Source organism: Jaculus jaculus, chromosome 8, assembly GCF_020740685.1.
Source record: "Jaculus jaculus isolate mJacJac1 chromosome 8, mJacJac1.mat.Y.cur, whole genome shotgun sequence".
In the NCBI taxonomy this organism is placed as follows: Eukaryota; Metazoa; Chordata; class Mammalia; order Rodentia; family Dipodidae; genus Jaculus; species Jaculus jaculus.
In genome coordinates this window covers 39,802,564-39,946,742 of record NC_059109.1, presented here as the reverse complement: position 1 = coordinate 39,946,742, position 144,179 = coordinate 39,802,564, and the positions used below count along the sequence as shown (strand labels likewise).

The window sequence follows — 144,179 nt, the reverse complement described above, 5'->3', positions numbered from 1 at the left end:
TATATATATATATATATATATGGATTCAAATATTACCTCTCTGCTACATTTTACTGTAAGATGGGGAATTTCTTGTTAAAGTAAGAACTGCTACTTCCTTTTCCCTAAATTCTTACGATATTTGTTTCCTGGAATCCAAACAAAGCTCTCTAGAAAATGAAGGAAGGTATAGGCAAATGAAATGTGGGGCTGTTCCACGCATGTGCCCTAGGATCTTTGTCCTCTCAGAGAAGTTTTTAGGTGAGAAATGGCTTGCAGAGAGCTGGGAAATCTATAAGCACTTTATATGGGAGACTTACTAAGATGGGTGATCAGAAAAAAACCATTCACAGCAATACAAAGAAAGATGTATCTACCTTGTTAGACAGCAGTGCTGCTTACTGGCTGCTGGAATACCAATTACAACTTCTTCCTTCAGAGATGAAGCCCAGAGCATTTCATTTTGTTTTATTTTTATTTGTTTATTTATTTTAGAAGCTATTGGTAACAAGGACAGACTCTTCTAAGTGACATGAGTCTTCTATTACAGTAGGCTATGTTGATCAAGCTTTCCCTCATCTAAGTGCTTAACAAATAGTCTTATACAAATAGACTTGTTATCTTCCTAATTACATGTTTATGATTAAGTTTTTATATAATTTCATTTTCACTGAAGAAAACATGCTTTGGGTTTCTTTTTGCATGTGTGGGACTAGGCAGCTTGAATAATGGCATATTCCAAGGTGATGACTATTAAATCTATGCATGCTTCAAGTATATTCCCTGTAAAAGGTTTGGTATAAATAAAATAACCCAGAATTTTAGTGTGTTGGCCCATCCTGGTGCCCCAAATAGTAAAGGGCTGAGAAAGAGAGCATTGCCCAGTCTAGCTCTAAGTGAACCACTAATCTTGCTGTGTTCCCTATTTCCAGTATCCATGACACGCTAGATAAAATGCTTTCTCCTATAATATTTCTGGAAGTTAGAAATAACAAGATAATTAACAGATAAAATGCTCATTTTAAATTGTATATCTTAATTTTGTAGGCATGGGGAAAAGAAAACTTTAATAATCTTTTCTAAAAATATTTATTTACTTATTTGAGAGAGAAAGAGGAGAAGGAAAGAGAGAGAGAGAGAGAGGGAGGGAGAGAAAGAGAGAGAGAGAGAGAGAGAGAGAGAGAGAGAGAGAGAGAGAGAGAGAATGGATGTGCCATGGTCTTCAGGCACTGCAAATGAACTCTAGATGCATGTGCCCCCTTGTGCATCTGGCTTATTTGGGTCCTGGGAAATCAAACCAAGTCTTTTGGCTTTGCAGGCAAATGCCTTAACCAGTAAGCAATCTCTCCAGCCCAACTTTAATAATCTTCCAAGATGATACTGAGCTATTAAAGTTACACATCGTTCCAGTTGATTCCTTATAGGAGGTTGGCCTTCTTTGTGTATATTTATTTTAACATATAAATTAGAACATCTACCTATAATATTTTAAGTTATCTGTATGGTGTGTGAGCAGAGACTTCTTTCACAGGTACCAAGTAAATTTTTTCAGTATGTTATTTATTTTTTTAAATGATAGAAGTTCTGTGAGAACTAATTCTTTTTTTTTTTTAATTTTTTATTTATTAATTTGAGAGCGATAGACACAGAGAGAAAGACAGGTAGAGGGAGAGAGAGAGAATGGGCACGCCAGGGCTTCCAGCCTCTGCAAACGAACTCCAGACGCGTGCGCCCCCTTGTGCATCTGGCTAACGTGGGACCTGGGGAACCGAGCCTCGAACCGGGGTCCTTAGGCTTCACAGGCAAGCGCTTAACCGCTAAGCCATCTCTCCAGCCCGAGAACTAATTCTTTAACTGATAACCTTATTGTATGAACATATTTTCTGTTGGTCACATTCCTATCAGATTATCCTCTTTTGTTCCCTCTCTGCCCCTATTCTACTGAGGACCCTCCTCAGTGGGGTTATTGGTATTCACTGTGAGGTCATGAATATACCTGTCAGTTTCTTGGGGGCAGGGGCAATGCCTCAGTGTACAACTTCCCACCCTGCATCTCTTGCATTTTTTCCATACCTTCTTCCTCAGTATTCCCTGAGCTTTTAGTAGCCTCTGATTTTATGCTTTAATGAGTTTTGAGTCTCTTCAGTGTCTACTACCTTTTCCCTGGAGGGGGTCCTCAGGCTAGCACTGAGAGCAGCACTCATATTTAATCCTCTCCTTCCTCTATAAAGTTGCCTGGACCGTGGCAGACGTGATAGAGATGACACATCCCATGCTAACCAGTGGGAGCCAAGTGAATTTTATGGAATTATGACAAAAGAAAGTATGTCATCTTGAAGCAACTGTAGATGATAATAAAGTATTATTTATTTAGTATATGCAAAGCGATTTCAGTTTTATAGTTCTTCTGTATTTTTGTGTGCATATAGCACTCATTTTGCTGCAGTATTCCAGGGAAAACTTGAGAAAAGGCTTATTGTCATTGATGGGAGCCAACGACCCTTCCATTCTCACTGCTCACGGCCAACCACAACTAAGCGTGGCCAAAAACAAGCTAGATGCTTTGCTGGCTAGTCATGAGAGTATGTTAGTTGCAAAATAGCTGCACGTAGTGGCTGAAAACAGCGAGGGCTTGTTTCTCAGTCATGCTTTATGGCTGTCAGGGCCACCTGAGGTCTCTTTTAAGTCTTTATACTCAGGGCCACAGGCTGGCAGAAACTATGATGTTAATGGTGGCAGTGGCTCAAGGAATCCACATGAATATGACATGGGTAACTTTCTCTCATCTTGTGTCTTTCCCTATTCTGATGCCAATAGGTGGTACTCACCAAATGCATCTTTTAGCCACCCCTAACTCCAAGGACCTAGAAATATTAATCCCACCACAAGTTAGAAAATAAAAGCAATTGGAAATCTCAATGAAAAATCCTGGTGTCTACCAAAATTTGATTGATAATAATCCTGGATGTTGGTAAAATTTCAAAGAAAGAAAATTACATTGGCTGTGTCCCTGTGTCCTGATGTCATTTGTCTTCCCTTTACCATTTCATTCACCTACAGCTCTTGTATTTCAACATCAGAACTAGTTACTTATTATCATTTTGGTAGCTTTTCTAAATATGATATCAATATTATAGCTTCTGGCATTATTTATATTTTTAGCTTTATCTCTGTGGTTGTATTAACAGTTTTCCCCTGGGATGGCTGGAAGATCATCTTTTCCTGTGGCATAGTTAGGGACTCAGGGACAGAGAAGAAGAACAGATCTGAAAATGGAAGCCAAAATACACAGGTGGCTCAGCTGCAGATGTCACACCAGCTATGACATGGCAGAAAGTTCAACTCACAGTTTGAAGGAAGCATAAAGAAACTCAAAACCAAAATGCCTCCTTCTCAAAAAATTATAAGCGCCTTTTTAGTGTTGTTACAGACAAAAATATATCCATAGGCTAGATCCGAGTTTCTGAATACGAAAGGACCTTAGCGGCTGAAATACATGAAATAGAAAAATAATTCTGGCTTATTCAAGTAGTCCAGGCAATGACAGGACATTAGTAAGAGGGAGGCCAGAGACATGGGACAATCAAAGCAGAAGTTAGGGTGATTGAGCCACAAGCCCAGTACTGCAAATGAACTCCAGACAATTAAATAAAAGTTACACCCTCCTGAACTTCCAGAAAGAACCCATTCTACCAACAACTTAATTCTAGTTCCCAAGACTCATTCTGAACTGCTGATTTCTAGAATTCTAAGATAAATGTGTTGTTTTATGGCACATTATTTTGATAATTTTTACAGCAGAAATAAGAAATTAATACATGAAGTTTTTTTTTTTTTTTTTTTTAAGTAGTTAAGATAGATTGAACTTGAATCTGGCAGAGCTGCTCCCTCACTCCTCCTCACATTCCTCACTGATAAAACAGGCCAGGCAAGCAGTTACCTATGGACTATGTTGTGAGTGTTGATCACATAGTATTTGTTTGACCTACCGTATGACCTCAGTGCCTATATGAAATACAAACAGATATATACATAGCAATGTCTATATTGAATTTAGAAATTTCAGAGCGTTTTTGCTGTGCAGGTCTTATGTAACCCCTCATTAAGTTGCATGAGATAAGCACTTGCAAAGGACTCTATGGAAAAGAGCTTAAGGTTGTTTCACACAAGCATGAAGGCATGACTAGTATGGAATGCTTCATGGAGGTCAAGAAACACCTGCACAGAGATCATCATTTCAGTCGAAATTTCCTACTGAGCACAAGACGTATCTTGTTTATTACCTCTCTCTGGACTGCAGGCTGTCTGGCTCTGGTATGAGGGGCAGGAGTGTCGGCGCGAGGCCAGGTGTAACGGGGAAGAAAGGGCATGTGTGCTTGCGTGACCTAGTGCCCCACTCATCCCTCATTAACAACTGTCACTCCAAGTAGCTGATGCCTTGCTGGTTTACCATGCTGTCTTCTGTGGGGGGTGGGGGGGTGGTTTGTGATTTCAGCCAAACTTTCTCATTTTCCTGAATTGACACATGTAACAGCTCTGGAAAGCGAGGGGTAGCTCACACGAACCTGAAAGGCACTGGCTTTGATGGAAAGTCTACTCACATTGGTTGAGTGAAGTTGAACATGACACAGGCCCGAGGATCTATCCCAGTGACACCATTACAACCCATGTGTTCTGTAGGAAGGTTGCTTGTGCTTGGATCTCTCTTTGGATCTCTCTTGGGGCCAGTGATAGTGCCCCTACGCACACTGTGATAGTGCCAGTAATCACTCTTGTTACCCAGGGAAATTTTGTTAAGCCAAAACTTGAAACAATCAATTTAATTTATTAAAATAACTGAAACAGCAAAATCAAGATGTCACCTTCTAAGTGTCACTTATTAGAAGAGACTTTTCTATTCCCTTGCTCTCTTCCTGAAAAATCTCAAGTCACATTTTGTCTCCCTTGATTCTCTAGTATTGGAATCGTTTTTATCTGACTTGGGTGGGTGGGTAGGGGGAAAATCAAGAAAGCAAAGGACTTTTTTTCCCCCTAACTCCTTTGATTTTGGAGAAAATAAAAGACAACAGCATCATACCGCATGGTCTGGAATCATGTGTTGTTACTTCTGTTTTGCCTTGCTTCTGTTAGAAATAGCTGTAAAGTTTCTTGATTAAAACAACTCCCACTTTAAGACAATTTTTTTGAGCTCCAGATTGGAAGTACTTTATATTTATTTTCTGGTTGAGACATTATTTTCCAAATGTTTGCCGGATTTTTAATGGCGGAAATTCCTCCTTATGTTGATGAGCGTTTGTGTGTGTGTGTGTGTGTGTGTGTGTGTGTGTGTGTGTTCTTCTCCACAGTTGCTGCATTTTAAGGAAGCATTTTCAGGATATTTCACAGAGATTCTTGTAGGATTCCCCTCAAAAACAAACAAACAACAACAACAAAAAAACTGTGTTGAATCTGAATACCTTCCATGCATTTCCATGTTTCCTAACTCCTGGCCAGTTTAGACCCTATACCTTGTCTTCTTTTCCAAGCCGGGGGACAGCTGACGGGAAGTGGGTAACAGATGTGCAATTCAGTACAGACCATCTTTCTTCTGATATTGCAATATCCAAAGCGATGCTTTTACAAAACAGTAAAAGTGGAGCATTCCAGCTTGCGGCCTCCCTCTCCTCTCCCCAGACCTCCAAGTAGGCAGTGGAAACACTCCTGGAGGCCAAGTTGGCTCACACAGTGACTTCTCTCTAAGCTGCTTCCTAAGATGACTTCCCACTGGCTGTTTCTGCTATTCTTTTTCTGTTCTTTCTTTCTTCATTTATTTTTACTACACATTTTTAAATTATATTTTTTCCTGGCTAAATTTCAAAATAAGTATCTGCTCCAGAAAAAAAATTCATCAGTTGTTTTGTTTAGTCCATAAAATTTTTTGGTTTAGAAAACTCTAAAGAGTTCTGCAGTTTCTCAAATAAAGTCATTAGGGCTGTGAATTCATTGCTATCTATTTAATCAGTTCTTGGAGAAATGTCAGGACTATAGACAAGACACGGATGGTGCATTCTGCAGCAAATGTATGTTCTGAAATTTACTTAGAACTTAGGCAGTTCTAGAAACCATGTGACATTACTGTTATCCCCCTGCCCTTGTTTTTCACCTGAGAGACCTTGTTCACTATGCCCCACATGTTTTGTGAGCTTCCTTCTCAAAACAACATTCCAGGGATTCAGGGAGATTCTCTGTACTTGAAGATAGTGATAGAGGAGTTTGGAATTCAGGGGCAGTCCCCCAGAATTTATGAACCCCAAGTTTTGGGTTATGTTCTACTTTTAACAAACAATAAACAAAGATGACATTATTTATTCTAAGAGGTATATTGGGAATCCCTAAATTTGGTAAAGTGCCTATTAAGATCTTCCTTCACTGTATCTCTTAGTATAGTATATTCAAGTGGTCTAGGTGTAATCACACCTAGACTGTGCTGTCTTCGAAGGCAGGTAGGTTGCATTATTAATGAGCTCCAAGCTTGAGCCTAACACAAAATTTTCTTAGAAAGAAGCCTGCTGAAAGAGCAATGGTATGAGCTATCTTCATTGTCTGATTATACACATGACCAGAATTCTCCTCATAAAGAACTTGTATGAGAAGAAGGAATTAAGAGAGTGGGTTCATGTCCAAGAACAATGGAAAACACTGAACACTGTAACTGGACCACAGATTCTCTACCTCTCTAGGCTTTTGAATGAGACTAAGGATAAATTTGATTTCAAAAACAAGAGTAAATTTGAAGAGTAGTGGTTTTGCTAATGTAGCTTAAGGATATGGAAAGGCTCAACTTACTGCGGCACAAGTGGAAGGATCTTGGGTACTTCTGCAAAGCTGGGCACTGGCAGCCTCTGTGGAAGCCTTGCATACAGATGGAGACTCAAGACCCCTACCCCTGTAGGTTGACACAGGAGATAAAGGGGATGGTAGTTACTTCAATATGGCCCAGTTATTCAATCTATCAAACACATGCTAGTCCTCTTTTACTAACTCCTTGGTATGGTCTGACAGAATCTGAATATGGTTTGAAATTCCTATGGAGCTATTTAGGGACCAGAACCAAAGAGATACTGTTTCATGATGTTGTTTATATTGACATAAGGTATAAAACAGATTAAAAACAGTTATATGTATGTGTATACATGTCTGATTCTATAAGATCATACAATATATATTTCATATATGTATATGTGGGGATTCTTAGATATCAAAAATGGCATCTTAAATAAGTTTATTGATAATTGATAACTTACTTACAATAAGCATTTTACAAAGCTTTGTTACTAATTTCCAATTTTAAATAAATTATTTTAGAGCCAGAGTAACTTTTCTCAGACTCTAGATAATTGGACCTGGAATTGATTTCCATAAGTAGGTATTATGCACATCATACATTGAGGAAAAGTCACAGGATTCAAGAAAGCATGATGTCTCCCCTATCAGAAAATATTTGAGGACATTTCTTAAAACTTTACTGGCACTAAAATGTCATGTAAAAAGTTGGCAAAGACAGTCATTCTTTATAAATAATCCCTTTTACCACATGAAAATTCATGTACTTTTAATACTCTCAAATTATTTTTCAAGATAAACTAACATTATGAATCATTTTAGATTCCTAAAACTATGGTTTTTTAGATTAAAATCTGAAAGTCAGATGTCTGATTGTATTTTAACATGACAGAGAAGATCTCTCTAAACTGTCATATTTTCCTAGAGTTTGCTATGCAAAACATATCAAATGTTATATTTTGTGTGCTTATGTTTACTATAATTCAGAGATACTTACCTATAACATGATGCTCTCAAGACATTTTCTCCAGTGAAGCTACAGTCAAATTGATTGACATTGTATCATTTTATCATCCCCTTGTATCTTCATGTGCCCCAATGAGGGTCCATAAATTAAGTAGGTTATTTAGGTTGTTGGCTTTAAGTATGATATAGCCCTTATTCATGCTGAGTCAGAGTCCCCCAGTGCTGATAAACTTCTCCAAGGTTGATCATAAGTCCATTAACAGTAGGCCAACTGGCTTGCAGTGTAACAGTGGAAAAGATGTGTGAGGGTGAAACCCACCTATGGGAAGCTCAAGTAAATAAGAATGCAAATTCTTTTGTAAGGAGGAGGCTTAAAGGGAGCTAAAGCAGTATCCTGAGATTACTAATAGAACTAATTTCATCTCTTTACCTTGTTATGTCATTGTTATAAATTTAATACTACACATGTTACATACTTTACATTTCTATTGATAAGTTCTACACTGGGAAGAAATATGTTCTTTTCAGAATTTCATCCCAAGAGGACTCAAGTTTAAGGATGCATTAGAAGAGAAAAGCATTGTACAAAAATACATAACAAATTTGCCCTTGGTTTTTAGTCTGTGGGTTGCTGGGACAGGATTTTTCCAACACATGTGGCCCCAAAACACAGTTGGACACAGCACTGCCAAGAAAACTGGCTATGGACTCTAAGAGCTATAACTTCACAGGGTTGAGTGTCCTAGAGAGGTTTTGAATACACTTTTCTGTTTGTGCAAATCAAGGCAATATCCAGATGGCACAAAAATTATAGAGTGGTAACAAATGCTCATTCTGAACATTAAAATTTCCTGTGACAGATCCTGGATAAAGCAGCTCCTTCAGAGGTTTTCTGCAACAAACAAAGGAGAAATATCTGAAAATGCAAAGGTCAGTGGGTAGTCAGTACACAGTCCTCATGATAGCTTCTTCCTCGCCACTCCATGCTAAGATGACAACATTCCAAAGCATTCCCTTCACATCCTCTAGTACTTATATTCAATCTTTCCTCTTATTTTTTTTTTCTTCTCAATTTTCTAAGACTTGGAGGATGCAAGATAGATGTTGCATTTAACACCAAGAATTGAACTGTCACTTATTACAAACATTTTGGTCAATTTTGGATTTTTCCAGTAGTCACCACCATCTCATGAAGAATCTCTTCTGAGCAAAGTTGAGAGCAGCACTAACCTATGCTTATAAGCATAAATATGCATATCAGTTGCTTGCTTATTGCTAGGACAAAATACCTGACCAGAAGCAGCTTAAGAAAGGAAAGGGTTTAATTTGGCTTATAGTTCAAGAGGATGGAGTCCACTATGGTGGAGAAAGCATAGTGGGAACAGGAAGCCAGCATCCCATCATCACATCAGCAGAAATCAAGTTCCTGGAGAGAGAGAGAGAGAGAAAGAAAGAGAGAGAGAGAGAGAGAGAGAGAGGGAGAGAGAGAGAAAGCACATGGGTGGGCCTGGCTCTAACACCCAAGGCCTGTTGCCAGTGACTGCTCACTGTGGTCATTGATGTGGGACACTGTTTTTCCTCCTCTCACTGCTTCAGCTCTTCTTCAGTTCCCTGCTGAATATACTTGGAGCCATCCCTCCTGTCAGCACTCTGTCAGGTCTCACAGATATTCTAGCTTCCTTTGCTTTGGCCCATTTTTGTCTTATGTATGTAGCTATTGGTACTAAGAAATCAGTGTTTACACTGACTGAAGGCTTTATACAGCAGCCCAAGGAACCAATAGTGAACTAGGATTTGGTATCTGTGTGTGTGTGTGTGTGTATGAAAGGGGGAGGCGAAATTAAATTAGAGGATATGTTCAGGTGTTCAGGGAAATATAACTGAGATATATTATTGAGAATATTTTTACTAAGAAGTTTAAGGGAAGAAAAACATAAGTCAAGAATACATGGGAACTGAAGATATGTGTGGGTGATGCAGAAGGGGAGAGACATAGAAAGAAGTGTGATGTGTCATTTAAACAATGTGAATGAAGAGGGGAAAATTAGGAATGAGGTAGGAAAGGGAAAGACAGAATTAAATATGTTCACATACAAATGAAATTGAATCATAAGCAACAAGTTTCTTGCTCAAAGCTTCATAAATTAAGGGTCATTTCAGGAGACCTCAGTGCTATACATGCAGCCTCCCTTCCCCAGGGGATAAATGTTGCCCAAGTTAAACAACCTATATATAGAAAAGGCCAGGGCCCTCAGGAGATGATGAAGGCTCCATTCATGAGTAAGAAGGGGCCACTGGCCATTCCAGGAGGCCCTGCGCCTGCCCTTAACCACAGTCCTTTAAGGCTTGTTACCATAGCCATATATGGGCCTCTATAGGACAAGAAAAGCAGTATCTCTCTGAGGTCCTAGAAAATGCTGTAAATGAGATGCTGCCCCCCTCCTTGTCCACTCAGGGTATTTTTTGTTGAGTGACTCAGTATATCAGGCAGAAGGAAACAGGCTGATATGTGTTGGGAAAGCCTTACTTTGTTTTTTTTTTTTTTTTTTTTCTGTAGAAAATGGCCAGTGTTCAGTGGTGTCTCCTTTCTGTGTTTCAGAAGGTACAATTATATTAACCCCAGTATAGGATTCTGTTTGTACATGATGACAGGAGATGACCTGGCATTCCCAGAGCTGTTTGCCACTACAGGGAGATCATAGAAGTGGTCAAGTTAGTTTGACTCTATCCTCTTGGGGCTCCCCTTCCCTGTCAGCAATTTCCAAGGTAGAGTGTCATCTGAGCATTTCAGTGTTAAGGGAATAACTGTGTCTGTCTCTCCATGATGTATCAGTTATTTATCTATCCATTAATCATATCTATGCATTCTAACACTTTTGGATGGTGCACGAATATATGCATGGGTTTATCTGAGAGTTGGCCATACAAGTCTAAATCTGCAAGCAGACAGCAAGAAGATCACATTGAGGTAGGAAGCTCAAGGGCTTCATCTGAAGTGTAAGACTCACGAAAAGCAGGGATGACTCAGGAATAAAAGAGAGTTTGCAGGTAGGACTGACATCTCTGGTTCTCCCTAAATGGCCTCCACTTGACTAAGTGAGGCATAACAGGGTAAATCTGTGGACAAACTCAAAGTCAACTGATTTAAAACTTCAGTTATAATAGCAAAATCCTTTTACTACAGCAGTTAGACTGTAGTTGAACTGGGAAGCTGAGAGAGGACATCTGTGCATGCTTCTTCCTCCATTTAACTCGCAAATTAGCCTATTCCTTGTAGGCTTCTCTAACCAGAAGAAGCAAAGTAGAAATGAAAGGCTGAGGGATGCTGCTCGGCATAGCCAAGTTGGCACATCACAAAGTCATCCCACATTCCAGGGGTGATGATCTATATGTTCCGAGGAAAATGGGACTGAAAATAAGTGAAAGATGAAGACAGGTGATAAAGATTGGAGTTATTTATAGGGATGTGAGAGTCAGATTATGAGTTACTCACAAAGAAAGGAGAGAGAAAGAAGTAAGATTCATCTGTGGGGAAGGCCACACTCAGGCTATCTGAGAAAGCGCCTGTGTAGTCACAGAGTAGTGGAGAGCAATGTAGCGAGCAAATATTAATGGTTAGGAGTGCAGGTGGCAGGAATGCATGCTGTGTCAGATTCTCCATCAATGCACAGTAGGAAGCCTACACTGAATCTATACTCAGGGATCTCTCCACAGACTTCTCTGTCTTCACATCCGGCCACTCTTCTGTACTGATGGACCCTCTACTCTAAGCTAATCATATTGCACTGTGAGCTTCTCCCCGTCACAGTCTTCATGCTTTGTATCTTCTCATTTTTGCCTATTAAACACCTCCTCCACTAGCTCTCTACATTCCAGTGCTAGCATCGTCTTCTCTGTTTATCTTTCCTAATTCTCATCCCTTAAACTATTCAGAGCTAAGGATTGTGTGAATTCTTTTTAAACTTGCTTTTTTTTTTCTTGTGACTAGTTTTTTTAAATTATTATTATTAGTTTTGTACTCACTCACTGAATGCAGCCATGTTGGTACCATTGTTAGCCTCCTCCCTGTCTTCCCCCCTCCGCAGGGTCCCTCATAGTTGGGGAATATGGGTTGTGCATTGTGGGGTGAGCCATCAGTTATGACTAAGAGGCAGTGTCTCTGTGTATCATGACCCGACCTGTGGCTCTGACATTCTTTCCACTCCCTCTTCCACAAATTTCCCTGGGCCATGTTGGGTTCATGTTAGGTCTACTTCAGTGATGAAGTCTTGGGAGCCTCCCTGTCTCTGGATATCTGGTTTGGTAGGAGTTGATTGTTATCTGTGTCTATCTCCTTCACCTTTGTGCTGGTACCAGGTTCTCCATGAAAACAGCACTCTTGCTTGTTTCCCCACTTATTCTTACTTTCAGCTGGGGTCCTTTTGAGGTATGACAGGGTGGTTCTCTCCTTACAATCTGTGTCTATCTGAAAAAGAGAAGCAAATTCTCCAACAGAGAGTAAAGTTAGCACCAGGTAAATGGGATAATCATTGTATTTTTTAAGAGAGAATTTAATAGTTATAGGCCCTCTTGTAGCCCATGATTAGTGGGAACTTGATAATAGAGAGTGGGGTTGTTTTTTGGATATGTTCCTGACTTGTTTCCCAGCTCCAGCTATGGGTTCCATCCCACTGAGCAGATCGGTTAGACAAATCAAGAGCAGTTAGTGTCCCACCATGGCTGTGCGCCACTATTGCACTGTGTGAGCATCACATCAGGTTGTTTGCTGCTGAGTAGATTTTGTTTTGTTTTTGTTTTTCAAGGTAGGGTTTCACTCTAGCTCAGGCTGTCATGAAATTCACTCCGTATTCTCAGGGTGGCCCCAAACTCACAGTGATCCTGCTACCTCTGCCTCCTGAGTGCTGGGATTAAAGACATGTGCCACCATGCCCAGCTTAAAAAAAAATTATTGATCATTGTTATACATACATATTATGAATTTTAATTATAAGCCTCTCTCATTACTTTCTTTTATCCCCTTTCTCCATCCACATTCCACTTAATCCTTTCTTTCCAATTAACCTCTTTTCTCTTGGATGCCTTGTTTTTGCCCTCTGCGATCATCAACACACTGCTTCATTCTCTGTCTCTTATACTCTTTTCAGCATTATGACAATTCATCAGCAGCGAGGAGGCTTCCAGTTCAGTTCCAGCTTGATATTACACTGTCCTACTGCAAAGCAAATGGTGTCTTCAGCAATAAGATCTTACCATCTAAGTGGTGGACAACCAAGAGAACTGGCCCTAGCCTGTATGGTGTCAGGGGCCTCATGGATATCCTCGGGAAGTATCACACTATGGCTTATGGGTATGGCATTATCAACTTTCACAGGGTACTTATTCCCAAACACTCTCTCACTTTTTAATTAACTAACAAAAAAGTGGTTTTTTCCTCTATGGCTTATGACATCTTTAGTTTTGACTTTTTATTGCTTTGTTCTTATTGTACAATCTAGATATTAACCGTCTTCCAGATATACAGCTGGCACAGAGTTTCTCCCCTTCTGTAGGTTGTCTTATGCCTTGGTCGATGGTTTCCTATGTGAATTCTTTCTTTATAGCATTTACAGTGTAAGTATTAGATTTCATGATGCCTTGTTTCTTTTAAATTTCACAAATGGAAAACCATTATGTTTATATTAATCATTAGCCAATAGCATAATGCTTGGCAAGTGGAAAAATTTATTTATGGTATATTAATGAAAGAATCAAAGATAGAAGGAGCCAGCCATTAAATTTTTGCTAATGGCTCTTGGGGAACAATTATTCCTCTCTCCATTGTTTTCTCACTGAGAGACTTGAGAAATAGAATTCTTGGCTAAGTAAGAGAAAAAGTCATCACTTATTCATCCATTTGTGTGTTTAAAAAATACAAGCTTATCTTACTGAGGAATGCATGGCAATGGTACATAGGTAAAGACTTGGCTTCACATGATCCCTTGGTTGTCCCCTTAGTAGTCAAGAATGACAGCTTGTTTGCATGTAAATAAAATGCTCGAGCTGCTCTTCAAGTTCTGCATATTTACCAAAATGTTTGCATTGTCTATTCACTGTGGAAGTGTTTCTCCTATAGTAAATAAGAGCTCTAATGTTGTTCCAACCTCAACACTGATATCCTTTCTATTCTCAGTTTTAAGCAGACTATAAAAGTATAAGAATAATTCATTCAAGGTTATTTTCACATTGATGGTTAATTAGAACAGGAAATGTCAGTTTTAACCATGGGAACTTAAGAATATTCATGATGGAGGGAACTAGATCATTTAGCAAGAACCCAGGTCTCAGAGTTCAAATTCTGATTTTATCACTACCAATGTAAGAGTGGACAAATTATTAAACCTAATCTTAGTCCACTCATTATTCAGAGTCAGTGCTATCTTCTTGGCAGGACTTTTGTAAGGCTTACACTCACATTGCACAAAAGAGCTTACACTAAGTAGACGTTCAGTAGAGGGATGCCACATCTCTCCATGTTGCTTTCTAACATGACCCAGGGTTTCTCAGCAGGAAGAGATTACCCTTGCTCTTCTGCTTCATCTCTGCTCCCCTCTTTTCATCTCTCAGTTATAATCCAAAGTGACCTCTGGAAAAGATAACCTAGGAAACCACACAACAAATATAGGAGTGTTTACATTTTCTCAGTAACAAAAATAGCCAGAGTGACTGGTCTTTCTCAAGACTCCTTGATGTATGACTCAGAGAATTTTGAAATGTCTTTTAAGTTTTCCTACTAGGGATGATACTGGTATTTCCCCACCACCCTACTTCCATCATCCAAAGAATTATGCCATATCTCAGAGAATTTTTCAGGCCTTCCTATGCAGTTATTTTTGGAACTGAACTAATCCTGTTGGAGCATTCAAGTGTGATATGCATAATTTTAATACTAGGCCACCCATAGATAGTGAACAAGTAGATGTATAGATATGTGAGTACACATGTTGAAAGTAAAATTGAGAGTGAGGGTAACCAAATGAAAGATCAAAGGAAAGGGACAAAGAAAAGGGAATATACAGATGGTGCAGTGTTTTCTGTGTTGATGGATGGAGTGGTGGGTGAATGGGATACTGTCTTGTGGCTAAGGACTTGGTCTTCAGTTTAGACAACAGCTTTCTTGTTCAGTATCTATGTGCCCTTGACACACATCTGAAACTTTCTAGGTTTTTGTTTTCTCATCCATAAGATGGGAATACCATTAATCCTGGCTTTATGGAGTTATTAACCTAAATAAATGAGATGATAAATGTTAACTGCTTTGTATAGTGCGAGCACAAAGGAAATCCTCATTATATCTAACTACTAAATTAGATCCTTATAGACAAAAAAGCAGCTCTATTTGAAGTTCCCCACTGTTGACACATTTTCTGGTAATGTTTTTATTTCATTCAACAAGTGTTTATATCTTCTCTTTTAATTACTATCTCTGAAAGTTTAAGAATGGTTCACAGACTAATGTGCAACTAGGTTCTGGATGTGATGTAGTTCTACCAGTGAAATGGATGCTGTACCAGTGGAATAAGTGCAGCCCAAGGGAGGTCAGTCTGCTGGACTATTGGAAAGTCAGTGGCCATATTTTCTAAACCAGCCTAAGCGAGTGAAATTCTATCCTGTTGGGCCCAGGAATAGCTTCCATAAACCACACATTGTTTTAGCTTGAGGGTGACCAGTGTGAGAGTGGCTGATGTCCTCTACCCAGAATTTCCCCTGAGGTGGTGTAGAGGAGGCACTTTGGTCCTAATGAAGCTATTGTGTTATACCTAACAGCGTCACCCATGCAGGTGGTTTGATGGATGGCATGCTGAGTGTGAGAGAGTAGAGAAGTCAAGGATGACACTGAGATTTTCTCCCTAAATATCACAGTGATTGTTGGGGTCACTTGTGGGATAGAAAGGTTGGGTAAGTGCAGCCTTAAAAGTTGGTTAAAAGGATCTCAAGACTGCAGTTTGGGGCATACGTTTGAGATATCTGTTAGGCAACAGGAGGAAGGTGTCGAACCTGTTGTTTGGCTTAGTTTGAATGTCATGGAGGAGGATGGGTTTGGACATACAGAACCTAAGTATAAAGTCCAAACTTTAAGTTAGGACTTTGGGCTGGAAAATCCCTTTCAACAAGCCCATAGTTTTATTCTCTTTTCTTTTTTAAAAATTTTCAATAATAAAATATTAAAGCCAATACTAATAAGAAAGGTAAGATAAAAATCTAACCTAATCTTACTGATCAGAGTTTCAGCATGAAAGCTAGATCAGATACCTGGAGAAAACCTTCACTAAGTCACTATGTGCCATTCTGAGTGAATTTTTTTTCCATCAATTTTAACATCAGAACAACTTTATTTCAACCTTGGGTTTAAGCAGTGTGTTCTTAGGCTTCTTTTACTTAAGGGAGAATTAAGACCTAGTAGGTCACAAGTCTGACAGCTAGCGGTGATGGGGGTTAATCCAATAAAGCCCAACACTAAAGCAGGTTTTATGACCACTTTTCATTTTGCCGTTTTTTCCTCAGAGAGACATTGGATTGACCACTGGTTTCGTACACATGTCTCCTCTCCTGGCACTGGGACTGTCAACTTAATTTTAAGCTTTCTCATGACTTTTGTTTTTTTAATAAAGATAGCATATGTCAGCAATGCTAAACAGAGAGCATCCCAAAGCTGTCTTACCTTTTCAAAAATCTGTGTCCATGAACTTGACCCAAACTAAGTGAGCTTTTTTACCCAAAACCTTTTACTTTGCTCATTTGGCATACAGTGACCTCCTAAAGCTAAGGACAAGGTTATCTTTATGACAGGAGAGTTTCCTTTTTTTTTCCATTTTTTTTCTTTATTTTATTTTCTCTACGTTTTTGTTGGTGTATAGTGACTGGACCTGCTGCATGACTCAGAGATGGGATTGAGCATACAACAGTGACCCACAATATTTACTGGGTGAGTCATTAGGATGAGAATGTGGGTGAAGGGCCTTTCAAGCAGTGACGCTCTGCAGCTGTGCGCTGCCTCACAGATGTGGCTCGAAGTGAGGGAGAGGAGGTGATTCTTAGTGGACTTGAAGTGGGGCCCGTAACATCTTTGCTTCTCAGCAGCCCAGAGCATATGTCTTCAAGTGACAGAAGGGTAGTAGTCTTTCTAGTCGGACTTTTTATGGAATCATTTTTTTTCCCACTTAACATGAACCTTTTGGCCTTATTTTATCTTAAATAATAGTTCCCAGAACTAATTGCTTATCTAAAGGATTAGGAATTATTTAAATAAGAAAATTCCCTGGCTATAATGAAGAAGCTGCTACCTAAGTAGGCTTGGGGAATAACCCTGGTAATGTATTGCATTTTTAAGACAAACTAAAAAATATAACATGTACAGAGAAAACTTTACAAAATGGCATGTTATAGTTCAAATAATGGTCACTAAGTAGACATATTCACTTAATACTTTGCTTTTAAAGGTTTGTCTGTCTCAGTGAATTCTATTTTTTAAAAATCTCTATGGTTTTGAGGCAATACCAGTTAAAAACGTTAACTCTGAGCTGGGCGTGGTGGCGCACGCCTTTAATCCCAGCACTCGGGAGGCAGAGGTAGGAGGATCACAGAGAGTTCGAGGCCACCCTGAGACTACATAGTGAATTCCAGGTCAGCCTGAGCCAGAGTGAGACCCTACCTTGAAAAACCAAAAAAAAAAAAAAAAAAAAAAAAAAAAAAAAAAAAAAAACACGTTAATTCTGAGTACCTGAATTCTGTCAAATAATGTACATAACAGAAGTATCTCAGGCCTGAGTTGATAACACCATAGCTTGGTCCAGCATCTGGAATTCTTCCATAAAGCACTAGGTTAAAAGGGAGGGGATGTAAGAATCAGGTCTGATATCAAGGTCTGTTAAGGATGCACTTAAGGATGGACAGGTAGTCTAGAGTCAGTGAAGAGCAGAGAAGGTCAAGCTGCCAGGTCAAGGTCAAAATCTAGGGAGGCAGAGCTGAGTCACTTGTAAATTTTAAATCCTCAGGTTGTAAGAGAGAGGGCTTGCAAAGTAGGATTCCCCAGATTAAAAGAACCTTGGGCCTTAAGCCTCAGCTATATGATGGGCCTGCTGGTTCCTCTTTACAGTGGCCCATTGTGATTAACCAACCCCTTTCTCATCCCTGCCTGCTTGATTAATTAAGACCTGCTGCTAATCTGCATTCTTGCCATATTTCATAAAATTCTACTTGGGGAAATCTTTCAGTAGTTTTAGTGACCAGGTTAGTAAAATGTTCTACTATAGAAGTGAAAATGAAACAAAGGAGAAAAACCTAATATTCTCTCCTAACTTGACCCAAACAAGTGAGCTTCTTCTTGTTCTAAGAATTCCTGTTTTGATCCTTTTAAAAACAAGTGGTTTTCCCTGTGGAGCTACTAAAGCCTCTGCTCTAGTGTCATGCTTGTGTGGGTCACATTCTCTCCTTGGATCCTACAGACATCACTAAGCTCTCTGCATTCAGCTCCTTCGTTTATAGATTAGAGGTAGAATTATTTATTCAAGTTGCTATGTAGATTAAATGAGTTCATACATATGAAGTTGCTTGTTGACTATGAAGCTGAACAGATTTAATAAAATATGCCATCTACTTTGGGTTCCTTTCAATTAAAATTTGTATAAATACATAATTAAAGGATTTCATATCAAGACAACCTAAATCAGAAGTTCACAGAATATCTTAAATATTACTCACATACATTTCTGGAATAATTTAACCTCCACCCTTTATTTACTTTTTGCCCAAGAGAACTATTATCCAGTGACTATTGCTTAACACTGGCTAGAAAGAATTTTCCAAGAGCCTAAAAAAAATATCACTTAAAGGGGAAGCATTCTTAACTAAACATGATAATGAGATGCTCCTTGTTGGAGTTAAAGAACAGCAGCCAGGGCTGGAGTAGCAGTTGAGTTCCAGAGCTTGGGTGTAACATGAATTAAATTGAACCAATACTCCATCTCCAGACCCAAATGGGGGTAAAACCAACCGACCAGCCAACCAACCAATAGCTGTGTCTTTGTTCCATCACAAGTAACTCTTGAGTCTGTTTCCTGCTTTGGAAAAACAGTACTGACTTTAATAGGGACCTCTGAGACTGATTTTAAGATACCAGGAAGGCCCATAACACGAAAACCACAATGGCCACCTGGTTGATAGATCTCTAGAATTCTGTTTTGTTTGGAAATCTTTTAAGTTAAGATTATTTTCCTAGTCACATTAATAGTATATCAAGCCTGGACACATTCCAGTATTTTCTGAAAGTATTCTTGCTGAGAGATATAGAAAACTCAAGCTATAATCTCAAGATAAGAGTCAAAGGGAAATTCAAAATCTAGGAGGGAGTCACACTGAAGGTTTGCTTTGCTTATGTTAGTTCTATGTGAATATAATAATAGTTACATGTTTGCACTGACAGTGATCATAGCCTTACCATAATGATGCAGGGCTTTGGAGTGTAGGAGGGGTTCCCCAATTCATGAACCCCATTTTTGGGTCCTATTTTTAACAAAGAATTGATAAAAACAGACTCAATAAGGATAAATTATGAATTATTGGTTAAATTTAGGGAGAAATCACAAATCAAATTGTGAAGTTCACTTAAGGGAAATTGAGATCTACGAAGAAGGCTAAAGCAGAGTCTTAGGCATATGGGAAGTAGAAAAAAGGCACTCATGTGGAAGGCATAGCATAGCTCATGGGGCTCATTTAAGAGAAATAGAGGGGCTGGAGAAGTGGTTTAGCTGTTAAGGTGCTTGCCTGCAAAGCCAAAGGACCATGTTTATATTCCCTAGGACCCACATAAGCCAGATGCACAAAGTGGCACATACATCTGGAGTTCGTTTGCAGCAGTTGGAGCTCTGGCATGCCCATTCTCTCTCTCTCTCTCTCTCTCTCTCTAATAAGTAAATATTTAAAAAAAAAAACAGACAAACCAAGAAATAGAGGTTTTTTATGGAAAGACTGGAGTGGATCCACAAGCACGTGGAAGATAGAGCCTAGGTGTTTGTGTAGGGAGGTCTAGAAGAAACACACACAGCGCCCACCCTGAGCCTTTCCAAGGAAGGAAGTTAAGAGGGCAAATGCTGGTGGTTTAAGAAAGAATAGCAGAGGGAAAATATCAAAGCAGAGAACAAGAAGCTGAGAGGAGAAATGAGTAGTAAAGAGAGTTCCGTGCATGATTACCCTAAGTTTAGAGAAAGTACACAGGTACCAGACCCAGAGTTTAGAGAAAACATCCACATGGTAGATCTAGAGCATAAGGGAAATAAGACATATGGTAGATTCAAAGACCAGAGAAAATAACACGTGTAATTAAAGTGAGAAGTTATCCCAATGTATAAAGAAGAGACAAGCAAAAAATTGCCCAGACCAAGAAACAGTGCTCCACTCTTCCCCTACCCAATCAGGCTGGGTTGTTGGTAGGGCAGGGTTGGAGGCCAGGGAGGAGGGGAGAGCTAGACTCACATGTATCCCTGTAGCCAGAATGAGTAAAGGCAGAGAGGGAGATGGAAACAGCACAGATGAGCCTTTGATAGTTGATTGAAAATTGATTTTTTTTTTAGTTCATTCAGGCATATATTAGGAATTCCGATTGATTTGTAGATTCAAAGAGTAGGCAATAGAGTCAGATTACCTGGGTAGTGAAGGCCACCCATCTAGGTAATGAGCTAGACTGTGGGCATCAGGAGGCACCATAGTGCTTGTAGACAAATCTAGATCAGTCATTCCTGCCTACAGTTCCATTCCTGCCAGGGTGGGGTGGCACCTTCTGGTTCTCTGTTTTGGACTTCTGTCCCTAATTGAAACTGTCTCCTACCTTAACACCTAGAACAGACAGAGGGTCACTTTCTGGGCTACAAGAGCCACTATTGGCCAAACTGAAGAATTGCTTTCATGACCTCTGATACCATCTGCTGTGTAGCAATGAACTCGTGCCTGACTGATTCTAACTTCGATAATGTTAAGAATGGACTTAAAAGCCTGAATGAAATCTGGTTAATTTTGAATTCAACTATAAACGTTATGAAAGTGTTCTGTTTTGTAAAGGGAAACTCTTTTAGGCCCAAGTTAAGAGAAGATGTAGTGTGTAAGTGGTGATATTTTTTACTTTTATTTTTATTTCCTTGCCATGGTGGCTCCAGTAGAACCATTCACAGCACTGAGAAGTCATCAACAGAGCTTACTTTTGGCAAGCCCAAAGCATTCTTTGCCCCAGAGAATCACTTTGTAATTATTAAAAACATGATATGGAGGGAACAAATGTTGTTGGCACCATGCAAGTGGGGAATTGATTGAAAAGTGCAGTCCCAGCGTAACTGTAAAGAAGTTATGTATGTGGGACATTTTCTGGGAATATATGAGTGGGTGGGTACTACATTTTCTCCCATTTTGTGGGATTTGAGAGCTAGATTACATGCCCTGTCTTTGGAATGAAGAACTGTTGATATACAAGGGTAATAAAAGAGAGACTTCCAGGAATGGAGGAATATGGAGCTTAATTATATCAATATGCCCTATTGCTCTGGGGATGTTGGCAGCCAAGGCCACATGACATGACTTTGTTAAAATAGAAGGTGCACATATTTTTGTAGATGGAAAAAGTTGATCCTGATGGCCAGTTCTACTATCCTGATTAGAAAAAAAAATATATGTTGGCTGTCTTTCATGCAGTGTTCACAAGACAGAAAATTAAACCACCTGTGTGAGGCAAGGTGGTGGGGGGAGGCAGAGAAGAAAAGACATTAAGTGGTGAAAACCAAGCAGCCAGAGTAGGAAACGGCCATGTGGGAAAGTGCAGGAATTGAAGGCCTAGAAAGAATGGGTGGAGGAACTCTTTGTAGCCTCAGCTATTCCATGGTTGAATTGGAGACAGGGGTTTGGAGAAGTTGTCTGCCAGACATGCCTGGGCTCACCCAGCTGTTGCTATACCACCTGGTTCCCATTCTCGAGTGTTGCCCAGTCATTTTTGTGGTTTGTCTCAGTATGACATGGTTCCTGGGAAACAGTCAAGGCCGTATTACTTAGCCACTTGTGCTGTGAGCCTCAAGTAACTCTTGCTCCACTATAGAAACATGCATTTATTTGAAAGACCCAAAATAAGTCACCAACCGGAGGATGCCTGGTGCCCACAGTCATGCAGCAAAGGTGAGCTCTCGTTTAGGAGAATGGGGAGCCCGGCCCTATTTTCCAGGTTTCAAGTGCTTGTCTGTCTCCTCAGTGGCACTACAAAGCTATGGAGTTCTTCATGGATTAGTCTGAGGCTTGTCCAGAGTAAACGGCAGAATTCTGCTCATTCTTCCTTCTTTTTCTGTTGTTCCACTTTCTGTGATGGCCTTGATGCTCCTCTCCCTACCTACTCACAGCTCATTCGGCCCAGCTCACTCCTTTTGGGAAAGACTCAATGTGTGACGAAGCAGAGTACCTGACCAGAGGAATGATGACCTCAGGTATGATAAATCCTGTCTTCCTTCTCCACTCACGTCACAGATGCCTTCTTCAGAATTCCTGGGGTCAGACCATAACTGCCCCTCTGTAGCTGTGTGATGCTGAGCAAGTTAGTTCATATTTCTGTGCCTCAAATTTTTTTCTTCTTGTTGTTATTATTTTCTTTAATTAGTTTTCTATTCTGCAAGTACAGGCAGTTTGGTACCATTATTAGGCTCATCTGTGACCTACCCCCTCCCCAATGGCCCCTCCTTGATGAGGTATATGGGTCGTGCATTGTGGAGTTAGCCCACAGTTATTGGTAAGATAAAGGTCTATGTATATCATGACCCAACATGTGGCTCTGACATTCTTTCCACCCCCTCTTCCACAAAATTTCCCAGAGCCATGTTGGGTTCATTTTTGGTCTGCTTCAGCGATGAGGTGTTGGGGGCCTCTGGGGCTTTGGCTCTCTGATTTGGTAGGAGTTTATTTTTCTCTGTGTTGAACTCCTTCCCCCTTATGCTGGTATCTGGTTCATTAGGGAAACAACACCCTTGCTTGTTTTGCCAATTATCCTTAGTTTCAGCCGGGGCCCTTTTGAGGTATGATGGGGTGGCTCTCTCCTTAGGATCTGCACCTTTCTAAAAAAGAGAAGCAGATTCTCCAATGGAGAGTAAGTTAGCACCAGGACAAATGAGATAGCCCTTACTTTTTTATAGAGAGTTTAATAGGTATAGGCCCTCTTGTAGCCCATGATTGATGGTAGCTTGATATTGGAGAGTGGTATCATGTTTGGATATGGTTCTGATTTGTTTCCCAGCTCCAGCTATGGGTCTCGTACCACTGAGGGGATCAGTTGGCCGAATCAAGAGCAGTTGGTTCCCCACCATGGCTGTGTGCCACTATCGCACTTGTGTGGGCAACACACCAGGCTTAATAATAATATCTACTGTATATGTGCAAAATTCTATAGCACTTACTTGGTATCATAAAAATGTTAGAGGCAGATGGAGAAGAGCCTGAGTATTTAAGAAATTTGTCTGGGACTCACACATGTCCTGGAATGACAAGTGAAGCTCACTTTCTTCCAGAGTGCGTTCTTATACAGTTGAAAACCCAAGACTGTGATGAATAAGAAGGTGGCACATATGTCTGAAAAATGGTGGTAAGCACCAGATACTCAGATTTTATAAGCAAGTGTCTAAAACCACTGAGCCATTGCCCCAGCACCAGATACTCAGCTTTCTTTGAAAAAAAAAATTATTTATTTATTTATTTGGCAAGGGGGAGGGAGAAGAGAGATAGACAGAGAGAATGGGCACACTAGGGCCTCCAGCCACTCTAAACAAACTCCAGATTCAGGCATCTGCCTTTATGCGGGAACAGGGTAATTGAGCTCAGGTGATTAGGCTTTGTAGGCAAGCACCTCACTTGCTGAGCCATCTCTTCAACATGATACTCAGTTTTTAATAGAATTCAATAGAATAAAGAACAGGTTCTCTACAAACTTGTCTGACACTTATGGTTTCCCTAGAGCTAAAAGGAAATCCTCATTTGATAGTGTTATGAACTACTTCCTCCAAGAGGATGCCTGCAAGCATAACCTTTGAGAAAAGGGATGAAAGGAAGAGTTGCCTTATGTCCTCTTGCATTCAGAGGCATGAGAATTATTCTTGAAAAGTGTACACATGGTGGGTATGGGTGAGTTGCTGTGCCTATCTTGTTAAGCATGTATAGACATCACTGTTTTAGAAAAAGAGCAGTTCCACTGCCTTGAATATCCTTAGCTGCTCGCAAGGTTGCCTGAAACTAAAAGAGCAATCCTTCTGCCATGAAGGTCCTTAGCTGTAGCACACAGAATGCAGAGTAGGCATGCCAAACACCATACTCACATCCTCAGATGGCACCAAGGAATCCAGAGCTTACTGGACCTAGCTTATGCACCCCCACCTTCTCTCCTGCTATCTATATAATCTCCTAGCCCAGGCCGTAGTGGCTTCATGCTCTTTCTAAAGCTGGGAACCAGGTCTTTATTGCCTCCCTCACTGGACTTGTTGAGATTCCCATATGTGACAGGTGCTGACATTGAGTCATTGCTGCTCCACAGTGAGAAAACCACCACTGAGTGGGGCTCAGGCTTCCCTGGTCATGTCCTTGGATGCCAACTGAAAAGTGTCCCCAGAACTCGAAGCAGACTTGACTCTCAAAGTCAGTTTTGACTTCCATGACATGGAAGGAAGCTGATTCTTTTTTTCTCTTCTGTTTCCTAGGCAGTCTGTTCCCACCTTCAGTTCTTCAAATCTGAACAGTCAGTACATTCTTACTGAGCCGTGGCCAGCCTGCTTATGCGCACTTTAGCTTTGCTTGTCTTTCTTGCATACTACACTTCCTCATTTCCTTCCCGCTCCTGTTTTTCCTTGTGCATCAGTGGATAACATCCAACTTTATTAAGCTTTAACTCACATTTTTCCTGTTTCTTTTTAAAATTTTTTTTGTTCATTTTTATTTATTTATTTGAGAGTGACAGGCAGAGAGAAAAAGAGGCAGAGAGAGAGAGAGAGAGAGAGAGAGAGGGAGAGAATGGGTGTGCCAGGGCCTCCAGCCACTGCAAATGAATTACAGGTGCATGCTCCCCCTTATGCATCTGGCTAACGTGGGTCCTGGGGAATTGAGCATTGACCTTGGGTCCTTAGGCTTCACAGGCAAGTGATTAACCACTAAGCCATCTCTCCAGTACCCCCCCCCCTTTTTTATTGAGACAGATTCTATAGCCCAGTTAGGTTTTGAACTCCTTATGTAGGTAGGGATGACCTTGAACTCATGATCGTTTGGCCTCCACCTTCCAAGTGTGAGGATCACAGGCATGTACCAGCATGTCTTGCATACGCACTGAGGCTTCATGCATGTTAGGCAAGCACTCTACCAACTTAGCCATATCTCCAACCCACGGCTGTATAATTCTTAATATATTCACAGAATTATGTAAGTAACCCTCACTATATCTAAGTTAGGACATTTTGTCAATCTCTCCTGCCCTGCCAAAGAAATAGAAGTCTTATTATTCATTAACCAGTCAGTTGCCATTTCCTCTCCCTGACCCCAGCTCATGGCAACTACTAAATCTACTTATTGTCATTACAGATTGCTTCATTGTAGACCTTTATACAAATAGAATAATACAATATTGGCTTTTTGTGCCAAGCTTATTTTATTTAGCAGCATTCTTAAGAAAGGAGAGAGATGAGCACCTTGGCTTTAGGCTCTTCTACTAGGAATCTATAGGCCCAGAGGCACAAGACAAGTTTAGGTGCTTAAATAAAATTGTTTAGTCCCATTCATTCCAACCCAGTCTGGCTTCTACCCCTATCACACCGCCACTGATCCTCATGTCACAAAATCTTCCTACTCTTTGCTTTGAGAGAGAGAGAGAGAGAGAGAGAGAGAGAGAGAGGGAGGGAGTGAGGAAGGGAGAGAGAGAGAGAGAGAGAGAGAGAGAGAATTGGCACATCAGGGTCTCAGCCGCTGCAATTGAATGACAGATGCTTGTGCCACCTAGTGGGCATAGGCAACCTTGCACTTGCCTCTCCTTTGTGCATCTGGCTTATGTGGGTTCTGGAGAGTCAAACATGGGTCCTTAGGCTTTGCAGGCAAGCACCTTAACCTCTAAGTCATCTCTCCAGCCCTCTTCTTTGCTTCTTAAAGACATAATGAATAGTGGGTTTCCAGAGCCTTTCTCAAGACATCCTACCTACTGAAGTGTACACACTTGACTGCTCCATTTCCTCTGCAGACACTTCCTCAGTGAGCTTCACTGCCTCTTCCCATTGTTTGGCACCAAGAGACAGCATGCACTAGGGCTCACTTCTTTTTATCTTCCACACTCAAGTTTGGTTTCAAATACTCTGTCCATGTTGATAACTCCTCAACCTTTTCTTCTGGTTTTTCTTTGAGATAAGCCAACTTGCCAATCCTCTTTATATATCTCTAAACTACTAAAATGTATTATTCCTCCCCAAACAGCTCACCTTCTAGTCTTATCCACTTCAGTAGGGACCTTTATTCACTGGTTGTCCTGAAGAAGCCTAGAGGTCATCACTTTCATCATCAAACAACTCACCAATAAATCTTATCATTTCTGTCCACTCTAGCCTGAGCTATTATTGCATTGCGTGTAGTTCCCTGCTATAGTCTAGGTGGACTTCCTTCATCTATTTGCTCTCCAGTACTGTCTTCATGAAACCATCAGAGGGATCTTTTACATGTATATAAACATAAGCCATATCTGTCTCCAATAACACCCTCCAGCAGCTGACCATTGTATTTATTTATTTTTAAATTTTTAAGTTGTATTTGAGAGACAGAGAGAGAGAAAAGCAGATATTAGACAGAATGGGTGTGCCAGGCCCATTGCTGCTGCAAATGAACTTCAGATGCATGCTCCACCTTGTACATCTGGCTTATGTGGATCCTGAAACCTGGGTCCTTTGACTTCACAGGCAAGCACCTTAACTTCTAAGCCATCTCTCCAGGCTTGACCATTGTATTTAGAAGAAAAACTCTAAAGCTATAATCTTGCCTGTGTGATCTGTATAATCTGGTCCCTCATATGTCTCCCTCTCTCCATGCTCTCCTGCCCCTTTCCCCCAGTGGTCTATCCACACACACTTCCTTGCTTGTGTCTCAAATACCTACACTATTCCTGATGCAAGACTTTTAGATAAATGTTCTCATCCCTAAAATAGCTTTCCAATAGACTTTGCTTGACAAATAATTAGCCTTTAAGGGCCCCATGAAATGTCATTTTCTCAAATATATTCCTTAACTCACCCCCAAGTAAATCAGAAGGATATTGTATTTATGCACATATTATGAAATACCTATTATATTACTTTTTTCCAATACAAATGATTAAAATTTCTTAAATTAACATCAATGTATATATTGTTCAGTCTTTTATTTCTTATCCCACACTGTTTTATAGTATGACTGTATTTATGCATGCATATAATGTATTTTGATTAAAATCCCCCCCCATGCTCCTTCCACATAACCCCTTCTTTTCAATCTAGTGCTGCTTCTTGTGACTGTAGCAAAATACCTGACAAATGAAACTTAAAGAGAAAGAGTTCATTTTGGCTCACAGTTTAAAAAAGGTGGCAGGGATTCATCTTTGGGGCTATGGCAGCAGAAGCAGGAGGCAGCTGAGCACATGGTGTTTCCCATTCAGGAATCAGAGAGGAAAGAATGCTCATTCTCAACTTTCTTGGTTCTTTGTTTTAAAATTCAATGTGGTTGGCTTTTCCCACCTCAGTTAAACCCTTCTGAAAATACCCTCATAGATGTATGCAAAGATCTGTTTCCATGGTGATTCTGTTTCCAGTCAAGTTGACAACCAAGTTGAATCATCACACCTACATAGTCAATTAACTAAAATTCCCTGAGAAAAGGTAGTAAAGAACCATGTAGGTCAAAGTCCATGCAGCGCATCCCACTGTTAACCCAGTGCTTTACTCTCTGTGCATCTCAATGTTTCACCGACTAGGATTTGGATTATGTAGGGTCTCTAATGAAAACTGTCCAGAGTTACAGCAAGCAGTTGTAGAGCCCTCATTCAATTTCACTCTCATACTCTTAGCTGCTAGGTATTCAGGAGTCATGACCTCTTTGGACTATAATATTAAATATTCCTTTTGACATTTTGGCAGATATAGAGTCATAGAATCACAGGGAAGATGAGACCTCATGAAAAAGTCAAATTTTCATATGGCATGTTCATTCTATCTTAAAAAACTCAATATGAGTTTTGTGCCTAAAGAGATATTAAGTGATCTATCTTTTTACCTAGTGTCTTTGAGTATTTTGATTGTTTTAAAATTTTTATATCTAGCCAAAATTTATCTTCAACTCACCTGAAAATTCTATTACTTTAACTATGCCCTCTAGAATCCTAGCAAATGACTTAAAAGTTTCTCTAACTGTTAGCCCATAAAACAATGGGTTTCACCATCATATTTTCATAATGGAAACATTGCTCATATTTGTCTCCCTCCTTTGCTCTCTTTCCTCCATCCTGATGGGCCCCCCTCCTCCTTCTAAATAGTCTCTTTTCTATTTTCATACCAATGTAGCTATGTTGAATCATTTAATTATGATGACCCCCATCCAAATTTCTAGTCTTAAAAAAAATCATAACCAGTTTTTTTTTTTTTCAATTACTTCTCAAATAGTTTTTGAACATCTTCAGAAGTGCATTCTTGGGTGTCTGCATCACTGAACAGTTTACCAAAGCATGAAAATTTGTACAACTTGAAGCTGACCAAAAGAATGGAGCCTGCTGTGAGAGATAGAATGAACCTTGTGCCAAGGCTTTCCTTGCTGTTTTGTAAGGTAAGTTTTCTTTAAGTGGTGACATATGTGACTGCACAAGATGGGTAAAGGAAGTCTGCTGGGAAATATTCTATTCTAGAGCTTAAGGTCTTGGGAATCAGAAAAGAAAGCTGATATGAAGTGAGAAGAAATTAGACCACATGCTATGTGTAAATAACCTACTATGGGTGCATTTTGGTGGTGGGAAAAATGTTCTTTTCTCAGTGGTAAGAGGATAAAAATAATGGGAGTTAAGTATTAAAAGAAAAGAATGAGTAATCCTTCCCTGTGCTTGGGGATGGTGGGAGACAGACACTGAGGACAGAAGATACAGAATGCCATGAAATTGAAATCACTGCTTCAAACTCACTGATTGGATACCCACCAGTCAAGAAAATCTTCCTCTATCTGTCACGTTTAGAAATCAACCTCTGAGCACTAAGTCCAGGAGAAGATGTGCCTAAACAAAGCACATGGAAAGAGCCCTTTGCTCCCAGCATGAGCTGCTGCCATGACAAGGAGTCAGTAGGTCTGTTTTTTATTTAACTGCCTTTTGCTTTTATACCTTATTAGAAACAAAATTACATCGACAACCAGCAGACCTCCTAATTGGTGATACCTATAAGTCTGTCATTTAGCATTTGATTGAAATCTTCACCAGTTCTATAACAGCTTACCACTGGCTTATAAAGAGATAGTGACCTTCTGACCACAAATATGCCAGAAAGAGAGAGAGAGAACACATTCAAGTCCCAATCCACAGTATATTTTCCAACTGTCTTATGAGAAATGCCTGTAAAATTTGCCAAAATAAGTGCTAGGTCCTTCTCCATAACCCCTGCTGATATTCCTTGATCATTGCCAATAGTGTAGAACTGTGGCTTGGTTTGAAAAATAATTGTCTCCCCTCCCAGCATTCCTTGCTTTGGGATGGAGATTTCCTTTGGCCCTCGGCCATCTATGCTATCTTCATATTGCTCCACTAGAAAACTCATCATCTGGAGACAAAAGTTATTTATGTGGAGCTCACAATATGTACTCAGAAAAATGTCACCAGCAATCAGACAAAGTCTGACTGTAATTTTGTAAGTCAACCTGTAACTACTTGAACTTATCCATCATGTTCCACAGGTCTTGTGATGTGTTTAGGTTTGGCATTGGAGCCAGATTACTTAGATTTGAATCCTAGTTCAGCTATTAAGTGCAAGAAAGACTATCATGCACTATTTGCATAGGGTCCTTAAATGCGGTGACTTAATGAAAGCAAATGAAATGCTGCCTGAGACATAGAACATTCTCAGTAAGAATTAATTGTTATTTTATGATAAATATTCCTTACTTCCTTAACTATTCTTCACAATATTTCACAGTTTTGGTCACATTGACTTAATATGTTCAATGTTCTTCATAGAGTGTTAACACTTTCTCTCATGGCCAAAGAGGGTTTTGAGAAAATGAAGTTTAATTATCCAGACACTCTAGATTGCCTATTATAATCATCTATTATTATCTCATTCCCATTGGCTGTCAGTCCCTGGTAAAATACTCAATAAGGTTATTGAACTCATAAAAGAGTATATGAGAGGGCTGGAGAGATTGCATAGTGGTTAAGCGCTTGCCTACAAAGCCTAAGGACTCTGGTTCAAAGCTCAATTCCCCAGGACCCACGTTATCCAGATGCACAAGGGGGTGCATGCATCTGGAGTTCATTTGCAGTGGCTGGAGGCCCTGGCATACCCATTCTCTCTCTCTCTGCCTCTTTCATTCTCTGTCTGTTGCTCCCAAATAAATAAATAAAATAAAAAATAAACCCAAAAATATTTTCAAAAGAGTATATGAGGTATATGAGGTGGGCTTGGGGTGGATCAGAAAAGTATTTAGTCTTCATGGAGTAATTCAGGGGTGAAACAAAATAGCATCTAGTACATGGAACAGAATGAAGAGTGAGGAATAAGCACAGAGCTGGGAAAGAGCTGTGGGCAGGCTTCTTCAAGTTAATAAGAGGCAACCAGGGTGGAAGGATACCTCCTCTGACATTTTCTACCTGCAGCATATGCCTTAAATCAATGAGGTTGGTCCTACATCATTTTTGTACCTTTATACAACATAAGAGCCATGTGTCTTCATCATTCATCACCCAGACATACAGGTCACTTGCTTACTCTAAGTCAACTCCTCCTGTGAAGAATCCCTTCCCTCCTTTCTCTTAGAAACTGCTTAGCTTTCTTCTCTTTCCTAAAGGAAATCATGCCCAAGAAAAATGTCCCTTCACAAAAAATGAACTCAAGGTTTTATAACCATTGTATATTGTCAAAAACTAACAGCTCACAACTTTGGCTAGTTCCAACATTTACCACTGGCTAACTCTGGTAGTTATAAAGACAAAAACAATGACAACAACAAAATGTGTCTGATCATCAGTTTCTTTGTATTTCTGAATGTTGGGGCTAATTTTTTACGTGTAGCTATATGGATATACCCTTATTTTCTATTCCCATGCAGCATAGAAAATATGTGAAGCTATTCCTAAAGCAGTGCCTTCCCTTTTTATTTATTTTATTACTAATTTTGAAAAGAGATTTGGATAAAATGATTAGAGGGGTCACATTTATAGGCTGCTCATCAAATCCCTCAAATATCCAGTTTCAACCATGGTCACCTCCACCTGTGGCCTGATCCACTCACAGTCTTCCCTGCTCTGTCCTGATTTCTATTAAATGGGAAAGTCATGGCTCCTCCTGCCATAACTTTTTTGGCCATGTAGGGTTTTTAGGACTTGGTGGTCATTCTTCCTCCATTGCACACTTCTGTTCTTCCAATAGAGGCCGTGGTGATCTGAGGATGAACCTTCTTCTTTAGCACCAGCATCGTAGAATGCAATTCATGTCCTAGTCATTGATCTAGCAATGAGCTATTTGATTTCTGAATTCTCTTCTTCCATTTGGGGACTGAAAATGGAGGATATAGATAAAGGAAGAAACATCTGACAGTGTTAGGCTTGCATTGGTCTTGAGAAAGTCATATAAATACAATATACCCTTTATCCTGTTGGCTCATTGGGCCACTGACCTGCATGTAACACCATTCCTCCCATGGTAAAAATCAGTATGTGTTACGAAAAGAGCTGAGTTGGGAATTAGAAAAGTACTGATATCCCTAATAAGCTATCTGATATGTGTGGCCTTCCATTTCTCATGTACAGATAAAGAAGAAGGTGCAGATTGAAAGCTCTGTAAGGACATTGCAGGGAACAGATTTGTGATTAGGAAATGGGATAATAAAGCAAATTAGAAGAAAATCCCAGTTCTGAAGTAGCTAAATAGTAATTCTACATTAAAGAACATTTGCTAAATATCTAACATTAAGAAGGTATTAGCTGTTAATCTTTAACCAGGCTTGTTTCAATATTTGACATTTAAATTAAATAATCATACCACATTTAATAATAAAGTCACTGTATATTAAACAAATAGTACTTGGTTATTGAAACCATATGCTATTCTAACCACATTGTGAAGGATTCACATGTTTTCAATAACCGTCTGATCTTTGTTTCATCTAGAGAACAATGTGTGTACTATACCTTGAGAAGCAGAGAAATGATTTATGTCAGTCCCAAGTGATTATTGTAACATAAATACAGTAGGTCTAACTTTCCTGCTGATCCACTTACCTAATGATCTTTTTACCCATGTTTAGATGCTGTCATTGAAAGAGCTGGCTTGTAACCACCTATCTCCCATATTTCTTATCATATGGCACCTGCCTTGCCCAAGTGAGACTGTGAGCACCACTAATGCCAATCAACCTTTCATTTTACCCACATGATGCCAAGAAATTTTATTGATTTGTTTGTTAAGAGTGCATAGACTTATAGTCTTAATTTTAAGGCATTCTTTTATACAACTCTTACATCAACAAGTATATGTATGTATCCTACTTGGCTAATTACTCCAATTTCCAAAATGCCAGTAATCAATGTTTCAGGTATCAGAGTATTGGCAATGTTTTTATTGCCCTTGTTATTCCAATGAGGATCCAGTTATACCCAGGATCTCTGGGGCAAAGGAAGTGGAAAGAGTGAGCCAGAAGACTGACACACTTTTATTAAAATTTGGTGGTGCAAGCGGGTGTGGTGGTGCATGCTTTAATCCCAGCACTCGGGAGGCAGAGGTAGGAGGATTGCCATGAGTTCGAGGCCACCCTGAGACTACATAGAAAATTCCAGGTCAGCCTGAGCAGTGAGACCCTACCTTGAACCCCGCCCCCACAAAAGAAATGTGGTGGTACATTTTCCAGCTTATGTCTAGAGTCAAATCTGTTGGGAAAGGCTACATGTTAGCTAGAATCTCTACCTGATTAAAGCCCATGAGAAGTCATAAAATTTAAGCCTGATAATCACCAAATTCTGTGAAATGTATGAGCTCCACAGTTGAACACACATTTTATGTTGTGCCTAATGAGCACTTGGAAAAGCCATCTATGCGAGATGCTTCATCGATGAGTTCACACACGCATTTTCTTTGATTGATCAGTGACTCAGAATTTATAGTTTTGTTGCTAACCAAAGAACAGTTTGCAGTTAAAACAAGTAATTCAGCCTTTCTACCACATTGTAAGTCTGCTAAGTTCCTCCTGTCTTTTATCCTTTATATCCTCTTTATTTTTTTAATCAGTAAAGTGTAGATATTTATAGTTCTGGTCATTTCAGTGTATTCCAGAGCCCCTGTGAATGCTTTATCTATCTTGTAATTGTCATTTACTCTAGTCCTGCTGTCTAATAATGAGAACTTGCAGAAAATGAGAGAGAGACAGAGAAGGAGAGAGAGAAAAATGATTTCTTTGCCTGCCATCTTAATTTATCAACCTTCTTTCAAAAGGACCATGCCATCTCTCTTTTGGTATTCCATCATGGCCTGAATTTGCCATGGATTTCATCTCACTAACTGAAGATCTATCAGATGAATGATTCTGGGAACTAAGGTCGTGCCTAAAGCACACTAACTATATAATCTGTGGTGGATGAATCCTTTTAATATAGTTTTTGCTGCCAATTTTGATCTAATGAACAAGTAATGTTGTCAGCTTGAAGATCGACATTTCTAGGACCCTATTGATGGTGCTGCTAGGTAGAACAAAGCTGATGATAGAATTGAGGGTGAAGAACTGATCCCAAGGCTTTAAACTAATTCATATTAAGGCATAATGAACTGCTAGAACTTAACAGAACTTTATTAGTCTAAAAGGTAGTGGAGAATGCAAAGGATGCTTAAATCATGTTCTTGATTGCTATGACAGAATACTTGACAAATTACCAATGGAGCAAAGATTTATTTCAGGTCATGTTTTTAGATAGATAGATAGATAGATAGATAGATAGATAGATAGATAGATAGATAGATAGTCCACAATATAGTCCAGGCTTCCCTTGAGCTTACAATGCTCCTGCTTTAGCCTCTTGAATAATGCTAGCATTGCAGATCTGTAGTACCATGCCTGGCTTATTACAGGGATTTTATAGTAATGCAAGTGAAACATGGTGCATAACTATATTACATATACATGATTGAAGATAGAAAGGATAAAGGTAGATTTTAAAGTTGTTTCTGAGGTAGCAATGATAGATTTGGTAAATTAAGTGAAACGAGGAAGTGGGTATGCCATAGGTAATGCTTGTTTTTCTTGATGAAAAAAAAGCAGGATGTGGCCATTTCCACTTTATTAGTTACTTTTCTCATCATTGTGGAAAATACCTGAAAGAAGCACATTGAGGGGAGAAAAGTCTGTTTGGGCTGATAATTTCTGAGAAATTTTAGCCTATCATATCAGAGAAGGCATAGTAGAGTAGCTAGATGATGTCGGGAACATGTGGCAGAGGTTCCTGCTATCACGGCAGATAGGACGCTGGGGTCAAAACCAGAAGCAGGTATAATCTTTAAAGACCTACTACTGTCTAGGGCCCTACTTCCACCAACCAGGCCCTCTTCCTAAAGGCTCCAGAACCTTAAAATCAGACCATAATCTTGGGACAGAACATTAAAACCATGAGCCTACATGGACATTTCAGATCTAAACTTTGATTTCTTCCTTCCTAATATCTTCCAACTGCAAAGAAAAAAAATGATTCTCTCAATAAGAGTTTTTCTTTTTTTCTTTTTCTTTTTTTGTTTAGGAAGGTATAACTGGTCAAAATTTCTGTGGTCATATGGCATTTGCATGTAAAAATTGAAGAAACAAATGTAGAAATTTCCAGAAGCAATACAAGTTCTGAATATGCACTTTCCTGTCTTCAATCTCTTATTCTGGGATATTCCACTTGCACAACATTCATTCATTGCCTATCAGGACCCGGCTCACTACAGCGATGCCTTTCCAGACACCTATGGGTCATAGCCGCTCTTTGCACTTTCTGGACATGGCATAGCTGGCCTCTAGTCACTCCAGCACTGGGACTCACGAGGAGAACCAAATGCTTATATTCTTTTTTCCACAAATCACTATACTGTACATAACATAATTTAGAATGAAATGTCTATTTTATTCCTACCTGGCTGTAGCTGAAGAATGTCTCTAAATAGGGCTTATGTAAAGTTATGTGTATTCTTTTACTACAAGATATAATACTTGAGTTTTCTTCAGCTTATTGTAGTTAGAACAACCTATCAAGAAAAAAGTTGCGGGCTGGAGAGATGGCGTAGCGGTTAAGCGCTTGCCTGTGAAGCCTAAGGACCCCGGTTCGAGGCTCGGTTCCCCAGGTCCCACGTTAGCCAGATGCACAAGGGGGCGCACGCGTCTGGAGTTCGTTTGCAGAGGCTGGAAGCCCTGGCGCGCCCATTCTCTCTCTCTCCCTCTATCTGTCTTTCTCTCTGTGTCTGTCACTCTCAAATAAATAAATAAAATTAACAAAAAAAAAAGAAAGAAAAAAGTTGCAATATCTTAGCTTCATAAGTGCATACATACTCAGTGACTATTTGAGCAGATACTTCTTTTTTTTATTAATTAGTTTTGTATTCAGCAGATACAGTCAGTTTGGTACCATTATTAGGCTCATCTGTGACCTATCCCCTCCCCATGGCTCCTCGTTGAGGTATATGGGTCGTGCATTGTGGAGTTAGCCCACAGTTATTGGTAAGATAAATGTCTCTGTATATCATGAGCCAACATGTGGCTCTGACATTCTTTCCACCCCCTCTTCCGCAAAATTTCCCTGAGCCATGTTGGGTTGGTTCATTTTTGGTCTGCTTCAGTGATGAGGTGTTGGGGGCCTCTGGGACTCTGGTTCTCTGATTTGGTAGGAGTTTATTTTTCTCTGTGTTGATCTTCTTCCCCCTTGTGCTGGTATCCACTTCATCAGGAAAACAGCACCCTTGCTTGTTTCGCCAATTTTTCTTAGTTTCAGCTGGGGCCCTTTTGAGGTATGATGGGGTGGCTCTCTCCTTAGAATCTACATCTATCTGAAAAAGAGAAGCAGATTCTCCAATGGAGAGTAAGTTAGAACCAGGACAAATGAGATAAACTTTACTTTTTTATAGAGAATTTAATAGGTGTAAGCCCTTTTGTAGACCATGATTGATGGTAGCTTGACAATAGAGAGTGGGCTTTTGTTTGGATATGGTTCTGACTTATTTCCCAGCTCCAGCTATGGGTCCTGTACCACTGAGGGGATCAGTTAGTCAAATCAAGAACATGGCTGTGTGCCACTATTGCACTTGTGTGGGCATCACACCAGGTTATTTGCTGCTAAGTAGGTTAGACCATGAGTTTCTTGGACAGATATTGGTCAGTTTTCCCCAGTTGCCCATGTAGCACCTTCTGGCACTAGACGCACTGACTGTCTGGGGACAGAGCAGACACTTCTTATTTGGAGCATCTTCAAAAAAAAAAAAAAAGTAAGGCTCTCATGACAGTGTATGATCATACTTGCACTAAAAGTTGATAATTCTGCCCAATATGTCAGGATTTGGGTAAGTGATTTTGGTCACACTTAACCTTAACAAACTTCTTCATTTAGGGGAAAGTATGCTACAAGTGCCTTCCATTGTCCATGCCCCAAACCAATGGGATTGGGTGGTGACTCACCATAACTGGATAGATACCTTGGGAAGGAATGAACGGGGGACAAGATTGACCACCTCTTGGACCATTCCTTTTGATAGAGAAGAATAGTACATGGTGTAACATTTTATTGTCATTATCCATGTCCAGCCATTCCATGGTTGCTAGTTGGAACATGTGTTAACCAACTTTGTTAAATATAGCAAGATGTTCTTTCCACATGTGTTAGGGGAGGAAAAGTAGAACAGGCAACAATATTGTCAGAGGACTTGATGGCCAGCTTCTGTGCTGTATGGAAGATTGTCTAAAGTCTTCCTGGCATGCCTTTTCATTGTTTTGAAGAACAAATATTTTAAAAAGGAATTTCTTAGGGCCCTCTTCATAGTAAGAGAGTATTTTTAGTGAACACCATCGTGCTAAATTTGTTCACAACCCCACATCTCATTCAGTGATGCCCTTTGAGCTCTTTTCTGACCCAGAAGCCTTCTTCTGGAGATGGATTTTGCTATGATTCTTCCCCTGTGTCACTGAAGACAGTACTGGGCTTCTGGACTGTCTCTGTGGAAATAGCAGTGGGACCCCTCTAGCATTTTATGTTGGTAATCACACCATCTCCAGCTTTGCCTTAGCAATCCTGTTGTACCATTGGAAAGTTTATTCTAATATCAGAGCTGGCTTTGTCATTTTTAATAGCTATTTTGTTCTATGCTAATCTTCAAAATACCACGAGTATAGCACCTGTGACTAGTGTTGTACAGCCATAAATATATGTATACTTGGTGATTGCTGCTGGTCACTCCTCTACTCAGTAGTTATGTCTGTTTTCATTCAACTGATATCATTACAACACAATTTATCAGGCATCAAAATATAAAAATAATACATCATCTGTGATCCAGTTGTTTTTTGGTTCTAGCTTTCTTCTTTCCTTTTGTTAAATCCTTTCATTTATTCATTAGGAGAAAATTCATATCCATTACTTTACATAAGGAAAAAAAAAGAGTGAGTTCACAAAGAAATAAAAAGTCAAGGATAAAAAATACTTTGCAGTTAAAGAATACTGTAGTTCTTATTGTAAGATAATATTAAATTGTTAGGTAATTAGTGATCTGCCTCTGTCGTCCTATGACTAACATCATTAAAGCCACTTTTAAAGTTTAATCTGTCATGTTGTTGCTACATATACTCTCACTTAACATTAGTTACATCCACACTGTCCTTGATCTCTATGATGTTAATAATAGTCAAAATTCTAAACAAATGAAATTTATTATTCTCTTGTAGTTATTTTCTCCCTGTACAAATAAAGCAACTATGAAAAGCAGCTGACAGGAGAGATTTTTACTTTGGCTTATAGTCCCCAGGGGAAGATCCATGATGGTAGGTGAAAGCATGCCATCAGCAGAGGCTGGACTTTGTGTCTGCCATAGCAGGTAGTAAACAGCAACAGGAGAGTGAGCCAAGTTCTGGTAAATGGGTTTGGCTATAACACCCCTAAACCTGCCCCCAGAAACACACCTCCTTGGGCAAGGCTCTATCTCCCCAAATGCCACTGAGGACCAAGCATTCAAAACATATGAATTTAAGGGGGACATCTCATTCAAACTACACCTCCTTAACATAATCCTATCAAATAGGTTCCATTATTATTTTCATCTTCCAGATGAAAGAATCTTGGTAAAGTTGAGCAATTTAACCAAGTTTACATTATTAGACTAGTGTTCTTGACTCTGAATGAGAGTGTCACTACCATGTTTCCTTACCTCATCATGGAACTAGAAAGGCATTGTCACAGTACAGTGACCCGTATGAGCTCTGACTGCTGAGAGTCAAAGAAGCTTGCCACTGCCAGGAGAAGGAGTGAATGAGTCTGAGCATGCGATGGTTGGTGAGGTGGTTTGAGTGAATGCCCTCCGATAAATACAGGAGCTCATTAAAGTTCATAGTTTAGATCTATAGCCACCTGGCTGGACGAAGTGTCACTGTGGGTGGATCTTAATTCCAACCTAAGATACACACAGTGCCTGAGGTCTGCCTGCAGTTCCTGAAATGTGTTTGCTTGCTTTTAGTGGTGGGTTTTCTCTCTGTTTAGATCTGTGCAAGGGGCGCCAACTTCTTCTGTCATTGTGGAACTTTCCCTAGAACTGTCAGCTTTATAGAAACTCCTTCCTCCAAAACCATGCCTGGTTTGGAAGTTCATCCCTGCAACATGAGGCTGTCTGCAACAAAACTGATACTAAGAGTGTGATAGAGCTCTGAGATGAACCTGACCAAATTCATTTTGGTCTTTTGGAATTTGTGTGCTAGAGGAATTGGAAACTTGGTGCTGACTGTAGGTGCCTTCTAGAGCAGTAATCCAAGTATTATGAACTATTCTGATGAAGGTTTGGAAATGCTAAGTACAGAGAGAGTTATATTTGGAAGCTTGGCTTATGAACTTGGAGGCTTGGCTTATGAACTTTCTAAGGGAAAGGAAAGACTACAGAAAACCCTGTTAGAACTGGGCTACAAACATAAGGGCAGGCTGCATTCTGCTTCCCAGGCCCAGAAAGTTTGATCAAAGTTAAATTATGATGTTCTGTTATGCTTGGCTAAAGATATGGGACTGAAAGATTTAAGATTTTAAGTTGGAAAAACTCAAACAAGTTTAAATTTTACTTGTACAGAGACTAGTTACTAAATCTGACATTGTCAAAAACATTAGCATCTGAAAGAACAATGGCCCAACTACTTTACATTAAAAGAATAATAATTAATAAAAAGATGCCTGAGGAAAGACTATGATAGACATACAAACACTTTTGGAAAGAGCTGACTGGAAGAAGAACCTGCTCTTCAAGGTCATGATTTATTTTGTCCCTGAATTAAGAATATGTCTGTTTCCTGCGTACCTGGTATAGGTTTTGTAAACAATAGAAGAAAATACATGGAGTGGGTGAAGTACATGTGGTTCCAAGAGCCACTGCTAAGATGCAGCATGAGGAAGGGTGTAATAAGCCTGATAGGCTGACAAAACCAATGGAAGATGAACCACAGTTTACATGAAGACCCGCAGATGTTTTGGATATACCAGGATTGTACAAGGGCTACACAAAGACTCTTGGCTAGGGATAAAAGTTTTGATACTCTTGATACTCAGCCCAGCTGAAGGAACAGAATTGGAAAATGTGGAGACTGTCAGTCACTGGTTATGGATATTGGACTTGGACTACAGATGTTTGCTTGAAGGTTGTTAAGATTACATTGTTCCAGTCTCTCCCTGTGGTGCCTTATAACAGTTGGAAAAGTTTGCTCTGTGTCTTTCTATGTTAAAAGTACATAACTCGTTTTGATTTTACAGGACGTACAGCTAAAAGACCATCTTAAATATAAGGTGATGGGACTTTAGAACTATCTTAGGTTGGTAAAGATTGTGGAGACCTAAACTTTTTCTAAATACAATTTACAATGTAAGAGGATTATAAATCTGTTGGGTGTTAGGGAAGACATGAGGTCATTTGAATGAATATCCCCCAGTTTATTAAAATATATAATTGAGATCTATAGCCATCTGGCTGGAGGAGGTGTTACTGTTGGTAGATTCTAAAGTCCAGGCCTAAGGAGAATCTGAATTCCAACCTAAGATATACAAAGGGCCTGAGTTCTGACTAGAGTTCCTGAGGTGTGCTTGCTTGCTTTTTGGCAGTGGCTTTGCTTTGTTTGGATCTGTGGAACTGGCCCAATTTCTTCTGCCACTATGGAACTTCCCCTATATCTGTAAGCTTCAAATAAATTCCCTTCCTCAAAACGTTGCCTGGTGTGGAAGTTCATCCCAGCAATGTGAGGCTGCCTGCTACAGTTGGTATACACCAGATGACATGTTGCACTACAGATGGCTCCGCATCTTCAAACTAACCCAGCCATACTCCATACCTCTCATTGTCGAATGGAAGTAAGTGATCTCATCTGTGAACTCCTTAGTGCTCTGAAGGAGCTGGAGTTCAGGAGAGCAGAGTGCAATTTTGGAAGAGCAGGCTGGGATGCTTCTATGGCTTTGTGGTATTAACCTGAAATAAGCAAAGTGAGTACCAATAGCCTGCTATGTTCCTTTCAATCCAACCTCATTTATTTCAGACTTATGTGAGCTGTTCCAGAAATATGCTAAGAGTAGAAACCTACATTTTCACATTGAGTTCTCTAAACAATCCCATCCTCACTTTCAAACAAGAGAAATCCAATCTCTGAGTTGTGGAATGAACTAGAAAATAGCAGAGATAAGATGACAAATCCAAGGCCTGAGCTATCTTAATTCCTTACACGGCTTCCTGGGCCACAGGCACACCCTTTTGCACCCCTGTGAAGCCTAATTTGAACATGGAAGTTGTGACTTGTAAGTGCATTGGCCTCTTTGTTGATAATTTTCTTCACTATATTATAAAGAAACTCAAGCTATTTCCTTTCTAATTGAGAATAAAGACTTTCTGGATACTTTGTGCAAGTGCTTCAACAAAAGTGTTTACAGAATCCCTTGTGTGAAGAACTTAAGTTTCAGAATTCCTGTGCAACAGTGTTAAAAGAAATCAACTTCCAGGTATTTTGGTGGCATACGCATTATGCCAAAGCAGCCTTGGGGGATATAAGCAGAAAAACAGCAAAATACACTCTTCAACTGAAAAGTTAAGGTGTATAAGGGATTATTAACCTCAGCAGAGAAGCAGGTGAGACATAGTGGTTCTAGAACGCAGGCAACCATCCTGAATTGGCTCCCACCATGGGGCTGTCCATAAGGCTGCCTGGCCTTGTCTGAGCCAGAGAAGCTGAAGTCAGGTGAAAGGATTTTCCACTCATAGCAGCTTCCTTGCAAAGTCAAGAAACCTGAAGGAGAAGATCACAGGGACCAACTGAATAGCTTGTGAGGAAGAGGATCCTGGGGACCAGCTATGCAGATCTAGTACAACTTCAGAGACCCTCTATAGCCTCTCCCCCCACAACTACCAGTGCAAACAACTCCTGGCGACTGGGGAAGGGAATTCAGCTACACAGCACTCAGCACAGGTGATCAGAGCAGTGGACCCACCAACCCAGCCAGCCTAGCTGAGCTCACAACACAGTAAAGAGAGACTCAAGCAGGCATGCAGCGTAGGTGAGAATGAAGCCATTCCAAAAGGTAATAGAGCTTGCTTATATTAGGTCAGAACCTAACCCAAAGCCCTGTATATGGGTTTGCATTGGAAGTGAAAATCACACTTTGCATGTCAGGGCAGGTTATGTGTTAGATTTGATTAATGGGTGGCATTGTCATTCTTAAATAAGCTGTATTTGGGGCTTATCATTTGTTATTTCCTGATTTATAGGGCCTTTGTCTTCTGTCATTCTTGATGACAGGGTCTCACTCGGCCCCAGGCTGACATGGAACCCTTTGCAGACCACAAATGTCAACCTCCAAGTTGACAGGATTAAGCTGTGGGGCAACACACACTCTTTGGGACTTTGATTTTGTTAGACTATCTCTTTGTCTTAAAACCCACTTTTGCATAAATACTCCATGCTGGTTTTGATTAAATGTGTATATTGCTCAGTTGAATTTTAGATTTTGCCTATATTTTATTCAACTCAGCCTACTAGAATACTTGAATAGCAGGCAAATCCAACAACTAGGTCACTTCCGCTGTTCCTGTAGGAGTCATAGAAGTGCCATATCTGTCACCTTGAGCTCTTACCCTGAAGATAAATAGTATCAGAATATATCTAAAAATACTGCAGATAATTAGAAAGCCCAAGCATCAAATTAATCCAAGATGAAAAAAAATCTCTACATTATACAGTCTCCCAAAGTAGGACACAGGAAAACAACTTAATGCGATAAGGTCAATATAAGGTATAAGTAAGGAAATAGAAATACTGAAGAGAAACAAATCAGAACTACTAGAAATAAAAAAAAAACACAATAAGTCAAATAAAATAATTGTAGAAAATCTCACCAATAGAATGGATGAAGGAAAGAACAGAATAGCTAAACTAGAAGACCAGGTTGCATATCTAATACAGCCCAACAGAGTGAAAGATAAACTAATAGGAAGGTTGAATGGGAGTTTCATGACATTTGGGACACTATGAAGAGATTAAACATAAGAATTCAGGGTATAGTAGAAGGAGAATTATTTCACTTCAAAGGTATTTTAGGTGTTTTTAATGAAATCACAGAAGAGACTTTCTTCCAAATAGAAAAAGATATCCTAATACAGATACAGGAAGCCTTTGGAATACCAAAGAGAAAAACTAGAAAAGATCTTCTCCTCACCATATTATAATTGAGCCACCAAACACACAAACCAAAGAAAACATATTAAAAGCAGTTAGAGAGAAAAATGAAGTCACATACAAAGGCAAGCCCATCAGAACAGTAGATTTTTCAACACAAACTTTAAAAGTCAAAAGGGCTTGGAATGATGTATGCCAAGTTCTGAAAGATAAAAACTGTTAACCAAGATTACTTTATCTAGCAAAGTTATCCATCCAAATTGACAGAGAAGTAAGGACATTCCATGACAAAAACAGGCGAAAGGAATATATGACCACTAAGCCAGCTCTACAGAAAATATTTGAAGGGATTCATTATGCAGAAGAGAAAGAAAAGCACACACATGAGGAAACAGGAAAAAATAAACCATATTTAAATAATAGTTAATACAAAAGAGTAAAGGAAAAAAAGAAAGCATGAAAAACCAAGAAGAATGACAAGAATAAATACTTTTCAATCATAGCTCTTAATATCACTGGCCCAAATGCCCCGACAGAAAGACACAGGCTTGCTGACTGTATTAAGAGGCAGGATCCTTCTGTTTGTTGACTTCAAGAAACTCACCTCTCTTTAAAAGACAGATACTACCTTAGGGTGAAAGAATGGAAAACAGAATTTCAAGTAAATGGGCCTAGAAAACAAGCAGGTGTTGTTATCCTCAAATCTGACAGGAGAGACTTCAAACCAGTATTAGTGAGGAAAGATAAAGCAGGTGACTTTATATTTATTAAAGGAACAATTTAGCAAGAAGACATTACAATTCTAAACATGTATGCACCTAAAATGAATGCTCATAATTTCATCAAACACTATTAGACTTAAGTTTACAGATAACACCAAACACAATTGTAGTTGATTACTTTAATACCCCACTCTCATCAATTGGCAGATCATCCCAGCAAAAAATAAACAGAGACATCTGGATTAAATAATGCCATAGAACCAACAGACCTAACAGATATCTACTGAACATTCTATCCATATGTTGCAAAATACACAGGCCCAGAAAACATTCTATTCAGCAGCACGTGAGTCTCTGAAATAGACCATACATTAGGACACAAAGCAAATCTTAACAAATACAGGAAAATTGAAATAATTCTTTGTACTCTATCTGATCACCATGGTATCAGACTACAAATCAATAGCAAAAGCTATAGAGCATACACAAACTATGGAAATTAAACAGTATGCTAATGAATGATGAATGGTACATTGAAGAAATCAAAAAGGAAATTAAAAAATTCATAGAATCAAATATAAAGGGAACACAACATACCAAAATTTTTAGAACACAGTGAAGGCAGCCTTGAGGTAAGTTTATAGCTTTACGTGCCTACATTAAGACATTAGGAAGGTTGCAGGTAAGTAACTTAATGCTTCACCTTAAGGCCTTGGAAAAAGAAAAACAGGATAAACTAAAAATCAGTAGATGGGAAGAAATAATAAATATTCAGGCAGAAGCTAATGAAATAGAAACAACAACAACAAAAAGTCCCAAGAATCAATGAAACAAAGACTTGGTTCTTTGAAAAGATAAACAAGATTGACAAACCTTTGGCAAATTTGACCAAAAGAAAGAGAGGAGAGACACAAATTAGTAAAATTAGAGATTAAAAAAAAAACACCATTATAACAGATACCAAGGAAATTCAGAAAATTGTAAGGGCATACTTTAACGACATATACTCCACTAAATTTGAAAATCTGAAAGAAATGGATGATTTCCTTGATTTATGTGATCTACCTAAATTAAATCAAGATGAGATTAACCACTTAAATAGACCTATAACAAGTATGGAGATTAAAGCAGTTATTAAAAAAAGTCTCCCAGCTAAAAAAAGTCCAGGCCTAGATGGATTCACTGGTGAATTTTACCAGAACTTCATGGAAGAACTAACACCAATGCTTCTCAAAATTTTCCATAAAATAAAAAAGGAAAGAATTCTACCAAACTTCTTTTATGAAGCCAGCATCTCCCTGATACCAAAACCAAACAAAAATAGAACAAAAAAAAAAAAGAAAATTATAGATCCTCCTCCCTCATGAATATAGATGCAAGGAGACAATTTACAGAATGGGAGAAAATCTTTGCCAGCTATACATCTGACAGAGGATTAATACCCAGAATATACAAAGGACTCAAATAACTAAACAATAGGAAATCAAACAACCCAATTAAAAATGGTCTATGGAAATAAATAAGACTTCTCAAAAGAAGAAATGCAGATGACATATAAATATCTAAACAATGTTCTACATCATGAGCCATCAGGAAAATACAAATTAAAACTACTTTGAGGGCTGGAGAGATGGCTTAGCGGTGAAGCGCTTGCCTGTGAAGCCTAAGGACCCCAGTTCGAGGCTCGGTTCCCCAGGTGCCACGTTAGCCAGATGCACAAGGGGGCGCACGCGTCTGGAGTTCGTTTGCAGAGGCTGGAAGCCCTGGCGCGCCCATTCTCTCTCTCTCCCTCTATCTGTCTTTCTCTCTGTGTCTGTCGCTCTCAAATAAATAAATAAAGAAAGAAATAAAAATTAAAAAAAAAAAAACTACTTTGAGATTCCATCTCACTCCTGTCAGAATGGCTATCATTAAGAAAACTAATGACAATAAACACTGGTGATGATGTGGTATAAGAGGAACCCTTCTGTTGATAGACAATAAATGGGTACAGTCATTGTGGAAATCAGCATGGAGGTTCCTGAAAAAGCTGTAAATAGATTTACCATGTGACCCAGCTAAACCACTCTTAGGCATATATCCCAAACCTCTTCTCACTACCTTAGAGGTACTTGTACATCCATGTTTATTGTTGCCCTATTCACAATATCTAGGAAATGGAACCAGTCTAGATGTCCCTCAGGTAATGAAGGGATGATGAAGATGTGGCACATTTATGTAATGGAGTTCTATTCAGTGGTAAAGAAATATGAAATTTGTAGGGAAATGGATGGATCTTGAAAGGATTATACTACTTGAGGTAACCCAGGCCCAGAAAACCAAACATTGCATGTTCACATTCATATGTGGATCCTAACTACAAATGTGTAGGCCAGTAATCTAGAAAGGGGCTTTAAGGGAAGAAGGATAGTGGAGGACTTAAGGAGATGGTATTCTATGTATTTCTGGAGGTGCAATGGCCTATGTGAAGTCACAGGCAGAGACTAAGTGAAAGAAGAGTAGGGAAAGGTTATCAAAATTTAAGATGTTATGAATAAGCCATATGGAAGCATACTTTTTTGGATAATGGCACACCCAGAAGCTGTAGACTGTTACTAGAAAAATTTCAGTGCCAAGGATGAAATACCTTTTAGTGAGTTGTAGGACAGGGAGGTCCCTGATGCCCCCACAATATGATAGGCCATTGCAGAGGCTCATGGTTTCCAAGCATAAATAGATAGTATGACCCTATTGCTGAATACTCCACATGATTTGGCTGTAGGGTCACTGAGAAATCGAGCTAGAGTTGAGCTGAAAACCTCCTGCCCGTGGATCAGCTGTCAGAAAGCTGGCAAAAGCTATGCTTCATGCAGCCCTATGGGAGAAAGAAGTCACCAGCAGTGAATAGAGTGAACACTGCAACCCATAAGTCTGGTCATCCAGGCCATATGATCAAACAGGTGCAATTTTGAGGGACACAAACTGCTCTCTACTTAGACTGAAGGCCTGTTCCATGGGAAGGAATACATGCCTGGAACTAAAAACCTAATCAAAAGCCTATGGCAGGGAAATTCATGAGCCCTAGGGGTGTAACACCTGCTGGTATCTGCCTAAATGTACATAGTAAGCTCAACAAACTGCCCTGTAAGCACTGTTCTTAATGTTCATACCACATACTAATGCTATGCTCACTTTTGGTTACAGAAGCTACTCTTTTCAGGCGGCAGTGGTCAGTGGGATGACCCAAAAGTCACCATAGTAGTGAGAAGAAATAACAGTGTTCAGTACTTTGATATTTCTATCACACCTTCCAAGGCTCAGGGTCCATTGAGGAAGAAGTGATGGAAAGAATGTAAGAGCCAAAGTAAAGGTAGGACTGCTTACAGTGCAATCCTCCAGACACAAAATGGCCTGGATACCCACGAGCTTTCAGTGCCTGGTACTATCTACACAAGACCCTCATAATAGGAGAAAAAGGTGATGACATCAAAATACAAGTGAGACTAATTGAGATGAGGAGGAGATATGATGGACAGTGGATTTGTGAAGGGGAAAAAGGGGAGAGGAAATGATCATGGTTTATTGTCTATGTTTATGGAAGTTGTTAATATATATATATATATTTTAAGAAAAGCATCCAGATCTAGTTTTTACTTGTCATTGTTTCCTGACTGGACCCTGGATCCTGTGTGCAACAAATAGCAGTTTTTGTTAATAGCTTTTGTGGGATATTCTACACAATCAGGGGTAGGATTTTGATCTTTCTCAGGTTATGGAGATCTGTGAGTTGGCATGATTTCTTTTCCCTTAAACTCAACCACAGGGATCAGGGATAGGGGAAAAAACAAACTGAAAAACACTTCACCTTTACTTTGGTGGGCAGAGCAGTGTAAAGACAGCAGGAGCCCAGAGAGATTTCTCACATTCACTTCCCCTATCAAGCAGGCCTTGGAAGAAGGCTGTGTTTGGAGGCAGCTGTGTGGTGCCCTCAGGGCAGCTGAGCAGGAAGCCTGAAAGGAAACCTGGATGGAGAGACCCACGAGTGTCCCATTTCATGAATTCCCTTGGCCTGCTGCAGAGAGCTGTACAAAAGCAGAACCTGTGACCCTTAATGCAATTCCTTCAGTGTGGATGTTCGGACTGTGAAAGAGTTGGCCTTTTGTGTTCCCTGCTCCTTCCAGGGCTCCCCAGGGACCCACATTCCCATTTTCACACAACACTTAATACACTGAGCTGTAAGAGTAGCCTCCCTTTCAGGATCCTCAGGGTACCCAGGCAAACACATGGCTCCTTCAAGATATTTAATAGAATCTAAGTATCCTATTATCATCTCCAGTGGGTGAAAACCATTTCTTGTCATTTGAAGTATCTTCAGCCATTCCTACTTTAATGCTTGAATGGCAGCCCATGCATTTAACTTTTTAAAAGTGATAATATTGATGTGAATAAGTTGGGCCATAGAGAACTTTCTTGAAAAAAATATATGATTTTTTTTTTTTTTTTTTTTGTAGAGTACTGCTGGCTCTGAAAACAGAGCAAAGGAAAGAAAATGTAATCATAAACATTAAACAGGAGAAATCAGTTCAGCTTACCTTAACTGGAATTGCAATACCAGACAATAGTGGTCTGAACCTGAACCCTAATGCTGACCCTGACCCATGGTTTCTCTGCTATGTCTGATATATTTTTCCTTAAGCCAGCATAGTCTTTCCACTTTGCTTCTGACATATAATTATTCACCCGAGCATTCCTTTTATTTCACACTTTTAATTGAGTAATGTATGTAACATTCTCCTAGTTAGGCTAAAAAAGTTTGGGATATAAGTAAAAAATATTTACTGTGCAGTTATGTGAATGTAAATAATGGTATATGGTCATATAACTATGAGCTAGATGAATAATTTAATAATATAGCATTTTTTAATTATCAGGGGTAGATTCTTTCCATTTTTGAGTTATACATCCACTTATTTTCTACCTGCCATAATTCAGATTACCTAGGGTGATTTCAAATGTGCCGTTCCACAAGTTAGGCCCATTTAATCACAGTGTGTATATATTTATGTATATCTACACACATACATATATTTGCTGAACGTGTTAGAAAAAATGCCCCATAACTCCTTATTTGCATGTTCATTTATGTAACCTATGCACTTATTTTGTTACCTATTGAAACACACATGATTTTATGCATTCGAGGTAATAGAGACAAAGTAAACATATTTCCTCTTCTTTGGCTTTTATTCATATTTTAATTATGTATTTATAACGTCATAAGTGCTTACAGTGGTTTGAATATGTAATGTCCTTCAAAGGCTCATGTGTTTGAAATCTTGGCCCCAAGTTAGTGGCACTGTTCGGAAGGTTATAGAGCCTCTTAGAAGGTGGGTACTTATGGGAGGAAGTGAGTCACTAGGGATGGGCTTTAAAGTTTTATAGCTCAGCCTCATTTTCTTTTCTTCTTTCTGCTTCCCTGCTCTGCAATGTGATAAGCTCGTCTCTTGTTCTTGCTGCCATGTTTTCCCTATCATGATGGACTATCTCCACTCAGAACTGTAATGCTTCTCTCTCTCTTCCTATCTCTATCTCTCTGTAATAAATAAATAAATAAAATAAAATAAAATAAAAGGGGCCTGGATATATGGCTTAGAGGTTAAGAGGCTTGCCTGCAAAGCCTAAAGAGCCAGGTTTAATTTCTCAGAACCCATGTCAGCCAGATTCACATGATGGTGCATGTGTCTAGAGTTGGTTTGTAGTGACTAGAGGCCCTGGTGTGCCCATTCTCTCTCTAATAAATGAATAAACATAAATAAAAAAAAAACCTGTAGTGCATGGTCACCTTCTCCGAAAAAATGAAGACCTAAAGAATGAGTTAGGGCTGAAGCTTAAATTCAAAATTAGACAAAAAGAGAAATTATTGAATACAAAAAGACAAAGGGATTGGAACAAGGACCGTTAATTGTAAAATAAAATATAAGGTTTAATTTAACAGGGTTGGTTGGTACAGATTTCTCTTGGTCTTGATCTCCCCTCTCTGGAGCTGGGAATTACTACAGGTACAAAGAGGGGCCCTAAGGAAATGAATTTTGTCTATTCTTTTCAGGGAGAAAAAGGGATGGTTGTGGAAATTCTAAGTAAAATATGTGTGCTTTGCTCTTTTGTGTTATCTGCTTTGTGTTCGTTTAGTTTGTAGGCCCAACTGAAAGTCATGCTGGGACAGAGAAGAAATTTCAACTTCCCTGTACCCTGTAAATCTCATTTCTGACCACTGCTCTCCACCATCCCATTTCTACCTCCCTCCCTCTCTCTCTTTCCTTCTTCTTTCCTCGTTTTTTAGCAAAGCACAAAGGCACCAACAAGGCTGGCTTCCCTTGTAGAGGACAATATACAATTTGGCATTTTTCTTCAGCTAATGCTTCTTATACCTGCTTGGCCGAAGTAGCTGCGGTTTGCTGTATCTTTTCTAGTCTCTCTGTCTGCTTTGTAGTGACAGCCCTTTACTTTTCCTTCCTACCTCACAACACTGCTGCCTCCTACTGTTGGTTAGTGTTGTGTGGCTTCTGAAGCCACCAACATTTATTAGCTATGTGGCCATCATTTCTCCGACCTTTTCTTTTGACAATATGACCAACAAATATATGTTGCTCTTTATAAAATAATATTTGATTCATCATTAACTATGCTTGTCCTAGGGGCTGATCAATAGCTCTAAATAATGGTATCTTTTCAAAGAAAATAACCTCAGTATTTGAATGTTAGAGTTCACTAAAAAAGAATTATTTAGCCATGTGAAATAAAATTAACTTATTAAGGAAATTTACAAAGTTATACAGTTACATTGAGGACAATGCTTCTCAGCTTCCATATTATCAAGAGTATTTCCTCTGGATTTCACATCAACACATCCTAGAGGAAATGGTAGTTTTTTTGTTTTGTTTTGGTTTGGTTTGATTTTTTTTTTTGCTCTACACACACACACACACATACACACACACACACACTTCAACTTAGAGATCTACTTGGAGGAGGATAGACTGGAGACAGAAAACATAATGGCTGAGAAAATATTATTCTGAAGCAAGGGACATACTAAAATGATTAATTGCTAAAATATTAATTATTTGGAACAAAGGAAGATCACAATTTACTCTAACAAATTTCCCAGCTAATTAATGAATAATACTAGGACACCACATAGCCTGGACTCACTACTTGCCTCTACTCCATCTGATTTCCCAGAGATTTATTTTCTATCCAGTCTTCTACAGGGTCACAGTCTATTCAGAATTGCTTCTACTTATGTAAAATATCGTCATTTATAATATGCAGTTGGACAAAAATATTTACAATGGCTTTAGATGTATTTCTGCATAGAGAATAATAAAATCAACAAACAAATTCTAGTAGATGAAATTTTTGATCCCTAAGTACTAAAATCAAACTCTGTTGGTTATGTAATGATTTTTAAAAACTACATAGAGCTATTAAAATGTGTGCCTCAATTTAAATGAATTTTGCCAAATAAATTAGGTTTCAATAATCCTGACTTGGGACACAGAAAAACATTTATTTATAATTAACTTTTCCACGCTTTCAAGACCCTTTGTTATATAAACAATGCTTTGAACCTGGCATGAATACCACTCAGGAAATTTTAGAAATATGCACTGTGCTTGTATAGACTCATTCTACTAATCATGAGCTTTCTGATTGGATCTAAAAATGCTTGTTTCAAGAAACAATGCTAGCCCTAACCCTAGCCCCACTAAGGGTGTAGGGATTAATGGATGGATGTGTTGAAGTGCTAGAAAAGATAATCAGAATGACTTCTCTGTTCATATGCCACCTTCCTTCAACACACACACATCCTCACCTGTGTGTTCCTGCAAACATCACACAAAATACACCAAATACATATGATGACTTGTGTACCTGAAGGGACAGGAACTGAGCTGACCTGGAATACCCACTTCTGGTCCAGTTACTAAGATAACTATATCTAAATACCCTGTCCTAAATGCATCCCTGCCAGTTGAAGTCCTTGCAGAACACAGTGCTTGGGTGAGTTGGCTTGGCTTTCAACATTTCTTGACCTTGGACTAGAGACCTTTCATCTCAGCAACACTCCTAAGGCCTGGCTCCCCCAACAGAATTTCCATTCCTTTCTGTTGCCTACCTCCTATGTCCTTTCTTAGGACCATTCCAGAAACCTGGGCTGCAAACTGCCTGCTCTGGCATGCAGCTCCTGTTTGTGGACCTCCACGGAAAACAATCTCCATTAATTATACATTGGCAGGAACAGAGGGAATAGTGGAGTGTGTGTGTGTGTGTGTGTGTGTGTGTGTGTGTGTGTGTGTGTGTATTTATTCTAATGAGCTGAATTACCTACTGCTTCTGCCCAAGAAAGATTAAGAAAAAAAACAAGTAGAAAGCTACTTCATGACTTTGGTTTGATATTTTGATCTTCTATAAATGAAAAAAGAAGGTGAACAAGAAAGTCGTAAGCTGTAGCTGAGGTGAGAGCCGCCTAGCATTGGTTTTCCTTGGTAAGCACCTGTCACCCTCTGTCTAAATGGAATGAAGCTTAGTTATTAATATTCTAAATTTACTTTAAGGTATTGGCTCTGGCTAATTTTGTGTGTGTGTGTGTGTACATAGTATTATTCTATTTCAAGGTATATATTCTGTGTGAAGTCAAACTTCACACCATGAGACTTCCTCTATCTCATCCTCCAGTATGTAGTCCAATGTTGGGTTTGTCAACAATCCTTAGTTCTTCTCCCTCATAATCTCATGTGAGCAGTCTCTCCTTGAGCCACATCCTGGAAGTGAGCCATGCTTGTTTGCTACCAGCATGTCCTCCCACAGCAGTCATAATACACTGGACTTTGCCTTGGTCATGTTTTAACTGCAGACCAACCATCTGTTTAATATAACCTACATCTGCCAGCAGCCTCTTGGCAGTCTGAGAAGTGATTTTTCTAAAGGAAAATGATACTTACTCATGAAATGGCAGCAGGGAAAAGATTTTATTGACGTTTTCCCACTTTGACACCCTCAGGTCTTCTAAGGCCAAGGCCATAGTTGGAAAATACAATCAGTGTCACTTGACTTAACAATTCAAAGAGAGCTCAGTGTTCCCCAGAAGTTTCAATTAATATGTCATGGAATATTTGGGATTTTTTTTCACACCAGCTCAAGCTTCGAAGACAGTAGGCTAAACAAATGACCTAAGGGATAAGACTGACTAAATGTTGGCACAATATTCTATAGAGTAATCTGGTCACTGATCATAATTGCATAGTTTAGAATCACCATCATATTGCAAAAGCCATCCTATTGCAAAATACCCAAATGCGTAAGTTTCTTAAGATAAAATAACCATGGCTGGCCATTCTTATTTCTTCATGACATTTGGTGAGTTGATGCCTACCTGCATTCTAAATCTTCAGGGGAGCTGCCATAACATAGCACAGCAACTTGGCCTCTGGATACAAATCAACCCGATTGGTTCAGGGCAAACTCCAAGATCCTCCTCATCTGGTTGATGTGGCAGTTTTGCAGGCAATTTGTTACTAAGCTCCTTGTCTTCAGTGCTAAGTTCAGGACTTTTCATGCCGATACACTTGTTCTGGGTCAAGAGTACAACCGGTCACTGAGGAAATTGGACAAAAAGCACAGATTAAGTTCAGCTGGCATCTCTAAACATTCTTTGTCAATATTGGTCTTCTGTGCTGTTCAACCAAAGGTACACCAAGGCAGAGGAAACCTAGTCACATAGCTTCAAGTAGGTGGATTTCCTAATTGTAAGATTAACTTCAGGGCAAGTTATAAATCAGGAATTTAGCAGATAAAGCATCTCCCAGCAATTTTCCCATAAAGGTTATTTGTAAGGTCCATAAGAAATATTCTCACAGTTCTCTAACATAAATAATTCCCATATTTCATTTTTATAGTTCATTCTCACAGCTAAGATAGAGTAAAATTAGAGGGTTTTTTTTTTTTACAATTGATAATAGTGAATGCTAACTAAATTTAAAGAATGAGACAGTTTTTATTTGTAAATCATAACAGACATAGATTTGAAGATAAAATTATTATAAACAAAACGGAAGAGGAAGCTACAGATGGGCAGGACCTGCCTGAACCCCTGCTGACACCCCTCAATCCCAAGGGGAAGCCTGCAGATTTCTCGGGGAGACCAATGGCCTCCTGGCAGCCAAGTGCAAGCAACCACCCTGAACAGTTTGAGGAATCATGTCAACATGAGTATATGTTCTCTCATGGGCTCTTGGGCAATGGTTTTAGGGTGTGTAAGTCTTGGACCCCAAAGATTAAGGACCAAATCCTAACCAAGTCCACTAACTGGTGAGTCCCTATTTAAGAAAATCCATTACTCTTATTTAAATTTTAGCAAGGTCAGATTTGAAGAAAAATCAGATTGTCTCTTTATCAGTCTATTTCCCTTTCTTGAAAATCCTAGGTTAAGCTGATATCTAACAAGTAGCATTTGTACTATAACAGAAAAAGAAAATGACAGAGAGGGCATCAAAGAACTCTGAAAACAGTAAAATAACAGCATCTCTGCCCCTCTCCTGAGAGGCCAACATACAAGAAATTCCCTATTATGGGAGCCAGGAGGAAAGAGGAAGTTTGGGCAGAGATCCAGGGCTTGTCTCTGGAGAAAGTGAAACGTGCTTTACTAAGTTCCCAGCACAGAGGTGCTGCACGCCACAAAGCTGAGTCATGCATTGGTCCGCCATCAAAGATAAACTGTTACCAAATGAATCAAAATTCTTCAGCCACTGAGGTAAAAGGGAAGTTTCGGAGCCGGTACGCTGTCTAGGCTTCTGAGTGCTTTCTTGGATGCATTCCACCCGCATCTGCTTGCTTTAGGTGGCAGACTACACAACTGTCGCCAGACAGCGGTGCAGGGCAGGCAGATTCTGGAAGGGTTTTGTCTGCTCTGGGCAGAATTTTCCTCTCTCGTCTTCCTGGGTGGAGTGGTGACTACAAAGAGACAGAGAGTGTCCTGCTGCTCGCTGCATGTGGCTTAGGCTGGCCAATGTCCTGCGTATAGAAGAGCCATCCTGATCAGCCAGCCCTGCTTCAAAAGGCCTGTTAAAAGCTCCTGCTGCCAGACCTTCCAAAAATAATCTTTTTAAAAATTTATATATATATATACACATATATATATGTATATATATATGTGCCTATATATATATGTTTGTGTGTGTGTGTGTATATACAACAGCTTTATTGAGGTGTAATTCAGATACTGTACAATTTATTCATTCACTGTTTTTAGTACATGTATGGACCTGCACAACCATCACCACAATCAGTTTTAGGACATTTTCAGCACCTTAGAAAGAAACCCAATACCCAGGGCATTCCTCATTTCCTTACAACCTCTTTAACCCCTAGAAACCATAAACTACATAATCTACATTCTACTCATGGGTTTCCCTATTCTGGCCATTTTATGAAGTGGGTACAACATGTGCTTTTTTTTTTTTCTTTGTAACTTCCTTCTTTTATGAGCATGTGTGATGGTTTTGAGGTGCATCTGTGTTCTAGCATATATCAGGACTTTGATTTTTACACATATACTTGCTAACTTTTATTTACATACTCAAAAATGGATAGATGTTTAGGTTTCTAATGTTTGAATATTATGCATAATGCTTCTGTATAAATTTTTATGTGCGTACTTGCTTTCCTTCTCTTGGCTCTATCCCCCCTCCCCCGAGAGTAGAACTGCTCAATGATAGTGGATCTTAATGTTTCATGTCTTGGAAAATGGCTGGACCATATTCCAGAGCATTGACACTATTGTCCATTTCTACCTACAGTGAATGAGTTGTATTTTTTTGAACAGTGTCCCTTATAATTAGCAATCTTTTTAAATTTATTTGACAGAGAAAGAGGGTGGGAGAGAGAGAGGACATGCCAGGGCCTCCAGCCACTGCAGATGAACTCCAGATGTGAGTGCCCCCTTGTGCATCTGGCTAATGTGGGTCCTGGGAAATTGAACCTAGGTCCTTTGGCTTTGTAGGCAAACGCCTTAACTGCTAAGCCATCCCTCCAGCCCTGCAATCCCCCCTTTTTTTTAATGTAGTTACCCTGCTGGGTATGGGGTCCTTATTTCACTGTGGTTTCCATTTGCATTTCTCTGTTGGTAAATCATGCTGGGCTTATTTTCTTTTGCATGTTGGTTATTAGTATATCACTGGAGAAAATGACCACTTAAATCATTTGAAAGATGTTATAGAGCTCATGTCAATGCTTATGAGGGGATTAGACCTGTGTCTGGCCATGACAGGGTGGCATCATGTAGCTGCTGTCAGGGGTAGAATCCATGAGTGGTCAGGACCTGCAGCAGGGCCAGAGTGAAAGGAACAGAATAATGTCCTGAATGATGCAACAGATCCTCATGAATAGCTTCTAGAACTGTGGGGCTCTGTTTTATGTGTCAACATGACTAATACATTCCTGGTACAAAATCCCCAATGTGCGGGCATGGTAGCATACACCTTTAATCTCAGCACTCTGGAAGCAGTGGTAGGAGGATCACCATGAGTTTGAGGCTACCATGAGACTACATAGTGAATTCCAGGTCAGCTTGAGCTAGAGCAAGACCCACCCTTTAAAAACCCATACACATATATCCCCAGTGCGATGGCAAGAAGAGGTAGGACCTTGGAGAGGTGAGTGGAATTTGTGCCTTTATAAAAGAGGTCTTAGGGAGACCCTTCATGTCAGGTTAGGTTACATTGAAAGCAATCTCTAGGAAGTGGACCCTTATTGGACACCTAATCTTATGGCAACTCTGCCTTACACTTCTCAGCCTGAAGAACTGTGAGACATAGATTTATGCTGTATGTTAGTCAATAAGTCCATGGTGCCATGTTATAGCAACCTGAACAGACTGAGACACTACCCTACCAACTAGACACAACTGTGCAGGTATTTAGGGGGCGTGATTGCTATCTGTAATCATTCAAGGGGTGTGAGGAGAATACCCTTAGTAAGTCTAGCAGCTTGATCCAGTTATCCGAAAGGGCTTTACCAGCACATTTCACAGTCCCCAGGAGAAGATTCTGCCTTGGGCTTCAACTCAGGCTCAAGAATCCCAGCCTTCCCTTCCTCCAGTCTTCTTCTCCACACTATTCCCTTCCTATAGCCTTCCATCCCCACAGCCAGCCCCAAGGATTTTGTACTTGGCTAACCAGCTGATTACATGAGAATGGGAGCTAATTCCTTTCCTTATATCCATGTGAAATGTATCCTATCCATTATGCTCTCTAAGAGAGCTTTGACTGATACAAACACTAAGGAGTTTTGGAACTATCTCAAAGGATTTCTGTTCCTCCCAAGCCCAAAGGAGACAGTAAGTGTGAGTGAGGAAAAATGCTCTCTGGAAAGCAGGTCTAGCCTCATGACCAGACTTTTATTGGTCACTGCATCCTATGTGGTTTCACCTCCTCTTTGATCAGTCTATACCTCTTACCCTCTAACCCTCAGCAGCAGTGGTACTCCTAAACTGGGGACATTTGTGTCTTCCAGGGGACATTTTTGATTGTCACCACTGAGTGAGAGGCTATAAGCATCTAGTGCAGAGAGGCCTGGGGTACAGCTCAACACCACAGCACCCAGGGCAGCCCCATAGCCAGTGGCGCAGTGCTGACACCGAGAACTCTTGCTTGAGGGATGTGTCTGTCTCCTGCTCCTCTTCTTACTGAGGAAGGCCTGAAAGGAAAGGCCTCTGATGCACTCAGGATGTTTGCACTTGAAAACCACAACAATCTGGGTCAGACAGCCCCAGGTCATAAGCACATTTTAAACTATAAAACGGAATTTCTCAAGGAGGCAGTTTTTCTACTACTTAGTTCAACAGTAGAGAAACTGATTCTTGGCCCCTAAGAAGGTTGTTGTACAAAGACCCCAATAATATCTGAATGTCTTTTTGACATGTAAGACTATAGATGTTTCACTCTAGAAATGCTTATTTTATCTTCATTTATTTGATTGAGCCTCATTTTGGGAAAGTAAAGACAGGCTTTCAAAGATACCTCCTGACTCATTTTAAGAGAATAGCAGAACAATAATGCCATGGGGTCTTCGCAGTTCCTTCCTGGTAGTTGCTGAACACTCACTGCCTACAACACTTGCCTCCCACCCCCGCTAGACACGGCGGTGCTTGCAGGAGCTTATTGCTGACCATGGGCTAAAATCTTCTCCCCCAATGTTAAACCCATCATCTCCTAACTTAAAATCATGAGTTCCGAAGTGAAAGTTATCTGTGTACAGTACTCGCTAGTATTGAAAGCTTTAGGCGACTGAAGAATGGGAAATGTAGTTGCGGAGCTGGAGCCTGTCTGAGAAGCTGCAAAGGGTGAATGCTAAGGGAGGAACTCCTTTATCTCCATAGCTTTCAGTGTCCTGAGCCAGGTGTCTCGGCTTTGGCAAAGCAAACTACAAGTTACCCTTAACTTCAGTTCTTATGACTTTGCAAGAAAATGTTTTCTTGTTTTCATTTTTTGTGTGCCCGTGTGTGTTTCTGATCCCTGTACACTTCATCAAAGTATCTTTTAACTCTGCCTATTTAATGTCTGAGAGGCCTCATTAGGAGCTCATTTTATTAGACAGTTAAAGGTTTTTCTTTGTTCCTTTAAGCCCAGGAAGTTATATTGTATAGTGTAAGAACCCTTAAGATCTCTCAAGGATCTATACAAATTCTAGTCTCAGAAGATTCATCTCAGACCAAACTACTTCCCTTGCTCCCCAAAATTCAGGCAAACCCCTCCTCAGGGTCTAGTTTCTTGGCATGCCCACCTCTGCTTTCCATGAGCTGAGGGAGTGAGTCCACTTGTGGCCTTTATAATCTGGCCTTTGGAACACTTGAATGCTCTGCCTTTTAAAAGACTCTAAAATAGGATTTCATTCTAATAGATCATTGGACCAAGTCAATAAGTTCCTGGCAGGTCTGGCTCCTTCGTCAGAAAGAAAAGTTGGGAAACCAAAGTCATTGAAAGAGTCATACTTTCCATTTCTAAAACCAGGAAAGATGAGGACTGGCCAGCATCCCAGGATCCCAGATCAAAGCGGTCAGCAGTACCATCAGCTCCTGCTTCTGCTGTTTTACACCCATTCTTAACTTTTTCACACTCAACTGACAGGGATTGTATTTCCTCAGCCATTTGTGCATTTTTCCCCCCTGCGGTATCTCCTCATCTATCAAGTCGCCTCACTCCCCAGCACAGCATGGCCTGTAGTTCTTTTCCATGTATGCATGCTAATAGATGTCTGTGAGTTTATCTGTACCTGTGTCAGTCCATATTAGTTAAACCTTTTGACCACTTAAGAGGAAAGGAAACTAAGCTCTCACAAAAATAATACGTCAGTGTTTGATAGGAATAAGACTACATGAGTTCATCTTTCTACCCAAACACCCACTGTGTCCCACATACTTGCTTCATTCCACTGCAATTCTTTGTTATGAGTATGTCAAAATTATCTCTGGGGCTGGAGAGGTGGCTTAGTGGTTAAGCTCTTGCCTGTGAAGCCTAAGGACCCTGGTACAAGGCTCAGTTCTCCAGGACCCACGTTAGCCAGATGCACAAGGGGGCACACACATCTGGAATTCATTTGCAGTGGCTGGAAGCCCTGGCGTGCCCATTCTCACTCTCTCTCTCTCTCTATCTGCCTCTTTCTCTCTCTGGCCTTCTCAAATAAATAAATAAAAATGAAAAAAAAAAATCTCTGGGCCGGGCGTGGTGTTACACACCTTTAATCCAGCATTTGGGAGGCAGAGGTAGGAGGATCGCCATGAGTTCGAGGCCACCCTGAGACTACATAGTGAATTCCAGGTCATCCTGGGCTAGAGCGAAACCCTACCTCGAAAAACCAAAAAAAATAAAAAAATTATCTCTGAGAGTAAAATTTCCATATATTCTGTACCTTTCAGGGCATGATCAAATAATCCTTGGTATCTCTACTCAACAAATTAGTTTCATTTATTTTAGGGGGCAATATTCTTATTATTCAAGTTTCCTGCCAATTTCTCTTTCCCAGGTTAATTTCTGTTTCATACTAAAAAAGGCTCTATAAAGTAAAAAAAAAAAAAAAGCATACACAAAACAAATACACACACAGTCCACACATCCACATCCACACACACACATACACAGATATACACACATATACATGATTTGGGGCTTTGCCCCTACCTCTGGAACTTTCACATTTATAGGGATGTTGTTTGTCCATTTATGTCCAAAAGGAAAAATAAAATAATAATTTGAACATGTCAGAGGCTCTCCTTTCCATTTCATCTAACATTTAGATTTGTCTGATCAATACACATCCTTTTATCACATTATAAAATGTTGAGGTACAGTCATTTTAAGAGATACTTATTGCTATATATTTAAAGTCCCTTGTGTTTTTAAAGCAGAAAAAGAAACAGACTAAAATCTTTGTGTATTGACAATTTCTTGATTTATAGAACTAATCTTGTAGGCTTGCTCATGAGAATTAGAAGATTCAGTTCCTTTATACCATATATTAAGTCCAGACTTTTGAGAAAATCTGTAGTAACCTGTGAGTGTTTATAATCTGTTCAGTCTGGATGGATGCCTATACTGACTGACACAGTGTCTCTTGCAATTCCAAGTGGTTAATGGGCTTCAGAACTCAAGGTGTTGGTAGTACCCTGGGCTTGTCTGACCATGGTTCAGTGGCAAATGACGTACCTGAGAACAGAACAATCCAGTGCAACACAAATGCCATCTTATGATTTCTTTCATTTTATGGCATCTGAACAATGGAATATCTTTATAAAACTGTAGGAAATGTCAGAGCCTTTCCTCTAGGACAGAATTTAAAGTGCGACCGAGTGACATCTCTAGAAGTCCTAGTTTTATTTTATGCCTTAAAGTTGAGAGATGTTTAAGCGCTTTTCTTTATATGACAGGTTTAATAATTGGTGTTTATATGGTTGGTCAACTGGGCATTCTAGACTATACTGTGTGTAGTGTAGCCAGCCAGTAGAATGGAAGGGTGAGCAGAGTCTTATGTAATAGTAGGTGAGCTTTCTAAGGGGGACGTCCCTGAACATTCAAGTCATAGAACTCATATTAGGAAGGAAGACTTCAAAGCCATACAACAAATCCTACTCATAATTTCAAAAGTGTTGAACATTATAGCAGAGTCTCACCAGCAGCAAGATTGGTGGTAAGAAGTACTTTAGATTTGGGGAGCTGAAATTAACTCCTATCCATACTACTTCCTGTAGAGCATAGTGATTATTTTTCCAAAATTTCCATCACACCAAAGTCTGTTTTATTGTTTATTTTTTCTTTGTCTTGAGGCAGGGTCTCACTGTAGCCCAGGCTGACCTGGAACTCCCTACACAGCCTCAGACCAAAGTCTGTTGGGTGTTTGCTTTGAAGCTAACTAGATTTGAAACTAGATCATATTAATTGGCTTTCTTGCTGCTATGGCAAAAAACCTGAATCAACTTAAAAGGAAGAAAGGCTGGTTTTACCTTATGGTTTTTTAGAGGTTTCTGTCCACAGTTGCTTGGCTTATTACTTTCAGCCAATGATGAGGCAAAGGATCTTCGAAGGAAGTGCATGGTGGAGCAATGGATCTTACCTTATGGTATTCAGGGCAAAGAGTGAGAGAGGTCCAAAATGATTTATCTTTCCTTTCCCGATGACCCTTAGCAACAGCATGCAAAGGGCCATCCAAAAAAGGCCCACTGACAAGTTTTCCCTAGATACAACCTCATTTTTTAATAGGAGAACCAACAGCAAACAGCTACATGTTTTGTGAGTTTGTTATCTGAAGGAGTTGAAATAGTACTCCATTGGAGGCTTAATGTAGCAAAATAAAGTATGCAATTAGATACTGAAGCCTGCAGAAGTTCTATTCTGGGACCACAAGAGGAAATTTCCAAGTACCTTTTCCAGCTGATACTAATGGGTGTTCATTTTCCATGGTTCGTGGAGGAAGCAATTTAACATGCTAAGGACTAATGCGAATGTCCCATAAACCTGCATGTCCCATAAACCACACACTAAAATTCCAGCTCTTTTGAAGACTTTCCAAGTCTCTGAAAAGATTTTTTTCTTCTCTTTTTACCTTTTTTTGATCTCTTTTATACCTAGAAATACTCTAGAGACAACACTTATTCATGGATTGAACAAGTTCAGTAGGCCAAGCCAGCCTGTCAAAACTACAGTGGGAGTCACCAGTGACAAAGTAAAGAAAGAACCTGCCAATTACTATGTAAGTCCGCCAGCCATAGAACCCTAATGCCACATGTATTATCACTATTTATTATGCCGAGTGTCACACAGTAATTATTTAAGCTGTACTTTTTTTTTTTTTTCTGGCCCACTTTGTCTTACTCAGTAATTATCCCAATTTGATGGGATAAGTACAGGAAAATACTGGAAAAAATGTTGAAGGGGGCCAAAAGGGCTTTGTAAATGTTGGCTGTGTGGGGATTCATGGATGATTCAAGGCTTTTGGATTTTTAAATGTGATCAAATATAATGCATAAAAAGAGGCGGGTAACAAAAGATAAGGACTAGGAGATGCAAAAGAAGATAAAGCAAGGAAGGGCATTTGAAAATGGGCTTGTTTTGAACATATGCATTGCTTGAAATGAGGCTTTGATATTTAACAGGACATTCCAAGGAAATCTCAAGAGACAAGTGTGCTTGGCGCTATATTGTGAATTATTAGCAAAGAAATAAGGCTAAGAACCATGAAGTTGAATAATCCTGTCTAGGGACTACAAAGTGAGAAAGCAGCCAGAAACAGGATTCTGGGAAGGACCACAACTGAAGCTGCCAACAAAGGAAAAGGAAAGGAAGGAAATGGGGGAGGGCTGGAGGGATAGGTAGACAGTTGAATAAAAGCCGTGGCCAAAAACTTCAGAGAGGGTAGACTTGAGCTAGATAATTGTACACATCTTCTAGGACTTCCATACATATTATCTCGAAGTCCAAACAGAGATCTGCTCTTTTAGAATCCTGGAGGCTACAAGTCCAAAATTAAGACATCAACAGGCCCATTCTCCATCTGGGAAAAATCTTTCCTTGTCTCTTCCTAACTCTCCATGGCGCCCATCAGACCTTGGTATGCATACAGCTACATCATTCAAGCTCTGCCTGACCTTCTTTGTTGCCTGTCTCTATGTCTACCTTCTTTTTACAAGTTCATCTGTCATTAGATATAAGGACCACCTTAATTTCACAATGACCTCATCGCCATCCTTAACTAATTTTAGCTACAAATGTCTTATTTCCAAATAAGGTGACAGACAGACTCAGTTCCCAGGTGGATTTGAATTTGAGGGCGATGGTTATTCTTTAACCCACTTCAAGTGGACAAAAATGATGACATACAACCATTACACTCTTTATCTTTGAGACCATTACATTTCTCTGAGAAATACTCAGACATAACAAAATGGGTAAGATGAGAGAAGGAGAGTCTTAAAGGAGTGTTGAGGATTATGATTTAATGGTTTTCTTCCCTGTACCACACTCACTTCTTTCATGTGGAGCATAGGTCATACATTGTACATAAATTCCAAAATTCCTTCAAATACAAAGAAAGGTCCAAGAACATCAATGAAATCTGGGCTCTCAAGGCTCAACAAGAAGATTTTTAAAAGTTGTGTGGTGTTAAGTTGGAGCCCCAGTGCTCATATTGCCAAATGATATATTTTTTTTCCTGAATTTGATGTCCAGACTGAGTTGTTTTTTTCTTTTCTTTTTTGAGGTAGGGTCTCACTCTAACCAGGCTGACATGGAATTCACTATGCAGTCTCAGGTTGACCTTGAACTCATAGCAACCGTCCTACCTCTGCCTCCTGAGTACTGGGAATAAAGGTGTGCACTACCATACCCAACCTGATTGATGTGTTAGTCTCTTTGTAGTCTGCCTCCCAGCCACTATAACTCTATTTCCCCACTGATTAAGCCAAAATACAGATAAGAAGTTATGTCTTAACAGTAACAGAGTTTGAATGCATACTGTGGTTTATGCCTTCAGAAATGAACTGTCTATGAACTAGTGCTTCAAAAAGAGGGATATGAGCTAATATACAAATATATTTGCAAACCCAAAAACAAAGATTTTCAAACTGGTTACATTTTTCAGTTTTAGGATTTGAGTTGTAACACACACTAGAAGAAAAAAAAAAAAGGATGATAGCATGGAACAGTTATATTATAGCAAACACAAGTTAAATATCATGACAAAAATAATTTTTATGAGATTATTGGTGCTCACTAAATATTTAAAAGAAAATGAAATAGTAAGAATTGATTTAATCCTAAACAGTGATTGGAATAAAACCATTGTTTCTTCACAACTGATTTCTAGTAATTGGTTTGAGTGTATCTGTGACCAAACTCTACACACAAGCTTGAATTCCATGGCTATCCCGCATGTCTGGACTGGACTTCAAGTGCATCCTGGACTTGATGGCACTGTTACAATGCTTGTCATGGTGTTTTCCCCCCAAAAAGAAGTTTATCTAGCAAAGAGCCGTCACCAGGGTTGTCACACCTTTTCCTCTTCTTTCCAGTCAAGAAAAATGTAATGGCATTTACTACAAACAATGAAAAAACTTCTTATGGATCAAATATGCAGGAATTCAGCTGTTAAATTCCCTGGGGGTCTCATATGTCATTTTCAAAAGCTGATGGAATCACATGGTTTTAACAGATACAGATTTCACTATATGGACAAAATTATGACATTTTCTAGATAACCTAGAAGAGAGGTTTCAAAGATTGGCTAGTGTATTCCTTTCTCACGCCCAGATATACTAGTATACAACTCTTTTTTTAAAAAAAAAAATTTGTTCATTTTTTATTTATTTATTTGAGAGCAACAGACACAGAGAGAAAGGCAGAGAGAGAGAGAGAGAGAGGGAGAGAGAGAGAATGGGCACACCAGAGCCTCCAGCCACTGCAAACGAACTCCAGACACGTGTGTCTGGCTAACGTGGGTCTTGGGGAATTGAGCCTCGAACCGGGGTCCTTAGGCTTCACAGGCAAGCACTTAACCCCTCAGCCATTTTCTCCAGCCCTAGTATACAACTCTTAACGAGCACATACGTGGGCCCAGAATGCTCTATTTGGAGGGCACAGAAATCCCATCGGAATGGGCATATTAGATAAAACGTATATCTGTGTATCCTGGCAAATCTTGTCTTCTGGATTTATTGATCCTATGCATTCAATGATAGAGTGTTTTCATACTATAGTGGGTAGAACAACACTGGAAAAACAGCATGATGAAAACTTCTATCTCTCATACTCATCACCATGGTAGAATTTTCAACCAGAGATGCAAAACCTAAGAATAATAGTACATGAACTGGGGAGATAGCTCAGTAGTTAAAGGCACTGGTCTGCAAGCCCTGGTGGCCTGGGTTCTAATACCTAGTGCCCACATAAAGCCAGATGTACAAAATGAGATGCATTTGGAGTTCATTTGCAGTGGCAAGATGCCATGGCATCCCATCTCCTCTCTCTCTTTCACTCATTCATTAATTCTCTTTTTTCTTGTAAATAAATAATTTTTTAAACAAAATTTTACAAAAAGAAGAATAAGCACGAGCTGGTCTGTCACATTAGTGCTGGTTGAGGACATAGAAGTACCAAAGGCATCACTTAGGTAGGATGACCAGGTTAGATAATTCTGAAGGAAAACCCAGAAGTCCAAGAAGTTGACCCTATTTAGGCTGGGCTAAAATGGCCATGCTATAAGAAAGTAGGACTGCACATATAAGTGGAGAACCTGAAACCATGGGCCATGAAAGGAGGGTGATTGGCCAGCTACTCAAATGTCCCATCAAATCTGTGCTTGTGCTTTCAGTCAATGACAGGTAAGCATCTGAAAATGGGATGCTTTCCTGATGTGTGAATGACATGTTGGCATTCTCTAAAGAAATTTAAAACCGGGCTGGAGAGATGGCTTCATGATAAACGTACTTGCCTGCAAAGCTTAAGGACCCAGGTTCAATTCTCCATGCCCCATGTAAGCCAAATACACAAGGTGGTGCCTGTGTCTGGAGTTTGTTCGCAGTGGTTAGAGGCTTTGGAACACCCATTCCCTCTCTCTCTTTCTCTCTGTCTCAAATTAAATAAATAAATAACCCAAAATAAATAACCCAACAAGTTAAAAAAATAAAGAAGTCTGAAACCTCTGAAGTGTATGCTATGGGGTGGTCTAGAAAGAGCCAAAAATATTTAAAATATTATTTCTGGTACATCTGTGTGATAGCAGAACTTTGAATACATGCATGGTTTGGAATGAGGGTCAGAATGGAATCACTGTGACTCTGGGTCCAAATGGCTCCTGCCCTTGAAGATACATGACTTCCCTACCTATGATGCCTGGTTGAATTCTCCTAACCCTCTGCTTATATTATGGAATTGCTTCCTTTATAGTATCATTTATACTTGATGTATAAAGAAGTTACTTTTTTTTAAAATTAATCACTGCTTATGATGCAGAAGTCCCTAAAGATTTGAAAAGGCATTTTAGGGAAACTTGCATTTAACTAATGACACTATTTTTGTTTTAAAATAATAAGTAAAATTATAATCATAGCATCTTTCCCTTTAATTTTATAAGCTTGGAGGCCCAGTTTTACCCTTGAGGATGAGCAAAGCACTATGATGACTGTGTAATAGTGTGTTAGGGGGTCCAAGAAGGTCTTTGAACCCCAAACCCTAGATTCATTTCTAATTTTAATCAAAGAATTGAATAAAAAAGAAGACTGGGAAGGATAATTATTAAACTATTATATTTATTAAGGGAAAGAGCCAAGAAAAGGCACCCATGTACCTAGAGATCCCATGTGGAGGTCCTGGAAAAATTGCAGAAAGAAAAGAGAGAAAAGAAAGTTCAAGGAGCTCCTGCCATGTAGGGAGCTGAAGGGGGTAAAGAAGTCATGTGGAGAGTAGGGGCTGGGGGACCCTTCCTACTGGGTCTGGGCCTAAGCGTGTGCCTGGTCAACCCAGACCCAGCAGAGGGAAACCCCCCCCCCACAGCTGGAAGTTCCCAGTGGTCAGAGAGCCTGCCTTCCCCTTATAAAGGCATTTATAACCTATGGTTGTGGCTGTCTTCTGGCTCAGGTGAGCCAAAGGGACAGCTGGTTGATCAGAGCTAGGGGCTGTCTCAGGAAGAGGCTACCCTGAAATCAAGTTCTGGAGCCTGAACTTGATCAACCTCAATGTTTAAATCCTATGAAAGACCTTCCTCCCAGGGGGAAGGGGGGTTGTCCAGGTTGTTTGTAGAAAATCAGGTCTAGGGAACTAGGAAAGAGATAAGAAGTCAGATCATCTTTGATTTTCAGCAAATCAAACTTTTGATTTCTAGCAAGTGCTAAGTGTCCTGCCTTTTTCACCTTCAGGGGTTCAGTCATCCTAACTGTACCCCCACCCTTCAATTGGAAGAGAGGACTAATGAGATAGCCACACCTCACTGATGGCTTTGAGCACTGTGATTCTCAGTCATATAGCAGGAACAAATGAAGGAGGTCACATGGAATTCTGATGTTCAAACATAGTTCATGAATAAAGTTCATTACACAAGTTGATATTTACCAGGTTTTGTAACATAAGAAAATTCTTATATTAGCATATCTAGGACTTCAAAAATAATGTTCATTAAAAAAATTATTGTAATAAAAATAAAAATTGCCTTTCTATTTATTAGCAGTAAAAGTTATTCATTCCTAAACATATATTATTAACAATTACCTACAAATACCTCCAGAAACATGTTACTATATGAAGGGAGAATTATGTTTCTTATCATTTTAGTGTTTGTAAAGGTGATTATATGAGAATGCATCTATATGTAAATATATAAATGTATACATTCTTATATGTTAATTGATTTTTTATTTTTTTACTGATTTTTTAAAAAATTAAATAGTTTTGTATTCAGTAAACTCAGTCAGTTTGGTACCATTATTAGGCTCATCCATGACCTACCCCCTCCCCTTGGCCCCTCCTTGTTGAGGTAGATGGGTCATGCATTGTGGAGTTAGTCCACAGTTATGGGTAAGATAAATGTCTCTGCACATCATGACACAACATGTGGCTCTGACATTCTTTCCAATTTTTGTGGTGATTTTTTTTTTTTTTGTGATTGGGTAAGTTCACTGAGAATGATCTGTTCCAGGTTCAACCATTTTTCCTCAAATTTCATTGTGCTACTTTTTCTTACTGCTGTATAGAATTCCATTGTGTAGATATACCACATCTTAGTTATCCATTTTTCAAGACCTCAATATAAGACCAGAAACTCAAATACCACTGGAAGAAAATTTAGGAAGTACTTTCCATGATATAGGAATGGAAAAAGACTTCCTGAACAAAACCCCAGTAGCTCACGATCTTAAACAGTCACTCAACCAATGGGATCACATGAAGCTGAAGGGTTTCTTTACAGACAAGCATACTAAGCAAAGCCAACAGATTACCCACAGAATGGGAGAAAATATTTGCGGGTTATCCTACTGATAGAAGCCTAATCTCTAGAATCTACAAAGAACTCAAAAATCTAAACAGTAAGAAGTCAAACACCCCACTCACAAAATGGGGCAAAGAGCTGAACAGGCAGTTCACAGAGGAAGAAATACAAATGGCAAACACACACTTAAGAAAATGTTCATCATCCCTAATCATCAGAGAAATGCAAATTAAAACAACTATGAGATTCCACCTTACCCCAATAAGGATAGCAAACATCAAAAAGTCAAATGAAAATAAATGCTGGCGAGGATATAAAGAAGTAGGAACATTCATCCACTATTGATGGGAATGTAGGATGGTACAACCACTTTGGAAAGCAATATGGAGACTCCTGAGAAAGCTGACTATAGAGATACCAACAGACCCAGTGATTCCCTTACTGGGCATCTACCCTAAAACCTTCAAACCACAGACCAGAGAGATTTGCTCAACCATGTTTGTAGCAGCTCAATTCGTAATAGCTAAAAACTTGAATCAACCCAGATGTCCATCACTTGTTAATTGATTTTTAAAATGTAAAATATAAATATTTCAAAAGTACATAAACATTTCTTTCCTATTTTTAACACCTTAATGAAGTGTTAAATTTCAGTATATCTTAATCATACAGTCTTTCCAACTTAAAATACTTTGTTATATGTCATTTTCAAAGATAGGTTATCAAGCCATATTTTATCTTTCAAAATTGCTTTAGAGAAACTCTTTTAATACATAGCATGTCTATCATGTGTGCCTATGGTCTAACATTTGCCTTAAATGCCAGTGAAGATTCTCAATCACCTTCTGTGCTTCCCTCTTAAGAGAGTACATGAACATATCTAAATGACAATGAACAGAAGCTGGTCATGTATTCAATACTCATGAAACATCTATTTTTATGACAGTCACTCTTTTTGGCCCTGGAGGTATAATACTGAGTAAAGTGGTCAAGGCATTCACCTTACCAGGTTCAGTGATGGAGACAGATAATACAAGCAAATCAACAAGAAGTTAACATTATACAGAAACTAGGAGAGACCTGAGTCACAATCATACAGTTTCCAGGTTTTAAGCATTATGATTAACTTTAATCCTGTCATCTAACTATACCTGATTTGAGCAACACAAACACACAGGTACAAATATCTGAGGCTGTGAGGTAGAAAAGGAGGGCCCATGAAAAGAAATGGAGGGTAGGCTGACATCCTCAGCCAACAAAATCATATGTGGTATGGTCTATCACCTCAGATTGGCCAACAGTGACAGATGAAAAAACAATTGCACCAAAGTCTTGCTTTGTGAAGTACTGAGTTTATTGGATGACTTATAGAAGCACAGGAGAGGTGTTACTCACAGTACAATGGCCAACTGGAATGCAGCTCTATCATCAAAAAGTGCACCCAGCATGATGGACGACTCACAGAAGCTGTATCCACACAGCTCCCTACAAGACTTGTAGTCAGGTCCCTCCGAGTCTCTTCTCCCCGGCAAGTACTAACTGCTTTGACACATTGAGGAAGGGGCTTCCTAAGTGCTTTAACTTTCCTCCACTTCGTGTGTCTTATGAACCTCATCCTCCTCTCCAGGATGGAATGTTTCAATTTGAGAAAAGAGTTACACAACATGGTACTTAACTCAGAGATACCTATATCTGCACTATCCAATGATGTGCATCCTGTCTACATGTATGTCTATATTTAAGTGAGATAAAGTCATGTGCAACATAAAAGTCTTTTGTTCCTAAGTCTTATTAGCTATTTAACCAGTGCTGAATATTTGCCCATAGTGGCCACCATATTGAACAAAGTGTGGATCATTTCTGTTATGGCCAAAGGTTCTATTGAACAGCAACCACCTACAGTGTGAAGGCAAAATGGGAAGATTTGAGAATGTTGTTTGAGGTAGCAGAGGAGGTCAGTGATGAACTAGGATTGAGATATAAGTAAAATAGGAGAAGGAAAGAGAATCCAGTCGCAGTTATATCATGTGTAAAGTGAGAACAATCAGTTCATGGTTTTGTGTTTTACCAAATACTGTACTTACAATGATTGCAAGAATCAATGTAGTACTACACATTATCTGTTGGGTGGGATTGAGGAGAGGAGAAAGGAAAGTAGGGAATGTTGCCTTTCATTATCTATTTCCATTATTGTTTTGTTTTAAATGATTTGATTTAAATGATTTAAATGTAGCTTATTTTACTTTAAAACTTAAAAAAAAAAAAAGGTGTGTGGTGGTGTACTCCTTTAATCTCAGCACTGGAGAGGCAGAGGTAGAAGGATTACTGTGAGTTCAAGTTCACTCTGAGACTACATAGTAAACTCCAGGTCAGCCTGGGCTACAGTGAGACTGTATCTCAAACATACACACACACACACACACACACACACAAAAACAGTTTCTGTTGAGGGAATGAAAGGTAGTTGGAAACATACAGGGATTTGCAATTGTTCATGGGAAAGAGAATGGTGTGTCTCCACAGTCAGTAGACAATGAAGTAGCCAAGTCTGAAAAAGGAAGGAAGTGTGTGATAGGGGAGAATGAGTAGCAACCTGATCTTTATAGAGCTAATAACCTTGCTGTAGCCAAAGGTTGACATATACATGAAATTCAGATTCGTGTCTTAGTTACGCACTATGTCTTGGAATCTAATCTAGCAGTGATTAGAGGGAAAAGTATGTAGTCTTTCTTGGAACCTCAAAATCAGCACAGCAAAAAGGATAATGTTCAGAGAAAGGTCTCCAACACAGCCCCTGCCCTGGCACACACATTGCTAGCTAATAAAAATAGGACATCAGAGTCACAGCTGGGGGATATAAAACATCATGAGCAAATTCTTAGAAAGGACATGGAATAAAGTTAACCCAGCCCATCTGTATGCTTGACAAATAATCAGGGATATTTATGGGGTTCCTCCAAAGGCATGCAATAAAGGAACAAACGGTAAATATTATACTGTTGTGTTAATGCTCCAATTGGCACACTCCAAAGACAATCAAGGTCTCCCAGAATGCATGCACCTATGAATAGAACTCAATGTCCTAGAGAAAAAATTTAAACACAAAAGTTATCAGATCACTTTTGATACCAATTGCAGATGCTGCTCTGTCATTCCATTTGTTTTGCCCCCTTATTAGTTTTAAAAATATTTCCCCTAAACAATATTCAGACAGGTGTGACAGTATTGCAGCCTTTTTTTTGTAAGATATATGAATAATAAAATAAATAATTAAAGGTCTAGAGCTCTCTGTTGGTAAAGTGCTTGCCTTGGAAGCATTAAGCCCTATGTTTGATCTCCAGAACCCACATAAAAGAGCCAGGAGTGGTGGTACCTGCTGGGAGGCAATGCTGAGGAGGCAGATACAGTAGATCTCAGGATCTTGATGACCAGCCAGTCTATCTTATTCAGAGAGTTCCACACCAATGAGAGACCCTGTCTCAAAAAGCATAGACAGCACCCGAAGAAAGACAGCTAAGGTTGTCCTTGGTCTGCACATACATGTGTCCACATGTACAAACATGCATATACGTGTACACACACACATGTATAAATTAATTGATAGTTTTTTTAAATGCTAGATACTTCTGGCTAAATATTTTCAATAAACTTGAATCATGTTTTACTCTACTCCAAACATACCTCAGTAGGAATATAAAATACCAAAGAAGAAACAACAAAAGCATCTATGGGAGCTAGAAACAGCAGAGACACAAAATCAGGGCAGAACCATGAATATACAGGGCTATGGGTCTAGAAAACAGTGATAGTGTGAACTAGCTTGTATGAAGTACATAGGACTGAAATTGTCTGATGCGGGACAGGGAAGCACTATTTTGAAGTCACCTTTGTACTTGTAAAAGAAGATGGGAAAATACTTGACAAGCTATGTCTACAGCATACAGAAGGGCCCAGGCCACTGCAGCTGGACGATATGCACTTACTAAACATGGTCCTGACACCTAGTGACTAGATCTGAGGTATATTTATAAGCCACACAGTTGGGATCTCTTCACAGTTCTTCACACATCATGGAAGCAAGCCCAGGGAATGGTAGAAATGGGTACAGATTCTCTATGCAGGGTCAAGGATATCCTGTTTGTACTATGAACTTTAATTAGGAAATGAGATGATAAAACATATACAAAGTTAGTTTTCAAACTACAGGAACAGCAAAATTCTGATTTTCTGATTATAAAGCTGTCCCCTCATCTTAGGGACTTTTCAAACAACACCTCATGAGTATAAACTCAGATGAGTTTCAAAGGGTACAAATAGAATTTATGGAGGAGTTGGAGAGTCACAAAAAGCTTTGAGGGATTAGGATGGGAAATGACTGCCAAGTCACTAGTGTCCGCTGTGACACACACCCAAGGGTAGGACCAAACTCTGGAGGCTTTATTACAGAGAGTTGGGGTGCACCAAGCTTTTGTGGGACATGCCATCAACAGCTCTAGGAACCCTCTTGTGTGGCAGAGCAGAAACCTTTTTTCCTTAAATCTTAACAATCAGCCAAAGCCTTAGAAAGGCCTTTGCCTTAAAAACATCCTTTGTGATAGTGTGCTGAAGTTGGTTTCTTCCTTGAGTACAGGGTGGGACTTATCTTTTTATTCTACCATATCCTTAAATTGCATGTCAGATACATAGATATTAAGAGAATCTTTAGTATTCAAGGTGGTAGCCTATGGAAAAGTTCATTACTTCTCTCAAATTTTCACCCCTACCTGTCTGCATACCCACTGCAACAGGACTTTGCAGAACCTAGCCTACATGCAGAGTGTATTTCCTCATGGGCTGATTCTGAGCTTGGCCCTGGCTCAGCTTTTAACCATTAGGATGGATGTCACAGGGCTAAGGGCTTGACTGTTTGTAAAAAGTCAGGTTTGCTCTCTCTCTCTCTCACTCGCTCACTTTGTCATCACCCCAGCTATCCTGCTGGTCTCAGCATTGTGTGAATATGGAAGCAAATACACACTCTGGAACCAAACCCCGCTGAACACAGCCAAGAGCAGTTAAACTCTAGTCAATCCAAATATGTAGGAAATGTAAATAATATTTTTTTTCTATAATCCACTGGTTCTGTGCTTTTAAACAGTATCATGACTTGCTCAAGTCCTCCATTTCTTTCTGCATGGGAAATAACTTCTAGTCACTTGAAAGTTACAAATGAGAAGTGAAAAAGAATCCTAAAGTATTTGAGTAAAATTAGATAGAGAGATTTTAAGAATTTCTTAAAGAATAAACCAAAAGCATAAACATAAAAACTACTAATCAATTTTCCTACTGAATCAGTTATTTTCTCAGTACTGGGTAAAACCCCCAGACCAGTAGCAACTTAGGAAGGATTCTGTTTTCACACATTGTTCCCGAGGCTAGAGTCCATTATGACAGGGATGGAACCTCAGCAGGAACTTGAAGCTGCTGGTCATATTCAGCACAGTGGCAAAGCAGAGCAGATGAACACTGCTGTTCAGCCAAATCTCTCCTTTTTATATAGTCCTGGATCCCAGACCATGGAATGGTGCCTCCCACAGTTAAGGTCTATCCCTTTAACTAACGTAATCAAGATAATCCATCACACAGATGTGCATAGAGGCTAACTTGATCTACAAATCTCCCACAGGTGAATGTAGGAGCTGTCAAATTGACAATCAATATAAACCATCATACCTGCCTTTAATTTTAATACTCTAACAAGTAAGACAATAAATAATGAGATAAAGTATGGCCCACAGTCTTGGAGATGATAGTTGAGATAATTGTGCTCACAAAACATTATAATCCAGGGCTGGAGAGATTGCTCTGTGATTAAGGCACTTGTCGGTAAAGCCTAAGAGGTTGAGTTTCATTTCCCAAAACCCACATAAAGCCAGATGCACAAAGTGGTACGTACTTCTGGAGTTCATTTACAGTGCCTGAGCCCTAGCTGCCCGTTCTCTCTCTCTATTGAGTGTTCTGACACACACCTTTAATCCCAGCACTCTGGAGAGGAATGCTATGAGTTTAAGGCCACCCTGAGACTACATAGTGAATTCCAGGTCAGCCTGGGCTAGAGTGAGACCTTACCCTGAAAAGCAAACAAACAAACAAATAAATGCTGAACATGGTGGCACATGCCTTTAATCCCAGCACTCTGGTGGCTGAAGTATGTGAGTTCGAGACCAGCCTGAGACTGCATAGTGAATTCTATGTCAGCCTGGGATAAAGTGAGACTCTACTTAAAAAAAAATTATAAACCAGAACATTTAAGATTAATACAATCAGAAAAGTCAATCAAACAGTAGAAAATGAGCTGAGAAGATGAATAGGCCATTCGCAGAAGAAAACATCAAATGACTAGTAGTAAGGTGAAAAGATGTTCTATCTTCCTTCTGACCAAGGAAATATAAAATAATACAATCCGATATCATTTATGCTTAAAAGACTGGCAACACTAAAAACATTAGGCAACCCTAATTCTTAGTAATGGTGTGAAATTATGGTTCTAATATAATTCCGGTAAGGTTATAAATTGGCACCTTTATGTTGAAGAATGTTTGACATTGTCTGGTGAGAATGGGATCTAGGGCAATCCCCTGTGTCCATGTTAAAAAGAACTGGTGCCAACCACATGCTTCTGCCTCTGAGTTAGAGAAGTCAAAGTTTCCACAGATTTCTTTGTCTATTTTTGAAGCAATACTTAGCTGCTTGCTCTAGGAAACATTCGCTATGAAGATAAGATTATGAGGTTGCAAAGATAAATTACTTCTCATGATTAACAGCTTACCCAGTCAGGCTTCCTGCAAGAGAAGAATCTTGCCTGGCTCTGCTCACCAATTCAAAGCTCTTAGGACATAACTACTGCCCAAACTAAACCAGCATGGGTCCTTTGGCTTTGCAGGCAAAGGCCTTAACCACTAAGCAATCCCTCCAGCCCTCTTAACAACTTTTAAAAAATGGAGTATAATGGACATGAATTAAATGAAATGCAATAAAATACAATGAATAAGACATATTAAAAATAGGGCTGGAGTGATGTTCTAGTGGTTAAGGCACTTGCCTGCAATCCAAAGTACCAAGGCTCAATTCCCTAGGACCCACATAAGTCAGATGCACAAGGTGGCATATGTGTTTGGAGTTTGTTTACAATTTAAGTGGGAAACATACAGTTGGTGTCCACCCTATTATTTTCCTGTAAATTTAAGCATGGCTAAATTTTTTGCATTGAAACACCTTTGAAAACATCAATTGCTATAGCATGACTGGTGATTAATTATTAACTGAGAACCTAAAGTACACACAATACTTATATGTTTGTGGTAGTCTATGAACACTGGTTTCAACAGAGTTCCATCACAAGTTTTGTAAGGAACAGGACTGGTTATCCATGACGACTACAGAGTATAATCCCCTCAAGAAAGAAACACAGCGGGTTGCATCAAACCCATACTGGCTCTAGCCCTGTGCCATCCAGGGTCACTCAGTTATCTGTGTCTCCCACCCTCTCTTCCAAGAACCTAAAGTTATATTCAGAAATGGTAGTTGAGAAGGCTCTACAGTTTCTTTACTTGAGGAGTTCTCTCTCTGGGTGGACTGTGGGAAAGAAAATAAGACTTAAGGGTGACCCTTCATTGGAAAGCCCTGGTGGCCATTACATCTGGAAAGTCTCACCAATCTGAAACTCAAATCTTGACGGGTTTTATTATGACATGGAAACAGTCAACATCAGAACCATTCATAAACTGCAGATGAATTACAGCTCCCTGGCAAGCCCTGAGCGGCATGTGCAGTTTCTCTGTAGTGGCTGTTTGTATTGGCACTGGAGGCAGCTTGGCTCTGCCCAGGAGGATCCTGAAACTGGACCATTGTTTCACAGAACTGACCAGTTGTCTAATGAAACTGGCTGAACACATTTTTTGTTTTCATGTCATATAAACAGAGCTTAGTTCTGGGCCTCCCCTCCTGGAAGAACTTGGCCAGATCCCAGCTTGACATACAAAACTGGAGACATAGACATGACCCTGTAAAACTCAAAGCAACATCATATCCTTTGTCTTTCCCCTAAATAATTGAGAATTTTCTTTTCAAAGTTAAGAGAAATAAAGAATAGCTTTTGACATACTTAGAAGTATATGGTAGGGCTTAAGTCAACAGAAATCAATATTAAATGATACAGACATTTTTTGTTCCAGGGAAATCACATTATTCTCTTCAGAGAGAGGAGGATTCATTTGCCCAATCATCCAGCATACTGGAGTCAATATTAGCTTGGCGCTGTTGCCTTCCACGGAGAAAATTTAGCACCACACAAGCCAAGCAATCAACTTGTTCAAGGTCAGATGTTTAGCAGAGCTCAAATCTCTTAGTCTTTGGCCTGGTTTTCTTGACTGTTGATGTAGCTTTCTCCATCAGCTGTGTTTGCTTCAAATAATTTTAATTTGCTTTACTTTTGAATTTTTCAGTTTTCAGTAGAAATCAGTCATAGTCTCGCTCATGTTGGAACAGTTCTTTTCAGAAAAAGTCCAAATTGAAGTAGGTCTCATTTTTCATTTTACTATAAGGAACTGAACCGGTAAAAACAAGCCTCCAATGTGAGTAAAGGTTGGGAGTGTCTCACCTATTGGGAACCATCTTATTTTCCTATGTGTTATTTTTTGTCAATATTCATCAGTTGCCTTTCTGCAGGTCATGTAACGAATGGTATACAGAGACTGGGTGATGCCAACCTTCCACCCTTGCTTATGGGTATATGACAATATATGCAATGACTCCTTTTGTTCATTATTTCCTCAAGAACAGATCTTGGCTTGAAAAGGTAGTTGAAGACAATCTACCCATTGTCCTTTCAGGAATTTATATGGTGCTAATTAATATTAAACAGCAGGAAACAAATATGTCAGCAGCTCATGATCTCACTACCCTGTCCCTTGTCTGCAATTTCTTTACAAATTGCCAAAGAAAACAACTAACTTTTTCTTTTATTCAAGTGATGTTTGTGCACAATAGTGATCACGTCACAACAGAGGGTTCTATTTGAAAGAAAACTTTTTACAAAATATATATGGAAACAATTGATTCACCAAATTGTACAGAAATAATGCAGAGATATTTGACTAGGTGTATGGGTTTTACCAGGTTTAATAAAACAAAAACAGTGCAGCCTTTGGGGGCTGGGGAAATGGTTCAAAGTGGATAAAGTACATGAGCACCTGAGGCTGGATCCCCAGCACCCGTGTAAAAGTCAGATCTTCTGGAGATTTCCTGTATTCCCATCATCTCTACAGTGAGAATACGAGCCAGAGGCAGGAAGAGCCCTGGGAGCTTGTGGGTCAGCTGCCCTAGCAAAATTAAGTGGTGAACAAAAGAAAAAACTGCCTCAAACAAGCACGATGGTGAGGACTGACAGCTGAAGCTGTCCTTTGACCACCACATGCATGTCATGGCACATGTGTGCCCATATTCACATGTCATCAGCATGCATACACACACACAACTACAACCCTATGTTAACTACTTTTTCTCAACTCAGTGTTAATGTGAACGTAGGAACCACAGCTTAGTCCATCGTAATGCAAGTGTCTCTCATAGTGTCACTGTGCTAAAAGGCCACGTCAGGTGAACTTTGTAAAAATTACTTTAAAGACTATTTAATTAATTAATTTATTTGAGAGAGAGGGAGAGGCAGATACAGACAGAGGATGGGTGTGCGGGCCTTGAGCCACTACAAACGAAATCCAGATGCACGTGCCACCTTGTGCATCTGGCTCACATGGGTCCTGGGGAATCGAACCTGGGTCCTTAGGCTTTTCAGGTAAGTGCCTTAACAGCTGAACCATCTCTCCAGCCCATAGGTGAACTTTTTGATTCCCTAGAGTTCTGTGTCCTACTTTACGTGAAAAGTGAATAGAGTATATTTATAATTCTTCTTTCAAGAATTTCTTTCCACTGTACCATCTTTGTGGTAATTACTAGAATGGATCCTGCTGATATGGATTCCTTAATGTCTATAATAGTTGAACATGGTATTAGGCATCTACTCTGAGGCACACAGAGAGTATTATGCAAGGACGATGTGAACTAACTCCCTCCAAAGTAAGGGTGTCTGCTTGGGGCAATGATTCTTGACTATAAAATCATTAGAAATTTTTTTCAGATTATTTTTGGCAATAACCACACTGCAACCAATTCCTACCCGAGTCATTAGATTGAGGCGTGTATCTCATTCTATCTGGTGATTCCATATTGATGTTGCATCAACACTGACTGGAAATATACCTCCTATGGCAACATAGCCCCAAATAAGCCAGAAAAACTGAAGCAGTGAGATGCTGAGAATTTTAGCAACCCTTGCTAAACTTGGGTAGTTAACCCCCTGTTGTGTGTATTTTATGTCAGAAACAAAGACTGATACATTTGTGTCTTTTCACAGTATCGGTATTTATGGAGTAATAATAAATTCATAGGCTATGTTAGTTTCAATGCTGCAAATCCCCATTTCCCTTGATAGCTGGTTTATGGAAAATACAGGTTTAATTATTATAGTCTACTAATATTAACTATCAGATCAATGCATTACATGTCACACTGAGATATATATATGTATATATATCACCTTAAGTGACCTTTCAGCACATGACAATATGAGAGAGACACTTGAATCATGATGTTAGGGTCTATGCTCTATTTCCTATGTTCACATTAACACTGAGTTGATAAAAAGTAGTGTGTATATATATATATATATATATATGATGTTGCTACAAAAGAATCCAAGAGGCTGCAGCAGAATTCAAAGAGGCCTTGCTGGAGACAGAGACATAAGACTGAGGGACATGGAGGATCTCCAAGGGGCAGGGTGAGTGTGTGGTTGAGGGATGTTACTAACCCTGTTTCAGGCACACAACCACTGCACAGTCAAGCTGTAGAGTCACAGGTTTGAGCCTTAGGGTCATGTCAAGTAGGAGAGGCCAGATGCTGGACCATGGAGGACACAGAAGCAACATTCGTGACCAGGTCCAGATGGACAAATGGATAGAGGTCAGCTGGTGGTTGGGATAGGCTGCACTAGTAGCTGACCTAAAGCCCCTGGGACAGTTAGTAGTTCCCTTAGTGTTGGTCCTTAGACACACACACACACACACACACACACACACACATACACACACACACTAGGTGATAATCTAGTAGGGGCTGTTGCCATTGTAGTTTCCTCATAATGGGATGTAGGTGAGATTGTTATACCTTTTTCTGGTTTAGTAGGTTTGATAACTTTCTAGCCTGTTTTTTTCTTTTTTGTTGTTGTTGTTGTTTTTTTTGACATGATGATTTTCTTCCTTTTTTTTTTCCTGAGTCAAGCCAAACAGACTGGCCTTTTTTCATAAGAGAGAGGGAGAGCAAGATCAAAAGTGAGAGTGAGAGCAAGAAAATTGGCATGACAAGGCCTTCACCTTGTTTTGAGGCAGGGTCTTCTGTTGCTCATAGCCAGGCTAGATAGTCCATGACCTTCTAGGCAGTTCTGTCTGCACCTCCATTCTCACCCTAGGCTCATGGGAATTATAAACTTCAGTGCTACCACATCACTTTGGGGGATCCAAACTTAGGTACTCACATAGCAAATACTTTATCCATTAAGCTGTCTCCCAAACCCAAGAATATGTTTTATCACAGTTATATGTCAGTTTAATGAATGATTTATTTCCTTAATGTCCTGAACAAATGCAATCCTGCTATAAGGACTAAGGCATTATAAACTGCAGAAAAGGAAGTCTTTGTTACAAAGCACCAAGGCCCTCGTCTGAATCATGCCTGTGCTCACAAGCTTGGTGGAAGGCAGAATTTAAAAGCAATGAATGACAATTCCTGGATGAAGACATCTTTAAGCAAAATATCAAGAGAGTGCATGGTTTTCTTTGAGTTCAGTAAATAGGAAAAGAAAGAAATGATTTAAAGATGAAGTTTACAATGAAAGAGGAAGCAGAACAGAGAGATGGGGGAAAACTCCTGCCTGGCCTTGTGAAGAATAAAATACTGTGTTCAGTAGAGAAAACAGAGTGTGGCCAAGCCACTGTTTGATAAAGAGATTAATAAGGCTAGCATGAAACCATTTCAGGAATCTTCATGGTGAACCCATACACCACAGGCCAGAGGACCATGGCCTCTAAGGAAGTCAAGGTTCTGGAAAAGGGGACCAACAAAGCAGCCCGTGGGATCGGAGAGTGCAATGCCCCTGAGGCTTCTCTTCCAATTCCTGTTCAGTGCTCTGCAGCTGCCCCAGCTATGGCTCAAGTGGGCCTAGGTGTTACATGCTGCCATTTGAGAAGCAGAGGGAAGTGAGTCTTGCATAGTCCAGTGGTGCTAACTCAGAGGTTTGCAGACTGCGTAGGCTATAGGGGTGTGGCTGACTTCACCTAGATCAAGTGATGTACCGGAGAAGCACTGCAGGAGCAGGGAAGCAAAATCCTCCTGGAATGATGCTTAGTGGAGCCTTAGCTATACTAAGAGCCCAAACTGTAGAAACATCAGCATGGAAAGCCATCTGAGGTAGGGGAACCTTGAGAGGCACAGCGTGGACTTATTCCCACAAACCATGACTCCATAAGGTGTGGGAGGCCCAATCCCTGCTCTAGTGTATTTGGAAGACAGGACAGAGAATCAATGATTCCATACCTGAGGTTCAGCGGGATTTGCTCTGACTTACTTGCAACTTGCTACTCTCTCATTTTTTTCCCCTAGGTAGGGTCTCACTCTAACCCAGTCTGACCTGGAATTCACTCTATTCTCAGGGTGGCCTCAAACTCATGGGCTTAAAGGCTTGTGCCACCACACCTGGCATGCTTCTCTTTTTATCTTGCCTATTTCTCTTTTCACAATGGAAATGACTGTCTTATGCCTGGAAGCTCATATCTTATCTTGATTTCTCAGGCTCATAACTTGCATCAGAATGAATTGTAATGTGAGTCTCTCTCAGATAATAAATTCCGGTGAGACTTTCATGTAGTCTTTAAAGTTGATATTGGAATGAGCTGAGGTTTAGGAGATTTGGGGGAAGGCAGGAGTAGAAAGCTATGGCTTGAATGCCACCTAGAATTCATGCATTGGGACTTAATCCTCAGTGAGGCAGCACTGAAAGGCAGTGGTCTAATGGGAGGTGTTTGTTCCATGAACGGATACTTCCTCATCATGGGACAGTGGCATTATAAAAACATCATGTGGGAGTGGGTGCTGTTTCCTGGTCTTGCTGTTCCACTATCTGCCATGTTCTACATTCAGAGAGAAGGCCATTTCCAATGCCAGTGCCTTGACCATACACGGCCTCCAGATCTGTGAGAAATAAAAAAAAATTCACTCTCTAATCTTTATAAATTACCCGGCTTACTATGTTCTGGAATTGCAACATAAACAGACTAGGGTAGCCGCTCGGCTCAAAGATTGGAGTTCCCCTTTATTTATTTTTAGGGTAAGTACTCAAGCCTCCAGAGCAGTTATATAAACTTATTTGTTAATAAATATCTAGAGACTCAGGCATGGTTGTAACATGTCTATAAGCCCAGTACTATGGAACTGAGGCAGGAGAATTGCTTTGAGATCAAGGCCACCCTGAGCTACATATCAGATCAGAGAGGGCTACCTAATGAGACCTTATTTCAAAAACAAACAAACAAAAGATTATATCCATAAGCATAGCTGGCTTTCTTTCTGGGCAATATGCAAGGCTGGCCTCATGAAAGACCCATTAATGTATATTTAGAAAATCATTCTAGACATTTCTTGGTTTATTATCCTACAAAGAAAGAGAACCAATTTTCACATGCCATTGCTGAAGGGAATATTATTGTATAGGAAAAAAGAAATTGCTTAAGCAATTAAAGATCCTCTCCTGTAATCATTTGTGTTAGCTCAAACAACACTTGTAAGTCAACTGGGATAAAATTGAAGCAGGCAAGCAGAGGGAAATAGTTTAGCAATCTGGGCCTCCATTTGGCCTGAACAATAACATTTCCCTTTCCTAATCAATGCACCTAGCAACCTGTTGGCAATGTACTGAGCCACATATACACCCTCTCCAAACAATGAAATAGGTTTCTCCTCTAGTCACCATTATTGTGATCATGTTCTATTCAAATATGTTCTTAGATATCTATCTGGGACTGGAAGAGCAGGGGCACAACCAGTCTGGACTGGTTTGGAGGGCATAAAACATGTTAAATATATATGTTCTTCCAAATCTAGCAATCAAACCAGAAAGTACCACCCAACTACCAACCCTATCCTTATTGTGGACTCCTTGAAAAGAAACCCTGGACTGTAACTGTCCCCTTGGGTACTTCATGCATGAGTGGATCGCCGCCCCTTTTGGCAGTGTATTTCAAACCTTTACTGTACTCTTGCTCTTAATAACATGCCTCGCTGCTTCACTACTTGGAGTAACCCCATCCAGAGGACACTGGTAATAGAATGTCTATATTGAGAAATCATGACAAGTAATAATTAATAATTAATTCTCAAATCCTGCTATGTCAGCACTGTGATTTGCTGAGACCACTTTTATTCTGACTGTGGTTGATTCTGCTCATTGACTTGAATGTAATGTCATGTCCTACCCTGAGTTCTTGTCAACTGCTGAGGTGTGAGATTCCAAACACTAGAACCTCTACCCATGAGCTGGCACCTGCCGCCTCTTCAAGTGACTGACCTGCATGGAGCATCGCTGCTCTAGGACGAATGACGTGCTTATCCCATTCTTGGCTTACTTTAGAAAACCAAACATACTATGTTTGAATTCCCATCATCCAGGAGGTGCCTTAGACGGGACTCCAAGTAAAACTTCTAAACATGTGTTAACAGAGTAGTTATTATGATAAAACAGAATGAGGGCTGGAGAGATGGCTTAGCAGTTAAAGCACTTGCCTGTGAAGCCTAAGGACTCATGTTCAACTCTCCAGGTCCCACATAAGCCAGACACAGAAAGTGACATAAGTGCGCAAGGTTGCACAAGCACAGAAGGGGGTGCACGCATCTGGAGTTCGACTGTAGTGGCTGGTGGCCCTGGTGTGCCAATCTCCCCCCTTGCATAAAAAAAGAGCCCAGTGTGTTGAGCTTGCCCCCCCACCACCAAAAAAATAATAAAAAATAAAGCAGTATGAAAAGAGCAAGTCTTCCTCTTGGCCTCACTTTGTAAAAGTGAACAGCAGAAACATGTGAGCCGTGATTCCTTCTGAGTGTCCTTGGCTGGACTCTGTGCTGCCCTCAGCCCTTCCTGGAAGGAAGGGGTTTCACATCTTTTGTGTGACAGGGCATCCAGCTGTGATCATCTCTTGGCTGTTGGACAGTTGGGGCTCATGTGGTCCTTTCGCCACTGGGATCAGAGGAGAGGTCAACTTTTCTCTTCTCAGGATCATGGTCTCAGATGAGCCTAAACCAAACCACCCCAGGGGAAGGTTAGACACAGGTTACCTGGTTCAGCACCCACATTCACACCCTGGCTGCTCTGTCCTGAAAATGGTCTTGGGATATAGGGCCCCATCCTGAGAGGGCAGCAAGTGCTGTTTGGTAGCAAACTTCAGAGCTTTATGCCTGTTGCTTGAGACTACAGATGACTACCTCAGGAAGAAAAGTGGAAGGGTGGGGGGAAGTAACTTCTAAATGCCTCTTTCTTTCTAAGTGTTAGCTTTAACCTTATTAGAATTGACTTGCTACCTACTAAAATCTCTACCACTCCGTTAGGTAGCTACACTCTTCCTTCTAGACTAAAAGCAGTTGAGTCTTAAGGACTCAGTAAGTGGTGGTTCAAGGGCCTTCAGCATAGACCTCTGACTCTAGAATCCACATGTACCATAAAGACACACCAAGCTGCTGTCAGTCATCCATAGGCTTTTGTGTTGATCTGGGAACAGCTGGCAGTACTGGAGACTTGGAGAGAGTAAGCAGTGGGCTGATAGCTACAAAGGAAGTATCTCTAATAGCTGAAAATGACTCAGCTCCCGACAGTATTGTTACTGAGCACAGAACTTCCTACCCTGTGGGCACCTCACCTACTTACCCCTGCCCAACGCAAGATTCAAATAAGAGTGTTCTCAGGGAACTGAAAATAAGACATTTTTCTTTACATGAAAACAGCAACATCAAGCAAGAGCCTGTCTTTCCTAGCAACCTCCCGCTAGCCCCTTCTCCCCATCTGACTACCTCAGTGACATATATATGGCTCGAGTAAATTAAGCATGAATTTGTGATAAACAGCCTGCAGCTTGCCACTGTGCAACTGGGATTTGGCAGCTCAACCAACCAAACATTTTAAGATTAGGAGACCAGAAAGGTGTGAGAAGAGGCTTGGAAAGGGCCTCTCGCATTTAAATATGCGTCACTCTTTAAGTATGTTTTGAAGTTTGGAAGACCAGACGTGGTCAGCCTCTTATGTGGAGAGAATCTTGGACTTGCAAGGAGAAAAAACAAAACAAAACAAAACACAAAACAGCTTGGAAATCCCAGTGCTACTGCCTGCTGTTAGGTTTACCAGTCAAAGAGTCAACAAAGAGCAGAGTCAAACCTGTATCTGCATGTCATTACTTCCAAGAGCTGGGACCTTGGGGAAACCTCCCTAATGTCTTCGATTTTCCATCCCTGAATATCATAGGATAATTAGGCTCTGAGGAGATAATGAGTGCTGATGTTTGTGTATACTTTAGAGACACAGGAAGTACTCAGAATTATTACTCTGAGCCTCGATTTCCCTTCAGTAATATCAGTCATAAAAATCCACAAATTGTAAAGTAACTTGAGCTAGTCTTTCCAGCTTCATTGCCCCGTGGAATAACAGCATTGCCTAGAGCTCTCGGGATCTCAACAGTGCACTCAAGAGATGATGAAAGCCAATGATTGTTATGGGATTAGAAACAAAACTGGGGCTTTGAGTGGGACTACTGGTCCCTTTGCCCTAATCTTTAGGGCTTCAGACAAGACCTTCACATTTCCAGACTAGTCTAGGCTGTCTGTTTTATGAATGAAAATGATAGTGTATGCTTTTCCTAAACCCCTGCTGAGTAGTTAGACCACATGATGAGCCACAGAAGTCATAGTGAGCAGCGTTCACAGTTTTCTGTTCTTCTCATTGGGTCCTGTAGTATGTATGCTTTGTAATTTAAGGAGAATAGCAGCTTTTCAGATTCTAGTTAAGGAAGACAATATGCAGTGAGAAGGTTAGTACTGAGCCAGAATTTCGTATGGGGCTGGCTTTGTAAGTATGTGCCTTGCAGCTAATGACACAGGAGCAGAAAATAAGAACAGCCCATGGCTAGGGGGATATCTGGTAGCCACCACACCTGTACCAACAGGTCCTGCAAGCCATTTAACAACACAAATGCAAATTAGAACTTTTACCATCTGAGTAAGTTACCAGGCTTTTCAGTATCTCTGGGCTGTGATGGGAAAACTCACACCTGAAGAAAACATTTTGCTTCTTTACCTCATGATTCATGCAGATCTGAGAAGGTGGATGTCAGCCACAATGACAAACAGAAAGCATCAAGAGCAGTTGAAATAACTCTCTTTCCACCGAGATAGGTGACAAGACCATGGTTATGCCAAAAGAGATAAAATGACCTTAACATCAGGCATGGTGATGCCTATAGAGTTATTTCTTTTTTTTATTATTATTATTATTATTATTATTATTATTAATTTATTTATTTATTTGAGAGTGATAGAGAGAGAGAAAGAGAATGGGCACACCAGGGCTTCCAGCCACTGCAAATGAACTCCAGACGCGTGCACCCTCTGGTGCATCTGGCTAACGTGGGTCCTGGGGAATCGAGCCTCAAACCCGGGGTCCTTAGGCTTCACAGGCAAGCGCTTAACCACGAAGCCATCTCTCCAGCCCAGATATTTCTCTTTTTGAGAATATTTTTGGCTACCTGAGGCCTTCTATTGTCCCGTATGCTGTTTTGAGACTATTTTTTTCTATCTCTGTGAAGAATGTTGCTGGAATTTTTTTGTAATTGCACTGTAGTTTTCATAGTGTGGCTATTTTCACAATTTTAATTTTTCCAATTCATTAGCATGGGAGATCTTTCTATCTTCTCATATCCTCCTCAATTTATTTCCTCATTGTTTTCATTAAACAAGTCTTTCACTTCTTTGCTTAGTGATATTGCAAAGTATTTAATTTTTTTGTGGCTGTTGAAAACAGGATACTGTTGCTTATCTCTTTGTCCATATGTGCCACAGAGTGGTGGGAATACACTGAGGCACGGTCTCGCCAGTATCCCACTGGAACTGGCTGAGGCCTTCATCGCCCCACAGAAAATCCAATAACCCCAAGGAGGAGGACCTCAAGGAAACAGGAATAGGGGAGAGGGAAGAAAAGTGTATAATCTGTTAAAAAATATATATAAAAATATTTACCATCATTTTTTGTTATTTTATTTATTTATTTTTTCTTTGGAGACAGAGTCTCAAGTAACCCAGGCTGGTTTCAATGTTTCAAAGTTATTATGCACTCCAGGTTAGCCTCCTGCATCAACTTCCTAACTGTTGGGATTACAAGTGTGTCACCGTGCCCAGCTGAAAATGTCTGTCTTAAAGGTTTATGTACAACTGAGCTGGCTCACCTTCGCTCAGAGTAAAGATATGAAGTCCAGTTGAATCACCATTCAGCAGGGCTCCCCATGGCAACATGAGCCAAGTGCCTCCATGCGTACTCTTCATCTCACTAGCATTTGAAGCTACTGACGCCTTAGGAGAGGCAGGGAGACATTGCACACCCGGGAGCAACAGGTTTGCAATACTGTGGCTAAACAAAGGCAGGAAGATAATTTTTTAAATGTCAAAAGAATGATTGGAGGCCATTAGAAATGATGCCAAATGAATAACCTGTACTTTTTCTCAACAAGGGCTATTTAAAAAGTTGATGGATATGAATTGGAATGAAGAAAGTCAACCTGATGCTGGCATATGGGAGTATTACAAAGAGTTGGTTGGGGTTAAGAAGACTGATTATGGACACAGCTTTGATAATCTAGCTACAGGAGCTGAGGGTGCCTCTTCTGGTGTAAAGGAAGCTTACTAAATGATCTGGGAGAGATATTTCCTGTCTTTTGATCAAGTGAGAATCAACAGGAGCTAGTAGATGATAATTGCCCTCTATCTTTAGCCAGGAACCTGCAACAAAGACCATAGACTGATTTTATAACTTCCTAGGAGAAGCAGAAAGCTGGGCAAATGAGTGAAGTCCCCTCATAATGACTGGCATCATGTCATGAGTTCTAAGCGCAGCCTGCATAGGCATTAGTCCTGCCAGCACCATCTACTCTTGAATTAGCAAGCACTCCTGGCCACGACCACCCATCCTGCCAGTGATTACTGAGAGACAAAGGAACAACACTCTCTAGATTCCCAATGGCAGCACAACCCCATTCCTCAATCTGTTCCCCACATTTCACCTCCTTAGTTTCCAGATTTCTGGGGGAAATCTTCCCTTTGCATTACCTCTTCTGTAAACCCCAGTGTCCAAGATTGCTGAATTGTCAACAGGTGTCAGATAATGCATGCATGTCTCCAACAACACACAACTGAGTTCATACTTATTTCAGATCTCTACAACCCACAAAGTATATAGAGAATTTTTAATGTCAAGAACAGGCTGTGAAAGTTTTCATGATGATACATGCCTGTCATCTCAGTACTTTAGGGAAGCTGAGGCAGGAGGATTGCAAGTCCAAGGCCAGCCTTGGCTACACAGGGAGACTGTCTCAAAAACAAACAGACACACATACACACACACACAAAAAAACAAAACAGTAGGTGATGAACACAGTGAATGAATTTCAAATGAATTATTTCAATTTCCACAAAAGAATTTGGGCTGGAGAGATGGCTTAGTGGTTAAGACACTTGCCTGCAAAATCCTAAGGACCCAAGTTTGACTCTCCAGAAACCAAGTAAGACAGACACCCAACATGATGCATGTGCACAAAGTTACACATGTGCACAAGGTGGTGCACACATCGGGAGTTCAATTTCAGTGGCTAGAGGCTCTGGTGCACCAATTCTCTCTCGCGCTCACTCACTCTATCTCTCATTAAAAAAAAAAAAAAGGAGCCGGGCATGGTGGCGCACGCCTTTAATCCCAGCACTTGGGAGGCAGAGGTGGGAGGATTGTGAGTTCGAGGCCACCCTGAGACTCCATAGTGAATTCCAGGTCAGCCTGGGCTACAGTGAGACCCTACCTAGAAAAACCAAAAAAAAAAAAAAAAAGATTTTTCTAGGTGTGGTGGTCCATGCCTGAGACTACATAGTGAATTTGAGGTCAGCCTGGACTAAAGTAAGACCCTATCTTGAAAGATCAAAAAACAAACAAAAATAAAACAAGACTGAGTAGCCAAAACATCAATAATGAAATAAAAGCAGGAATGAGAGGAAAAGTTACTCAGGGTAACTGTTCCATATTGTAAAGAAATGGTACCAATCTTTTATGATTTAGGGTGATTTTGTAGAATCCAAGTTAAAAGATATAACCATCTGTTTGAATGTGTAGGACTAGAGGTTGGGTTGTAGTGATGATTTGAAAATCAATCATACAGAGCGAATAGTAGAAATTATTAGCGAAGTCTTCCACATTTGGATGGGCTTTAAGGACATGGATCAAGTTCAACAACGAACCTGAGGAATTTCTGGTAGCAATCACCAGTGCTGCGCAGTGAGACCTCGCTGCAGCCTTGCTTGCGCACACCACATGCCCACTTTGGGAGGCACATGCAGTCACGCCACACAATGCCAGTCAGTGCTGCCTGAAGCACTGTGGCTCACTTTCAAGACAATGGGGTGTTATGAATCACAGTGTTTTTATGGTATATACCAAGTTTTGTCTTGCAGAAACATAATTGTTTAATTGTGGAAAAGGTAGACTTTTAGTGTCTTCTGCTGTCATTACTCAGCATATCTTCATATTGCGCTGTGTTAGGGTGTTAGATTTTTAAAAAGCTGTATTTAAGTTACAGACTCCAGTTTCATAACATATCATTAAATGAACTTGGGTTTGTGATCAGGACATAATTTCCAATGATTTTTTAAAAAGGCTCTCAACATATTTATGACATTTTGTACTATGTATTTATGTGTGGTGGTGTTCTCAACATTGGCTGTTATAAAATCAAAATAGCAAATTAACTGAGAAAATTGTTGAATATGGTCTATGTCCTGCAGCATCAAATATTCAGCCAAATTTGAGTTCTTTATGGAAAGATAAACAAACACCCCCATCTTATTAGTGAGCACATTTGCTTACAATTTTAACAAATGATAAATTACATGTACACATAAAATTGTTTCAAAATAAATTTATTTATGATTTATGATTATCAAGAATTTGATTGCTTTACCTTTTTATATGTCTATGCATCATGGGGTCATATTAAAACTTTTCAGGAGAAAGGGATGGCAAGTAGAAAAAATTGCAGAAGCTCTGCTCTGAATTGTGTCCTTCATGGCCAGCACTGCCAGACACTGCCTGGCATGCAGTGCATGAATCCAAAGCTCACAGCCTACAAGACTTCTGCTATTGCTTAATCTAATGTTTCCTGGGCCCTAAATCTAAAAACCATGAAATGTGTAGTATTTATTTAGCATTAGACCAGATTCCAAATATGCTTTCTCTGGAGCAACATTGTGACCACAGAATTGAAAAGGGGTTTGAGATGAAACGCTAGCCCTATACACAGATTGGCCCATCATTTTTTCCATTTAAAGCCACTGGTAATATGGGTGGCTAACAAGATGTATTTTGACCATTTTAAAAAAGACATTTTCTGCTGTCTACTTTCCAACCACAAAAATATGTTGGGAGTGTCATTAACTGCTTTTTTTTTTTTCTCTTTGGAACTTTGGGGAAGATTGTTTTTGTGATAAAAATAGCATCTCTTTATTTTTTTAAAAATCTCCAGTGTCTCCCATACCAAACCATGGACCTGCCTCTCTATATTTCCAATTCTAGTGTATAATCTCTGGCAAATGTGCATTGTTGGACCATCCACAATATTTCTGAAGAGGTTTTATCTTAGAAAATAGTCTGATGAAAGGCTGAAAAATGAAAATGTACTTCAATGTATTGGTGGATTGAGATAAAATACAATAAGGTCTGATGGGTATTAAGCATGTGATTGTGTCTGCCCGCTGGCTCTTACTACTAGAATCAGACTGTATCATGGGTGATGGATTCCTTGTCAAAAGAGATTGAGCAATGGGCAATGAGTATCATTACCTGTAAAATGTTTTGTGGCGAGGAAAGCAGTTTCCAATCTTTGGAGTCTACTTACTTTGGAAGTGGTCCAACACCCATTGAAAGGTAAGAGTGCATGAAATTATCACAGAAGGAAAATACTGACATCCTGAAGACAGCATGATTCTCAGACACTTGAATGTTGTCAAAAATATACAAGAAAAGTGAATGAGTTCTTACTAGAAAAGTTCTCTCTCCTCTCCCCTAATTGCAACTTCTCCAAGTTGTCACACACTTGGGTAATATTAGAATATCTATAAATAAATGATTCACTTTCCATTGATCAGTCAGTAAATATTGGATTCTTATTTGTGCAAGTATTTTTCTGAGACATATGAGCATCATTATAATACAAGGTTAATAATCAAGCTTCTGTAAATTCAGATTACTGCCAAAGTTACAAATAATGTATCAAAGTATATTAGATAAAGAGGATATTCCAAATTTATATAAATATTTTTTAATGGTTTTTTGAGGTAAAATGTCACTTTTAGCTCAGGTTGACCTAGAATTCACTATGTAGTCTCAGGGTGGCCTCGAACTCACGGTGATCCTCGTCCCTCTGCCCCCTGAGTGCTGGGATTAAAGGCATGTGCCACCACACCCGGCTTTTACATTGTCTAATGGAACTACTGACAAAATAGGTTCCAGAGTCTTAGAAGTGAGTCTGGTGGTCCAGACAGATGTTCAATAAAGATGAAGGGCATAAAGGAAGAACAGATGTTATGTTTTGATGCTAATGAAATTACCCTGGGGGTTCACTTTAGAGCAAGACATTATTTAAACCCTAAAAACTATTGTTGAAGACAAAATAAACCAGCTTCCAAATAAATCAGCTCACTCCCTACCTATAACTCTAGCAGCCTGAGTCCATGAGGATGGAATTCAGCAAAGAACCAGCCAGGTCTGAGGAATGCTCATAGACCATCCCTTTTAAACAACCTGTAGCCATCATCCCACCAGTCACTAGAAAGGATACTGTATGTGTGCTGTGCTGGTGGGGGGGGGTGCACATGTGTATGTGGGAATACACTTGCCTGTGGGTGGTGTGTGTGTGTGCTTAGGGCAGAGGTCAATGTTAGGTGTCTTCCCCAATCTCTCTCCACCTTATGTTTTGATTTTTAAAAGTTTTTTGAGGTAGGGTCTCACTTTAATCCAGGCTGATCTGGAATTTAATATGTAGCCTCAGGGTGGCCTTGAACTCCTACCTCTGCCTCCTGAGTGCTGGGATTAAAGGCATGCACCACAACGCCCGACTTCTACCTTATTTTTTGAGACAGGGTCTTGTGCTGAATCTGGAAGTCACTGATAAGGCTAGACTAGGTAGTCAGCAAGCCATAGGAATCCTCCTGTTTTCACCTCCCCAGTGCAAAAATTACAGGTTCTCTGCTGTGCCCCGCTCTTATGTGAGTGTTGGAAACAAAAGCTCAAGCCCTCAGGCTTGCAAGGCAAGTGCTTTACTGGCTCAGCCACCTCCCCAGCCTGGAGACTAAACATAGTAATATTAAAGGAGAAAAAGAGAGGAGAGAGAGAGAGAGAGAGAGAGAGAGAGAGAGAGGAGAGAGAGAGAGAGAGAGGGAGGGAGAGAGAGAGGGAGAGAGAGACAGAGAGGAAAAACAAGAGGCTGTATTTTTGGGTCTGCTAAATGTGCAGGTGGGAATACCCACAGAGACTTTGGGACAGGACAAGGAAAGCAATGTTTAATAAAAAATATTCACTTAAGGAATTTGGAAAATGAGGTCACAAAAGTAGGTCAGGACGTAATTAAAGGAACCAAGAATATTACAAGCTTAAAATGAGAGCTCTGAGTTACTCCTCTTGGCTTGGGGTGTGAGTAAAAGATTTCTGTGCTGAAGACAATATTAAATGTGTATTACAGAAAGAATATCTTCTGCTGGGTAGTTATTGGGTGGGCTTCCTTAGGTAAGACTTGAGGCCATAGTTGCCACTGTATTTGCAAGAGAAATCAGGTTGATAAGATGACCATGGGCTGTACACCAAGGACTTTGATTTGTTGGGTCCATGAGGCTGAATACAGAAGACCTTCTTAAGATAACATCATCTAGATACACTTTTATATCTTCTCACTTTTTGTTTTGAATATGATTCAGTCATACATAGTGTGAAATGGACTCTTAGCATATAGGTATCTATGTCCCACTTTAGCAATTACTCTCTTTCCAGTCCTGCTTCAATTCATTTCATCTCATTTCCACCATTTCCATTTCTACATGTGTTTAGTTTTTTGCTTTGAAATAATTTCAGAATTGTGGCAAAAATGATGACCCAAATTTTTCTGTACTATTCAGTCAGATTCTCCAAATTTTAACTTTTTTCTTTTATCTATATTAAGTTTTCTGAATTGTATATAATGCTTAAGCATTTTATAAAATATGAATGATACTTATACATATTAATGAGGTATGGTATGATGTTTTGATTCAGGTGTACACTGTATGGTGACCAATTCAGGGTAACTGGCATGTCTATACCTTTAAACTTTTATTATTTATTTATGGCAAGTACATTAAATTCTTCTAACTAGTTTGATATATAATTCTAGTATCTTAAAAAATTTTACAGCATAAAATATATTGATGAATACAGCTAAAATTACAAAATACTAAAGCTTGATATTTCACCATACTTGCAAATATCTGTATCTCTCCTCACACCCCCCCCCCTTTCTTTTTCTCTCTCTCTCTCTGTCTGGTATTTTCCCAGAGTGGACAGTGAGCTGACTTCCAGGTCCTTCTGAAAATTTCCCATCATTCTTCGAGCCCTTTCTTGTTTATGACACATTACAATGTTTCAATATCATGTAACTTCTATGCCACAAGCCTAGGATAAACATGTATCCAAGGACCACAGTTTTTTTGTAGGGATGAATAATATTCAAAAACAAAAACATGGGCATTGAGTATGCATCATTATTTTTGTCACTCTCAACAATGAAGCATGGATCTATAACTGCATGTATATTGATTTACAAATTTAAATCATGAACTCAATGCTGAGACCTTCAGTTCTAATCCAGTACCATAGGGTCAATTCTAGCCTTTCTCCTTTCATAATTATTTCCTTTTATGACTGTTTATGAGAACATGAATTGTTATCCACAATGTAGCTAAAATCATATTTTCTATGACCTGTCTATGTATCTTTATAGAAAAGGCCCAAATTCACTTGTAGCTTTCTTTCTTTGACTGATGAGACTTCTCTGCCTTGGCAGAGAAGGGGAATGAAATTGCTCATGAGATTTACAAGAATGTATGCATTCTTCTACATCTGTAAACACAGAGGCAAACACAGGGTGCAATGATGTTTCCAGGGCAGTTAAGGACTAGAAACCTCACATCTGTCCTTGGATGGGAGTTTATTTTCTCAGACTAAGTTTGGGCTTCACATTCCAACTGCTTGCCCTTCTATTACAGAGGGATGTGGAGAAGCCTGCCACCAGCCACTAATGAAGAACACAGCTGTGTCTAGAGAGGGGATAAGCCACCCTCTCCATCTCTCCAAGCTTCCTCCTTCCCCACAAGTACAAGGTTCACACAATCCATATACAAAGGAGGGACAGGATCCTTGATTATTACTAGGATATCCTATTAGAAGCAGAATAACCTCCCTATAAAGAAACTGCTTCTTGGCCATGTATTATCCTTGAGATGGTGGCTTGCTTGAACAGTAAATCAAGCTTGATATTTGAGATGGTTTGTGAGCCATTGCCTATGAGCGTCTGTTCAGTTTCCAGAGAAGGTGGGTGAGTGAGCACAAGATATAAATGAGCTGACCACCATGTTGTCCCAGGCAGTTTGCTTACAGAGTCTGGCTTTATTGATTAAAGACAATTTGTCTCTACCAGGTATCTCTTAAGAGTCCTCAGTCTGGTGACCATGAAGAGGATCACTTTCTTGCAGAGCAGACCATGTGTTGTGACATTAAAGCAAGCCCCTGACACACTGTAAACCTAGCTGATCCCTGTGGATTTTACTAACCTTCACCTACCTCCCTGACCTCCTCATGACATATCCCACCATATACTATTGCCTTTTGTTCCTTCTATTGCAGTCAGGTTTCCATTTCTGGCAGAAATCACTCATCAAGAGTAGCTTTTGGGGGAAAAGGGTTTATTTTTGCTTACAGACTCAAAGGGAAAGCTCCATAATGGAAGGGAAAAATGATGGCATGGGAAGAGGGTGGACATCACCCCATAGCCAACATCAAGTGGACAACAGCAACAGGAAAGTGTGCTAAACACTGGCAAGGGAAAGCTGGCTATTATACCCATAATCCTGCCCCCAAATTCCCAATGCCATCAGCTGAGGACATAGAATTCAGAACACCTAAGTTTATGGGGGACACTTGAATCAAACCACCATACCTTCCTAGCACAGTTTGCGTGGCAGGGTGGCACATGATGCAGTAATGGTAGTCTTTACCCGTTGTTTAAGAGCCAGATCTTATGTGTGAGCTCTGAAGAAGGAAGTATAATCAGCTGCTGGTGAGGATAGTGGATCCTAGCTAACCTCAGCACTGGTTTCCTTGTTTTCTGACCACACGATCTGAAGTCAGCCGAGAGAAACAGATCATGTCCCTTAAAATATTTTCTGTAATCCAAATATGTGTTCTGTTTTGTCAATCTACTAGAAATGAGGAGTTCAGTCAGCGGCTATGCAACAAGAACAGATGTCGAACTTAAATGTGTTTGCTTCACATACATAATTTAAATGTGATTACTTTAGTATCCTTTTTCTTATATTTCATTTATATGTACTTACTTATGAGAGAGAGAGAGAAAAAGGGAGAGAGAGGGAGGAGAGAGAATGGGGAGCACTAGGGCCTCTAGACTCTGAAAGCAAACTCCAGATACATGTACTACCATGTGCATCTAGCTTATGTGGGTTCTGGGGAATTGAACCTGGGTCCTCAGGCACTGAAGGCAAGTGCCTTAACCAGTGAGCAATCTCTCCAGCTCTGTATCCTTTTTTTTATCTTCAAACTATACTCAAATAAGCCTGCATCTCTTGGCTCTCATAGTAGAGTAGGGTGGACCATGCAGAATGGGAGCCTTATTGGCTCAGTGTGTTGGTTAGGACACATAAACAAGGGGCCATTAGTAAAGGAAGACTAGTTAACTTACAGAACTGCAATGTGGACAAAAATAACTCTGTTGAGCGATCATTCTTGGTTTAGATGTTTCAAGAAGGGTTATATGACAAATAACTAGTGTCTTACCCTTTTAAAATGTAATCATTTATTTGAATGTGCATGTGTTTGTGTGTGTTTGGGCATGCCAGGGTCTCTTGCCTACAAACAAATTCCAGATATGCGCACCGTGGTTTTTTTTTTTTTTTTTTTTTTGTCTTCAATCTGGCTTTAGGTAGGTGCTAGGGCATCAATTCAGGGCTGACAGGCTTTCCAAGTAAGCACTTTTAACTGCCGAACTTTCTCCCAAGCCCTAGTGTGTTATTCTTGAGCAAAACACAAGAAGGCTTTACTACTGTCCATTAAAAAACCGAGTTTCTAAGCTCAGGTTTTGTCATCTGCAATGCAGCTCTGTGAGTGAACATGTCACTTGTCCTCTTTATGCCATTAGTTGTGAACCGGGACAAGAGAAGGTGACAGTCTGGCTTCCGCTCTTTGCCTGCATGGTCAACTCCTCTGTTTCAGAATCAAAGTTTCATGTCTTCTGCTGATGTCTGTGCAAATAGACAGCTAGTGTGTGAACTTGAAAGTAGGCTGCACTTCAGACCTCTCATTTTTTTTTTGTTTATTTTTGTTTATTTATTTCAGAGCACAGACACAAAGAGAAAGGGGCAGATAGACAGAAAGAGAATGGGCATGCCAGGGTCTTCAGCCACTGCAAATGAAATTCAGATGAATGCACCACCTTGTACATGTGGCGTATGTGGGTCCTGGGGAATCGAGCCTCTAACCAGGGTCTTTAGGCTTCACAAGCAAGTGTTTAACTGCTAAGCCATCTCTCCAGCCTGAATCTCTCACTTTTTTCAACTAAAAAGACCAAAGTATATCTATCTCACATTCATCCTTTCCATTCTTTCTTTCCATGCCTCATCCATCCTTTCACATTCCTATATCTTCCATACTCCATATTCCTTCAGTTCATAGACAGAGAAAAGTAGATTTTTGTCAATGTCACCAACATATCAATTGTCAAAGAAAAGCTTTGACTGACTTCATTTGGTTCATAGTCTACAGGAAAAGTTACAGGTCATACAAACATCATTTGCTAAGAGTTTATTTTGAGAAATCATGAACCAGAACATGAAAATTGTTATGAATATATCCTCCTTAAATATGAATAAATTGATGAAGATATAATGTCAATTACCTGTTTTTAAAAATATTTCATTTTATTTATTCAATTAGTTATACACAGAGAAGAGAGAGAGAGAGTGAGAATGGACATGCCAGGTCTCCAGCCACTGCAAACAAACTCCAGATGTATGCACTACTGTGTCTGTCTGTCTCTGTATGGGTACTGGGGAACCGAACACAGATCATTAGGCTTTGTGGTCAAGTGCCATAACCTCTGAGCCATCTCTCTAGCCCCTCAATTGCCTACTTTAAAACTTCATATTCATCAGTGTTTTCATGTTATCTTTCATTTATACCCTCTCCCTACCCCTCAGTATCTAACTATATTAGGGACAGGGACAAAAAGAAGTAAAGTAGTCCTAAATGGAAGGAAAAAAAGTAAAAAAAAAAAATTAGGTAAACTCTTGAAAGAAAAATAAATATATCTAAACAGTTATTTGGAAAGTTGATATCCTAAGACTCCCTTCCCACACCTCACTCATATTGAAACCTCTTTCTTCCCTGTCTGCACTTGTTCCCTGATGAGCTTGTGAGAGGGCTGACATTGAGTCATTTGCTTCTGTATGACCCGTAGTACATACTAGCTGCTGACAGCCTTCTCAGTGTCCATGAAAGAGAGGCCAGTCTGATGAACAGGAGGGTGTCTTATGAAGGAGTACCTGATGAAAGATGAAAGTGCCCATGTTTCTTACACATAATGTTCCAAAACATTATTTTCCTATAGATGGAATAAAAGTTGTAAAGGTTTCAAAGCTTTGAGTTGCTGTTCCTGCACATTAACTTCCACTTTCTTGCAACTACTGAAGACATAGCTTATTTAAACCAACTGGAATAAAGTATCCCATTCCAGTAAATATTGAGTTCCACATCACTGCACGTCTATCTGGGTACCCTCCTGTGCTCATGTAACTCATCCTGCATTTGTTTTTCCTCCACTGTGATTATTTCCAATATTAATTTTTTAAGTGTTTTTTTGACATTAATGTAAAAAAGACAGTGTTTCATTTGACTCCTTATACTAATTGCCACCTTTTTTTTTTTCATATTTTCTAGAAGTGAAGAGAGGCCAAGGTCCTGAGATGAAGGCTAAAGACCTAGTAGCCCGTCTGGCTACTGGAGAGAAGTGAGCCATAGCTCAGTCAGAGACGTCTGGGGCCCAAGTCCACTGGTTGTCCAGCCCAAGGCAGAACCTCAGCATCTGTAGAGAACCGGGGCTTTCAATATTTTCCTTTGTAGAGATTTTTAAGTGTACATGAGTGCTTGTATGAACATATATTTGCCTTACAATTGTGTTCAAGTAATAATGCAGCTGATGGTTTTCCAAACTAGTATTGTATAAGCTAGAGTGACCACAGCTACTGTTTGACCTTCATTCCAATTGTCTCTGTCCAAGATTTTCCTATAAGACAAATAATGAAGTGACTCTATCTAATGATATCTTTTCTAGGTGTGTTTCACATGCCACATGAAAATGGTCAACCCTGTAGATGGAATCTTTGGTACACTCGGAATTTATTCCACTGGTAATTCCTATCATTGGACTCAAATCACCTTTCCTTACCTTGAAAAGTCTAATGTGGAACAGGAGTAGTGCATGTCAACCCTCAGAGACTCATTCTGACTCTCCCCCACAGACTCCGAAATAATTCCACTAGCACATGTCCATCCAGGAGAATATTCTGGCTTTGTTCTTATTGGCAAGGAAATACAATTCTGGTGGGAGATGCAGGCTCTTTATATTAGCCCAAGATACAATACCTAGGAAATGAATCTCATCATCATAAAGTTACATTTTAGAACCTTATTGGTGGTATAAGAAGTTAAAAATCAGAGGCTTGTATAAAAATACACACATACATACACACACACACATATATATACATATATATATATATATATGTATATATATATATATATATATATATATACATACATTCTGCGTAATAACTAGTAAGTTAGAGTATCTTGTTGGTGGCAAAACAACATTTTTAAATCTAGAATAAATGCATTATATCCTGAGAACTCTAACTACAGAATAACTCTTGATTAAACATGTGTAGGCTTTTAGTTGAGCAACAGAATAGAAATTTGTTAGCAGGTATCAAATATGCTGGTTTAATAACTTATCAATATGATAGTCATTATAAACAATAACAAAAACCAGGTTCAGAACTTTTAAAAAGCAAAACAAAGACTGGGTAGATGGCTTAGGCTCCCAACCTCAGTCTGAACCCCACCATGCATGTGAAGCTGGACGCAAAGTGGCACTCACATCTGCAATTGCAATGCAATGCCAGTAATGGGAGGTGGAGCCCAGAGAACCCTGAAGCTCTAAGACCAGCTAGGTGAACCTTCCCAATGGAAAAAACAAGAGAGGCCTTGTCACAAAGAAGGTGGAGAGAGAAGATACACATCTTGAGATTATCTTCTGACCTCCAAATGCACACTGTGGCCTGTGCACACCCATGCACGTTGAGTGAGTGAATGAATGAATGAATGCAAAACAATAGAAAAAAGTGGTATAAGTTAGGGGAAAGATTTCAGCAAAAAGAAGAAGCTTAGTTGGGCGTGGTGGCACACACCTTTAATCTCAGTACTCAGGAGGCAGACGTAGAAGGGTTCAAAGGAGGAACAACTCTGTACTCCGAATCAGTTAGGATAGGAGCTATGGTTTTGAGGTTCCCACTCGATTACTTCAGCCCCAAATCAGATAAGTTTTATATAATTAAAAAATCTTGGGCTGGAGAGATGGCTTAGCGATTAAGCGCTTGCCTGTGAAGCCTAAGGACCCCGGTTCAAGGCTCGGTTCCCCAGGTCCCACGTTAGCCAGATGCACAAGGGGGCGCACGTGTCTGGAGTTCATTTGCAGAGGCTGGAAGCCCTGGCGCACCCATTCTCTCTCTCTCCCTCTGTCTTTCTCTCTGTGTCTGTCGCTCTCAAATAAATAAATTTTAAAAAATTTTAAAAAAGAATTAAAAAAAAATCTTACCTATAAAAGTTGAGCATAAACTACAAATAATTGGGTTTATGAAAAGGCACCAGAGAGAAAAGTAACATATCATTAATCTATTGCTTCTATGTTTAATAACTATATATAGAATTATTAATTAATCTCCCTACTATTTAAGTTAATCTGGTCATCTGATGAATATTTTCAACAAATGTTAGCTAATAATAGAGGCAAGAAAAAACAGTTTGGCTAGATCCAATGTTGATTTACTACTTAGTAAGCCATTAAGAAGTGACAAGGATGCTAGAACAGATCCACATTTGCCTCTACAAATTGGTGCTAAAAATCTTTGATATGATCTGAATATTTTATTTACTTATTCATAAGGACAGACAAACAGCCACCAGGGCCTCTTGTTGCTGTAACTGAACTTTGCACATCTTCTCAGGCAAGCACCTTAACCACTGAGCAATCTCTCCAGCTCCGAGATCTCAATATTTTATAAGCTTCAAAACTGTAGTTTCATCAAATAAAAGCTGTTTTTCAGATTATGACAAACACATCCAGGAAACTTAGGGAGTGTTCTCATCTGATTGTGCAAGCTTGGGCCAGCAATGTGTAACACCAGTTGTGCAAAAGTGATATGCATCAGGTTCTTTTTTTATTATTCCTTAAATTTCTCACTTTCATTCTCCTCTTCTTTTTTCTGCAACATACTTACATATCCATCTTCATTTCTCGTATCAGAAGGCATTTGTGCAGTTATGGCTTTAAACGGCACTCTGGCAGTAAGGTGGTGGTGGGGACTGGAGGGATCCTGGGGAGGATGCAACCCTTCAGAAGCTGGCCACGTTTAGGTTTTATGACCAAGCAGGCTTCTAACAGGGAACTAACTGTTCAAGCACAGTGGTGAAATGATCCACCTGTGTCTAAGCAAAGTTGCTGAGCTCACGTGGAGAAGAGGGGATAACTTGTTAGATTCAGCCTCTTACTGGTGATTGCCACAGTCGCCTGTGAAGGAAGGCAACGTTCCCTGCTCCTTTCTGCCATCTTGGTAACGTCTCTAAATCAGCTTTGTAGAGATAGAACTGTGCAAGTTGTATTTCCCTGCTAGACTCAGTCAGTCTTCCCCAGGGGAAATTTTAGAGTCAGTGACCTTCTTTTCTTTCTTTCTTTTTCCTTTGGTAATTTTATTTTATTATTTATTTACTTATTTATGAGACAGACAGATTTGGTGCACTAGGGTCTTCTGCTGCTACAAATGAACTCCAGATGCACTTTGTGCACCTGGCTTTATGTGGGTACTGGGGAATCAAACCCAAGCCATCAGTCTTTTCAAGGAAGCACCTTTAGATGCTGAGCCATCTTTCCAGCTCAAAGGGCGCAAGTTGCATTGCCCTGCTAGACCGATCCAGCATTCTCCAGTGGAAATTTTAGAGCCAGTGGCCTTATTTGCTTACTCAAATTCTGAGGCAAACCCATTCTCGGGTGTGTTTTTCTGGGGCAGCCTTCTTAGGGCACCATGTGTATCTCTCACACCTGCATGGTATTGCCTTGCCCAGTTCTAAGAATAGGAAGGCAGACTCCACATGAGCACTGGGCACAGAAACATGGCAAGGAGAACAAACAGGCACTGGTGAGGTGTCCTAATGCCAGGGCACACATGGTGCCCTGGGGTGTCCAAGGGAGGTGTGACACTGTTTACCAGGGGGAGTGACTGCTGCAGCCTGGCTCCCTACGCCCTGTCTGGCCTGTGAAATTTGATCTAAATCGCAGGAGGCAAAAACATATTACTCTGACCACAACTTACATTCCGTAGGAGGAGACAGGATTAGAACATTTCTATTCTTGCCCAATGCTGCTAAATTTAAAGTCAGTTTAACTGTTTGCTGCAACCTTCCTTCACGAGACCAAAGGCAAAGATTATTTGGTTGGTGCGGGAGACAAAATGCTCCGAAATATTGACATAAGCTCTGGAATTGGGTGGAGGAAGATAAGAAGTCACATGCAGTAACCCCAGAATGCCTAAACATCTCCACCAATGACTCCATTCATAGCTTCCTTTGTTCGTGAAGGTATTTACAATAACTTAATTAAAATTGCATTTTGCATAGAATATAGAGGTGAGCGAGGTATAGTCCCACCAGGTGAGAGGTAGTCTAGAAAAGGGGACAGGCACACACATCAACAAAACTGACAATTCTTCAAATTAAACTAATGATGCCTCAACCCCCCCCCCCCCTTTTATTGTTTGCATCTTCCACTTGCTAGTGCTAAGTCTAATCTTACTTTCTGTCAGTTAAGGACCCTTCTTACTACTTGAAAGGGACTTGTGCTTTCAGGAAGCTCATCCTGGCTTAGGAGTTGGCCCAGAAAGAATCCCTCATCTCAATGAGCTTTACACTTGCCTTTTCCAGACTTTGATCCCCACAGTACTTTTACTTTTGTTTTTCTTTTTGGTGTTTTTTTTTTAAACAAACATTATTCCATGTCAAATAATAATTTTTATTATGTTTAGTTTAATATGGATATTACTATCTTAGCTAGTTTTCCAACCTCACTTCAGATTTTAAATATTTATTTATTTATTTGAGATAAAGTGGCAGAGAGAGAATCCATGTACCAGGGCCTCCTGCAATTGCAAACAAACTCCAGAAGCATGTGCCACCTCATGCATCTGGCTTATGTAGGTACTGGGGGAATGAATCTGGGTTCTTTGGCTTCACAGGCAAGCACCGTACCCATTAAGCCTTCTCTCCAGCCCCACATCTGATTTCAAATGACTTCCAAAGAAAATCACCCTGTGGACATGCTTCTGTTGACCTGAAAGGGTCACCGTGATAGGCCTAATCAATGTGAGACTAGTAGAATATCTTGGAGAAAAATGTGGTTAATGTAGGTAGCAATTAAGGTTGGTGTTTATTTTTATTTATTTCTGCTGGCCAACCAGTCAGAGGGAACTAAAATCTATGGTCATTTTATAATTTCAAATGATATTATACATTAATATTTGGCATAATAATGTGTAATAAGGGGTCAGAGAGATGGCTTAGTGATTAACACACTTGCCTGCAAAACCTAATGACTTGGGTTCAATTCCCCAGTACCCATGTAAAGCCAGACACACATTTGCAGTAGCTATAGGCCCTGGCACATGTAATCTCTCTCTCCTTGCAAATAACATAAATATTTTTAAAAAGAATGTAAAAAATGTGCAATAAGAATCTAGGCGGTAGACCTAGGAAATGGCTCTGAACTTACCCCCCCACACACCTGAGTTAGCAGTGGCACGCAATGGAAGAGCAGGGGTCCTCTTCCTCACTTTCTCCTCCACCCTTAGCAAGGGAGGGTCACGAAATATCACCTGCCTGTGGTGTCTGTTCCTCCCACTTTTCACCAGTTGCTGGTGCTGAGGACTGAGATCCAGGCAAAGCATTGTTTAGATATGCAGCATTTAAAGGTCTTTGCTCATTTCCATGTCTGTATTTCTGTCCCCAAGAGAAACGAGGATGAATTGTTCGGGAAAGAGCTGAGAGATTGAAATATAAAAGTTAAGGTTAGAGTTTGGAAAGGGTCCCAGGTTAGGGAAACTTGAGAAATGACCTCTTAGAATAGAATCCTAAGAGCAACTAAATATTATTTACACAGAAAAAAAAAGTTAAAGGAAAGAATTTGAGTTACTTGGAGTTGTCAGCAAGGAATTCATTGATTCTAAACTGCGGTGATCTGTACCAGGAAGGAACAAATCCCTGGCCTGGCTGCCAGCATCCCCAGGCACCTGAAATGGGAGATTCAGCTTCCAACATATTGAAATTGCATCAACTGAAATGTTATTTTCTTTCCATGGAAAAATTATAGCAAAGAGATTAGGATATGATTTGGTGCATTTCAATGGAAAATAAACATTCACTGCAATAAATAACTGTAAAAAAGATCTAATAATACTCTAAAATACTCTCATGAATTGAGAAAACAGTGAAATGTCTTTTTCATCATTCATGAATTTTCACAGAACATTGAGTAATTAGGAATTTTTCATGTCCCTCTGTCCCTGTGCTGATCATTTGATCCATCTGTGATTCCATGTCTGTCTCTGAAAAATGGAGTACTTCTCTCATATTCTGAAGAAACGAAAACATGTGATAGTAGGTAACAATCGTATGTAAAATATACAACCTTTTTATCCAGAAAGTTTGAAAATCCTACTCTATAACCCCCAATATGTTTATACATATACATATATATATATGTGTGTGTGTGTGTATATATATATATATATATATATATATATATACACACACACACATACATATACATGCATGTACACACATGCATACACACACACACACACACACACACACACACACACACATTGAGTAACAAGAAGCAGCCGAATAACAGAAAGAGAGAAAGAAAAGAACACTCATTCACTCATTCACAGTTTACAGAATGGATGGAGTTGTGCAAACAACACACCCCTTGCATCCTTGGATATGGTGTGCACAAGGATGCTTGAAGGGTGTCCTTCATTCTGGAGTCCCACTGCACAGCATAACAGTGCAGTTGTCACACAGAGCCTGAAGCACAAGAAATGCTACCCCCTCTCTCCTGTGGTCCTCTCTTTTGAGATTTTCTTTTTTAATTCTATGGCCATGTGCATTTCATAGCCATGTGGTACTATCCTTGGCATTTAACTAGAAAGTAGAATGTCTTCCAACATATTTAAATAATTTATTTACAGTGCTAAAATATTTTTATAGACTAAATATCCTTTCCTAGTGTAAGAGAAGTTAATTGAGAGAAGAGCTGAGTGTTGTTGCAGGCTCAGTGGAGTCACTGAACTGGCACAAAAAACTGCAGTGATGGGCAAAGATGGAAAACTGCCAAGGGGACAGCAGCTCTCCTAGCTAAGGGGCAAAGAGAGAGAATGTTTCTACTCCTGCATAGGGACCTGAGGCAGGGAAAGGGAGGGCCATGGGGTTAGAAATTTTTTCAATCTAAGGTTATTTGATTATGAGCTTTGCTACACGTTTCTTGCAAAGAGGAGTCATTGGTGGCCCCACTTATTGGTAAAAACAGAATGCAGAGATTACTGCCATGATTCTGCCTGTCCGATTCATGGTTTCTGTATCTATATCCTGACTGACTAGAGGGTTTGCCAAACACAAGTAGTTTATCACTGAGAGTGAAGCTCTGTTGTCAGCTTGATCAGAATAGGAATCCAATAAGAGACATGCCTCATGGGGGGAGGGGTGTGGAGAGAGGAAGGAAGACCCTCTCCCAGAGCCTGGACAGCCCTTCCAGTGGTGAACTATGTACGAAGAACTTTTAATAGAACACAGGGCTGTTTGTTTGGCCGAAGACCTACCTGGCTACAAGGTAGGTCTTCCCTAACCTGAACCTGCAGCTGAGAAGAGCACTGGAGAAATATACACACACATGCATGGCTATGTGGGGCACATACCGCAACCAAATCCACAGGAACAAAAGGTCTATGCCTCTTTCATTCCCTCCCACCTCTCTCTGGACTAGCCTCCTTTTCTTCTTAACTATTTTGTTACTTGTCTTTGGTTGGTTGGAAGCTGAATACATTATTTAATTTTAATCAACTCTGAATGCTAAATGAGTCTTTTGAAAATATATTTTATTTATTTATATGACAGAGAAGGAGGGAGAGAGAGAGAGAGAGAGAGAGAGAGAGAATGGGTGCACCAGGGGCTCCAGCCAATGCAAACGAACTCCAGATGCATGTGCCCCCTTGTACAACTGGCTAATGTCTTGAAGTATCGAACCTGGGCCCTTTGGCTTTGCAGACAAGTGCCTTAACTGCTAAACCATCCCTCCACTCCTGGAAGAGTCTTTTGTCAAAGGAATAAGCAAAGCCAAACAATCACTTAGCTGAGTGGGCTCTGGCCAGAGGACTGCTAACAAGTACCATCAGTGGAGAGAGAAAGACCCTACCACATTCATAGACACAACGTGAAGGTAATAGAGCCTAGGGCTGGTTAACCCTCTCCTCTCCTTTACTCTTACTCCTTTCTCATTTCCTACCCGACCTCCTACACCACACGTATACACACACACACACACACACACACACACACACACACACACACACACACACTCCTAATGGCAGCTTAATGGCAATTCCGTATCCACTTTTAATCTACCCAAATGACCAGGTTCCCACTGCCATGTGCTTAGGTGCCAGCAGGGTGGCTGGTGCCACCTAGCAATTCAGAGTGGTCACAATGGCTGGTCGAGAGCTACGCCTGGTTTCAGTTTCCCGTGTGCACTCCCTTTGCTTATGGTTTCCTACCATTGCAGTAATGAGTCCCTTGGAGTAGAGAAGGCATTCCAGACTAAATTTGAAAAAGAGGACAAAAAATAAAAATAAAACGCCCATTTTCAAATCATAAGGCAGGAAAAACATAGGCAGGAACTAGTCGTTAAAGATATTGTTTTTATACGACTCATGGCAACTAAAAATCCACTTTATAAATAAAAGATAATTCTCTTCACTGGGTGGAAATTAAACAAAAATGCAGGCACTTACATTTTCTTGTTTTACCTTTTAAGTGCAAATTCTCCACTCATGCCTTCAAAACATTTTCTATGGTTTGGCCATTTTCTTTTTTTTTTTTTTTAATGTTTTTTTTTGTTCATTTTTCATTTATTTATTTGAGAGCGACAGACACAGGGAGAAAGACAGATAGAGGGAAAGAGAGAGAATGGGCACGCCAGGGCTTCCAGCCACTGCAAACGAACTCCCCCTTGTGCATCTGGCTAACGTGGGACCTGGGGAACCGAGCCTTGAACCGAGGTCCTTAGGCTTCACAGGCAAGCGCTTAACCGCTAAGCCATCTCTCCAGCCCGGTTGGGCCATTTTCTATTTTCACCTCTGAAAGATTTTCCTGCAATCTCACAACATGAGTTGGCTGAGTTGTACCATTAGGGTAGAAACACACTCTCCTTCCCTCATCTCTTCTTATTAAGGCCTTTCGTTTACACGTACAAAAAGTAACCCATGGGTGGTACTTTAATTCAGGTGTCTCCCATGAACTTACGTGTTCTGAATGCTGGGTCTCCAGATGGTGGCAATTTGGGAACTGGATCCTCCCAGACACAGTGTATTGCTGGGGATGGGCTTCTATATGTTATAATCAGCATCCTCTTGCCAGTGTTTGGCACACTCTCCTGCCACTGTTGTCTACCTGATGTTGGCCAAGAGGTGATTTCCAGCCTCTGCTCATGCCATGAGTTCCTCTGCTACTGTGCATGGAGCCTCCCCTTGGATCTGTAAATCAAAATAAACTCTTTCCTCTGATCCACCACTTTTGGTTGGGTGCTTTCTGCCTGCAATGAGAAGCTGACTACAACACCATGTTTTCTCAGCATCAAATATAGTCCCCTGTGAAATTCCACACTTTCAGAGCTCATTTCATTTTCTTCCTTGGTGACATTCTAAATTTGCTTAGATACATTATCCTGTGTTTTAAATTCAATAAATGCTGATGTGCTAGGAATAAAGTAGTGCCAAGTGTAAATCTCATCTCTTATATGAATGAAGAAACAGACAATACAGCAAATAAATATTGATGATAGATATTACATTTCATAGTGAAAGGTTATGAAAGATATCAAACAAGGAAGGGAGTAGTTATGTGCCTTCCTGAGACACTGAGTCCCACAATCACCAGTGGTCAGAGTGCAGGTAATGTCACAATGCTTTCTGTCTCATTTGGGTTTAAGTGACCCTCAAATAACTTCCAATCAGCAGTTGGACACCATCTTAAGGAACAAAATTCTCTTTTTAAATATTTTGTTTATTTGAAAGAGACTGAGACAAAGAGACAGAAAGAGAGAATGGGTGTGCCAGGGCCTCTAGCCACTGCAAACACTCCATATGCATGTGCCACCTTGTGCATCTGGCTTTCCATGGGCACTTGGGAATCAAACCTGGGTCCTTAGGCTTTGCAGGCAAGCACCTTAACCACTGAGCAATCTATTCAACTCAAGGAACAATATCCTTAGTGGACATGCCCAGTGTTTATTGTGTCAGGCTCTGGGATGGAGAAAAAAAACAATATACATAAAAATATAACAATAGTTTTACTTTGCAACTTCAAATGGATGCCACCATCCTGAAGATAGAAAACAGCAATGTTAATTGGTATATGTTTTAGTAGCTTGCACAAATGATGCTACATAAGAACTCTCTGTCAATGGCAAGTTGATCAGATGCTGCATCCTGCAGCTAGCTCACCCTCTCAGCCTGGACAGAAGTGATGAGAGCTCTAGGGAAAAGAATATTTGAGGGGAAGAGTGTAACAAGGTTTCTGGAGCCTTTAATTCATCTGATAATATTTTTTTATTTATTTGTTGGAGAGAGAAGGAGGCAGATAGAAATTGGCCAGACTAGGGCCTCCAACCACTGCAAATGAACTGCAGATGCATGCACCACCGTGTGCATCTGAATTTATGTAGGTACTGAGTAATCAAACCCGGGATCTTTGGCTTTACTGGCAAGCACGTTAATCACTAAGCAATCTCTCCAGCCCAAGGATAACATTTTTCTTTTCTTGGTCTTTTAGACATAAGTTTAAATGTTGTTAATTAAATACACTTTATATGTGTATGTGTGCTGTGTTCACGCACATGTGTATGTGTGCTCATGTGTGTGGCTGCACATGTATGTGCACGTATGCATGCATACATGTGTACATACATGTATGTGGGGGGCCAGAGGTTGAAATCAGGTCTTTTCTGATTGTTCTTCACCCTGTTTCCTGAGGCAGGGATCCTTGCTTGAACCTAAAGCGTGCTGATTTGGCTAGTCTAGATAACCAGATTTCCCCCCCCCCAGGAGTCCCTGTGTCCACCCCTTGAGTGCTGGGATGGCAGGTGGTCTGGTGTGCCTGCTGGGCATTTACATGACCAATGGAGATTGGCACTCAGATCCTCATGCTTGTATGGCAAGCACTTTACTGACTAAACCACCTCCCCGGCACTTACTTTATTTTTAACTAATACAAAAAGTGTACATATTTGAAGGGAACTATGTGATGTTTCAATAAATGAATGCATTGCATAACGTTTAAGTCAAATTAAGCACACCTGTCTTCTCCAGTGTTTATCATTTCTTAATGGTGGTAGCATTCAAAAATCCTTTCTTCTAGCCTTTTGAAATGTGTAATAAATAATGCTATCTAGCAGACTAGAAGAAACCTTGCTGGAAAAAACAAATATTGAATTTGAGGAGGGAGTTAAGGTATCAAGAACTTACAAGGCAATATTGGAAATAATATATACAGAGAAATAGGCATAAAAGTCACCATGACTGTGCATACGCACAGTGAGACTGCATAGCCCCTTGCTGGGAAAAATGCCTACAGAGAACTGCAGCCCAAATAAATCTTGAGCTTGGAAATATTGGAAGATGTTCTAGTTCCTCCTGGCCAGAGCAAGGAAACTCCTATGGGATCCTCAGGGTACTATGAAGCACATAGACGGATGTGTCTTTATACCTAATAAAGCTTGAATATATGGTTCTGATTCGGGTCATGATATGCAGAGATATTTCCTCCTACCCAAAACTGAAGGCTAACTCCACAATTCACAACCCATATACCCCAACAAGGAGGGTGCCTGTAGAGGGGGGAGGATATGGAGGAGGCTAACAATGTACCAACTTGACTGTATTCACTGTGTACAAAAATAAAAATAAATAAAAAGAAAAAAGACTTTATGACAAAATAGGATTTATTTTAAGAATCCAATGTGTTTTAAAAGTCCTTAATGTAATTCAACATAAAATTTGTACAAGTAGAAACACACAATAATCTCCACAGGCACTGAAAAGGTGTCCAAAGTAATTCAATACCCATTATTTTTTTTTTTAGATATGGACATGCGTTGTACATAAACATTACATGTTGGTACCATCCTTTCCTTTCTCCCTGTCCCTTTTCTGAAGAGGCCTTCCTCATGGGGATGCAGGTCAATCCCATGGGGATTGTGGGTCATGTATTATGGGTGAGGGGAGAGGCAATGTCTCTGTGCAAAATGTCCCAACTTGTGGCTCTAACAATCTTTTTGCCCCCTCTTCCATATAATTCCCAGAGTCATGCTGGGAACATTTTAAGTCTCCTTCAGTGATAGGTACTTAGGAGCCTCTGAATTTCTGATTTTGTAGGTATTGAGTAGCCTCAGTATCTATCTCCATCACCCATGTTTTAATATCAGATTCACTAAGAAAGCAACACTCTTGCTCATTTCCCTAATTCCTCTGTGGTTTTAGCTGGGGCCCAGATGGAGTGCACTGAGTCATTTATCCCCTCAGGTCCTGCTCCCATCTGAAAAAGAGAAGCAAATTCTCCAACAGAGAATGAAGTCAGCACTGGTTAAATGAGATAACCATTATTAATTTAGAGAGAATTTAAAGGGTGTAGAACCTCGTATAATCTAAGGTTAGTGAGAACTTGACAATAATAAGTGAAATCCTTATCTGGATCTGATTCTGACTTGTTTCTCAGTTCCAGATATGGTTTTCTTTCCACTGAGCAGATCTTTAGCAAATCCAAGAGCAGTTGATTACCCATCATAGTTGTGTGCCACTATTGTATTTGTATAAGCATCATGTGAGATTGTTTGCTTCTGAGTCGCTTAGACTTTAGGTTGCTTGGACAGATGTTGGCCACTTTCCCTCAGTAGCTCATGTAGCACCTTCCAGCACTAGATGGGCTAACTGTCTGGGGACTGGCTGTCCTCCAGATTCCAACCAGCTCTCTCCATGATTCGTGCAGACAGCATATGGTGTCTTCAGCATTAGAGTCTTACCATTAACCTCTGGTGGGTGATCAAGTGCTCTGATAGAAGTCTGTCTTGTTTGTTTTGGGAGATCTAGTAGGTCTCTCTGATCAACAGCTCACTGTGGATGTAGACCACATCCTGGTACAGGGAATTACAGTCCAGGGCCAAGGGAATAGAAAAAAAGAAAAAGACAGAGAAAAAAAAAAAGAGAAATAGGAGAAATTTGAGGTTAATTTTCCTCTCACCCTCTCCAGGGCCCTTTGATTCAGGTGCTCCCCTTAAGGTCCTCTTGAGGGTTCCACCTTTTAGTCTGACTTCCAGGATATAGGATTCTATGGTACCAGCTCAATTTTGGTTCAGTATTATGTTCCTCCCATCCTTTCCCTTCCCCTAAGCACTACCCTCCCTATTGTCCAAGCCTCAAGATACTCTTCAGTTATGTCAGCAACTCGGGCTGATCCAGTCAACACCCATTCTTGATATTAAAAAAAGTGTCCAATAATTTGTGAGTGAATGAATGCTATTTTAGCATATTCAGTTTTTTACTCATCCCCACATGTAATAAAGAAATGCTATAGATTTTTCCACTAAGATCACCTTTCTTTCCAATACCACTTAACATTTTCTTATATTATTTGGAATGATAAAATAATTAAAGAAGCAGATCTGAAATATAAAATTATATTTTTCAGGTGGTATGCAAATATAAGTGAGAAAGCCAAGAAATCAATGACAAAGCCAATTACAAAAAATAATTTGTTAATTTGTTAAGGCAATAGGAAGTATAATCAAAATATAAAAGTCATATTTATGAATAACAACTAGTAAAAAAGACAATAATAGAGGGAAACCCTAATTTATGGTCATATAAACACACCAGATCTCATGTCATCTAAGAAGCTAGACAGGTCCAGGCCTGGTTAATACCTGAATGAGAGAAGAGAAACCCCTATTTACAACATCAGTACAAATCTAAGCCCTCCTGAGGAAATCTGAGGAATGTACACACTGTGAAATATACAAAAAGACATGAAGAAATGAGAGTGGAACCTTTGTTCTCAGATTGAACATCACTGCATGACAAATATGAATTATTCTTACATTTATGTGTGCTACCACAACTTCAATGAACGTAAGAAATTTGATTCTAAAATCAAATAAAAACATAAGCATGTTTGAACAGTTAGGAAAATCTCAACAAAGATGAAGTAGGCTGTCTTACTTTTAGGTTTATTATAATATTTATATAATTTAAATACTATTAGCACATGAAAAGTGGACCAATGGAACAACCTTTATAATGAATTAAGCTATAAATTATAATGAGTTTCTCAGAGTTTCTGAAATCATTCTGAGACATTCTTAGACATATAGGTGGGTGGAATAAGTGGCTTGAGTTTTCATGAATAAAGAAACAAAACAGGAACTGGGGCTATAAAAGCAAACTTCCATTATGTTAGACTGGAAATCAAAATAGTATAAATATACACATAGATATGGATCCCAGTACACACAGAGCCAGATGTAGGTAATTACAAGTTCTGTCAATACAAGGACTAAAACTTTAATAGCAAAAAAAAAAAAAAATACAATTGGTACTTGGATCTGCTATATAAACATTTCTAAGATGACCTCGTGAACTTGGAGAAACACTAATTCTAGTCATAATACAAACAAAAAAACCCTTTTAACTGTTCTAAAAACTGTTTGTTGTACCAAAAACCAAACCTGATGAGAACATACCAGAATGATCAGGGGATTTCTAGTAACCAAACTTAAAGTTTTGGTCATCAAATCTAAAACTGTCAGTAGTATACTTTTTATACTTTTTATAAAGTTGAGAAGGAGAGAAAGAAGCAGAGAGAAGGAGAGAGACAGAAAGAAAAAACAATGGGCATGCCAGGGTCCTTGTGCATCTAGCATATGTAGTTTCTGGGAAACTGAATCTAGATTCTTTGGTTTTGCAGGCAACAGCCTTAACTGCTAAGCCATCTCTCCAGCCCTCAGCAGTACATTTTCAACTCATGAATTTATAATTATGCTATGAAATGGATGAATGAACATAAGGAATCAGGAGGCACCTTTCTTTATAGAACAATGCCAACTAGTAGCTGAGCAGAAATGAAAGAACATGAGAAAATTTATTATAGTTATGGATGTCAAGAAGAATCATTGATGCATGCTAAAATCATTCATTAAAAATTGTGTGGAAGTAGGATATTCACACAGCTTCTGACTACCCTTACTAATCACACAGAGGCAAGAACTTTTAAAATTTAAAATCCACCATCTTGGCCAAATGACTCAATGTTACTATTGCAGGGACAAAGTGATACAGTGTCCCTTATTTTAGCAATCACTATAAATCTATGTGTCATTCCTTTAAAAAGTGTTTAGTCCATATCTGTCATGAGGACATCTGTCATGAGGACAGAGCCAGGCAAATTCCAAGTGGGGCACATGCTGAAAAGAGCTGCTGGTGACTCTGAAAATCATGAGAAACAGATGAATTTGGGTGAATGGTCAGAAAAATATCAACTTTTCCTCAGCAGAGTAGCTTAAATATACTCATGTAAATCTTTCATGTGATTTATCCCCTATCTCATCCCTGTTTGTAGAGCTACTAATTTTCAGGGTTTAATTTGAGTTCCAGATAGAAAATGCACTGGACAACTAAGTGAGAGTAACTAATCTCAATAATAAAAAACTCCACATAGGTAGTATGTTGCCACTGCTTTGGATATGAGGCCCCACTCAGTGGAAGAAAATTCATGCCTGGTACTGAGAACCGAGTTAAAAGTCTATGGCTTGATGAGTCATAGAACCCCCACCCCGCCAGAGGGATGCTTCCATTGCTATTTGACCAAACAGATAGGTTATGCCCATAACATGCGTTCTATTTGTATGTGTTCATGGACTTTGATTAATGCTGACCTCACTTTTGGTTAAAGTACCTGCTTTTTACAGATGGATGTGAATACCAGGGAGACTCAAGCCATTAAAATGACAAGAAGAGAAAGCCCAGTGCTTGCACTGGGTGAATCACCTCTATCACACACGTCAGGGCTCAGGGCCACTGCAGAGGGAAAGAACATGAATGCTGCTCTGCCTGCTCACCCGAGAACTTGCTCTGTGAAGATGGCGGCAGGCCCTGAGGACCCAAAACTCATCAAAGCAGAAAACAGCTGGGTGTTGAGAGCTCAATATTGAAGGAGATTTTTATCACAGCCTCCAAGGTTCAGGGAACATCAAGGAAGAGGGGGCTGAAAGAATATAAGAGCCATACGGTATGTAGGTGCCCTGTCCTTCCAACATGAACTGGCTTGTGCATTCATAGCCCTCAGTGGTTGTGGATGTCCCTACCACACCAGCACAGTTTTAAGCCCAACAGCATTTTGCCTTGAAGGACAAGGAGGTCAAAAGGACTTAGACAATAAAACAGGGAAAGGACTATCTTAAAAGAGGAGTCCTCAGAGGATGGAGGAGAGAGGGAGAAGGGATAAAAGAGGATCATGGGATGGGATCATGATCAAATCACTGTATATTAAAGTTCCCAATAAAAATTCTCTACAAATAAACAAAGTTGTGAAGCATAATTGACTACTTCCTACAAAATATCACTTCTAAGGAATATTTTCCATGTTGCCATCCAGCTACAGAGAGGCACCCTTGATGAGGTGGAGAAACTTATGATAAATGCCCCTTCTCTTCAAGGCAGAAGTCAGGACTCCCCCTGAGATAGTCTTTTTGGATGGGGCCCAGACATGTAGCCCACTTCTGGCAATTAGATATATTCATGAAAGGCTTAGATTTGGGCTGGAGAGGTGACTCAGCAGTTAAGCCAGCTGCCTTTAGAGCCTAATAACCTGAGTCTGATTCCCCAGTGCTCACATAAAGCCAGGTGCACAAAGTGGCACATGCATCTGGAATTCAATTGCAAGTAGCTGGATTCCCTGTCATATGCATTCTGTCTGTTTCTCTTCTATCTCTTTCTGCTTGCAAATAAATAAGTAAATAAATAGATATTTTAAACAAGGCATAGATTTAAGTGGAGAGGGTATGCAGAATCCATCTTCAGGGTGGGACCAAAGTGGTGTCTTCCTTTTGACTCAAAGAATGAGGAAGCTTTGTCGTGCCATCATCTGCATTTCCATTCTGGCTATTTGGGTCTCTAAGAGAGCTTGTGAGCTTCTAAATTTCTTTTAACCAGCTTTCTTGTCTGACTAAACTCTATAAATTCTTATTTTGCTTCAGAGAACTGTGTCAGGTCTGCTACTCCAACAGGCATTCAGACTCGCTGTCTCCCATCTCTCCTGGGATGATCTAGATTAGAGAAACACTCCTTCGGTAGAAGCCCTTCTCCCATGCTTCCATTCGCATGTTTAATCTGACACTGCAACCCTTACGTATTATGAACAGTGATGACAGGACTCATTTTCTTAAACATTAAACCATGGGGAATATCATGTTCACAGGGCCATGACGTCATTCTCAGAGATGGTCCAAGTGGATGTCTTAGGAAAACATTTCCAAATATCTCTCACTGGTCTTTTTAGTTTGTCAAAACCTCAATCACATCTGGTTATTTTGAGAGATTTGACCCACATGTTTCTTATTTACATTGAGTCAACTCATTCAAATCCATCTCCAGGATGATAAAATTGCACCCAAGATGGCAAAGACTCGGAATGGATCTTTTTGGTTGGTCATATCTTCTTGACGGGCATCCCTCCAATCTCAGGGAGTTGGCAATAAGTTTAGACCTTGGCTTACTCATATTCCTTTGCGTCACTATCACTTTCCTGTGAAACTGAGTCGTGTCCATATGCTCTGGGCTGCTGCTTTCCTTTGTAGTCTTCTCAGCTTTCAACTCGTACACGACCCAAAGGCAAACTCAGTTCAAGATGCCCTGACAGCACTGCTCTCAGGATTCCATGACAAAAAAACACAATTGATTGAGACCCTTACGAACCCTGGCAAAATCCAATATTCTCTTCACCATACCCCCATGCGCTTCAGGTTTAAACTATGGGACAGAATTAATGATGAAGCCAATGGTAGAGAGTGTTAACATCTTTGCAGTCCTTGACTACGTGCCCCAACTCCTACCAATGATCATTTTCTAAATCAATGTGTCCTCATTAAGCTCTGCCGACCTGCACCCGTTTCTTTAATAGGTGCATGCACAGTTTGCTTGCAGTATTTTGTTTCTATTCAAAAAGTCACAAATGCCACTGAGGCCTATGTCTATTCCAGATGACTGTGCCATCACCCCAATAGTTAGCAGTCCTGAAAGGCATATTAAAATGTGTGGGAGTTTTTTGGTGATTAGTTCATAATTTGTGGCTTGCCACACATCAGCTGCATGCTTGGTCATTCAGTTCCTCAGATCTGCTGGGTCTTTCCTATGTTCAATGTACATTCTGATCATGCTTTCTTAATAAACCCCACTCTTTTCTTAGTCCCAAAGACAGACACACACTGTTCCTACTGGGTTTCTTCTTATTTCTGAGACTTTCTTCAGAGTAACTTTATCTCATCACGTATGTAAATGCTTCCTCCCGCCTAGCATTCTAACCTTCATTTCTCATGATAATTTGGGATGAAAAATTCATTTGTCTTTTTTATTTCCTTTTTCTCTTCTACCAGACTATACACTGCACAAAGGCCAGAACCAAGTCTGTTTTGTTAACCAAATAACAGTATTTTTAGCACAGTACCTGGCATATAAATGATTGACACTCTGCAAACTTCATTGAGAGACTTGCTGCTTGCACTTTAATGTGAATGGTTAACTAAATATATTAATAGATTAATGGACAATAATGCTTATGCCCAAGGGTGGAGTTCAGTAAACTAAGCACATAGTTACCTTTCCTAGTGAATAGCTACTCCTCTGCAGATTAGTCCATACAGAAATTCCCTGGCAATCTCTTCAGACATTGCTAAGAACTTTGGCCAAATAACAAAGATCATAAAAATTTTTTCTACTGAATTCATCTGTGTTTATATTATGTCCACTTCAGACCTAGAGGGACGGAAGTGGTTGCTCATCACTGGAAGTTTTAAACAAATGTAGTGAGTAATCCGTTGTTCTATTTCAATTCATAGTAATCATCTCTCTGGGTGTTAAATTTCTCTATACTTTACTGTTAACAATCCTTACCAGAACTGAGTAAGCTTCCAGTATTTCTGTGTATAAACTGGGAGATAAAAAGAAAAGAGAAAAAAGAAAAAGAAAATAAAGCCCAGGCATGATTTCATATTATTCCAGCCCTCTGTCTCTTAGGTTGACCTGCACTCCTTCAGGCTCCCAATAGAATGTTTAGCATGTCTAACAGCATGAAATTGGAAGACATGCCTGTAAGTTTCTTGATACTGGGAAGTGCTGAGACCAGTTTTAATGAAACATGGAGGAAATAATATCCAATGAGGGAAAAGCTGGCATTTCACAGAATTAGTCTTCCTATTGTTCTCACTAATCCTTTGATGGACCCCATAATGAAGGTATCCAGCGACCATCCATCAGTAGTGTCTCTGCCTCAACGTGTCTTACCTCAACGTGTGATATGGAAGTTGGGACATAGTTGTGCAACTGACAACCTGTCTGGTAAGAAAGAGTAAGTACACTGTCGACCCTTCAGGGATCCATAGTCCTGGGGGCAGGGTAGACACAACGGGGAAAGTACACAGGAAGTTCCTTCGTCCCATTACCAAGAAGAATGGGTATCTGTTTCTGTCGCAGTTGCCCAGAAGAATTACAGCATTGGCTCTTTGTTATACAGTCCTTTATTTTTCAGCCTATAGTCAATCCCTCTTCAGACCTTTAATATTTCCCAGCCCTATCCAATTCCATATAGAGACCCCAGTACCATGGATACATTCCTTGTGCTAAACAGCATACTTCATTACAAAAATGAACAACAATGGCTCCTGCCTTTTGGGGGACACATTGTCTGGGAATAGAGGCAAAAAATGAAGTTTTCTAGAGGAACTGGGTTTATATTTAAATGCACTAAGCAGTAGACTATAGGCATTTTTTAATGCCATAATGTCTTTGGTTGTATTTGGCACAGACTGACTTGCTACCTCTTTTATTACAACTTTCTGAGATCACTACAGCCTCTGGGATTGAAGATCAGGATCACAGGAGTCAAGCTACAGTCAAATCTATGGCTATTATTAATTATAGCAGATGAATACAGAGCAAAATCACCAAAGGGAGAAGCCACATAAAACAAAGTCTATCTGATACTGAAATGAAACACACATTTCCAACACCCTCTTCCAGAGGAATCATGCCAGGTGTGTTTAATTCCCCAAACAACGAGTTTCATTAGCATGTTTCAACATATTAACCCACTTAAGGGTGCACGCGCGCATGTGTGTGTTAGCATAAACTGAAGCTAAAATACAAATTCAGTAGCCAGTTATCTTCAATTCATGTTAAAGAATATTAGACCTTCCTTTTTTAAATGATATGGCATTAACAGAATACCTATTTTCAGTTATATAAGAGTGCCAATTAGTACCTATTGTAAGAGACAATTATTAAGATACCAGAAATTTTGAATTACTATGGCATGAAATAATCTATGGCAGAAATATTTACACCACATGAATTAGCAAATGTTACAAATCAAAGCTTCCCACCTCTCTGAAATTTCAGTTGATAAACATTAACTTGTGTGGCATTGCCTAATTCTATGCTTTATAAAAAAGAGCAAGGGAAGAAAAAGAAGAAAAATTTCTTAGCTAAGAAATAACATATGTACTCACATTTATTTATTTACTTAATATAAAACTCAGGAAAGGTTAATTAAACTCACTGTCTATACAGAGCTCTGCATTGACAGAAGAGTCAAATTAAGCACAGACATGGCAGAGTAAATTAGTCTCACATTCAGGTGTGACTTCCTTCACTACATGGAGGATTCAAAAGAAAGAGAAACATTATTTCTTCTTAGGAAAATTTAACTGTCTGGTCTTTGTAATCTTTAGTAAACATAGTGATATCTTCTCCCAATTAATAAGTGAATAGCTTTAGTTGTGGGCTCAAAGGATCAATAAGAAAGGCTGGTACTGAGTGTGGAGAGGCAGCACCAGCCTTCTGCAGGAGAAAACCTTGTCTTGTTTTATTTCAGCTCCGAGAAGGACTATGGGCCTGGGTGAGGTGGGCCAGAGCTTGGGAGGGTGTCCACCAGCTATGATATATACCAAGGCTGGTAAACCTATCTAATTCCTGCAAACTACTGTATACATAGGAAGACTCTGAGAAACAGAAATGCTCAGATGGACTAGTACAAGGAAACCAGGAAAGGTAACACCAGGAGGGATAGCTTTGGGAGCCAAAATGAGAGGGCTCATGGTGACAGAGAGTGAAGAGAAGATGGCATCCTGGCAGAGCTCTTATCACGATCTGCACACTTACCACTGTTGCATAAACTTTAAGACTTTGAATATACCTGAGATCCTGTGAGTTGAGTCTCATTGTAGAAGGAGAAAACTGGAGACAGGAAGATTACATAACTTCCTATTAACTAAGAAATGCCCGTTTTACACTTAGTTAGCACACACCACACTGAGCCAAGCATGATGGTGCATACCTCTAATCCCATCATTTGGGATGCAGAGGCAGAAAGGATCTTAAGTTGAAGGACAGTCTGGGCCTCATAGCTCCAAGCTAGCCTGGGCTATACAGCAAAAGCCTGTCTCAGAAAAATAAAAATAAACACTGACCTTCTAAGCATATGTCACATGCAGAGAATGACCATTACCATGGCAATCATCTTTCACAGAGGGCTGAATGTCCTTTTTTCTCTTTTGAGGACACTATCCATGCCTCTAAGTTTCATGACAACCCTGAGGAAAGAAAAAGTCTGACTGTTAATTCTAACTGAGATTGACTGCCTTCTCTGAAAAAAGGTGTTTAAGACCAGGAGGACAAATTCCCTGCTTCTTTGACACAGAGCAACTCCTTGTGGGTGGTGGTGGGGTGACTCTTTAATGTATAATTGGGCTGTTCCAATCCCCCCATAGGTAATGTCAGAGGCACTACTCCTTACCTTGCCAATAGCATCTCACTAGTCTGACAAGCCTCAGTATTCAGTAAGAACCTACAGGTCGAGTTCTGGGCAAGAAGAGCTCAGCCTCTTCAGCACCAAACCCATGCAACCACGTGGCCTCCCAGCCAACCCTGAACTCCTGCTCTCCACAGCACTCTCAAAGTTGAAGGTGACTTTCCCAGGGGTAGCACGTCCTGAGCGCCTGTTCTTCCCTGAATTCACAAAGCCGGAGGTGACTTCTCACTCTGTGGCATGTCTCCACCAGAAGGTTTTTGGCACTGACAAGCTGAAAGTTGTGAACCAAATAAGAGCAAGAAGACAGAGAGTAATTCAAACAATATGCAGGAGGACCCTGGAGGCTGAAGGACATGGAGAGAAAGGGTAAGAGGAATTCTCTGGGGTAAAACTGAAGAAACATCTGAAAAAGCTGTTCTTTCCTGCTACCCTCATAGAGCTTTCCTCTTGTCCTATCCAGCCCGCTAATCAGCTCACTGAACCTCAGAAAAGGCGACTGGAAGCTCAGCAAAGACCAGATCCATCACTTCCTAGGTTTTCCTAGCAGCACAAGACTTCTCACTTCTGCCCACTTTCGATGACAGAAAAGGCACTCACTTAATCGTCTTCTGATTTTAATTTTCACAATGTGTTTAAAGAACTTCATAAATTTTGCCTACATAAGTTATACTTTCTTATAAATGGGAATTTTATATTTACAGTTATCCTATACATTTTTTTAAAAAAATATTCATTTGCAAACAGAGGGAGATATAGAGGGAATAGGCATGCCAGGGCCTCCAGCCACTGCAAACAACTTCCAGATGCATGGCACATTGTGCATCTGGCTTTACATAGGCACTAAGGCATCAATCCAGGGTCATTAAGCTTTGCAGACAAGTGCCTTAACCACTAAGCCATCTCTCCAGCCCCCTATTGCATTTTTTAATTGGAACATATTTAAGATGACAAAATGCAAGCCTTTCCACAATTACATGTTATCTAAAAATATGAATTTCTAAACACTTCATCTGTCAGCTAGCATACTGTGATGCAAAGACATCTGACTTGCAAAACTGACCCATCTTTGAAGGATGCTTATGGAGTTCTGCCCTTGGGACTCTCATTTGTCTGCTTAATTTCCGTTTTATCTAGCTCCTTGCTCTGTGAGCCTGTTGCAAGCTCTTAATAGAAAAGGACCCTTCTGAGTCAGTGTGCCCATGCAGAGTGCTGTGTTGAAGAGTCAGCTCTTATTATGACAACTGTGTTTGATAGATTGACTGTGCCTTGTTCCTTTCCACACAATTACTTCAGAGTCTATCTTGTGTGCCAAAAAAATCTGAAATTAAGAAATGTACTATAAGATAAGGCCCCTTAAGAACACTCCTCCTCCAAGTTTTATCATCTAAAACACCATCTTGTCTGAATTAGTTAAATGCAAATAACTTGTTCAACTGAATATAGAAATGTGATGATTGCTGGGTAATATTTTCCTGAAAGATGGGGGAAAATTGAGTTTATCCCTGCTACACCTGTTCTTTTTTATTGCTTTATTCCGAATTTTTAACCAAATAAACAAAGTTCATGGAGAATGATTCAAGTAAACTTACCCAGAATATTTCTCAGGAATCACTTCCATTTCCATTTCACAATGCTACTAACAAAACCCCACTTTAGTGAGCAAATATTTCCCTTCTGAAGTGAAATGCTGCTGTTCTGGTCCCCAACTACCAAAGCCAGAATGACTGAACATTCCTTTTCACATAACATCATTGCTAATCAGATATCCCTGAATTAACAGAGGCTGTGGGTCAGAAAGAATGCTAACAACGTAGATAAAGTCCTGATAACTGGCAGCTGAACTAGGTAACCACATCATCAGGAGGGTGGTTGTCAAAGGGAGCAAAGGATTCTAGGGAGACTTGGCCAAAGTGCCACAATTTTACAGTACCTTCCCCTGGGTCATGCAGGCTGGTATTTCATAGCTAAAGTCCTTACAGGCATGGGACAAATTCCATCGTGCCATCTGGCAACTGCTCAGCATCTGAAAGCACTCTCCTGTGACTGCTGGAAAGGGGACCAGTCACGTATTTTCACCCATAGGAATGAATTAAAAAGACTGTGGGGGAGCTACGTGGAGGGCATCAAAGGCTCTACTGACCTCTTGTGTGACTGTTGACTAGTTTCAGACTCAAAATTCCATAACCAACCAAGTCTTGTAATAAAACAGGCAAGACCCTTTTTACCTGAATTTTTCAAAGCAATCACAACCCACTGCTTGTTTTCAGGCTGGCAAGGGCCCAAGGAGAGTCCACAAAGAGAACCTGGGGAATGTGCATTCCAATCTTACCTCTCCATGCTACCTCTGTCCTCTAAATAGCCTGATTGTTGATTGAATTTTATCTCTGCCATCAGCAATAACCCACTATTTCAAACTTACATATTCCATGACCAATTTCTCTTGTGATCTGGTTTTCTTGCACCCTCTAAAGTCATTACAGAACAGGTGGGTATTCCTAAGCCTGACCAGTACTGGAAGCATTTTTGGACATGGCACGTTTTGATTTCCAATGCAAGAGAGCCATGCAATTTCTAGGAAAAACCGAGGAGCTGAATCTTGAAGCCCTTTGGCATCACTTCTTATTTGTATGTGGAATGTACTTTAAAAAGAGTGTGAATGCTTTGAGATGATCAGAAAAGAAGTAACTAGGAAGCAATGAGAGTTTACTTTTACTAAGCAACAGCCCACCCAGCTCGCTTAATCCCTTCACACGTTATTAAGAAATGTGAACTGTGATTTACAACATTTAGTTTTAGATCAGTGTAGTTTCCCTTAAATCCTAAAGTGATTTATATGCATTCCATATTTACCCAAAGGTTGGAGGGAAAGAATGTTTAACATATGTACTCTGCCTCGCTAGCTGAGAGGCTAGATCAAGGCAAGCTAGCTTTCCACTGAGACCTTTTCATAACATCTTCTGTACCTATGTTTCTTAGAGTTGGCAGATTTTAATGTAGAAAACATAAGATGTATTTGACAAATATGTCAAGGAGATCGTAGGTAATAACTGATCACTGGCAGTAACTCAAAGACAGGGCAAATCTGTGTCTTGACATAGTTGATAATTAGACTGACATTGAACCTGAAGTAGAGTCACTAACACTCTGTACCTTTTGAGACTGAATGGAAGTCAACAGAGTCATTTAAGTAATGATGAAGTATTTGGGGGATTTAGGAGGGGCCCCCAAAACTTGTGAACCCCAATTTTGAGTCCTTATCCTGTTTTAACAAAGAATTTTTGCAAAGAAAATGGAATCAATAAGGCTAAATTTTTAAACTTTTCTAGTGTTTAATTTATTAGAGAGAGAGAGAGAGACACTCAGAGAGAGAGAAACAGAGAATGGGTGCGCCAGGGCCTCCAGCCACTGCAAATGAACCCCAGATGCATGTGCCACCTAGTGTATCTGGTTTATGTGGGTCCTGGGGAATTGAACCTGGGTACTCTGGCTTTGCAGGCAAGTGCCTTAATAGCTAAGCCATCGTCCAGCCCAAGGACCCTAAATCTTTAAATATTGAATATACTTGGGGAGAAATCATAATTTGTGTGGTTTACTTAGAGGAAATTGGTATCTAGGAAAAAGCTCTGGAAGTTGCACACACATGTTGGTATGGAACATTGAAGCCCCTTCAAATAATAGACCATAGTGGATTAAGAAATTGTGAATAATTCAGAGATAAAAGATAAATCTTACCTATAATCAAAGTGAGAGGGTACCACCCAAAGTGTGGCCCAAATAGAAGGCAAAAAAGAAAAATACCCAAACCAAGGTAAGCATTCCCTCCTTCCCAGCCAGGTTGGTTTTAACCAGGCTGGGAAGGAGAACACACTCCCAGGGACATTCTGATCAGTCAGTTCACAGAGCAAAAGAAAGAGAACAGAGAGCAGTTGAGGTACGTGGGTAATTTCCTTTATAGGGTTAAGATATCCAATCAGGGTGAGCCTCATCATCAGGCTTAGATATGTAAACAGAGATCTGATTGGTTCAGACTCAAGGTGCTGAGATATGATTGGTTCATGGACTTAGGGGCTGACCTAGGGAGGGATTGCTGAAGAAGCAGCTGGGAGTTCCTACAGGAAGCATCCCCAGCAGCCGTGTTTGAGAGGCAGGATCACACCATAGTTTCACTTTTACAAACATGGACAGAATGGCATCTCCTTGGTCCCTCTTTGGGCTTCAGCTTCTAACCAACTGAATGAAGCAAGCTTTCTCCTCTCTCTCCTTCAGTAAGGCCTTTCATGGAAAGAAAGTCTACAGTCCACCAGAGGAAAGATGGCAGCTGCCTTTATCTTACACTAGGGCATTCTCCCGCCAAGTCTGGAACATTGTTAGGATGGCAATAATAATTTCATGAAAACTTTTTTTCATTTAGGGGAATATGTAATTATGATATTTAATATAATTCTTACAATGGGTCATGGGCAAAACGCTGGATAAACACCGTTCAGTTGGACATCCACACATTGCTGTTTCAAAGATGAGCAACGGAACACATGTCCAAAACACATTCTTTTATCTTACCTTCCCATCCTGTTTCTATCCTAGAACGCCCTAGTCCGGGTTATGGTTCTCAGAAACCTGCAAGTTGCCTTAGTCACTGGGTGCTAGGCTATTATAAGGGTGGGGAGAAAACACCCTGCCCTGGGAAATTTTCAATTCTGGCCTGCTAACAGCTCTAATCACAGCTGGGCTAGAGGAAGTTCCGGTATCTGTCAGTCTGAAAGGTTGAAATGATCACATATCTTCACTTGACTGCTCATAGATGCAATCTATAAATATATTTAATGTTTTAAGACATGCATAACCCAAAACCTGTCCCTACATCTCACAGTCAGAAAAATACCAGATAGGGCTGGAGAGATGGCTTAGCAGTTAAGGCACTTGCCTGTGAAGCTAAAGGACTCAGGTTCAACTACCAAGTACCCACATAAGCCAGGTGCACATGTGTCTGGAGTTGTCATTGGCAGTGGTGGCAGGTCCTGGCGTGCCCAAACTCTTTCTCTCTCTTTAAGTAAATAAAATATTTTTAAAAAGAAGAGTATCAGATAAATTAATCACCTTGAACTATTCAGGTGACCTAGAACGGTGCACTTAAGTTCATAGGAGGATAAAGAACCAGTTACCCAGATCCTCAGTAAGTTACATGGTAACCACGAGTGACTTCATGAAAGCTGGGGACTTGGGGAAGTGCTAATGATGCTACTGACTGCTGTTGAACCACCACCCTGAATTTCACGTTTAATTTTCGTCAAGGTCCTGGCTAGGATTTATACAAAGAGAAGCAGACATTTACCAGAGCATATGCAATACATACCATCTTGCTTTTCACCATCAGATTTCTATAGACAGATTTGGTTCTGCTAAGCTTCTTGATGAAGAAGTCCCTGATTTAAAGTCGCAAACTGACCTGCTCGAGTTTGGCTAACTCTGTCCTGAAATGCCATGGGAACTCTCTCCGACCCATACTTGACACAAAGTCCTATGTAGCTTAGGCTAGCCCCAAACTCATCAGCCTCCTATCTCAGTCTCCCAAGTGCTGAGATTACAGGCATGGCCTTCCACACCTCACCCCATCATATTTTAGCTCACATGATATTAAACATTCTTACATGGAAGGAAGATAAAAAAAATGTTGGCTGACAGTAATTAGCAGCACTGTCTTATTGAATTTATACTGGACCCATTTTATAGAAATTCGGTGCATCTACAGGTCTGTCTATGAAGCGATGTGGTGTCATAACTACCCCAGGGCATACAAGGCTCTAGCCAGCTATACCTGGGGGAGGCAAACCCAGATTTCAGCCCCTGGTAACTTGGAGTGAGTTGTGATCACTGTGGAATTAAGCTGTCTTAAATAACTCATAAAATAAATAAAATATTGTGTAACAATTATATAGGTTATCTAAAGACTTCTTCATTGGAGGATGCAAGTTCTTTTCAATTTCTAATGATAGTACACTTTTTAGACTTACACAAGAGAGAAGGTCTGTAGCTCCTCGCCCTCTAGCAAGGTTATTCAAAACAATTGACTCACATAAAATACCCAGATCCTTTGCCATCGGACTGCCTCTTGCTGAGCATTGGAGACACTGATCTCCATCAGGCCATGGGCTGCTCCCAGAGCCAGTGTATCTGCAGGGCAGACAGAAGGGCTCTGTGTGCAGGAAGCACAGCCAGAGCTACAAACACATGAAGCCTATGGAGGCAGGCGTCAGGGACTCCGGACGTCTGCAGAAAAAAATTGAAAATAAGCCAATGTGGGTAATGCTGGGAGGTGTTCTAAAGCTCTCTGAAGAGATCAAAAGCTAGGCATCAGAAGGAAATAACCAAGAAATAAAACTGCCAATTTTTTAATCGCCTTTTCAAGCTCACTCCCAATTCCACTGAACCTAGAAAAGTTGCATTAGATTAATGCTATTCATAATTTAACAACCAGGGGAGGCATACTTTAAAGAGAAAAATAGATGGAAAAAACACTTTGGGGCAACCTTTGATGGGGTATTGATCTGATTCACTATAACTTGGCAAGGTCCTTGCCTGAAGGGGTCAGACAGGGAGCCCAGGGAGACTAGAGGATCCTATCTCGGAATGCTGCTCTGACTCTGTGTCAGACCCTGAAGGTGAAGGACAGAGCAGATAACCATTTGTGCAGAACAATAGAGAAAATGATTCCTAAGAGTTATACACATATTCAGAGAAAGCCAAGGTTGGACATTAAAAATGATCTTTGCACAGTCTGAAAAAACTTTAAAACTTTTAAACGTCATATTAGTTGAATTTTTAAATACATCTATGCAATGTACTGTGACACCCCCCCACACACACTTCCTCCTTTTCTTCCTATTTTCCCTTCCACTAAGACCCTTCCTCCATGTCCACAGGATCCCTCTATGTCCCTGCCTCTATCTATCTATCTATCTATCTATTTATTTATTTATTTATTTATTTATCTTATTGATTTAAGTCAGGAATGATTGTATAATAACCGATGGGAGGTTATTTATTGAAGAATGGGCCATCCTTCAGTGGATACACCCTAAAGGACATGACTTCTGTCTAGAAATCATTTTCCAGTACTTACTCTGGGAAGTGTGGGGGTCTATCCCCACATCTCTTATATAAAATATCACAAAAATTTAAATTTCCACTGGAACTTTTAAAAAAAATATTTATGTTAATGAGTTGCTACATAGTCCAATAGTGTAGCCACTAGTGGTGTTAAATTAATTGTAATTAATAAAATTTAAAAACACATTTTTAGGACTAGGGATGTGACTGAGTGGTAGAGTGTTTGCCTGGAGAGGTGAGGAAGATAACGGTGAGGAAGAACTCCCGTCCCTCCACACACCTCAGGCACTTAGTTTCCTGTTTTCACCTTCCTTCCCAGCGTCTCAACTCACCTCTCCTTTCCACAGCCTCTTTCTTATGAACCCAAAGATCCAACTCCTTTTGGAGACTCCATTCCTGCTCTTCTGAATGCCTATTATACATCCCACTGGGCCTCATACTTTACTTCTCTTAGGTCATTCCATGCTGTGGATTGCCCCCAGGGGGGTCAGCTGGTAATTAAGTTAATACTTAATTACCTTCATGCTTCTTGAGTAATTTGGACTGTGTCATGTGAACACCAGATGTTTAATAGATGTTGAGAAATGACAATAAAAATATGATCTTATAACTAACCAATTGTTTAGATGTCACACACATACCTTCACAAACTGGGTAATAGTAAAAACTCCTTTATCCAAGATTGACTTAGAATTTTCAAGTATCTGTCATAGAAAGAGTAAATTTGACAAATCAAAGAATATCAAAAACATACTTCATATAAATTTAAATTAGCAACTCATTAAACATAAAGGATTATTTTAAGACAATTAGGCACATAGTAGCCATTGTGATAATGCAAAATTTAGACAAAGCATAATTTATCTCCTTATTTTCTTGATTTTATTTTCATTAAGATGCACAAAATTCATCCAGCTGAATAAATTTAAAATTCACCACTGTAAAGTGTGCACTTCGGTGAGTTCTAGCCTAAAGTTAACTATCTTAAAGGAAACATCTCAGTGAGTTCTGACATTAACTATCTTAAAATGCACATCTCAAGTTGTGGACAGCTTCGGATAGCTGGGATGAACCTCCAGAGCGGACACTGGTTTACTGGAGGAAGAAGGGATTTATTGAAGCTTACAGATCAAGGGAAAAGTTTCATAATGGCAAAAGAAGTTGGCCCCCTTTCACAGACCCACAGAGAGAAAAGCAAAACGCCACCACCACCATACCATCAGCACACTTAGGAAACCCAGGTCAAGCTCAAGTACTCTGCATAACTTTAGACCCCCACACTTTAGGACTGGAGCCTAGCACCCACCCACAGTGACACCTCCTCCAGCCAGGTGGCTGGAGACTTAAATCATAAGCTTTAATAAAATTCTAAATATATTGAGGGATATCCATTAAAACTACCACAATTCAGTTGGCTTTTGTGTATTTGATATGTTTCAAAATCTCTGCCATTATCTAATTCCAGAACTTTCCATCCTTTTCATAAAAAGACCTGTACTTATTAGTAGTTAGCTACAATATCCTCTTTTGGCTATCCTTTGACAAGTACTAATATAGTTTTTCTATAAATTTGTCAATTGTGGACATTTCATAAGCTTGAAATCGTTATCATGTAGCTATTGTGTTTTGGCTTCTTTCCAGGTTTACACATTTCATCCATTTTTTATCATGTAGCAGCATGTTCATAGCTGAATAATAGTCTACTGTATACATGCACCATATTATATTTAACTATTAATTGGGTGGACATTTAAGTTGAGTTATATACAGTTGTTGATTACTATGAACAATATTGCTGTGAATAATTGTAAACATTTTGTGTGTGTGTGTGTTTCAAGGTAGGGTTTAACTCTAGTCCAGGCTGACCTGGAATTCACTATGTAACCTCAGGGTGGCCACCAGCTCACTGCAATCCTCCTACCTCTGCCTCCCAAGTGCTGGGATTAAAGGGGTGCACCACCATACCTGGCTTGTAAACACATTTTGTGGAGACATTTGTTTTCAATTCTCTCAGGTATGTTCCTTATAGTGAAACTGTTGTGTTAACCCTCTTTTAGTCTTCTTAGAAATCTTTGAAATCTAAAACTTTTGTATCATTTTTATATAATCACTAAGAGATCCCTATAAAATTTGTGTTTGCTAGTATGTTACTAATAGAGTGATGGGTGATAAAAAACATTCATTTTTATGTAATTTAATACAGACTAGAGTCTTTATGCTGAAGTCACTTGGTCTCTTGATTCCTCCACAGTGTGGCCTACCAGGACTCAACTTCCCTGCCTCCCAACACAACAGGCCTCTTCAGACAAATGTGTGCTCTGGTTACACAAAGATATACTAGGATGCCCCCTAGGTAGCTGCCACCCATATAGGCACCCCTAGAACTTCTCTTCTGGAAATTCTGGGGCCACTAATGCCCCAGTTCTACCTCACTTTTGTTCCTCCACCTAGTCAGACATTGGAGCAATGGACTAAAGGTGGCAATATAAAGCCCACACCATCATATGTCTTTCTGGGGTCACTGTTTCTTAGTGCGCAATAAGGATTTTACAAGATGGATGAGTGGAATTGCTTTAATTTACCATGGGGGTATATGTATGATGTATGTGTGTGTGTGTGTGTGTGTGTGTGTGTGTGTGTGTGTGTGAGTGTGTGTGTGTGTATATATATATATATATATATATATATATATATGTATATACACCCATGGTAAATTTATATATATATATATATATATATATATATATATATATATATATATATATATATATAATGTGCAATTATACTTTGTCCTTATTGTCCCTCTCATTCACTTTTGTATCCTACTTCCCTTACCCACACTTTGCTGGTCTCTTTCTTCCCCCAAACAGATCTCCTTCTATTTTGTCACAAATATTCTATTAACCTCTCCCACCTTCTGCTCCACCTTAATATCACTTCCTCACTCCTTTCTACTTTTATGACCCACATACACAAATATAAATTTAAATCTATATTCTATATATGAGAGAAAATTTGCAACATTTGCCCTCTCAAGTTTGGCTGTTTCATTTATATAATGATCTCCAGTTCCGTCAATCATCTTCCAAGTGTAATAATTTCATACATCTTTGCAGCTGAATAAAATTTTACCGTGTGTATGTACCATATTTTTCTTTATTCACTCATCTCTTGAAGGACCTCTAAGCTCATTTGGTATCTTGGCTATTGAGAATAATACAACTAAATACATGGGTGGGTAAGTATTTCTGTGGTATGCTGTCCTTTGGATATATACCCAGGAGTATCATAACTGGGTTACATGGTAGAAATCTGCACTGATGTCTATCATGACTGCACCAGCTCATGTGTCTACAGCTGTGTATAAAGTTCCTCTTTTCCTACATTCTTTCCAGCAGTTGTTGTTATTTGCATTCTTGATGGTAGTCATTCTTCATGGGGGTGAGATGATATCGTAATGCACTTTTAGCTTGCATTTTTCTGATTCCTAAGGATGCTGAAAACTTTTTTCCATATATTTGTTGACCGTTTATATTTCTTTCTTTGAGAACTATTTGTTGGGATCATTGGACCATTTGTTGAATGGAAGATTAGTTTGGGGTGTTTAATTTTTAGAGGGTTTTTTGTCAGATTATGGATATTCATCCTTTTTTGGATATACAGTTGGCAAAGATTTTCTCCCATCATGTAGGCTGCATCTTCACTCTGATGATTGCTTCCTTTGCTGTGAGAAGCTTTTCTACTTCATGGAATCCTAACTATTGCTTGTTGGTATTAATAACTCTGGTATTAGAGTCCTTTTCAGAAAGTCCTTGTCTATAACTCTATCTTGAAGTATCTTGCCTATGTTGTCCTTCAGAAGTATGAGAATTGTTTACCTTATAGTCAGGTCTTTTATCTGTTTATTCAAAATAGATTAATTCATAATGTTCATGAAGATAAGATATATGAATCTATTATTGTTCTTCTACATGTGGATATCCAGTCTTTCCAGCACCAACTGTTGAAAATGTCTTTTTTCCCAATGCATGTTTTTGATACCATTGAGAAAATATTGTATTACCATGTCAACTATCTGAAATGTTTGATTTGATATGAAGTAAATATATAGTATAATAAGTGAAAATTTGGAGTCATTTTTGTCAATGTGAATGTTAACCTGTTGCTAAGAACTGAATGATTTTTAAATATTTTTATGAATTTATTCGTAATGAGAGAGAGAGAATGAGAATGGGCATGCCTAGGCCTCTTACAGCTGCAAATTAACTCCATGTGCATGCACCACTTTGTGCATCTGGCTTTGTATGGATACTGGGGAACTGAACCTGGGTCATCAGGCTTTGCAAGCAAGCATCTCTAACTGCTAAGCCATCTCTTCTGCCAAGATTTAAATATATATATTCTATTTGCAGGCAGAGAAAGGTATAGAGATGAGAGACAAAGAATGGATGTGCTAGGGCCTTCAACTGCTGCAAATGAACTTCAGACACATGAGCCACTTTGTGCATCTTGGTTTTTATATGGGTCCTGGGGAAGCAAACTTGGGTTTTCAGGCTTTGCAGGAAAGTTCCTTAACTACTAAACAATGTCTACAGCCCCAGGATTTAGGGTGTTTTGGATTTTTTTTTTTTTTTTGAGGCAAGCCCAACAGACTGCCACTATTTTCAAGAGGGAGAGAGAGAGTGAGAGAGAAGACAGAGAATTGGTGCACCAGGGTCTCCAGTCACTGTAATCAAACTCCAGTAACAAGCCACCTGTATGCGTGTGCAACCTTGAACATGGATCACCTTCTGCATCTGGATTTCATGGGATCTGGGAGCTGAACATTCGTTGTTATGTTTTGCAGGCCTTAACCACTAAAATATCTCTCCAGCCCAAGACTGAATGTTTTCATGTGAAGCTAAAAATTTCAAAACCATGTGATAATATCTTATGTGTAATATATATTGTTAGAATAGCTGAATTGTATACTAATTATTTAACTTTTTGAGAGGCAGATAAATTTTTTCCCAAAGCAACTTCACCTGAAGGGATATTTCTAAGAGTTCTTTCATGGCCCATTATGTAAATTGGTATGTGCATGCATATGTGTATCAAATCAAACATAGCTAATATGAAAATAGTATATAAAATATAAAACAGTTTTATTATATATTAGTTGTTTAAGTGTACACTCTATAGTGAGTACACATTGATAAGTATAAAACGATTAGAATAGCTGTGTGAGTTTATTTCTAGATCTTCTACTATATTTTGTCTACATGCATTTTGTGATAGGACTTCTCTGTCACAATATAATTTGAAATAATTTCTATTTCTGTTTAGGATTGTTTTTTCCAACCTGGGTTTTTATGTTTGATGTGAATTTTCAGATTGTTTTTTCTAGGCCTATAAAGAATATCATTAGAATTTCATGGATATTGCATGGAATTGGCATTTGTTTTGGATAATATAACTATTTTAATAATACTTTAATAATACTGGTTTTCACCAATCCATGAGCATAGAACGCTCAGCATTCACTATGGCATTCAACCAGCCACGGGGCAAGCAAGTGTGTGATACATGCAATGGGCGGGTGAGGATAATAAGTTTAGTGCATTGTCTGTGAAGGTATATAAATATAATTTTAATCATATTGTGTTACTGTAATAATGACTATTAAAATAAAATCCACCACTAAAACTGCCAATGCCAAGTGTACTGAATAGCAAGATGAACAAGTAAATAGAACATTCATAAATATTTCAGTAGAGTAAATGATAACAGAAAAACGAATAAAAGTAAGACAAGAGAACAAATGGTACAGATAGGAAAATAGCAAGAAAATAGATTAAAACTCAATCATATCAATAATTACATAATGAAAATAAAGTAAACTTATTATAAGACAGAGGTTTTCAGACTAGAAAAAAAGGCAAGACTCCATTATACTATGACAGAGACAGTTAAAAAATAACAAAGTAGAAATATATTAGAGTTTATATTAAAGGAGGAACTCATAAAGTTGTCAGGATATTAAAAAGATAAGAAAATATTATGAGTTATTTGTGCTCATACCCAATCATACAGAAACACTTTCAAAAGCAGAGAAAATATTTCCCAGCTCATTTTATGAGCTTGGAATTACCACAATACCAAATCCAGCAAAAACATAAAAAGAAAACTATGGAGAAGTTTTCTCATGCATAAATCATTAAAAGATTTAGCAAGATGTTAGCAAATTAAATTCAGCAATATATAAAAATCATAATGCATTGTGGCCAAGTGAGGTTTACCTGGAATGCAATATTGGTTTACCATTTGGAAATCAATCAGTACAAACCACAGTGATAATATAATAAAGGCCAAAAGAAAAGCATGAAAGAAAAAAAAAAACACATAGCCATTTTAACAAATGTAAGAAATAATTTAACAAGATTCAGCATCCACTTGTGATTGATGCTCTCAGTAAACCAGAAGAAAGACAACTTTTTCAGCCTTCCAAAGGTATGTATTAATACCTAGAACCCAGTACAGGGACAAATTGTCTGATACAGTAATGAAAGATGTGTGACATTGTTCATTTGTCAAACTCCCTTAATCTCCAAATTCCACATGTTCTTTCTTACGTGCATCCTAGATGCAAATGTTTAGATTTGTATGTAAGTTGGAGTGAAAGTCAGTAGTAGAGGCCAGGAAGCTAGAAAGGGGTGTGAGGACTGGAGGAGAGGGGAGGGCTTAAGAAGAGAGTATTATAAATATGCTAGTAGATGAACAGATTAATGGGGGAGGCATGGCATAAGTGGGGTCAGGGGAAGGAAATGAATAAAGGAAGGGTGGGATTTAAGATGCTATGAATGAGCCATATGGAAATCTACTTCTTTAGATAATGGTATACCAGAAAATGTAGATTGTTCCTAGAAAAATTTCTTTGCCAGGCATGGGATATCTTCCAGTGTTGGCCAGGGAGGTCTTTGCTGCCCCCAAAACATTACAGGCCATTGCCAAACTCTTGGCTACCCACCAGAATTAGATTGTAAGACCCTATTGCTAAAGACTGCTCATGCTTGGTCTGCAGGTCACTGAGAAATGAAGCTGGAGCTGAGCTGGAAACCTCACCCTTGTTGACTGTCAGAAAGCTGGAAAGAGCTATCTTGCATGCATCACTTTGAGAGAGAGAAGTCATCAAAAGTGTTACATAGCAATGGACCCTGCATAAGACTGGCCATCTAGGCCAAATGTTCTATTATGGGGTAAACCTACCACTTTCTAATTGGTCTGGAGGCCCACTCTATGGGTTGTAATATATGCCTGGTACTAAAAACCTAGTCAGAAGTCTATGGCTTGGGAGGTTATTAGCACTAAGGAAGTAACTCCTGTTGTCTGGATAAATGTATATATTATGCCCACCAAATTTCCCTGCAGGCACTTTTTAAAAGTGTTTATACCTATTTATTAATGCTATTCTCATTTTTGGTTAAAGAAGCTTCTATTTTCAGATGGCAGTGACCACTGGAGTGACTGAGAAGTCACAACAGTGATGATAAGAAGGGATAGTGGTATGTTCAGCACTAAGTGAGATATCTCTGTCACCCTCCAAGGCTCAGGGTCCCTTGTGGAAGAGGTGACAGAAAGACTGTAAGAGCCAAAGGAAGGATAGGACTGCTTATAGTGCACTTTTCCAGACACAAAGTGGCCTTGATATTCATGACCTCACAGTGCCTGGTACTACCTACACAAGACCATCACAATAGGAGGAAAAGCTGATGACATCAAAATAAAAGAGAGACTAATTGGAAAGGGGGGGGGATTTGAAGGAGGCTGGATTTGAGAGGGGAGAATGGCAGTAGAGGGAGGGAATTATCATTGCTTTCATTATCTATATTTATGGAAACTGTCAATACAAAGTCTTTAAATGTATCGAGGTCTGTACCATAAGAAGACTAAATTGTAATATCAACTGTGTTTTGGATAATAAAAGTACATTAATGTCTGATCAATGGAAATTTCCAGCTATGGTGGAAAAAGCTTCTATACACTTAAACAGAGAGAAACAACTACAGCAAGCAAAACACCAACAGTGGCCGACAGCACAAACTCACTACAGCACAAACCTGCTCTCTACACCTTGGGGCCGGAATTGATCCACCCCTAGTGACACACCCCCTCCAGCAGGCTTCTGGAGGCTTAAGCAGGAAGCTGAACCTTAATAAAACACCTGAGTCTATAGGGTCATACATTTATACTGTCACATTCAAAGTACCACAGCACCAAAGTAATTCATAAATGATATATTTTCAAAAAGTTACATGAACAAATAGATGTCCATATTTTGAAATAAACCTTGATTTGTACCTTATGCTCCACTCAAAACTTAATTTGAAATAAATTTTATATATTATATATATATAATAGCTGGGGCTGGAGAGATTACTAAATGGTTAGGGCACTTATGTGCAAAGCTTAACGACCTGGATTCAATTCCCCAGTACCCACGTAAGGCTAGATGCACAAAGGAGCACATACATCTGGAGTCTGTTTACAGTGGTCTCAGGCCCCAGCATGCTATGCTTTCAGTCTTTCTCTCTCTCTCTCTCTCTGCTTTCAAATAAGTGAACATTTTACACACACACACACACACACACACACACACACACACACACACACACATATATATATATATATATATATGTATGTATGTATATGTATATTATGCTAACCTGTTAGACAATTATGAAGGAAACATTCCCAGCTCTCTTAAGATAGACAATCTCTTTACTAAAAAGAGATACATTTGTTTATACCATGAAGCTTATGATGATAAAATACACTAGAGGGGAGCATGTTTATAATGTATGCATCTGAAAATGGCCTGTATTGGGAAATATAAAATTTTCTATAATTAACAATACACAATCTCACTTGAAATACATTAATCTGCCAAAAAATGGACACAGAAAAATGTACTAAGTGCTCATTAACCATATGAGAAGAAGAAAAAATTATTACTCTTTAGAGACAGGTATGTTGAAACTAAAATAATGAGCCACCTCATAGGACAGGGAAACATGGGTAAATGCAATGAGCAATTGGATGTCTTACACATCACAAAAGTGGAAACATTATTGCTGCTTTGGAAAACTGGAAATTGCTTCCTTCCTTCTTTCCTTCCTTCCTCCTTTCCTTCCTCCATCTCCCTCATCCCTCTTTCCCTACTGCTTTCCTGTATGGATCATGTATGCATGCATGTGTGCTGATACTGCACTCCGTGTGCTCACCTGCAGCACCCCATGGGCTCACCTGTGGTGGCCAGACAGAACATTGTCCCTCTCCACTACACACTCACTCATTTGTTCTTGCAGCAGAGTCTCTTTTTACCACTTGAGTTTGCCATTAGCAAGCCCAGTTGATTCTCTGGTTTCTACTTCCCATGGGACTGGAGTTAAGATACGTGAGGCCATATCCAGCTATTTACATGGGGTGGCAGCTTCCTTCTCATTGATTGGACAAAATAGCTGACCAGAATCAGCTTATAGAAAGGTAAAGTATATTTCCAGCTCACAGTTTCAAGGGGATGTTTCATCATGTTGGGGAAAGTGTTGCCAGAACAGGCAGCCAAGGGGTCACATTGTGTTCCTTCAGCAAGGAGGAGCAGCAAGAGTGAACTAATGAATATCCAATGATGCTGGACTAATACGTTCAATGCCTCCAGTCACAGGTCTCCATTGCCATGCCTCCAGTGACAGGTCTCCAGTGACATACCTCCAGTGACAGGTCTCCAGTGACATACCTCCAGTGACAGGTCTCCAGTGACATACCTCCAGTGACAGGTCTCCAGTGACAAACCTCCTGTGACAGGTCTCTAGTGACATGCCTCCAGTGACATGCCTCCAGTGACAGGCCTCCAGGGACAGACCTCCAGTAACAGCCCTCCAGTGACAGGCATCTAGTTGCATACCTCCAGTGACACTCTCTGCAAGGACACACCTCCAGTGACACAGCCAGTGACACCCCTCCAGCGATACCTCCTCCAGTGGCATGCCTCCAGTTACATGCCTCCAATGACAGGCCTCCAGTGACACCTCCTCCATCAAGGCACTGCTTCCCAAAGGCTTCAGTAGCTGGGGATAATGTATAAGGCTTAGTCACAAAAATATGAGCTTATGGGGACATTTCACTTTCACCTCACCACATTGGATTCTGGAGGTTTCATTCAGATGATCTCAGGACCCCTCAGGTCCTCATGCTTGCATGGGATGTGTGCTGAACCACTGAGCCATCTCTCCAACCTGAAAACAGGCAGCTTCTGATGAACACTGAACTATTCTTCCATCCAACAATTACATTTCAAGGAGAAATAACAACATATGTCCACTAAATGACTTTTTATGAAAGTTCATATTCACATCTTTCATTATAATTAAAACTGGAAATAATCCAGATACCTATCAAAGAGGAAATGAACTCAATGGACAAATTTTGGTGTATCTATATAATGGAGTAATAAAAATTGATGAATGATGAATGTAATAAAATGCGTAACTGTCAAAAAGGCTTTTGCTAGCCCGATAGAGCCAACATAAAAGATACTGTATGAGTCCATATACATGAAATTCTATAAGAGGTGAAGATTTGGTGCTAGATAACCGAGTGGTGGCATATAATAAGGGGTTGAAGCCAGTCCTGACTGGAAAGCAACACGAGAGACCATCATGAAGTGGAAGTATTTCACATCTGGATTCATTGTGTGGGTTACACAAACATACTTATCAAAACTCACTGAGCTTATGTGGACTTTACTACATAAACTTTAGTACTTGGAATAAAGGAAAAATGAATGGTTCATGTGTATACACATTTACACACACACACAACATACCCTTGGGGAAAGAGGATGTGAGAAAGCTAGATTATTCTTTTTCTCTTAATGCATCCCAAGAAACTACAAAAAAAAATACTGATATTTAGTAAATGAATGGTTCAATACATGAACAGATATATAGAAATATTTTAATAATGTACAAGTTGCTATTGTTTTCAGGCTACTAGAAGAGTTGTTTATTTGCAATTGTATACCTGTCCATGTAGTCATAGGTACAATCTAGACACAAGTGCACACATCCAAATGAACATGTGTGGACACACTTTAATCATGCTAATTACACATAGTTTTTAAAAATCTAAATCTTGGAAAAAGGCAATGAAAGGAGTCCAACATTTCTTTGTTGAATGAATCAATGAATATATCAATGACCATTTTTTCAATTTTGTTTGTGCTTTTAATAAATTTAAGCACATATTACCTGTTTTTTTCTTTCTTTCTTTTTTTTTTTTTTTTTTTTTGAGGTAGGGTCTCACTTTAGCACAGACTGACCTGGAATTCACTATGTAGTCTCAGGGCAGCCTTGAACTCATGGAAATCCTCCTACCTCTGCCTCCCAAGTGTTAGGATTAAAGAAAGGCATGTGCCACCATGCCTAGCCACATTACATTTTTTAACAAATAACAAAGGCTAATCTTAAAATCACAAAACACTTATACATACTAAAAATAGCTACCATCTACAAAACCCATCCAAAAAAACTGATTGTTGTGGATGGTCTCAATAAATATGTAACACACATGGCAGATAAATACCCATTATCTCTCAATGATAACAGCCAAGGCTAGGAGAAGCCCTCAAGGTTAACAGGAGTAGAGAATAGCAAATTCAGAATTTGCTGCTCTTTTCACAGTCTCTCTCCTCATCTCTCTTGCTGTACTAAAGATTAAACCCAGAGCTCACTCATGTTATATTCTTTTAAAAATATTTATTTATTTATTGACACACAGGGAGAGATGGGAACAGAGGATGGGCACACCAGGGCCTCTAACTACTGCAAACCAACCCCAGCCAGCTGCATGTGTTACTTTGTGCATTTGGATTTATGTGGTACTGGGAATCAAACCCATGTCGTTGAGCTTTGCAGGCAAGCACCTTAACTGCTGAGATATCTCTCTAGCCTTCATGTTATACCCTTTAGGGGCGATTGCATTGGTTGACATTTGACGTTATTATAAACAGCACTTCTATAAAAATTTCTGTGCATTTATTTTGTGAAAATATGTCATTATGCATCCATCTGTTTTTGTGGTACTTGGGATTGAATTTTGAACCTTGTATATTGTAGGCAAGTGTTCTACCTACCTACCACTAAGCTACATCATTAGCCCCCCAAACCTTACATGTTGTGTGTGTGCATGCTTGTGTGCATGGGTGAATGTATGTGCAGTTATAGGTATGTAGGTGTACACATGGAATCCAGAGGATAAGTGCACGTGTGGTTCCTCGGATTCTGTCCACCTTTTTGGGAACAAGGTCTCTCTCAAGCCTGGAATTGGCCACATAGGCTAGACTGGTTTTCCAGCAATTCCCAGGGATCTAGCTCTTTCTGCTTTCTCAGTGCAGATATTAAAACGTGTGTTGCCACACTAGCTATTTCCCCAGCCCACCCCAAGTACTTATTTCTAAACTCATAATTTCCATGATACTTTCCTTTGCTTCTCGTATCTCAAAAGTTAATAAAAAAGTAATAAAAAGAAAATTTACATTTTTCAAAAGCAAATTAAATCTCAAGTACAACATGTAGAGTATCTGAATTTGGGGGAAAAGGTAGCCACGGAGATGAACACTTGCTAAATAGTGGGCACAGACTGCCTGAAGCAGGTTAGCCACTCTATGGCTGGAAGCAATGATATAGGAACATGAAAACATCTGTGGAATATATTAGATATGAGATGCCTCTGAGTCACACTTTCCTAAGAAGCTTATTGTGTAGCTACAGAAACAGAAATCAGTCCAAAATCAGCTGAAACACAGTGCTTCCGATGGAAATGTAGAGAGAACAAGAACATGCCTGCTTAAATAGCTCTGTGACATGCATCTACAATTGCAGTGAGCCAAAACACAGCAGTAGCTGGCAGCTGGAGATTTGGAGACTAGGAAAAAAATGCACAGAGCAATGCTGTCCATGGGACTAAGGAATTTCTTTCATTATCTAATTCTTTAATATGCTTGCCAAGAAGTTGTCTGGTTTGGATAATCACAAAAGGACAACCTACAAAACGAGAGCGATGCAAAACCAGCAAATGTGTATCACTTCTCTTTCCAGACATTGACTCTGGGCAGTGAAGCGAGTAATAAATGAGCCCTTTTTCATATACATTTTTATTACTTGGAACTTAGTCTCCTTGCCTCTTTAAGTGAATGTTGGTTAAACATTTTAAAATGCATTTTGAAGTGGTACCAGCATATTAGTCTGAAGACACTCGTATGTCAATGTCTAGCCTTGGCTGTGTTTATGCAATCTTTCCTTTTAATCTTTTCATTGTGAAATCCTGAATAAAAAGGGGAAAAAAAGATCAATACCTCAATTACAGCTAGAAATATCAGAGGAAAACACTAAATAAACAATTCAATCTCAAATCTCTTTTTCTTTCAGTTTGTTTAGTTTCTCTCTCCCTCTCTCTCTCTCACTCTCTCTCTCTCTCTCTCTCTCTCTCTTTTTAAGGTAGGGTCTTGCTCGAGCCCAGGCTGATCTGGAATTCACTGTGTAGTCTCAGAGTGGCCTCGAGCTCAAGTGCTGAGATTAAGCTGGATTTGAAATCGTGGCAGCTTTGCTACTTCCCTCAGTTTCCCAAGAACTGAGATTACAGAGTAAGGGATCACATCTGGCTCAAATTGCATTTTTTAATTTTGTGTGTGTGTATGAGTGTGTGTGTGTGAGTGCACATGCACGTGTGTGTGTGTTATGTTGTTTTTATAGTGTGGTATATGCATGTGTGTATGTCCTGATGGTGCTCGATGAACTCTGGTGCAGCGGCCACTTGCTGCAGCACTATGTCAGCTCCATTACATGTCCCTCCCTCCCTTCCTTCCTTCCTTCCTTCCTTCCTTCCTTCCTTCCTTCCTTCCTTCCTTCCTTCCTCCTTCCTTTTCTCTTTTTTTATAATAAAGAGGCAGAGAGAGCAAAGAGTTCATCTTTCTGTTATAGCTATTTAACATAATAAATTCAGTATTGTGAAAGAACTTCTCAAATCACAGTTCTTCATGGAAAACAGAATTGCAAAAATAGATTCCATCAAGACAAATTTTATATCCATTGCAGTCTCCCACTGGCATCACTTCTCTTAAAACATTAACACAGATAAAAGTTTACCAGAAAGTTCCTATTTGGTTTTGGACAATATAATAACAGCTGTGCCTTTGGTGTTTGCTTGAAATGGAAGATGGCAGTAGCCCTCGTTTGAAGAGCCTTCACTTCTGTGAGAAATAAGACCCTCATCTGTTTCAGGCCTTTGACAACACCTGCAGCATTAAGAATTAAAATGTCATCATTACCACCAGCACACCAGGCATGAGACAATGTGTTTTTTCTTGCTTCTTCAGCTATAAAACAGAAATTCGCTTGACTCTATCTCTCCTCTTGCTTGCTGACAGAGAAGTTTTCTTTGGGAAACTCAGCATTAGGAAAGGATCCTTCGTTGGCAAAAAAAAAAAAAAAAAAAAAAGTTGGAGGGCTTAAGTTTGAGTTATATATGTATTGCAGTACACTATTCTACCATAAAGATTGCTATTTATCATCCCCTTACTTTTGAAATAATGAATATTTCTTTTGGAATTTGTGTCTTAGTTTCTATTTGCAAATACAATTATATAACAATGCTATTCTATATTCTTTTTTTTTTGCTATTCTATATTCTTTATTTTTATATTTTATTTATTTGAGAAAAAGGGAGGGAGGGAGAGAGAGAGAGAGAGGATGGCATGCCAGGGCCTCTAGCCACTGCAAATGAACTCCAGATGCATGTGCCACCTTGTGCATCTGGCTTTACATGGGTACTGTGGAATCGAACCTGGGTCCTTTGGCTTTGCAGGCAAGTGCCATGACAGCTAAGCTGTCTCTCCAACCCTCTATTTTCTAATAATTCATCAAAATAATTTTTGGCTAGGGAAATGGCTCAATGGCTAAGAGTGCTTGCTGCTTAAAACAAAAGGGCCTCTTGGGCCAGTTAAACTCTTGTTGAGCTCAATTCCCCAGAATCCATGTTAAAAGCACATCTATAATCCTTGCAGATAAGGGTGGAAAGTGACCAGAGAATCACAAGGGCTTGCCGATGGCCAATATCATCTGGTTGAGGACGACCTATCTCAAGGAACTACATGGCTGAAAAATAGAGAAGGGAACCCAAAGTTCTCCTCTGGCCCCCCGCACACATGCTCATGCCCTGTGCATCAGCAACATGTGCATACGTCACACACCACAGACATGCATTCTGTGATAGTTTAAATGGATGTACCACAATAAATTCAAGAGTTTTTTATTAAAGCTTGTAACTCGGTGTCACTGGGGGCAGACCCTAAAGTCCAGCCCTAGTGGGGGCAGATTGGCACTTCCCACCTAAAAATGTGCAGTTTGAGTTCTGCCTGGAACTCCTGAGTGGGCTTGCTTGCATTGCTGGTGGGTGCTTTTCTGTATGTAAAAAGGAGGCCTGTTTCTGCCATTATGGACCTTCCCCTGCATCTACTAAACTTTAAATAACTGTCATTCCTCCTATAAATTGTGCCTGGTTAGGAAGTGCATCCCAGCAACCTGAAGCTGATTGTGACACACACCTATACAAAGTAAATAACGTTTTTAATTCTCATAGTTATTTCAAGCATTTTGAAGGGAAAATGTCTTCTTTTAGTTAGAACATAAAAGTTAAATTTGTTGGGCTGGAGAGATGGCTTAGCAGTTAAGCGCTTGCCTGTGAAGCCTAAGGACCCGGGTTGGAGGCTCGGTTCCCCAGGTCCCACGTTAGCCAGATGCACAAGGGGGCGCACGCGTCTGGAGTTCGTTTGCAGAGGCTGGAAGCCCTGGCGCGCCCATTCTCTCTCTCTCCTCTATCTGTCTTTCTCTCTGTGTCTGTCGCTCTCAAATAAATAAATAAATAAATAAATAAATAAATAAATAAATAAATAAAAAATTAACCCTCAATTCTTAAAGTGCTTTAAAAAAAAAGTTAAATTTGTTGTCATACAAACAACGAGAATAAGCCAGATAAGCTGCCAAACACTAGCTTTGAAAAAAATCATGAGTGATAAGGATGAAAACCAGTCTAAATGAGATATAGTCCAGAAAGTGACAAGTCCAATTGCTGAGAACTTGTGCAGGGGGTGTTGTGTAAAAACAGACTGGTGGATATGGCACAGAAATAAATGAAAGCTTCATGCTGGAGACAGTGTCCTGTCAGCTGCCCATTCAGTTTGAGAGATCACCATATTGAGATTGGGTCAGCTGCATTGGATCAGCATTGGAGGTAACTACAACAGTTCTCTATGCGAAAGTGAGATCTGGGACTACAGAGATGGCTTAGCAGTTAAGCGCTTGCCTGTGAAGCCTAAGGACCCCGGTTGAACCCCAGTTAGATAACCCCAGTTAGAGGCTCTACTCCCCAGGACCCATGTTAGCCAGATGCACAAGGGGGCGCACGCGTCTGGAGTTCGTTTGCAGTGGCTGGAGGCTGTGGCGCGCCCATTCTTTCTATGTATCTGTCTCTTTCTCTCTCTGTCGCTCTCAGATAAATAAATAAATAAAAAATAAATAAAAAAAGTGAGATCAGCATTTCGGCATTAATCAAGGGGATTAAATATACACACATAGCACGCACTTGATGAGCACAGCATCAAACAGACTGGCAAAAGAACAGTGACAGAATATCAAAAGAAGGTCTATGACCTTCCGTGCCATCGGTTTCTGACTCAGTTCGCTGTACCAGGCCAGAGTGAGACCTCCTATCCAATCAGAGAGCCTCTGATTCCCCACGATTACCCCAGTGGATCCATCTCAGCTGGCTGATGGATATCTTAGCTTTCTGCGTTCACTGTGGATGTCTTTGCTCCTCAGCAAGCCTGCACAGCACCTTCCTGCACTATGACAGCCGTCCAGCAGGGAACTGGCTTCCATCTCAGTTCTAAGTTGATGCCTCAGCGTCCTGTGACTGCAGCCTGTGGTGTCTTCAGCAATAAGGCCTTATCATCTCCTTCTGGTGCTTTGGCAATGACTTGTATTGTTTGGGGGACCTCATGGGCCTCCAGCTCACTGTGGTGGTGTGAGGGGGTCTCTTTCTGGGATTTCCCATCTCTTCTGTTTGTCCATTTTTACTAAACTTAATTCATCTTTTTCTCTAATATGAAGCTTGATATTTGATAGTAGAGGACCTTTAAATTTATGATTCCACATTCTCTTGAATCCTTGACTTTTGGCATATAATGACGTTGTTGCATTGTTTACTAGCTATTAAAATTTTGAGGTCGTTGTAAACGATAGTTTTGAAATTTTAACTTTTAGCCTGGCATGGTAGTGCATGCCTGTGATCCCAGCACTTGGGACACTGAGGTACGATGGTTTTCCATCAGTTCAAAGATAATCTGGGTAATATAGTGAGGTTGACGCCAGCCTGAGATAAGTAAGAAA

At 39.8% G+C, this 144,179-nt stretch overlaps 1 long non-coding RNA gene across 1 annotated transcript; it reads right to left on the bottom strand.

Moving 5' to 3' along the window:
* Nucleotides 1–36,003: 36,003 nt before the first annotated feature.
* Nucleotides 36,004–119,645, bottom strand: LOC123462989. Its single transcript, XR_006638615.1, has 4 exons — nt 119,578–119,645; nt 119,252–119,374; nt 53,035–53,256; nt 36,004–36,056 (listed from the first exon to the last, which is right to left on the bottom strand). It is a non-coding gene; the product is annotated as an uncharacterized LOC123462989 (long non-coding RNA).
* Between the last annotated feature and the right edge of the window lie 24,534 nt (nt 119,646–144,179).